The 144,179-nt window shown below is 34.6% G+C and overlaps 1 protein-coding gene across 1 annotated transcript; it reads left to right on the forward strand.

Moving 5' to 3' along the window:
- Positions 1-21,951: 21,951 nt before the first annotated feature.
- On the forward strand, positions 21,952-59,268 carry GPM6A (glycoprotein M6A). Its single transcript, XM_027886946.1, has 7 exons — positions 21,952-22,048; positions 24,074-24,266; positions 36,919-37,075; positions 48,888-49,041; positions 51,081-51,157; positions 52,387-52,452; positions 57,001-59,268. Exons 1-7 carry the CDS (start codon positions 21,952-21,954, stop codon positions 57,151-57,153), a joined length of 897 nt encoding a protein of 298 aa, XP_027742747.1. The 3' UTR covers positions 57,154-59,268.
- The last annotated feature ends 84,911 nt before the right edge of the window (positions 59,269-144,179 follow it).

A 144,179-nucleotide genomic window follows, 5' to 3' on the forward strand; every position in this document is an offset into this window, starting at 1 on the left:
TGAACAAAGTCTCTTGTTAAGTCTTTCTTTATAGGAGGAAAAAAATTACCCCACCCTAAAATTATGGAAATAGACACTCATCTAGATTGCTTTCTTATTAACTTGTAGGAGCCTTTGTGGTCTCTTTAAAAATCTGGTGCAAGCTTTTCCAGATTTACATGCCAATGTTGTATCTTACACTCAACTGAACTCTGCAATGCTCTGACTTTGCAGTCATCACAAACACAGATATTTTGTTGAAGAAATCAGTAGAAATCTTGTAAGGAGCTATCTCAGTCTCAAACCAACACACAGAGACAATATGAAGAGAGAATGTGGTGGAGTTTTGCTAAAGCTCTAGTATCTGACCATTGGTTGAAGAAAAAATAATGATCAGCTGAGCAAGCAAATGCTTTAGTCCAAGTAAGGAAAAGCAGAATTTGATGCTATCTTTAGAAGAAAGCTACTGTTTTATTTATAGTTTCCTTAATAAACAACAACAAAAAAATTCCTACCTTTTCAATATATTCAAACCAAAATTTAAGACTCTATCTGAGGCAGTTTCATTTCTGAAAGATTCTGTCAGAGAAGACTCTGTCTTTATATAATTACCAAGCCAGAAGAAATTCCATAAATTGTATGAGAACATAAATTTTATAGAAGTAGCAGATGCTATTAGTATGGCCCTGTTATACTTTCCTTATGAATTTTTCTCTCCTTGAAAGTTGCTTAATAGTTTGTTCCTTAAAGATACCTATATTTGCTATATCCATTCATGTTATTCTTTGTGGATATGTGGGGGTTTTGTGTTGTTTTGTTTGTTTGTTTGTTTTTGTAAGATATGGAAAGGGTGTTTCACTAATTGGTTTATACTGAGGAGCACATTATTTTCTAAATAAAGGGAGTTATGGTCTTACATATAATTTTTAATTTCTTTGACTAATAAAATCTGCTTGAATGAAGTATCTAAACTTTAAAAAATAAGATTTTCAAACAGAGACTACACATGGCTTTGAAGTTAGTGTATTCTCATAAACATAGACCTTGGAACTGTGAATTAGTTATATATGTTATATATTTCCCCATTAAATGCTAACAGCCAAAGCTGTAATTTAGTAATATCATTCTCATAAACCTTATTAGGCCACTATTTTTCTTTGCAGAATTAGTTTTTGAATTTTAGTATATATAATGCTTAAGACTTCTGAAGATATTTATCAGTGCTTTATCAGGAAATGACCATGCAGAAGAATTCATTTTGTCTGAATGCTTTACTTAAAGGGGATATTTTAGTATTAGTCAATTCATTGTGTGTTGAAAATCAGAGTACAGAAAAATGTTTGGTTAAACTTGTATTATTTGCACCTTACAGTTCCTTGAGAGAATGAAATTCAACCTGCATGAATTTATTCGCAATGATTTTGTGATGGGATATGTATGTGTTGTTTTGTCATAAGTAACTCTCTCCCAAACAAATTTTTCTCTTTTTTCCTTTAAACATTTTGAGACTGGAAATAAAATTGTAGGTTCCTGCTTCTGAACTTCATCTCTCTCTATTTCTTCATGATACTGAATTTCACTTTTTTCTTTTTTTTTCTTTTCCTGTAAGTCTCATTACCAGAACACACAAAAATTTATTTAAATAGTCAAATATCTTTGGATACAAATTTCAGTATTCTTTACTTCACTACAAAATACAGGAGCTTAAGGGAGGTTTTGTACCAGATTTTTGCCATCAAATTTGGTTTCTTACAAAGTGTGTTGAACAATTTTCCTCCCTGAGGAGAATAATGAACTTATGACTCAGTTCTGACTGAATCATTACTCAGTGCATCAATGAGATATTTCTAGCTGTTTAGAAGTAGTAGGAAAGAAGGAATTCAAATCTATTTATTTGCAAATTTTTTTTCAAATGTATGCTTTATGAACATTGTGGGGTTTTCCTCCCTTTGGCTGGGTTCTTTGTCTTAAGGCAAATTATTGACAGCAGTTTTAACCTGTGCTTCACTGGGAACAAATGCCTTGGCAGCTGGCCATTGTAACAGATTTTCTGGGTGACATGCATATTCTATACTGATCTTGCCAAAGCCTGGTGTTTCAGATAGCTTCCTTTTCAAGAGCAGGTGTTCATTTATTCCACATCATTCTGCAACCTTGGCAGATGAGATAAAATTCAGAACTAGTGGAAAAGAGCTCATTGATCCACCTCCATAGAAATAAATCTTAACACTTGAAGCTTGTAGTAGAAAATCCAGAAAGAGGAAGAAGAGTGTGAACTGGTGAAGTAGCTGCTTAGGTATAGGAAAAAGTAGTGAGTTATACCAGAATATATTATCACATTAATTTGTGTGGATTCCACACTTTTCAATGGAATATGATAATTTTCTGGATGGGAATCTTACAGTATTAGCAAAAGTCCCTTTGCAACCATTCGTCCATCCTTAGAAACACCGAATATATTTTAAACTGCAATAATTTTATTCTTTGTTAAAAGAAATATTATTACCTCTCTTATTTTACTTTTAATATCTTGAATTTATCCATGTTGCTTTAATTACACATATTGTAAACTATCAAAATTTGTAGTTAGTGCAAAACGCATGTGTGGGATTTGGTAGTAAAACTGTGCTTGAGAAATGAATGTGTGCTAAATCCCCCAAACTAATAGGGAAAATATTTTCAACCCATGCAGTTCCATTGATATTTTACACTTGAGGGAGGTAAATATTTGATGAATTTCATACTGTAGTAAACTCTATTTTCCATTTACTTTGATTGCCACCACCTCTCTTTGCTTGCTTAGAAAACAGTAGATGCATTTTATCCTTAAATTATTCCTTTGACTTTGCATAGGCCATGACAAATTAAAACAGCTGCAAAAAATGTTTGTCTTCTGCATTTCTTTATTTATCCAATGGTCACTATAAATTTTTGAAAACTGTTTATCAGACTTATACCAGAAAAATAACATTTTTGGCTTATTAAGCCTGCTCGGAGGGTAAATAAGCTTACTATAAAAGCTATAGAGTGTGTTTATAAAATAAAATACAATTACAGCCACCTACCTTACTCACTTCCTCTATGATGATTCAGAATCTTCTTATCACAATGATACAAGAACGAGCTAGACGTGTCCAGAGGACTTATTGTAACATGATGGTGCTTTTAAAGGGAGGAAGAAATAAGAAGCTAAAATATGACTGCAGCTCTTGGAGACATCTCTGAGCTTCCTTCATGCATAAAAAAACTACTTAGGCATTCTTATCAGTGTACACTGGAAAGAATGTAGGCCAACAACCTAGTGGTTTTCTCAGGTGGATTATGGAACTTGTGTTGATACGTGATAACAGAACTGCTCTGATGAAGATACCTGAGCTTATTGCACTGTATATCTGTACAATTTAGAATTCCAGATATTACTGTGGTACAGTAATTACAGAAATTTACTGGGATACAGTAATTTCCAATTGTGAACTTGCAAATGCTTTAGTAGTCCTACTATTTGGGACATGCATAAAGACAACTTTTTTACAAGATCTAAACAGAAAAGATACTTTCCACTTTTCAGGATTTGGGAATATATTCCTGAAAAATATTTTATTCCCTTTGAACTAACCTCTTTGCAATGATTTTTTTAAAGCAAAACTAATACTGATTAGCCCAACCCTTTTTGAAAAAAAAAAAAAGTCTGATATTTTTAGATATCATCAAGCTTGTAAGCTTTTCTTTAGCAGTTCAAGATGTGTAGTTACAGATATCAGTGTCATGCTAACACTGATATCACAGTGACATACTTTTTCTCCTACATTCTGGAATCCTTTTTCATCTGCAAAGCAGTAGAAAAAGAAACTAAGTTGTTATGTATTTTGGACTGACTTAATTTGTTGTAGGATGCTGTAGGTTGATTTTGCATAATTAGAAAGAAAAAGAATTGCCAGAGCTCTTTGGTATCACAGCATAAAGGTGTGAAGGGGAAGAAATGTTATGAAAAAAACCTCATTAATACTAAGTACTCAAAATATTAAATTCTATTTTGAAATAATAGAAGACTAAAGGATTTGTGTTTGGTATCTACACCTAACTAATTTTCACTAGTGTTCTCAGCACAAAAATGTTCAGAGAAGAATGTGAAATTATGTTTGAAATATTCTAAAAAATTTTGTACAGAGCATATAAAAAGTATATGCTCTCCTTAGTACTGGGAATATTTGTTCTGGGACTTTCTTCCCATGCTTTTTTCCTGTGCTCTGCCTTTCTTTTAAGACTTTTTTCCTTCCTGAAAGGAAGTATAAAACAACATAAACAACTTCATGAGGTTTTTAAGAACAGATTTTAATGAAAAAAACTGACCAAAGAAGTTTCATAAAATTAAACTTACATTGTCTTGGATTTGATCACCAAATATCCCTCTCATGTAAGTGCAGTTGTTTTTCTTTCCGTCTCTGGCTGCCTCTTGCTCTCTGAATGGCTCTTTTTCTTTCATCCTTTAGTACATTTACTCAGGATATACATAATCTCTGGAAAACATTTGTGTAGCTAGGGAAGATAACCATTGGTATTGGAGAAACTGGACATGGTAAATCTAGTTATGAGGACTCTAGAGAAGAAAGAAGGAATGCCAGTTGGGAAACATCTGGGGTTAGGAGGAAGTAAACTGCAGAGTACCTATATGCTGACAGATGCCTATGAGCAGTCAAAGAACAGTATTAGTATCTTTATTCTTCTGCAGGCAGCAGAAGTACTGATATTTAATCCTGATTCTGGTGATAGAGTGTTTTTCATAGTATCATGAATACATATGCGTGTATTTGCATTTTAATAGAGAAAATCATGGTGACCTATTGAGCCTGTGTTTCTCTCTTAGGATCTTTTTAAAGGTGATCTTATCTGCAAATGTGTTCCTACACCTGTATAAAGTACTAGAGTTTCAGAATAAAACAGTTCCTGGAGACTTAAAAAACTAATCTAGATTATACAGCTCCTAGAGACCTTCAGTGCTGTAAATCTCCTTTTTACCTACAGTTGTCACACAAATGCCTATGGCTAAAACATAGAACAGTAAAAGACAAGAATATAGATTTGGAAATGTAAACTGCACAATAGAAGTAGCCTCTAACATTTTAACTGATTTTGACAAGCAGTAAGTTCATATTTTGTGGCCAATGTCACTGTAAGTTTATTTTTCATTTGCTGAGACAAAGATGTTGAGTGGTTTTTGCTAGAAGATTCCTAATTTTTTTTTCTACATGGGGAAGTTCACAACAATAATAATAATGGATCTGCAATTTCAACGCTGTTCTACTTTAACTTGTGACTTAAGACGGGTTAGCTTTCTCTTTGTTCCATTTGGTTCATTGTTTTACTGATCTTATTTTTACATTTCTTCTGCATTTATATTTGTCTTGTCATTGTAATACCAGTGCACTGATGACTGCAGAAATACTCCTCTCATGAGGACCTGTAATGTGCTGCTGTTGACCTTTAAAATATCCAGCTTTTGTTGGCCAGTTGCCAGCTGGAGATCTTCTTTATCCCTCAAAAAAGACATTCCTAGAAATCTTGAAAACACAATAAGAAATATTATCTATTAGTCTTTTTTTTGTGTGTGTTTGTGTGATCAGGAGACTAAAACTTTAGTCTGTCTTTCTATTGAGGAATTATAGTCCCCTTCTTTGCAAGAAAGTGTGTGAATAAATTAACTGGGACATATTCAGTGGTTCCTGAGACCCATCTGGCATTGGATGCCAGTATGATGGCCAGGAATAGTCTTTCAGGCTGGGAAACTGTATGTGTGACAGGATACCTTAACACTGCATGACAAATAAATGTTTCACCAGACTCCCAGGCAATGTACTGGCTGTTTACTCTGAAAAAAATTGCACATGGAGCAGAACGTGAACAAACGTCTTGGTGATACTTAACTATCCTAACTTTAGGTGTGTGGGCATGGGCATCATCTAGAAAATGAACTGTCTTCTTTTTTGGTGCAATTTTGGAACCCATTGAGCCAGCATAGTTCTTCAAAAGCCTGTTGGTAGGAGTCTTTCAAGCTGTAGTAAGGTTTAAAATAAAAAAGGCCAAAACAAAAAAAAACCGCTACAAAAAAACCTTCCATCAGCTGAGCTGCAAATTGTTCCATGCTGAAATACCATCTGTTCTCCAAAAGAAAGGATTTTTACTAGAATGCAGTATGTTTGGCTAAAGATGCTCTCTGCCTTGTGTTTTGCAGTTTTCCTTTGTTGTCCTTGCCCTTTCACATTAGATACTTTCTGCAGTTTTTGACTTATTAGTTGAGTGGATCTGAAGTGCATACTTTCTGTCTGAAAGTATACCCAAGTTTTAGAAGAATTCTTGGGTTCCTTGTAGTCTGAAGTATTATATTGACCTTTTCATGTCTTTTAGGGTGATTTTCCTCAGAAGGTACTATTCGAGAAAACAGAAGAAAGTCTTTTAAGGTCATTTAGATGAGCTCATATAAACATATTACCATTTGTGCTTTGTGGAAATGAGCAGTGTTCTTTCATTAGAGGACATTACTTGCAGATTCATTAGGATTTTTTTACTGAGCTCACTAGAACTTGTTGGTGTATTACCAACCTTCATGGTTTTGTGCTCTCTTAGCCTATAGAAATGTTTATTTGGTTTAAGGATCTAATGAAAATCATGCTGATTTTCTCCATTTTGCTGGCCCTCCTTGTCAGCATTTTAGGTGTATGAAATTTATATTTATTTGCAAATGTGAGGGGAGAAACTTGTCTTACTTTAGAATCAAATGTTTAGAAGGAAATGTGAATCTTCTGTACTGACAGCAGATACAAGTTTCTGGTTGTTATGTTTGACACTTTATGGAAAATGGGACTTTTTTCTTTGCTTTTCTCTCCAAGAGCTGCCCTTTAATGGAAATTAATTTGCATAAAAATATATGGCTACTTGTATCATATGAGTTGCTTTGTATTATATATGTGCCACTCTTCCATGGCTCAGAGTCCAAATACAAGCCAACTTCAAAAAAAAATCCAGTTTTAGTCTGCTAATTCTAAGGACAGGTTCCAGGAGGCCACTTTGTGTGATTGTAGATAATGTTTACTATATTTTGTTCAGAAGGCCATTGGGCTCCTTTCTCTTAGTATCTCATTAATCTGCAGGAATGTAATTATCTGATTTCAGGAATGGGATTCTTTCTTCTTTTGTTCACATCTTTCTTATTTTTATATTCTCAAGTCACTACTTTTAGAGTGTTTTATAAAGGTATTTCTTTTGTTGCAGAAGAAGCATTTGTACTCTCAAATACTGTTAGCAGATGGTGCCTCAAAAAAAGAAGAAAAGATAGCGTCCATTTTTGTCTGCATTGCTTTGAATCTTGTATTACCTGTTTTTTTTGCTTACTTTTGGACTCCTTCAGTGTCTACATTGGTTACTAAAATTCTATTTAAAGGTATGTGTAAACATTGTGAGATTCTGACTTCACTCAGAATCTTCAATAGTCTGTAAAGCTGAGTCCACTGGTAGTGACCTGAATTTTCAGTTTGCCAAGTTTGGTCAATAGATTTCAGTAGTGTTTCCCATTAAAAAAAACAACCAAACAAAAAACCAACCAAATAAACAAACAAAAAAACCCACCAAAACCCCCAACAACAACCCAACATTTTTTTTTTTTTAATATACATCTTTGACTATGTAAACCTTCTCTTGGTGTGTAATGTTGAATAAGGATAAGGAAAGGCATATGAGAAATTATGTAACTTTAAAAGGAAGATGTTGCCCCTTAGTTTCTATATATAGTGTCTACATTCTCAATATGGAAGCTAATTGGTAATATCTGTTTGCAGCATTTGTGGTGTCACATGTAAGGTAATCTTGCAACATTGCTGTAACTCTAAATATTTACAATACAATATGCTCAGTAAGTGCACATTTGCCTCCCTGACCGTGTGTCCTGCATCCATGCTGAGATTTGCCCATCAGGAATTGTCTAAATATTCAAAAAGCAACTGTGCTCACAGTGTTCAGTGAGTTTTGTGAGCTACACAGGGGAATCATTTACTGCAAATTGATTTTTTTTCCATCATTGCCTTGAATGATTTCTACTAGCCCAGGAAGGAGATGAAATCCCTGGAGGCAGATGAATTCTTATTCCTGTGCGAGTGTTTGTAATCTAGCTTGGTTACTAATAATCCATGATTGAAAAGTGATTGGCAAAACCCATGTAACATACCAGTATGCTCCTTGGATTAAGATGTCAAATTCTAATTTTTTGTTTTTATAAGAAAACAGTGGAGTGACTAACAGTGATATGAACATAATTTTGGAAATTTCCCGTGATATTTATCTGCAGCATGTGGAGTTAGAGTCAATTATAGTTGCTACAATAGCAGTGAGAACACTCTTTTTAATGCTTCCTAATGATGTTTGCCTGCAGCATACACAGCTCCAAAATTTTCCTGTAGGGAGGAGATCACTGACTTTGGAGAGAACTCTTGCACATTCTTCTGCACTCGGGCACTTTTAGATTGGACTGTGTGTAATGAAAAAGACTGAGGGGTTGTGCTTTAGTAAACTGAAAAAACAGCATTGTAAATCCATACCAACCTTGTGTCAATGCTATTGGCAAAGTACATGTAATTCAAACATTGTTATAGGATTTTATGCATAAGTTGTTTGCAGTTTGCCCATGCTTTGTATGTCTTAGCAAACAGGGAATATTGTAACTTTCCATGTTGGATAATATCCTGTTCATAAAATGGAAAATCTCAAATCAATACTGCTTAAACAAATTCAACAGTAAACTAGTATCCTGGTTTCTGCTCTCATCTATGACATCTGGTTGTGAACTCTTATCAAAATGTGAATGCCATTAACTTGCATTTTTCTTATGCGTAGTTAATCTTCAGCTTGTTGGTATGCTTTCAGTGGTGTTGACATCTGATCAGAATAGCTGGATTTAACTTAAAATTCAGTATTTTGGTCTATTCTGTTTCGCATACATTCAGGATTTGGTCTGCAAAACAACTCTCTTCCAAATCCTTTAGTATCTCTCTATATGATGTTTACTGCTCTCAGTTTTTATCCTGCGTTGAATGTTCAGAGAAGACACAGTCCATGTGCTTGGCTAGTGAATCAGAATAAGCTTGTCTAGCATGAAGCTAATATAAGTAATTACAAAGGAGAAGTTCAGAACTCTTCAATCACCTCCAGGCAGAACAGGTAATGCAAGAGGCAGAGTAAGAAGTTTGTATTAATACTTTGTTTGGAATTCATTGGGAAAAAAGCAGAAATAGATAATTATATAGTAAACCAAAACCTTTCCCTGTGTTGTTTCCTCGAAGACTTAAAATACAAGGGGCATCAGTTGAGCATTCTGTATACAACTTTTCTATCCTGAAACAGCTAAAATTATGAAATAACTCAGTTTCTTTTATTGGTTGTTAACTCAGAGAAATTGCTTGGCTTTATCAAATACAGTTTTTTTAATTTTGGCTTTATTAAAATCTTCAATATAAAAACAGTTAAAAAAGAAAATTAGCTTAAATTTAAACATCCATTTGAAAAAGCTAAAACATTTTAAAACAAAACAAAACACATTGAAAAATCTGTGAAAATCATAATTGCCCTTGCAAAAGATTAGTTTAAAGGAATAATATTTTCTGGAATGGTTGGGAAGGGTGGATGAAAGCATTGCTCAAAACTTCTCTTACGGTAGTCAAAAGCCTTGCCAGTTTGTATAGCTCTGTGCAGCTCCTCCTCTGCCTCAAAAAAAGTGTAGCGGCAGTCAAAATAAATAAATTGTCTACTTAGAGTTTGTATGGATTATGTTAGATCACAAACGTGTCTGACTCTTCCATTTTAAAAATTTTGTCTCTATTCCCGTTGTGAGAAGCCTGACAGTGGCCTGTTATCACACTGTAACAGCTGCTGAGAGCAACACAGCTTTGTTCTCATATGCAAGTGACGAGTTTCCCATGTAAATGCAGGTGAAGGTGTGTGCCTGGAATAATGGCACTGCAAAGGCATATTGGAAATCCCAGAATTGCTTATTCTTGCATTCCCAATCCCAGACATAATTGCCATGAACATAAAAATTTATACAGTAGAAAAGACACATTCTCCAGTTGCTTTTCAAAAATCTGCAGAGTTTAACCTAAATTAGGTTGTATAAATAATTATGGGTAAGTATGTTATGGATACATGCAGATCCATATCTTTTGCATTAGCAAATTATTTTTCTTCGAATGTGCTTGTCTTTGTTTTAATTTTTTGTTTGTTTGTTTTTTAATCTCAAACCTTTCTGCCTGTTGACCTTTCCACTTCTATATTTCTTTCATTTCCCAGGAGTAACATATATTCCTCCTAGCATAGTGATACAATGAAGAGACTGTACAGGAGCTCAATAAGACTTCCTGAGACTGACCTTTTTTAAATGTTAAATGGCTTACTTCTAGAGATAGCTGTGCTCTCCTAATTAAATTAGTGCAGAAAGAAATGCAATGGATCAATTTTGACAGTTTCAAGCTTTAAAAGAATAGTGATTTACAACTATTGTGACTTTAAATTTAGTGTAAAAGTTTTCATGTTTTCATTTCTTCTTTAAAAAAAGTGTTTTTTTACAAAGTTGGACATAATGTTTAACTGCTTTATGGAACAGGTGTTAATGCTATTCAGCTCATGTTTATCAAGGGAGTAAGTAGACTTTTAAACTGAACATAATAAAATTAAAACAAATTGAATATTCACCAAATTTGACCATAGTCAACACAGGATTAATAACAACAATCTTAGAAAAAGATCGCTCCTATAAAAAAGACAAATGCCTTTTATTTGTATAGTAATAACAGTTATATGTTCCTAAAGTGTCTGTTGTTCCCTTTCTGTAGTGACCTTGCTTTAAATCACCAGCATATTCTATAAGATTATATGTTACATTAGAAAGCTTTTAAGCTCAAACCTTTTGAGAGTATGACAAAAATCATTTGTGTCTCAAAGACAGACTAATACACCAGTCACCCTGTATCATGGTTGCCGGACAATGCCTTCTTATTTCAGGCTTGGCCTATCTTTTTTTCTTTTTCATGTAAAATCTTTTCTTGCCTAAGTATTTTGAGTTTTGGAAAAACAACAAAATTTGTAACAATAAAATATTCTAAAGCCAACATAAACCATACATAAAAACTGTAGGCATTTCCTGTTTTAAACTTAGGTAAGGACATAGGAAAGTTCAACTGGTATATAAATATCAGATGATATCTGTATTATTCAGACTGTCAGTGTATTGCTGAATTCCATGCAATCTTGTAGTTCCACATTTTGAGCAAATCAAGTGTAGATATTTTCATTATGCTTTATCTGAAATCCATAACTTAATACTTAATTTCTTTCTAAAAAGAAATTTTAGAAATCTTAGAAAGAAAACTCTATTTAACTCTAAGTTACATGGATCTTAACACCCTTTTGTGTAGGGTTTAGGTTGGCCCTGCTTGGACTTACACTCAGTGGTTAAAAAAGTGATTAATCTGTGACCATTAAGATGAAAATATTAAATGGTAACTTTACTTTTCTTTTTTAGCATATTTCCCAATTTTTACTGCCTTTGCTCTTTCACAGATTTTTTTCTTGCTCTTTCATAAGCCTGTCTTAAAAATAGTTCCCTAACCTTAGGTTTCTGTGAGGAAAAAAAGTCTCTGATGCATAATAAATATATTTTATGTTCTATGCTCTTGAAGAACTCTGCAGTGTTTTATATTACCTTCTCATTCTACAATTTATTCTTACCTAAGAAAATAAGTTTTCATGGAAAAACAGCGAGTAAGAATAACATGAAATATTATTTCAGAGTCCATTCTTGAAATTAAATTTTCTTATCTGTTTCCCATATATTAGCTGTAAATATCCTTTAGTATTTCAATAGGCAAGTATAAATGTTTTTTTCCCTCTACATCAAGGGTGAAAATGAAATGCATGCTTAAACTGTATTGGACTTTCACTAGGTTCTAATCTGTTTGGTTGAGAGTAATTTTCCTCAATAGTTATTCATTCCTTTACTTTAAAAATTGTCACGACATTAAATACTTGTTGAGATTTCTGTTCCTGCTGGAGTCAGTAATAAAGGCTGTTTAACTCCAGTGGGAGATAGCTTAGGTTTTAAATATATGGCCTTTTGAAGCCAATAGAAGTTGGTTGCAGATGTTTCTGTTCACAAGAAAATTAACCTGAGATCTTGGTAGGATGAAACTTAAGTACTTTGTTCCAGTAAAAAACTTTCTGTTTGATATCACTAAGATCATTAGTGGTAGACTTAAGAAATTATGTAACACACTGGTCCAGAGAGTCTTTGCTTATAATCTGTATCTTTCAAGTTGCTATCAGCAAAAAAAAAAGAATAGATATATTTGCACTGACTAAATGATAGCAGTAGATTGTTTATTCTAAGTTCACTGGCAAACACTTATTTGTTTTATTTATTTGTTTGTTTGTTTGTATTTTATTTATGTCCCTAAACTGCTTACTGATAGTTTCATAAGTTTGTGGTTTTAAATGAGATTAAGCTGTTAATTACTATATAGAGCAATTCAAGTAGTACATTTTAGGATGTTAAACATATTCACATGTATTTATTGAAAAACACGTACAATTGCATTAATTAGTTTCATGAAGCAGTTTTCCTCCTACCTGGTCATGTCCTGAAGGATAACGTCTATCTGCCCCATATATTTCTCACTATTTTTTCTTTCTGTGGTATAAGAATGACAGTCATATAATGCTTCTATTAAAAGGTTATGGTTTTCTTTCCAGAAGAACTCAAAATTTCAGACTGAAGCTTTCTACAATTCTTTTCTTTCTACTACTTTTGTTGGAGTTATTCTACCCTTTTGTGTAGTAAACATGACAACCTGTACATGTCTGTTTCATTGACGAATAACTCAGTGCCTTGGAGAGTGGTGGTTTAATTAGACAGCTAAAACAAGGGTGGGGAGAGAAGTGGGAAGTTCTGTTTCAGCTGCACATTCCACAGAGCAGATGAGCTTTCTGTCTTCCAGCTTTGAAGAGAATTAGCAAGATTGTCAGCTCTGATGGTTTCTCAGGCAAATAGGTGTTCAAGGGAATAGGAGTAGCCAAGATAAAGACAGCCTGAGGGTAAAAGGAGCAGATGAAGCAAAGAGAGACTTTTGAGATAAAAGCGATGTAAAACAGGAGGATGTAGAATCAGAAGTTGCATATGATGTAAAATAAAGAGAAAGGGCTATATAATGCTGCCAAGTAAATGAAAGTTTTAGTAGCTACTGTATCTGAAGGTCCAGGCTTTCTGAGTTCTAGAGATCCATTGCAATCAGCTAATAGCTGTACAACCTACACCCCCTGTCTGCTTCAGCAGAGAAAAGGTTTGTAAAGCAAGAAAGATCATTTAAGGCAGCTGAATATTTGGTATTTTATTCATATGTGTCTGGCCACTATGCCCTGCACAGGTGCTGGAAAATTTCCTGAGATCAAGGTATTTACAACTTAACTTTAATTTTATTTTTGTTATTTCTGAGTTTTAAGGACAGAGAATTGGAAATGTCAACAGTAAAATATACTTTCATTATATAAAGAGTCATATAAGTGTAAGTATTCTGAGAAGTCATATTAATCTTATTCTGTGTGCCAAAATGAAAAAGTCATTTGGCAAATAACCCGTTTTTTCCTCTGTTACACCACTTGAAAAAGAAAGAAGGATGCTACCGTCTCTAAATTGAAGATGTTTAAACCCACAAATACCTATTAGAACATTCCATTTAAACAGATGAGTGTTTAGAACATTGTAGAACATTCCATTTAAACAGATGAATGCACAGAATATTCATGTACCAATGTTTTCTCTGTTTGTAAGATTTGGATAATGCAAGAAAAAAGATATGGTTTAAAGCCCAGTATGACTCAGTCTATTTGTGAATGAGAAAGAATTAGTGCACAATTACATTTCAGTACATACTTCATAGTAGCTTTCCATTTGGGAGAAATAGCTCTTTTCAAGGCTGAGGAAAACAATCGAGGAATTGATTATATAAACTCTAGATGAGAGAGATGAAAAGGATAATTATTTTCTAGTTTTATGATCCATAGCCTTGTCATTCTCTTCATAATGGGAATATACTAAATGTTGCATAGAAATAATGTTCTTACAAAATGTTATTGTTTTCAGTCAGATCAAACCAGAAACATTTATAATTGTTTCAATCATCTATGCATTATTGATATGTATAACATATTTATAACCTATTTATTAACATATTTATAACCTATTTATTAACATATTTATAACCTATTTATTAACAATAATGAATTAATTTATTTAATGTGTAAATCTAAGGTTCATGATATATATAAAATACATGTAATGGGCAAACTGTTTGAATTAATTGACCCACATCTTAATTTTTTCTATTACATTTGTGCAGCTAGTTTGTTTCATTCCTGTCCCTTTAGCTTTAGAGTGATTTTGAAGCTGACAAATGTTGTCTGTGTTAAATCAGCCAGAAGGTTTTTTTAAGATTACAAAGATTGACTGTGTTATGCCTGACTGATTTGTATTTCAGACAGCTACTGCTCTGTGTCAGTAACTTTAATACTTATTAACTGCTAGATTAAGATTTGTCTCATTAAACAGCAATAAACCTAATGTACTGAAGACTCTATAACAGCTAATCACAACAGTTTTCTGTACATTGAAATAATCATCAATATCCCAAATATAAGTATATGTTTCTGTTTGCAGTTTCTTCCAAAGATGTGTGTACATTCTTGCATGTATATTCATATATTGTTTTAGTTAATACTTTCTCTGGAAAAGTTGCATTGTTTTACATTGCAAACCATAACAGTGCCTGTAAAAACGATCTTCTCAAGCATATGTAGATCCCTCTTCTGTTGTTTTCAGTTAATAATCTGTTCCTCTCTCATCAGAAGAATTACCTACTTAGGCACAGATAAACAAAACTAGCATGGGTATTTATAAATGTCTCATAGGTAAATTTTTGTTATATAAATGTGGAACAAAAAAGGTGTCATATCTACTGGTATAATGCCATTTAGTTCTGGATATCTATCTCATATTCTGTATATTTTATGGAAGTTACAGTGTTAATTTGATTTTAAGTTGATGAGACAAGCCACATGTTTTCAGTTAAGCACATTGCTCAATACCTTACTAAATGGAGCCTTGTGTAGGTACCTAAATAGTAACTGAGCCAATTTCTTTGACAAGCTATGAGGTGTGCAGCCAGGAGCTTTTGCTTAAATTAGTTCTCTGTTAAAATTACAATTGACAGGGCTGGGAGAGGTAACACTAATACCTTAAAGGAAGCATACATCATGCAGGATGAACTGTTCATCAAAGAAAAAAAAAAATATATATATATAGCGATGAAAAGGCTAGTTTCCTGTCTGGCTGACAAAGAAAATGAGGCACTTTTGCTTTAAAAGAGTAGTTTGAGTTAATTCAAGATAGCTTCCCTTTAATGTTGGGAGTTATGGAGGAGGAAAGAAATACAGAGTAGCTCTTTGGAATGTTGTGCAGTCTCTGCTAAAGCTTGGAATGCCCCTTTGCTACGTGAAATCTAGACCTTTGATCATGACTCATGATGAGACTTTACTGCCAAACCACAACTTAGATCTGCATTTAACCAAAATATAGTAGTCAGGTGTAGTGCTTCACAGTGCTCTTTTATAAATGTATGATATCTAGTGATTCACATCATTCATTAGAAAGTTATCCAAGATCAAGAAATACTGTGGCAGAATACTGTGGTGCAACAGAGGAATTCAACAAGCTATTTGATCATTGATATAATCCAGTATGATGGAAAATTAATTTTTGTCCTTACACCATTGAGTATTTGCTGAAGTATGACCAGTGAATGATGGGATGAAATTATTGTACATGATGGTTAATTCAGATTTGTCTTTTTACTTTATTCAACAGATAGATTGGTAGATTTTTCATTTAATTCTCTTTCATGATGGACATTATAATAGAACTCTGTGTGTGCATATATGTGTGTATATGTTACATGTATGCTTATCCATATACAGCTGTGTTTCAGTTATCCAGGAAAAGAGACTGCAGATAGCCTGTTTATTGTGGTTTTGGGGGCTTTTTTTGAGTTTTTTTGTTTGTTTGGTTTGGTTTTTTGGTTTTTTTTACCTCCAGATTTCAGAGCAGTTAAGACAGTTAACAAGAGGAGCATGTTTGTTATCTTGGAAAGAAGGAGGAGGGGGGGGAAGGTGTTTTTAAGACTATTTCTCACTCTTTGGCTCTTTTCCTGTTAGTAATAAATTTAAGTGCTATCTGCACTTTGAGTCTATTTTGCCCATGAAGGTAATCAGTAAGTAACTTCTCCCAGCTCTTAATCTCAACTCATGAATCCTTAGCTGTTTTTTTTTTTTGTTTTGTTGTTGTTAGTTTTGGGGGTTTTTTTGTTTGTTTTGTTTGTTTGTTTGTTTGTTTGTTTGTTTTGTGGTTTTTTTTTTCTTTCTCCTCTGTCCAGTTGCAGAGGGAGTGAGAGAATGGCTTTAGTGGGTACCTGGTATCCAGTCAGGGTCAACCCACTGCAATACATGACTCCCAAACTAGGACAAAGAGAGTACCTCTTTTTCCTTGTTTAAATTTTCATACTTTAGCCTTTGATAGAGATTAAAACCATGTTTCTTTATATCCTTAAACTTAGCTGACAGTTGATTTATAATATAATTTAGATAAAATATAAAATACATCTTTAATTTGCCTTTGAAAGTTTATTGTATCAGGTGATAGTAACACAGAAATTATACATCTCTGCTATGTTGATTTGCTAAATAAAGTTGTTTGAATAGCTCAGTGTTATAGATGAAGATTTCTTGAAATAACATTTCTTCTCATTGACAAAGTAGCTTATTTCATTTAACTACCACTCTACATTAAAACAGTGGATTATTTAAAATCTAAATAAGCAATCCATTTGAGATTTAATTACCTTGAATATGAGTGAAGAAATGTGTTCAGTGCATATGATGAAAACGCAAATTGAAGTTATATTTCTGATGTAAGAGGTACCATGATTCCTACTGAACTGGCTGAATTAATTTTTTTTTCTCTAGTGGATACAGTTTTTTAAACATTACAATTTGAACTGGAATACTGAGTGTTTAACAAGGGACAAGGGGCAACAAGAACAAGGGACAGTTCTGGATGAAATCGTAGCTAATTTTAAGCAGTGTACAAATTTGTACAAATTCTGTTGCCTTTGTTCAGGTTTGTTATTTTCTTTTGTTACTCAGATCAAGAGAGCATCCATATGAGTAAGGGAGGGATGGATTTTGTGTACTGTACTATATTTTAATTAAATGCCATGTAATCTGAAGATCACTACATTTCAAATGAAAACAACATGAAAAAAAGAACTTTACATTCATAAATGAGGTTTTAAATCAGGTCTCTTAAGGTCTTAGTAGTTTTCCCTTTGAAAAAAAAATGTTTTGTTGTGCAATTTTCTATTTTTTTAAATATTGGTGCTGCTACAAGGAGATTTTTAAAACGTAAAAAAAAAAAAACCTTGCATTCCATGAGACATTTGAATTTACATTGGACTACTGACCTAATGGGGTTTTAGAATTCTAAAATCTCCAAATAAAATTTCTCAAAGAATTAAATTCAGTTTAGAAAAGGGCTTTTTACAAAAGTATCTGTAGGTCAATATTTTCTTAGTACAAGTGCAGAGCAATCTTGTACTGATATAAGGTGGAGTAAATAACAGTTGATTATTTCAATTTTATTTCTGTGAGCCTACTAATAAAAAAATGCTAAATAGCTGAAATCAGCTAGCTAGGTTCCTTACCTTGTGACCACTCTATTCCTTTTATTTTGCTGATTACAAACAAGATTCCAAATATTTTTTACAGTTCAAAATGTGCTAAAGGAACAAATATTTCACTTTTACTGCTTCAATTTTGAGTATTCCAGCATTTAGCCACATAAGAAAACACGAGCTCTTAAAGTTGGCAATAAAGCTGTGCATCTTTTGTTACTAAAAAATTCCTCACATACACATTCTCTTAAAGCTCCATATTCAGACTATTATATTTATGCAATTTTTCTTTTCATTTTTGTTTTGAAACCCCTTTTAAGGATTTTGTATTTTTTTTATTGTTGGTGAAAGTTCTTTGTATAGCCTAAAGAAAAAATGTAGAAGTAGTGAATATGATGCTAAATTGTGGATCTTTATACTGCAATATTATCATTATTATTGTTGGCCTGGGGGCAGTGGGGACTGTGTGGAGACTTGACACATCCTTGGTGAGGTAATCCCAGTATCATTCAAATATCTTAAGTAATTTTTTTTTTGATGACTGAAGCTTTCTGTAAGTTAGAGAATCACAGTCAGTTGGGATAGATGTTGCAAAGGTAAATATGTGAATGGAGGAGTTGTATGAAGTTATATTTCTACAGAGGGAGAATTTTTGGATCCTGTATAGTCGGATTACATCCCCACTACTTAAGGTTGCCATCTTGGACAGTAGGATTCTCATGAGCAAACATGCACAATGCACAACTGTAGGTATTTCAGTTGGATAAATTTTGTGGCTTAATAAGAAAAAGTCTTTATGATTCCTCTTAGCCTTGGTCCCATGTTGAGTGCAGTAACTGATGCAACTGTTAACTGCAGTTATGAATGTAAAGGCCTAAGGACTAACATTTTGATTTTTGGTGTTATCTGATTAGCTAACCTCCAGTCACACTAAGGAGATAACAAGTCAAAGTAGATCCAATAATGATACATAATTTAATGTGCAAGAGATACCTGGCTATTTGTTTTGTATTGTCTTGCAATTAGTTGGTCTTTTCCCTGAAAATCCTTTTGTGATTTTGTTGAGGCATTATTCTTGCTTTTCTACATATCATGTTGCTTTAAGTGCTTAAGATTCAATCAAAATACTGTCTAGTTTATTTTTCCACTGTAGTCCTAGCAGTCAGGATCTCAGAATTAATTTTGTGGTAAAAGTACTTTTGTTGTTTGATAGCTAATTCTGTAATAGTAATCATTCTAATTGAAAGCCAATTTAAATGAGAAGTCATCTCCTGAGCAAGTCTAAGAAAGGTATTTTAGTTTTTATCATTTGATGCAGCAAGGTGATAAAGTTTTCTCATAATTTGCAATAGATCCTCTATAAGACTAGAGGGTGGGAGCAGGGTGGGGTGTATCCCAGGAATGATCCTGGGAGACAGAGGGCAAATATGTGGGATTCTGTATGCAGCCCTTCTTGAACGAGTTTCCACATCAAAGTACGAGAATGATCTTTGCTGACTCATCCCAAAATGTTGCTTCACCTCATTTGCAGCTTTGTAAAACCCCATCTTGAATATTTTGTCTTTCTTCTGTACTTGGGACAATATCAAGGGAGCTGGATTGCTTCTGCCTGTTGCAATACTGTGATGCCTTGGTGACCGGCTTCAGATCAGGAAGTTTGGCCACACGTTAAATAATTTGAGGTGGTTTTGGTACTAGATATAAGTAAAATATGTTACTTTTTCCTCAGTACAATGTGTTCTGATGGGTGTGTTTATCAATTAAAATATTACATAACAGTAGCTTGACTTCTTGAGGTTAAGTCTACCTTAACAGAATTCAGAACTTAATCTGCATGTTTCATGATGGTCTGTGAAACTGTGTTTCTGTATTTGAGTTGATTGGCCATGAAAGCTTTGTGACAAGTGGTACAAATTTAGATATGAAAAAAAATTCTTGCCTAACCAGGCATGGAAGGCACAGAAGATTTTGTTATTTTGTTTATTTCAAGTTTATGTGGTTCTCTTGCATTTTACTTTGGCTATGCTGTCCTGTCTTCTAATATTAGAAAGAAAATTCTTTAAGAAAAATAAGTAAAGAAAAAATGTTATTAAAATGTTATATGATCTTCAGAAGTACTTGTTCCCATTGGAGATGCAATTATCTGTGATTAATCAGTAATACTTTGGAGATGTAGTTGTCTGTGATTAATCATCCTAGATGTTCTAGCTGAAAATGCCTTGGAAAGAATGAAAAAACAAACCCAGAAATATTCTCTATGAAAAAACATATTCTCTATGTTTACTTTTAAAATATTTTTTAATATTTATTTTTTTCACGTTAATGTCTAGGGTGGATGGGTTTTCTTAACCATTCATGTAAAAGACAGTGGCATAATTGCATTTTGAAACTGGTTCTGATATAATTGATTTAAACTTCACTATCACAGACAGAAGTGGCAAGAGATGTAAGCCCCGAATCTTTTTTTTCCTTCTTTTAAATGTACTCACCAGAAATGGATTAGGTATTTTAGTTGTCAGTTGTATCTCCTGATTTGTACTGAGGAGACAGAGTTCATATGCCACTAACACATAAACAAAGACATTACTATTATGGTGGTGCAATTTGTGTGCATAATAAAATGTAAATCACAGGGACAATTTCTTCTGCTGCTCAAAATCTTAATTCTTTTCCTTCTTAATGTAGAGAAGAGATTGCATAAACAGAAGGTCAACTTATATTTGGCTAGGGCACTTGGAGATGCGTCAGAAAATTTGCACCCAAAACACAGAAACTAGAAGTGTGCACAGATTTGCCTATATAAGGAACACTTTACAAGCTGTTTAAAGCAGAAGTTTAGATATCTACATCAAGCATATTTCTGATGTAGACAGTAATAATGTTTCTAAGAGGAACAAAGGCCTATGAGATCTTTGCTCACTGGAAGGTGGATGTATATAATGCAACATTAATGTGCTTCAGTTTGATAGCTGAATATAGCCAGTATTTGGAGTTCTATTTTATCCATGTAAAATAAAATTCCTTGTTTGTCATCTTCTATGTATTTCATATTTAATGATTAAACTTTCTCTATGGAATGATTTTGATAAAATAAAGAAAAAAAGTACAGTTCTTCATGTTGGAAGCTACAAAGAATAGTGTTTTTGATTACTTCTGATGGTTTTAGTAAAGGCACATGGTCATAGAAGATCTAGATTTTTACCTAAGGGAAAAATACTGCTACATATCAGCAAAATAAGTACAGTAGATGCTGAATTATATAGCATGAGTTTATTGTGCGAAGTGAACTCTTTGAAAAGTACTGAAAACTGTATTTGAAGATGAAAACAAACATCAAAGGATCATAGAATCTTTTTCATCTTTCCTAGCAATTATTTCTGAGATTCTGTGTTTTAACTGCCTTGTGAAGATAGTTTTGGGGTGGTGAATGATTGCCTGTCTCACACAGACATCCGCACATTGCACAGCTGAGTCACAATTCTGTACTGGTGGTTCAATATCATTGTGTAAGTTAAAATAGCATTTCTATTGTTCTGTTATTAAACAGCCGTTTTCGAATTCTGAACAACCGAAAGAAAAGAACTGGAGCTAATGTTACTGCAGCACATTTCCTAGTGGTGTATGAATGATGTGTGATAGCCATTTTAAAATCTTAGTCCTGACTCACTGGTTTTCTTTAGTTTTGAGTTGATTTGACAACACTGAAAAGTCTAGAGTTACTCATGAAGTAAGTAATGAGAAAGGTAGTAGGCCTATGGAAGAGCTGAATAAAAGAGCAAGGCCTTGAAAATACCCGATTATCTAAAAATTTAAAGTGGTTGAATTAATTTTTTTTCCAGTTTTTTTTAATGAGTGAAAAGATTTTGAATTGGTAAAATATTTTGCTACTAAAAACTTCCCCCAAAGCCTTCTGAGTGTTAACAATTTTTATGCAAGAGATAAATGGAAGTACTTCTTTAAAAACTATGAATCTGTTTCAGTTATTTTTCAAATTCTGAAACAATTGGGGGGAAAGAAAGAATTTATTTCTGATTAAATTTTCATTGTATTTCTCCTTTTTACATGCCATCACTTTATTGTATTATACTGTTTTTACTTTTTTATGTTATTTTACTACATTTTTATGATGTTTCACTATAATATAATTAAAGTAATATTAATGACCCTGGGTTTTGATAGCATCTTACTTTGTGACATCTGGGTGTGTCCTCGACTCTCACTGGACCTGGAGAGTGATGTGCAGCAGCTTGCAGGAGGTAGTGCACAGCCAGGCTTTTCTGGACAGCAATGCTCACAGCATTAAATACAGCAGTGGTATGTGGGCATGGCCTTGATGAAATTTCTTCTAGTTCAGACAATTACCTGTTCTTATTCTTGTGTTGTCATTTCTTTAACTTTCTCTCTTCCACTTCACCTCTCTTGGAAGGGGAAAAAGAAATCTTTATAAAATCTCTCTTTCACTTCCCTGCCCCAAGCTATTGCAATATTAAGAAACACTCTCCCTACACTCCATGTGTCCCTGAAAATATTTAGGTGTACCTTTGACTTTACACAGGTACATCACTCCCATTATCAGTCTATTGTCATCTCTCCCCTTCTTTTTACTTTTTCAAATAAAGCCTATGGATGTACAATGGTACTAGTTTTCTGAGGCTTTTTCTGCTATTATTCTGTGCTGAAAATTGCTGCAAATTGCAATGGGGATTTTTTGATAAACTCTGATTTCAAGCAACTTTGTATTTCCCTATAGTTCTTGTTCAGTGTATATCTTTTAAATATACATGGGGGTTTTTTGCCTTTTAGATAGATTTTTCCAGTGAATTATTCTTTCCTAGTATTTGTGTAGGCTTTTAAACACTGAGGAGTTAACCCCAGTTATTATTGAAGGTAATCTTAGAAAACAGGACTAAAGGAATTTTAAGAGATTTCCTTAAAATGTAGAATTAGTTACTCCAAAAGCATTTATTTATCTTCCTAGTCTGTTCCTAAGACCTTGCACTGATGAAATATCCACAGTTTCTGGTTATAAAAGCTCCATAGTCTAACAATCACTGAAGAAAGACACAAGCTGATCATGGGACATTCAAAGCTTTGTGCTGCTGAATATGAAAGCTACCCATCTTCACTAGAGTAGAATGACATGAATTGCAAGAAAGATGTGTTCTTCACCCACATCTCAGAGAGGGGGAAGAAAATGAAATGCTGTTACCAAAGTATTGGAAACATGGAAAATGTTACACCCATGGACATGTGTGATGGCTGCTGGAGGTGGGTGACTTGTACAACAGGTTACTCAGCAAGACACTGGCAACAGTTTAAATATACAAATCTTCACATTTTACATTTGGTATTTTACAGTTGGCTCTGCTACAGCAAGTTCTCCTTAACCAAAAGGAGTCTCAAGCTATAAATTTCTTTCTATTTTTATACAACTAGCATACAAAACTGGGAATTATTTTGTCTTTTACATGTTAGTATATTCAATATTCAGTATATTTTTCTTCCAGGAACTATCCAGCCATTGGAATACTGCCTTTTGTAGTATTCTTTATATTTACAAAAATATTGAGAGAATTCTATTTAAGGAAAATGTGTGTATACTTGAAAATGGCTTAAACTTTTCAGAGAATCTTGCATATAAATAGCTGCTAAACGTATATAGATATATGAAAAATATAAATATATATACATAACAGATTGATATTTGTTGATTAAAAGCAGTAAATGAATGAATGAATGTTTGAACAGACAAGAAATTCCTACTTTTCTTATCTAACGTAAACAAAATAGAAACTTACCAACTTAAAGGACAAAATACGAAATTGCATGTCAAAGCTACATGTAAGAATTAGATATTCAGGAAAGTAGACAATGGCTTTTTTGTGCCTTTTTCTTTCTTTTAACATATCTCTGGTATTCCTATGATTTAGCAGAGTCTAAAGCCTTTGGAGCATGTTAAAATACATTGGCTCATACCTACTGAACATCTTATAAGTCATTTTTAATTGGTCATTGTCTCTATAAGCATTTAAAATTTATAGGCTTCACCTTGTTTTCTAACCTTTCATGCTAATCAGATGGCATGTCTGCATTTAACAGGTCAAGCATCAACTCAGAAGCTGAATTAACCTTTCACAGATTTTTTAACAGTCTGGGTTGTTTAACTTGACCTAAACTCTCTTTGGCCTGAAGTCCTTAATTTTCAAAAGTGTTCCTCGAGAGTAAAACCTTTGTTTTTACTTTCTTGATATAATCTGGAACTTGTTTTTATTTTCTTGTAGGATGCTTTGAGTGTTGCATCAAATGCCTGGGAGGTATTCCCTATGCATCTTTGATTGCTACCATCCTGCTGTATGCTGGAGTTGCGCTGTTCTGTGGCTGTGGACATGAAGCGCTTTCAGGAACTGTCAACATTCTGCAAACCTACTTTGAGATGACAAGAGCTGCAGGAGATGTTATTGATGTCTTTACCATGTAAGTTGCTAGATCCTTTTTTTCCTTTTAAAACTGCTGAAAAATCCCTCCAGAGATATAATTTTGACTCAAGAAAATGTCTTTTAATGAAAATCATAGAAAGAATGATTTGGATAAGCTCAGCAGATAAAGTTTTGACTGAGCTGATATTTTTACTATTTACAAGCAATTTGTAATACTATTTAATATCCCACAGTTTTAATTTAAGCTTTTACTAAACAGTACTTCATATAATATTGATGATTTTGTTGCATACATCCTTTTAAAAAAAAAAACAAACAAACTAAAACTCTACAAAACTCTATACTCTAAACAGGTAAAACAGGAATGTGCAACAAGTAACAGTTCTGGGAATAAATGTAGTAAAAAAGTAACTGAGAAGTTGTACAGAACCCTGAGACTTGAAATGTCAAAATTGTATTGCCTCTGGTATATCTAGCATTAATCTGTTTTGAAGGTTTCATGCTTTGCTACTCCTAGAAACCTACCTCTGGAAGGCCTTTTTTTTTGTTGAGCATCTCCTTCTCTTAGTTAAATTTATTACATTTATCAAAATAGTTTACTGTATCTTTAAATAAAATGACATATTTCAAATATTTTTAAAATTTTCTCTTTCAAAAATGATTTTAGATATTTGAAATCCAAATTCTTACCTGGCTGCTAATGGTTGCAACTGAAGCTGAAGAATCTTATACTTTAATTTGTAAATATTTTCTTTAATGACACTTTTTTTGGAGAAGTGAAATGATTTCATCATCTGTCAAAGCACTGACTTCTTATGATGGATAGTTCCATGATAACCTCATCTCAGGGCTTAGCAGCAGTCAAAAAACAAACCACGTACCAACTACCAGAAAAATCAAAGAGAAACAGAGAACATAATTCTGCCATTGTGTGAATCCATCTTTCATCCATTTCATTAATACTGTATACAATATTGGTGTCCCAAAGAAGTCAGAAAAAGATGATTAGAATTACAGAACAGAGGCTGTATGGTTAAAAATTGAGTATAATAGGACTCTTCAGTCTAGAAATGGGGTGATTAAGAACTTTTATGCTGGAGGTCTGTAAATTCACAGTATTATGTATATGGTGCAAGAGGTTAGACTGTTTTTCTGTTCCAGTACAAGAAGTTTGAGGTCTCAGAGGAAACAGGTTTAGAAGGAACAAGCGGTGGTTCTTCAATTATTTCATAGAAAATTTCTGAAGATAGTTGCATATTGTGATTATATTATGGATGCCAAAAATTTTTATGGGCTCAAGGGAAGACTGGATAATCTTGGAAAACAAATCCATTTATGGTTTCTAATGACAACCGAATGACTTAGCCAACTCAGGAAGTCCCAGAGGCTAGAACAGTGTTGGGGGTTATCCTGTTAAGTTGTCCTAAGTTTTCCTTCTATTCATTGTTTGAGGCAGGAAAATTAAGAAGATATATATATTTGATCCAATGGGGTACCACTGTTTTCATGAGAGCTAGAAACAGAATCTTAAATTTCTTAATTTGTGAAGGGCTATATTATAAACATTCTTTTCAAAGATTCTCTGTGAATGTTAAGTGTACTTTCTGTGGGATTAGTGGCCAGAAGGGAGCATGTACCAAATATGTATGTCACTGCTATGCCATATTAAAATTTCATCTTTGGATCAAGGAATTTAGATGTCCTTGTATAATAACATATTAGGCTGATAGGAAGATGCAACTTCTGCTTTGCCTTTTTGGCTTGTCATTTAGAATAACGAGTCTGACTTGACTCGACGGCTAAGGTTCATTGTTATCCTGAATGAAAGATCAGTCATTTTATTAGCCTCTAACTTATTTTATTATTCCCTAGGAAGCCATTAGTGCAGAACAGCCACAAATCGATGCTTTCTCTTCATAGCAAGTTTTCCAGCTTCTCTCTGTCAAATACTTAAATGAAAATATCAGTCAGGGGGTATAGTTCAAATGCATATAATTCACTGTAAAAGATCAAGGAATTAAAAAGGTAATTTTTCTTTTCTTGGCATTTAATTGTCTTAGATAGTAGCTTTTTTATTTGTTTGTTTCCTTTGATTACTAAAAGATATACTAAACCCAGTTCTTTCTTCAGCAGACATACTGTATCTGAAATTTCAGTTCGTTCAGTTGTGAAGGAGGTCTCTAAACTTACGTCTTAAAGGGAGGAGGAGCAACTATTTTGACTAAAAGCAGATGAGCCATTGCTTTGAACGGGATAAACTGTGTGACTTGCAAAGAAATTTGCACACATTAATTTTCTACCTGTTTGAGTAGATACTACTCTGCTTTTTAATATAATTTTGTAGGGAGAAAAAATATTCGATATTTTGTCATGCCTATTGATTAACAGTTGGTGGTAAAAAAACCCTATGGTAATGATGGTTTTGAAAGAGCAAAAAGCAGAAGGAAGAATATGTAAGTAGAAACAAAGAGTGCAGTGCCTACCTTGTTAAAATGATACATATTGAAATGGAAATAAAAGCTAGTTGTTCATAGCTCTGATTAGAAATTATGAGAATGAAAAAAAAATCTAGCAGTGTGACCTACTAAATTATACCTTTTGAAGGTTATTTAATACATCTGGGCTCTTAATGCTTCTAGTGCTGTGAAGTATCTCAGGCTGGCCTGTAGTCTGACTTTCTGTGATAAATGTGTAGGCAGATGCTGCAGTGGAGTGAAGTGTGTTAGATTCTCTTTAATCAACCTTATGATTTCTGTCTATATTTTTATTAGTATGCTGGATTTCAAATGTCATTCAGAATAAAATACAACCCCTATCTGGGTAGTAAGAGATAAGGTCTCTTTTAACTGTGTCCACAAGTGTTTGTTCTGAATGAAAATAGCACAACTCACAAGCTGCCCTGTATCTTTTATCTTTGTCAGTGCTGCTGCTCACTGCAATTTAAAAGAAGTACCATACCTCTGTAGAGAAAATAGGCCATAATGAGGGCATAAGCAAAATCTGAACAGCCACATCATTCCTTAAGTGCCTAAAATAAAAGTCAAAGTACCTAGATCCAACAATCCACTGAAAAATGTCCGTATTAATGTCCCTGAGGGCATCAACAGCCCTGACTCTTTTTACCTGCCCTCTCTTAGGGCCTCTCCTCACCCTTCCCTTAGTCCAGGACCTCATTTCAGTGAAGCCCGAGGGGTTCAGTCCCTCCCCACAGACTCTCCTGGCCACGGGGTTGGGGCTGCCCTGGCAGCCACAATTGCCCTGCTCCCTGTCTGCTCCATGGGGAGCCTACATCCCACATGGTGCCTTGAGGCTTGTGGAGAGATGAGTTAATTAAGGACCTGCAATTGGCCATGAACTTCCCTTAGAGGATTCAGCCCCTGGGAGTTCAGCCAAGAGCAACAGCCTTGTGGAACAGAAGAGGTGATTTGAGTACTGGCCCTGCAGGTTGCTCCCTGATTCCATCTCCCTGGACTCTTGTCTGAGTTCAAATAATGTATACCAGTTCCAGTTCATATCTGCTTTGGAAACATAGATAAGTAATAAATATTTATAATTTTTAAAAATTTAGGCAAATTTGGAGCTGTTTTTAAATTCTTTAAATGCCAGGCAGTTACAGCAGTTTTCTCAAATTTATGATTTTCTTTCCAATTTAAGATATGGAATGATCATGGTCAATAATTCCAAAATACTGGAGGCTTCCTAGACAGATTCTGAGTAGGGTACAATGAGTGCGGTTTTGCTTGCTTGTTTTGGGGGGAAAATACAACCCCAAATACAAAAGAGTCTAAAAAAAATAACAAAGATATTTTTTTTACAGTATTTTGTCTCAAAGTACTGGAGTGACATAGGTAAAACAGATACTTTAAACTCTTATAAGCTAATATAAATCAAGTGTATTCAATTTCATGTGAACACATACTGTACAGATGAGTATTCTTAGTGGAGAGGACATATCTTCAAAAATCACAAATTTCAATGGTAGGCACTTCTCTCTTTAAACAGTCATTTTTTAATCCATGAACTTTTAATAAATTGGATGGCTATAAAAGGATTTGGAATTATCAATCCTTTTTCACTGGGACTAACCTCTAATTATATTGCTTACTGAATCAGTTTTGTGAAACTTCATTCCCTATAGTTCCAGACTTTTCCACTATCAGCATTACCACTGTTCTAATGGTTGCTGCTCACCCTCCCCCTGCCCCCCCCTCCCCCGCCTGTTTGAAAATTTGCAGAAGTCATAAGCTTTTGTTTGGCATGTGAATTCCTTCAGTGGCTGTAGAGTAGTTATTTTAGTTCCTTGAGAGTCAAAGGAAACCTAAAAAAATAAGTATGATGGTTTAAATTATCCTGGAAACTGCCTTTATAATATTTTATGTTGCCTGCCTTGTCAGTTTAAGAGCTCTGTAGGCTTCACTAAATTTGACCAATCTACTTTACTTAGGTGTGGTATTTAATTATTCTTCTATAACTTTTTTAACTTTTATAACTGCAGTGAACACTCTATCTGCAAAGTACCAGGTATAACTAGATTTGCTTACTTAATCACTGATTTTGAGAAGGTTATGAATGCAGCAGAAATAGAGATATGATTATCAGCATGTATTGTATCAGCTGGATTTTTATATTTTTCTGGTGTTTGGAACAACTTCCAAATGAAGTTTTTTAGAAAATCAGCAGCACAAGATATGTTTGGTGTGTTTCCTAACAGCATCTTTTTACAGTTCTTTCTCTTTAGTATGCAAGGCCAGCTAGTGCCATCTGTCACATGTTTGTGATATATAGGCCACGGAACAAGGGAATCATGCTCTTAGAATGGAAAATGAAGAAACCTCCCTGATAGAAACATTAAAACCATTTTCCTGCTACAGTCAAAGCTGATTCAGGTCATTGAAAATTCCATTCCTTTTAAAGGTGTGAAATCCAATAGTAAACTAACTGAAATCACAATCTGTAAATCTGTTTTCGCTCTGTTCTCTGTTAGAAGTGCCGCAGACACTCTACTGAAGCCACCTTCCTAGAGCTAAAAATTCCCTTCCTCTCAGAATGTGAAAGCCTGTGTTTCAGGTACTGCTGTGGCCAAGTTTGACGCTTCCTGATAACCTTTCTGTTAGTCAGTGTATAGTCAGTGTTTATTAGGACGGTATTGTAGAATAATATACATATGGATGTGCAACTGTTTTCTATTGAGGAAAAACAAAACAACAGGTGTAAAAGCTTTTATATCGCCCCTCTTAGTTACATAATCAAATGTTTTGAGAGGTAGATAAGTGGATGTTATTCAGATCTGCTATTCTTTTTGTTATTGTTGTTGTTGGCTTTGCAGCTATCACAAGTTAAATATCGGTAGCAATAAAATATTACTGTTATCATCTTTTTTTTTTTTCCACTACAACTGATGGAATACTGTGAAAGGTATTACAATGTAATTGTGATTGTGTGATGATTCTGTTTAAGTCATCTTCTTTGTACTCAGTAGTACTAAACAGGTTTTCCCTATGCACATTTGTCTCTCAAAAAAGCTTGGTGTTCTTCAAATTTGGACTTAAATTATGTTTTAAACACAATTTGTATCATGGGAAGCAAAACATGTAAGGCTCTATATTAGGACAAACATCTGCTAACTTATGCAGGGCTGCGTTGTATCATGCTTGGAAACAGCAACCATCCTAAACAGCCCTGGCAGATGATCTCACTGGTTCTGTAATGAAAAGATTCATCCAGGCACCAGTTCAGCTAGCTGAGCCTATGAACAGGAAGAAGAGACAGGAAAGAAGTGAGAGTCTACATGGTTTGCATATACCAAACAAGTAGGATGGCTACTCTAATCACGTACAGTCATTTGTTGGAGATGTATACTGCATTTTTGGAGACTTTCATTGGTAAGATGACTTCTAACTAGGCTAGTGAGAGTTCTCACTTGCAGCACTCCATGAGTTCCTGCACCTCGATTCTGACTATGTGTAGAGTAATTAAGGTAATTCTGCAAGGGAGACCTAACCTTGGCCCATGTGTCTTATTCATGTATTACAATTTGACAGGAGAAGAGAGACCACAATGTCATTGATAGAGTTTACCTAAGGAGAACATTTCTATTTTATTAGAATAGTGGAGTCACATATAAATTGTAACAGAACATATTAAAGATAAGATGCAGAACATAGCATTTTAGATCCTGTTTGATTGGTAGATGCATCAAGTCTGACAAATAATGCCAGCACCTGGGAATATGACCCTTACGAGATTACACAGTGCTGAAAAGTGACATTTGCTACCTACTCAGCTGTATTATGTAGCCTAGTGTTCTGTATTCTGTTAGAAGCAACACCAGTAAGAACCTTAGTAAGTAAAATTTAGGATTTGGGAAGTACCTGCAAAGACATAGTCCTCATTTTATGTAATAGTTGGATAAGGAAATTCAGCAGCACATGGGTATACCAGCAGAATGATCTTACATGAAGAATTTGTTGGTATTCATATGTGCAAATACAGTCTCCTACTTTTAGGCAGGCATCTGTATTATTTAGTGCAGTGTTAAGCAGTTCTCTTTCCTGGTTGACTGGAATCTTACTGGCTATAATCACTGCATGCCTGTGATTGCACTTGCAATAGACGTTTCTTAATAGGTTCTCCATAGGAAATACATTTTTCTATTTTAAATACCTTTATTTCCTTTTAGTCTTTGTTCACTTTATAGACATAAAATGGAAAGTGTATATTTCTATGTAAAATACATATTGCTAAATTTTGCTTTGTGTGCCACATAAAATCAAGATAACTCACTGTTCCACAGGAGATCTGAAAAAGGTATTACCATCCCAATCTGGACTTTTAGTAACAAGTTTTCATTCTTACACTATCAGTATGTACTTTATGTGTCTCCAAGTTTATAACTGTAATGAAGAAACACTCACAAATCCTGTGATATGCTTTTGCCACATCTTTTTACACTTTATTGCTATGGAAAGTTGCCTGGGGATTCAATATCCATGTGCACAAAACCCATCACATAATTCCATCAGAAGTCAACATGTTACTACTTCCAACAGGGTTTTTTGCCTTCTTCAGGCAAAGAAGTTTCCGGATTTCTTCTGTAATTAGCATCTCTAAAAACGTTTTTAAGAAAATACTTTTCCAAGAGATTAGCAGACAGAACAAGACTAGATTACAATAAAAAACCCAACTTTGAGAGGCAGCCTTGTCCATATGTCGTAGTCAGAATTTTGTGTTCAGGACTCAAAGATTTGATGATTATTTAAATTCATATGCTGAATCCTTTCCTATTCCAAGAGCGTAACAAGATTCATAGGGCAGAGATGTGGTTTGTACTACTATTGCTCCTCTTCTGTTAGGTTGTGGATTTCCTGCTGCTTTTAGAGGTGTTCCATGAAATCTCCACTCAACTGTCCCGTTCCTAAGAAGGATGCAACACTCAAACTTTTATACAATGATGATTTAGGCTTCTGTTCTGCATACCTGTAGAAACTTTGTACATCACAAACTAAAATCAATGGGATCTTATATCACACCAGCTATGGTTCAGAATGTAAATGTAATTTGCATATTATAGTATGATGATCTCTTCTTTATATAATCCTAACAGTCTGACTTTAGTAATGATCAAATGTTTTGTATGATTACATACAAAATTTCTTTAAGAAATACAGAATTAGAAGCCTCTGTTTTCTTCCTAATGTGTTTTATTTCTACTTTAATAAAAATTACTTTTTGGTCTTTTTGGTCTTATCCTTTGGCTACCAGTTAATCCTTTCTCTTTTTATCGTTTCCAGAAAAACTTGAATTGAGCATTCTGTAAGCCAATTTTATTTGTTCTTTCCACCTGAAATTTAGAATCTGTATTAATCTAAAATTCCTCGTGGACTTCTGTTGACATTTTCTTAGTAGTTTCATTTTTCCCTTCACTGTGAGAATATTTCTGTTACTTTTACCTCATTGTTACTGTTACATACAGCTTTTTGGTTTTGCTTTGCAGGTAGTACATGATTATTAATAAATCCTTCTTTCTCTGCTGGTTGTATGTCTTCCTTCTGAAGTTTGCCTTTGCTTGTCTCCTCTTTCTACTAACAATTCCTCTCTGTTTCATGGTACCGTCTTCTTTGCTCTCTCTGTTTAAATGAATATTATCATGAACTTACAACAAGGAATTGTTCCCAGCTGGTTTCCAGGAGGGCCTGAGCACATCTTTTATAAACTTGCATGTGGCTTGGTTTCTGCATAGCCTAAACAGATCTTCTTCCTTGCAAACTTCCCTTTATATCTTGTCTGCCTTCTAAAAACACATTTATGAAACTGTTTCTACATGCCTGAAACAGCTTGAGGGGAAAGGCTGCTATCTCAGTGTCTTAACAGCCTCTTAGGATCAGTCCCTCAGTGGGCAGAAGGATGAGCACAGAGGCCAGCATTGCTGGTTTACGGAATAACGGTGATTATTATTCATTCTAGATGTGAACATGAACTGTTCAAAGTTCCATGTAATGGAAAAAACCCAAACAAAAAACTCCCACATAAACAAAAAACCCACAACCCCCCAAAACTGGTGAAGCAATCCTACCCTGATGATAGCACTTACATATGTTTCTCATCTTTCTAAATTGTCTCTAAATTACCAGCAAAAAAAAAAAAAAAAAGTATTTAATTAGGAATTGTACTATGGTAATCTCACTGACTTTTTAGTACTTTAATAGCTTTGGTATTTTATCCTTCCTACTGTGTTGGGTTTTGGGTTTTTTTAGCTTGGAAATAGATGTAATTGCCTGAATTTACTTGCATTCAGAGAATATAGGTTACAGTTTACCAACAATAATGTGCTATTTAACATCTGTAATATCTCAGTGTCATACTAAATATCAGAGAAGTTATATAATAAATTCAGCAAGAGAAATGTAAGGCACAACTATAAATACTGAAAATCTAGCCCCACGGTAATATTTAGTACTCTGGTGGGCTAGGCTAATGAAAACCTTTGCAATGTAGAGCTTTTATCACTTGTTCAGGCTTAAGTGAATAGAAAAGTGAATAAGATTGTTTTATGAACAGCATGAGAATTGCGTGTCACAGGACAAACTAGTGTAGTCTTTTAATTTCTGTTAATTGCAATTAGATGTCTGCACTGCATTTCCATATTAACCACATTAAAAAAGAAAAATCCCTAGCAAGTAATAGATTGTTCCAAAGCAATATTAGCACACTTTTCACAAAAACCTGCTGCGTATAAACATGATCATTCAACAAATTTTCCTATTGCTTGCTGATTTATTTTATTTTATAATCCTTGAATTTGCCAAAACACAATGAAAATACACAGTGGGAAATCTGCAATGTTGATCTGACCCATGGAGAATGTTTTCACTCACCTCTGACTTGTCTCTGCTGGGATAGTCTACTCACTTTCAGCCTGTTCACTGAGAAGTTAGCATTGATGGCTTCCATTGATACTTTCTGCCAGAAGAAGGAAGTGTTTTCTCTAGAGATATTTTAATATTCATTTTGTTGGATAGAATCCAGTTTCAGATTGATGAATTAGGGAATCTCCTTAATATGGAATAATTAATGAGCCAGCAGCAAAGACCGAAAAATTGAAAGATCAGCTTGATTTAAATCACAAATTGAAAACAGCGATGTTTGTGTTTTTAGCATTTCTGAACGCAGTGTTGTGAGGAAAAGCAGATCCAGAATCTGTGGACCATCTGACAGATTAATACAGTATGAAAAATATGGTTTAGATTATTCATAATTAAAAAATTCAAGATACTTTTCACAATTATTTTATGTTTAGCTCACCATTCAGCTTATTCTACTCAGCAAACTAGGTTAACGTGAAGATTGCATGATCAACATGAATTTTTTAAAATCAGGTTTATCTTCATAATCTTAATTGTCTGACTTTCAGTAGAAATGTTACATGACCCTAAATAAATAATTTTATAATACTAATGGGACTCGTGTTTAGTGACTAGGTATTCAAGATTTCTTTTTCTTCAACTTATTTAGAGTAGCTTTAGCCTTCACCTAATATGTATTTTTCCAATTCTGTCAGGAGTACAAAATTTATCTTTATGAGTTTGTCTCCTTTCTTTTCTCCTTACCTACCTCTTTCCTTCCATTCCAACCTACACAAGTGTAAGCCCTGCTTGCCTTTTTCCTTTGTCCTTACCCATCTTGCCCATTGGCTCACGTTCATCACCACTTCTGCCATTCCCTTCTACCTCCCTGGTTGCTCTTAAGCTCTTTCTGCAGCATTTGCGAATTTACTGAAGCACAGATGGCAATTAATCTCCCTGAGTTCATCCACAAAGAATCACATTTTATTTTAAAGAAAGAGAATGTACATCTTACAAGGTCTATCTTTTATTATCTATTATAACCTAATTAGAAAATAAAAGTTTATGTGAACTGTATTACATGCTGTAGAATAATTTGATAGCAATGCTACCTTCAAAACTATATGTATATGTAACATTACTGTTGTGATATGTTTTCTTTAAATACAGCAGACACTAAATGTGGTTATATTGCAATACAGTTCTATTTGGCTTTTAAAGAGGTAATTAAGTGATGGTCTCACAATTTTTTGTTTATCTTTTTACTCTTTGCTATATACAAAATCCTTTTGCCTTGGGATAAGTCTGGCTATTTCATCTCATGTGGTCTGATCAGTAGAGATTTTACTACTTCTCTCTGTAATGTGTGTATGAAGAAGAAATTGATTTCTATATTTGGCTGGTGTATAGCTATATATATTTTTTCCTTGAGGAAGGAAGGCTTAAGTGAAAGTTATTCCTGTAGATGCACATAAGGCTAAGGAAAAAGCAGAGATCTCTTAGTACAATTTTTGACACAAGCAGCTCAGTGGGAGACTCAGCACAGATGGTTTAAAGGGCTGTTGTAAGGACTGAAATAGTCTCTGGACTTCCTGAAAGTCTCAGTTTCTTTAGGGCAGTGATAACTTGTAACTGAGCACATAGGGGTCTGTGAGGAGCTGCTGCTTACAGAACTCCCATACTTCAACCACTGGTGAAGATCACAACTTTTTAAGATATGTAACATAAGAATAGGAAGAGTTTTATGGAATAGTCACAAAGTTGCTATTTGTTTTTGTGATTTTTTTTTTTAACAGTAATGACAAAAAGGTATTAAAATAGAGTTTTTCTGTTAAAAAAAAAGTATTACGCTGGCTGAATTACTATAAAATTAGGAAAATGGAATTTTTGCAATGTAATCAGGATTTATGTATATTAAAATAAATGTCTTCTGCGTTAGCTTATACTGTTGATAGTGTTAAATTTTTTTCACTATTTTAAATAGTTTGTGTATCTAAATTTACCCTAGGTTTCACTTGAGTATAAAAGAAAAAAGATGTAGAAAAAAAGCTGGAAGAGATTTTTTATTGGAATGTTAGGGAAAAACATGTCCTGTCATTCCAAGAAGCATTCATTTATAGTACTTCTCCCACCCCTAGTCAGGTCAGAAGTTTAATTGCATTATTATGTGACTAATGCAAGCTTAAGATATATTCAATAAAGTTGTAGACACAGTCATATGTCTGAAGTATCAACTATAAACAAGAACCTGACTTTGCATCTTTTGAAAACCATTCAAACTCAAAGGTATTTTAATGGGTTTTGGAGTTTTGTTATTGTATTGTACACATAAAATGAGTATTGAGAGTTGTCTTTTGGTGATGATGAAAAGTGTGCTCCTAAGGAAATGTTTTGATTAAATATTGCCTTTCGTAACAATAAAAGTATTAATCTTAGTCTTAAGAAATATCTAGTGCTGATAGTGGTTTGGTGCTTATAAAAATTAATCTGGCAGATCCTAATGGGTCTCTGCCTTATTTTTTGTCTTACACTGTTATGAGTTATTGCTGTATTGACCTGGACAATATGACTGGAATTTAGTCATATCTTAAATCTGCACATTGCCATTTTCTAAAGTTGCACAAGTCTTTCCTTGTCATGTTGATAAACCAGAAATTTACTGTGGCTAGTTTTTAGAGTTCAAGTAAAAAGCTTTGAAACCTGCTGATCCAAAGCAGTGGTCACTAGCCATGTTTTTCCAAGTTTAGACAAAACATTTAGGGGCAGAGAGGCGCTGCCATAAATCTTTTCAAAAACTCTGTTAATGAGATAACATTTAGGAGACAGAGTCTCCTTGAGCCAGTGTTTAGTTTCTAGGCAATGCCAGACGGAACAACGACACAACTCAGGTAATGTCTGTAATGGATTGAGCCTTGTAGGGTTCTGCATGTTACACTGCAAACCATCCTTCCATTTCTTCAGCTCTAGGTCTGTGAAATGATGTTTTAAAGGCTCATTATAGAAGAATGCCAGATGATCTAACATTGTTATTTTTGTAATAATATAATTGTGTTTTGAAGTTAAGGATGTCTCTTTATGACTTTATTATTCTGTTAGACAGTTTGTCCATTGGAGAATAGTTTTTACGTTTAATTAAATTAAATGGCCCAGTGTTTCTTATATCAATGCTATTTTAGTTTAAAGTTCACTCCTGTTGTCAGCTTCAGCTGTTATTATGGCACATCAGCACTTAAGCTTACTCCAGCGTAGAAACTTTGAGGCTTAATGGGTCTGATTATCCCACCCTGAAACTTCAGAGTAAGCTTTAAATATTTATGCAGATAATTAATTTTTGCTGTTCCTATACAGGATTGACATCTTCAAGTATGTGATATATGGTGTAGCAGCTGCATTCTTTGTATATGGCATTTTGCTGATGGTGGAGGGATTCTTTACAACTGGCGCCATCAAGGATCTCTATGGGGATTTCAAAATCACTACTTGCGGCAGATGTGTCAGCGCCTGGGTAAGTGGTTAAGAAAGCTTTTGTACTTATGAAAATTTCAATGTCTTTTGTATATTTTTAGTGCCTTGTGATGTTAATTTTTTTGTGTGTCTTTAATATTTTGTGATGCTTCAGTTTAGTCATTAAAAATTATGGCAAAGGAGAACAGAGTACTACAAATGTTCTCTATATTGGTTAAACACTAAGTTAGGAGCAATTTATTCCCTAGTTGAATGGAAAAGCTTATTAGCTCAGCAACATAAACTGTTCAGGGCAGAACTAAAACTGTATAATGCCTCCAGCTCTACTGGACAGGACGTTTTTCTTGCTAATAATTTCAGTTATTTTAGGAATCTTTCCTGTTTCTCTTTGGATCAAACAGAGGCCTGTCATCAGGTTTTATTTTGTTTCTCAATGGCAAAAAGCCTGTTTTTACTTCTATGTTAATCTCTGGTTTGGAGAAACCATTAGTGAATGGTAATGATAACCTTGGAAAAACTAGATCCAAAAAATTATAATTTGCACTGGGAATCAAATGCAAATTTGTCATACTAAAATTGCTGACTGTTTGACCTAGGATTATTTTATAGCAGGTTCAGTAGCAGGTCAGTAACTAACTAACTTTTTTGGTATTTGACTTTTCTGCATCTAAGGCAGAGGCCTGTGCATTCAATAGCTGTTGAAGTTGGATATTTCTGCAAATACCATCAGTATCAACAAATCATATTTGTGATGAAAAGTAAATGATTAAATACAGTCAAGTAGATCTTGGGGTTATGATACATTTCATGTTTTACTTTATTAACAACAAATGATATATAAAATAGTAGCAAGGTTTAGGTTTCCCATTGTACTGCAACTGTCAAAATTTATTAAACTGGAATACAGTCTAAGAACAAATATAAGCACTAGGTTCTTCCAGTCATACAAAGATTATCAAATTAATATTTTGGATATCCTGACATTTAAGGTTAAACTCAACACAGATGATGTACACGTTGTAAATTGAGGAATACAGCATGTTTACCATCCCTACACAGGTGCAACACGCTCCACAATAATCAAGTGTTTTCATCTTTTTTTCAGTTGTTCCTGTCAAGTGCCATTGTATGATTTTGGTACTTTGACTAAGACTGTTTTGAAACTGTTAAATGAATACATAAATAAAACCTGAAAATATTTTAAATTAAGAGCAGTTACTGCTTATGCTAATACTGCTTTAATCTCCTGGAAAGAAATCTCTAAACTATATTCACTGAGAACATACTAAGCTAGTTCAAATTTTGTACAGAGCAGCAAAATTTTCAGAACATTATTTTTCTTCACAGCTCCTATGAATGCTTGTCCTCAATACTGCAGCAGGGGAGTGCTGCATCCTCTTACAGTTTTGACGCCCTTGTAGCATTAACTGTAATTCTGTAGTATCTGTCTAGAAGAAAGGAACAGTTAAGCAACTATTGTATGGTTAATAATACTATTGTTATTAGTGATTTGTTAAATTAATTCCTTCAGCGTTTTACTTTCCCTGTCAATAATTTGCAATGTTTGTTTTTTTACTTTAAGAAACCTTGGGTTGGTTGTGCAGGTAAGATTAAGGCTATATACTGGTTATGATTGCCATTAATAATCTATCAATTATTCTGAGTTAAATACATTCTTGTCATTCATGCTATTGAAAGGGGTTGGCAGATATTAGAAGTTGCAAGAAAGCTTCCTTGTATATCATTTTGAAATAGCAATTTTGTAATTATTAAAATCTAAGATGTCAAAAACTAAACAGTTGATTTCTTTTAGCAATACCTTAAAACTAATAGAAATGTACACACAGGATATTTGTTGTTTTGAAGAATTAAATTCATAAAAATGGATCCACATCAAAAAACACCTTTGTCAAAAAAAATCCAGTTGTATAATTTTACATCTAATTTTTTGATGTCTTTCTCAATAGCAGTTTAGCATGTTAAAGTCTGAAAATTAAATCCTGCAGCTTTACCATTGTTACTAGTTCCTTCTCATTATTATTTTGCATGAAAAAATACTTTTTGTCTGTGACTAAACCTACTATGAAGATGGAGACAAAAAATCAATAAAAAAATTTGAAGGAGGAAAAGGTTATTTTAACATTGTAAGATGAGCTGTATTTCTATATATAGAAATAAGAAAAGTAACATCTTTTTCTCCTTCTTAGAGACATATTCTTTGAAAAATAGGCTTTTAAGAGCATCAATAACCAACATCTGTAGGAACTTTTCATGTGCCCTTCCTGACCTCCCTCCTTAGCTGTAAATAGTTCACTTTCTAGGTCTGCATGGGGAAAAGGAATTTTTTTGCCTGAAGTAATGCAAAAAAAAAAAAAAAAAATAGTTCAACCTAACCTTTCCAGTAACTGTATAGCTGATTAATCAGCCAATCTGAGTATTCAGAGTATTAGCATCCAAGTCATGCCAGTGCTACCATGGAGTATAACCTCTTATATTTGAGACAGTGCCTGTGAAAGTGACGGTGAAAAGTCTCATTGGCAACATTTGAAGAATTAATTTACTGTGAAAAGTAAAACAAAAACAATAAAACAATGCCAGTCGCATTTGAAGAGGGATGGCTTTGTTTTTAGTCTTCATTTTTCAATGCCAGAACATGTTTTAGAGTACTAAATAAACAGTTATATATAACTATACTGCAGCATGATCAGTGAAGAATGGGAGACAGGCCTGAAGCCAACTATAACACTGTTCACATGTTTGCAATTTAATACCCTCCCTATTTATATTCATCTAACTTGGTCATGGAAAGCCTCCTTTACACCTTGCTTTGGAATTAATTTTAAGAGTCAAAATGAAAAATAAAAAAAAAAAAATGAAGAAAGAAACACAATGAGGACTTCTTCCTCAATTTATGCTATGAAATGGGAAAGAAGGATTGGGGTTTTTTATTTCATCAGAAAACATTGTATAAAGACTTCATCCTGACAGTTGTATTTCTATTTCTTTATGTCTTACTTTTTAAGAGAACCTGTGAAAGCTGGAGAGAAAGATGTTTTATATTTTAAATTTCACTGACTTATATTTATATGTTTTATATGTATTATATGTTTTATATGTATTATATGTATCTTTACTTTTTATTTTAATGACTGGCAAGGACTTTTCTACCTTTGAAAATAATTTTGGCTACCTGAATACCTATGTGTTATTTGACCTGTAGTTCATGAGTGCTCAAAACATGATTTTCCAAAAATATTTCCAAATTTTATTTTGCATGAAAAAACATGGGAGCTGAACAAATGCACATGTGCTTTGAAAAAACACCTGTGAACTTGTCACTTCATCTTGTCCTTACCATACCAGTTGTTCTAGAGACAATGAAACTGCATCATATTGACATTTGATTCTTTGTGTAATAGGAGGAAGAGAATTCAGTGCAGGCTCATCTGGCTTTCCCTCCCAGAACAGATGCATTATTTCTGAATGCTAGAAATGAAGCTCTCATTTCTGAAAATTAGATACCATATCTGAATTATCTGGTGGAAAAATGCTGAGCTGACAGAGAGGGAGGCCTTGCTTCTGATTGAATACCGCTCTATCTGAGGAATGCAGAATGCTTCATACCACCATGCTTCTTCGTTTATGAGAAATAAAGGACCTTCTCTCCAAGACAGCAGATGTACACAGGGGTCTAGAATCCTTTAATCCAATCAAATAATGAAAGTGTCTAAAAACCACTTGTCCCCATACACATTAAGTAGTGTATGCAGTTAGTAGTCTGAGGCAGTGACATGGGAAATTTGGAAGGTAAGATTCATATGGTGCTCTGGCCTTTCAGACTGCCTAGTTGAAAACCAGAAACATCAATTATTGCCAGAAATCATCCACTCAGAAGCTAATGGTGAAGTCAGCTTCAGAAGGAATATATTGTGGCACAGATGTATTCCACCTAACTAGGAATGTCACTGAGGTTGTCAAGAGAAAGGCCTATGCTCCTTGAGTAGTTAAAGGAGAGAGAGGGTTAGACAGACATTCTCAGATGAGCTGAATTTTTCTGCTAGTGACTGTCCCATTTCCTGCCTAGAGAATAACCCTCAAGCCTTTAAAGTTATGTCTTTTGTATTAAGTGCATAAATCAACTATCTAAATTTAGCTGGACGTATCCTGCTTGGTCACTTTAGTTGGAGTTTAGGTGAATAATATTTGCTGTCTAAACAATGCTGGAGTTAGTTAGTAGATAAAATAAAACATATTAGCAATTTTATAGATTTCTGGAAGTCGTTTTATCCCTGGATAAGATGACTAACTAACACTAACCAGTGTTAGAATTTCTCTGGAGCACTGAGTTCCTTGCAATCTTCTGCAGTTGTTCTTGAAATAATGAAGGACAAGCCCCAGTAATACTTCAGAACTCAGCTGAGTGGTTGAGGGGAACATCTGTAAGTCATTGCCTTTCCAACTACATTGTTAATATACCTATGGTTACTTAAAAGAAGAAAGAATGCAAGGGTTTTTTTCTCTATTTGTTATACTTTAAGAGTTTTTTTTGCAGTGAGCTCAGAAATTATTTTGTTATATATTTCTGCTTTTGTTCTGTCTTATTTCTTTAATCCATCCAGGATTTTTTGTTTTTCTTTATTGTATACTTCCAGATTTTCTCACTCAGGTATATCACACTTATAAAATCATACTTTCATCTGACAGAAATGTCATTGTTGGTGATAAAACAGATAAATATTTTTGCTTCAGATTGTACTGTGTGTCTTGCACATCAAGGGCAGATTTTTTTTCTTGGTTGTAAGCTCAGTCAATAAGTAGCTTCTGTTAATGAAACTGTTTTCTGAAAAATGTACTGTCATACATTTCTAAAGTTTGCTTGACAGTGGGAGCTGTTACTCTTTCTCCATGAGCTTTACCTTTCTATTATGGATCATGCTAAATTTTTCAAGATGATAGATTTATTTCCCCTCTGTTCAAATAATCCTCCTCAGTTTAAACTTGAATGCTTCATCAGATGATCACTGTTTTCCCTGATTCTTGTTCTCACCTGACTACCTTATTATTTTTCATTGCATCTAGACATCTTACTCTCTTTACACCTAGTTAAACCTTTGAGTTTCAGTGACATTATCATAAATTCATGATTTTTTTATAGTGCAAGATGTAATCGTTATCCATTATCCAATGGTTTCTTGTTTTTTTCAGTTCTCCCATTTAAAGTTACTGTCTACAAAATCTATGGAAACTGTAGAATTTCTTTGTTCTTCATATGAACTGCATTTTCCTACTCATGTCTTATAAATTCATACTTATCTTTGTAAATATTTTTTGTCATTGATTACCTAGGAAGGAGTGTTACACTCCGAACATAAACCATAAGCTACCCAGAGTGGTTACATTTTATTCAAGCCTTTTTAAAGGTCACATTTTTAGAATTCCTTGGCTGATTATAAGCTGACTTTCAATGCTTGACAAGACAGCAAATGAGAAAAGAAGGTCCCTGCCCCTTCATTCTATCATAGGCTTCTCAAACCCCATTAAGAATATATCAGGAAAGAACACGTGCTCGTATTTTTAACAGCAGAGTATAAATTTTGAGTGACACCTGCTTAGAGAAGTTATAAGTATTATTTCTGCTTTCTAGTTTAAGCTTCACTGTCTTGTTTCCAAGTACAAACATACAAACTTCCTGAACAAAAATCGCAGTCTTGGCAATGTGAAAAATGTAAACAATTTGCACAGTGCAGTTTTCTCCCAGTCTTTTCCCAGCTGTGTATAGAAAACTTCTTACCACTGAAAACCACTACAGTATGGATCAGAATTTTTTAAATAGGTTATCAATTATTTGGAAACAAAATACCTGGAAAATTTAGTAGTAGGACCAGCCTACACTGACAGGGAGTAGGTCATGATGACACTGATTTTTCGTATGTTATGTCTTTGAATTGAATAGATGTATGGCTATAGTCTGCAGAGCCCATGAAGAAGGAGTACTTAATGAAGATATCTACTCCAGATTTTTTAAAAAGCAATTGTAAAGCCAGATTATTTATCTGTAGTTACATTTAGATACAAAGCCAATACCTTAGCTATATTCCCAGACAGTGTTAGAAAAACACTACCAAGAAGAAAACCAAACAAGGAGGACCAAAACAAAATGTCAGCAAATTTGTTGGAGGACAAACAAGGAGGACCAATCAAAACAAATTTCAGCAAATCAACTTTGAGAATGTGAAAATAGAAGCATATACATTCTGAGAAAAAATGATTCCTATCTGTAAGATTGCAAAAATAAACAGCAAATTCTGATTTTGTTAAGTAGCAGTCAAGATCCAAAGATAAATTTCTGTAGGGCTTGAGAAGCCTGTTGGACTATAGAAGTTACACTCTTGCCTGAAGGTCATATAAAATAAGGAATGCTAACAACTTTGAGCAACACAGTGCTACAAAACCATCACCGTTCTAAAGAAAATTCAGAAAAAAAAGAAAAATTAGACTATTTGGTTTTTCAGGAAGTACCTAAGAGACAAATTATATGATCTTTAGGTAAATCTAGTCTTGCCTTAAGCCATCTTCTTCAAACTGATATTTCATGAATTTTTTACAAAAAAAATTTTAAAAAGTGAACCAATATGTTAGAGAATCTTCTCTTTTTATTTCTGAGGTGACAGTGGAAATCTTCTCTCCCACTGCTACCAACAAATCAACAGTGTAAGTCAGAAAGTAATCCAGCTTTTAATTTGCATCTAAATAGTTAGAAATCAATCAACATAATGCATGGAATATTTTAACCCTAAATTACGAATTTAAAAGAAATTTTAGAAAAATGTATACACGGATGAAAAAGCAGAAAGTAACTGTGAGAATTGTTCCTAGTTTTGACAAAATCAGTTTCTATTCCATCTAAACTATTTGTAGAAGGGGAATGTTTAAAAAAACCCTAAACAAAACTGTACCATAAAATGGAATTTCAATTTTCTGGGATTTAATAACTTTCTGATAATAGATTTTAACTATCAAAGGAATGTCTCTCTTTGGTAGTGTATTCATATGGATGAAACCCAAGAAGCCTATGAAAAGAAACTGAGACAAATATTGGCTTTTTTTTTTCCCCTGTTGAAGCAGTTGACTTGAATGTAAGCCAAACAGAATCAACCACATGACAGTAATAGCATACCATGAAATCTATCCATGTTCCAACAAGACTCTTGGAGCTGTGCCTGGGAGTATAATATGTTAGAGAGAGAGAGGGATGAACATGTTTTGTAGAGACAATAATAAATGCCCAACAAGTGATTGTTAGCAATGAGAGCAATATTATAAACCAAGCAGAAAAGACTTTGTAAGTGTGCATTTTCTGTGATTTATAGTGCATTATAGTGGCAATATCAGAACAACAATCTCTTCCAGCAACGTTGTATGTAAAATGCAATAATTTGAGATACTTTTGCTTCATCTTTTACTTCTCTTGATGAATGAGGCAGGAATTTGGAGATGCTAGTTAGCACAGAAATGAGAATGTTGGAGACCATTTTCTTGTAAACTACTCAACAGTCTTTCTTAAACATATTTAGATTTTATACTGTGTGTGTAAGAAGAAAATCTGTGCATACCAAGAGAATTTGGTTAGGATTGCAAAGGATGATTGTAACATTGATATATCAATGAGTTTAAAGACATCTGCGTAATTTTTTCAGTGTCTGATTTATTTGGGTTTAAATAAACCATAGTATTGTTGGTTCATTTTAAATTAAGCAGCAAAGGCTGTTTTAGCTTCTGCATTGTTAAAATATTTTCCAGAGGAATTCGGAAAGTTTCCTACTTGCTCTCTTTCGTATTTGCATACGGGGAATTACACATTTAAGGTGATGTTGCAAAAATCATTGGGAAGAAGTTCAAGTATTTATGTAGAGTTCATCAAAAATGTAAAAAATTACAAAAATCTACTGGATGAATTCTGAGCCTATCAAAAGTGAGAACTAAACACTTGCATTGTAATAATACAGATGATGAACAGGACAAAATATCTAATCTTTACACTAGTCTGTCATAAAAGTTTATTAATAAAAGGAAGTTACCGAGTCTGAACAGTAGATGTAAGGTTCTAGTCAAACCCTGCATTATAAAGAATTGAATGCAAATAAACAATAGGTCTGAGATAGGAATATGTGTAGTACTTTAAATCTGACTTCCTGTAAACAGAAGAAACAACCATGCACTCTATCAGTACAACTTCATCAAGACAAATTTCAGCATTTGAGAAAGTATGTGGCAATTGTAATGAATAATTTAAAAAGAGTATGTAAATGTGTTTATGCAGAATGCTCACAGGGTAAGGAGACAGCAGCATTAACTCAGAGGAATTTCTTCTAGGAAAATTGTGCAAGACTGAGGCAGAAGTCTTGAAAGCCAAGGTCACTTATGAACTTGAATCTGGGCAAAGTGCTGAAGTTAAAACGTTTTTGTTAGCATTGAAATCAAATATATGGACAATTGAAAGTGAATGGCATGTTTGAGAGACAGGGCAATTCAGGAAGAAATTGAAAAGATCTTTCCATTCATGCTCTGAGTGGCCATCAGATGGTACACAGGGCCTTGCTCTGACATGCAGCTGGAGATATGCACTCAAAACTACAACCACACAATGCACTGTGGAGGTCAGCAGATTCCCAGTATTACATAAGAGAAAGCCAGGCTAACCCTGGGCTCATCTAAGGTGATGTCCAGCGCTGACACGGTTTCATAATGAAGCACAATAGGCTTTGGGCAGGATGGAGGTACACGATCTCTTTAGATGCAGTTTTGATCTCTGGCAAAAACTGTTAAAAGGAATTTCTGAGGCTGTGAAGGGATTTGGGAGGAACCTCTTGGATCATCTAGCTGGAAGTAAACATTGTGTACATGTGTGAGTGAGTATAGGATAATGAATCTGGATGAAATATAAAAACAGTACGTACATCTTTTTACAAGAGCTCATGTCAGGGAGTTCGTATAAAATAAACGTGATTAGATTGAGAGAAAGTGTAAAAGTAAGTACTGAGTGGTTTGGAAAGAAGATAAAATTACATGACAACATGAGTTTTCTGGAATTAAACTTTATGTTGGCACTTCTTAATATGTTGTTATATTGCTGTATTATTTTTCTCATAAGCAGAAGTGTCCTCATAAAATAAAATGAACAAAGTTTAATTTGTTTCCATTTCAATCCATGTCTCTCTGTAGTAACTGTACCTTCTAGATTTGATTTCAATGTCTCTGTCCCTAGGGTCACTGAAGCCATCATACAATGTTTCTTCAGGGGTATTAAATTATTTATAACAAAACTAAAACAGGAACAGTGTTTGAAATTTAATGAATGTGCTTTTCATGGGACCAGTATCCATAAATTAGAAAGAAGGAAGAAAAAAATAAAGCAGTAACTGAAATCTTGGTCATATTAAAATAGATAGGATTTGGGTAATGTTTTCTGTGGAAACAGGATTTAAACCAGCTATGACCACCATGAAAACTGTTGTGCTGCGCACATACCATTTCAGAATACACTTTGAAATATCTGCTTCCTGACATTGGTCTGTTTTTGCCAAAGAAATCTTTCCAGAAGGTTCATGATTCGCCTACTTTGATAATTCATAAGTCAGGAAAACCATTACTGAGAGGTTTACATAATCTGGCAAGAGGATTTTACCAGCCTTGGTGTTGGTACAAGAAAATAAACACTACAGAGGTTAAAGATTTGTTTGTTCAAATAATTATTAATTTTATGTATTTTTTGTCAATGGGAACAGAGTATCAAATAGTGAACTTTTATCTTCATGATTTAGTAGGTGAATTTCACTATCACATTCATTTTGTTTTGGGTTTTCTTAGATTGAAAATCATACTAATCAGAGAAAGTAATTTTCACTATAAGCACAATAGATAGCATACTAAAGAACAAACTGTAATACCTCTTTAAGATGCTGTTTCTGAAGCCTTCAGCTTGTCACATAGCAGAATGCTACTTCAAAGGAGGAAGATCCCTTTGAATCTCAGGAGATTGAGTTCTGAATTTAATTCCTGGACTGAACAGGCTCCTTAAGCATTCCTTATAAGTTCTCTAGAGCAAAGACAGAAGATTGTAATAGCAGAGGAAATTATCTAAAAAAAGACTTTAGTCTTTCCTGTGTTTGGGGTGGTGTTTTTTTTTGTTTGTTTGTGTTTTTTTTTGTTTTGTTTTTGTTTTTAATAATTGACAATTTCATTCAATTCTAACAGGAATTTATAAGCTAACACCTCCTATTGCTAGAAACTAATAACTTACTGTGCAAAATTAACCCTTTTTTTTTTTTTTACTGCCCTTGCAGCAGGAGATGTATTACTGCCCAGATCACATTTCTGTGGTTTGCTTTACTCATATCAGTCGTTGCAGTTTCCAGGCATAACTCACGTCTACCAAGTGGTTTAACTTGAGGTTTTGTACTTTAATTACTCAAAACAAAGGAAGTTTCTGTATTTTTTCCCTTTGTCTTCTTGGTGTTATGCCATGAAATTCAACATACAATTGGCCACTGGCTCTTCTGTTGGAAGTGACTGAAAGAGGAAAACTGAAGTTCTTCCTTTTCTAAAATATGTTTTTAAAATGAAATCATCATTTGAGCCACTTTTTTTCCTGAGATAACCAATAAGATTCTCTTTTTTAAAAAAATCCCTTCCATAAACAAGCAGCCAATTCTCTCTGAGAAGTCAGCTTTTGTGACTCACAGCAGCTATCATCTGACAGTTTTCTTTTGCTATTATTTTATGCCCAAGGCAGATTTTTTTAGAGGCTAATAAGCTCTGTTTTTTTCCCCCACTTTGCTATACCAATGCTTTGTATTATCTCAGCAGGCTTCCTAAGTAAGCAAAGCTACAGGGAATTTTATCCTTTTTACAGATCAGCAAGTAAAAAGATATTAAATAGGAATTTTAATTCTCATAGTAAGGCTGATCTTTTTCCTCCATTTGGTGATAATCACACAATAGGAAGATGCTCAAATCTGTGTGGAACCCAGTCATAAAAACAGTTGTCATATTTCAGTAGTGTAACTAATGTAAAAGATTTAGGACTTCATTAAATTATTATGGATGTGCTACACTGAGAGATATACTAAATTTATTAATATTACTTATTTCTCAAATTCTAGAAGGCTCAAAAGTAAGACTTCAGGTTTGTTTTTGACAAACTCATAGAATATAAGCTAGGATGCTAGTTTTACTTTTAAAATACTTCTAGAATATAGGGGAATGAGAATTTACAGTCTGTACCGAGCCAGTCTTCTTTCTTATTTCTTTCTCCTGCATTAGAGAAAAATGAGTGCAATTCTTTGGCTTGATAATGAATTGAGATGAAGAACTTTAGTTGAAAATTCATAGCGCTGAAGAGAATCTACATTTCTAAGTAATTTTCCAAGTACTTATTTGTAAATGAGTGCCTGAGGCTGAACCAGATGATGTTGCATTAGCTTTAACACTGTAATACGGAAAGAGAAAAGAAAACAGTAAAAGAACAAAAACAAAACAAACAAACAAACAAAACCAAGAGCATGTATAGAATAGCTTTTATTTGTGTTGACTATTTTCTCTGCAATAGATGAAATAGAATTTCCATATATCAAGCAATTAAGATACAAAAGTCTATTGTAAAATACTATATATTTATTATAGACTTTGCTATCACTTTCCCTGTTTAATCAGTTGGTTTTCTAGTAAGGACAGAAATTGACTAAACCAGTCAGAAATGCATTTGTTACTTCTCTGTGGTTCCTTTTTATGCAATGGAGTATCAGTTAAGTTCTGACTTACCACTGGTTTTGTTTTTCCCTTTTCTACTGCAGTTTATTATGCTGACATACATCTTTATGTTGGCCTGGCTTGGCGTTACAGCTTTCACTTCTCTGCCTGTTTACATGTACTTCAACCTGTGGACCATTTGCCGAAATGCCACTGTAGTGGATGGAGCCAATCTTTGTTTGGATCTTCGCCAGTATGGTATGTGAATGAAGAGCACTGAATATAAAGCAAGATCTAACAAAATTGTTAAGCATCTCTTTCTATCCTTTTACCCACCAGTCAAGGCAGTGTATGAGAGATGAACTGCATTTACAGACTTGATAAAATTGAGTCAACCTTGTCCATCTTCCCAGAGTACTGAAAATTTGGCTTGGGATTTCTGTTCAGTCTCTTCTTTTTAAATTGCTGGAACTTGCCTGAAATGCCTAATTAGTCATTTACCTGGAGAATGACTCTTAAGTCTTGTGGTAGGACACTGACTTGGAGATGTGAGATCCTTGGGTATTATCTGTCTCTCCTGAGGTGAATTGGGATAGGACAAGATTTATTGCATTCAAAAATTTTGATGAGAAGTGACAATACAAATTGTAACAGTCTAATAGGCTGGTGGAGAAAGAGAGAGAGAGAGAGAGAGAGAATGAGAGAGGAGAGTGGGGCTAAAATCTGAATGGTAGAGGTTAGGATAGTGTGGGGAATATACACATACATGTGTTTTGAGGGGATGGGAAATTTGGATAAAAAGGGATTTGGAATCTTAATAAGTCTGAGAATTCTTGTGTGGGTAATGGTGATTCAATTCCTCTCTTCCACAAGACTGATTTAATTCTAGATATTCTGGCCTCAATGGTTTCTCAAACCACAGAACTTTGGGTAATCTTACTATCATGAGACAGTTCCTTGTCTTCCTTTTGTTACCTTGGTCTAATATATAATCACAGTAGATTTTAATTGTTATTTTGATATATAAAAGAGACTGTATTGATTGGACATGAAACAGTTTCATTCACAGTAAACATTCCAATTAACCTGAAATAAAATAGTTGACATTACTGCTTTCATGAGTGGAAAAAAAGTTGGGTTTTTTATTTATTGGGGTTTTTTTCCCATGCTGCATGACAGGTGAGTTGAGAAAGCCATTATCTGTATAGATGCCATCAAGAGTATTATTTTCTCTATGACTTTTTATTTTATTAATATTCATGCTTATTTTTTTAATTAGTTGTACTTAAAATGTGTATAGAACACTAACATATAAAGCGGATGTTCTGTGAGTGTACCTGTTTCCTGTAGATTCAGTGAAAAACCCACTGATTATTAATAGGAAAGAATAGTACATTTTTCATTATAGTTGAGTTATGGTTTTCTTCAAGCTAGTCTTTATTATCTGGACATTAGCTAAACGAAGCAAGGTAACAGATTCTACTTATTCTTGTTGATAGAAAAGCTATCATTAGAATAAAGTAATGCTGTTTTATAACTTGTGAAAGAAGCTTTGTACCCAATCAACGTCTGAAAAAAATATACAGCAAATTTCTCCACAGGAGGGTAGAGAATGTGAACATGATAAGTGTGTATACTGATCAAAATGAAGAATTAAGGTATTTTTTTAAAATACCTGAAAAATTATTACTCATGTATTTTTTACTCGGGCTTTTACTGAATAGAAGACATGTTAGCTCTGTGGCTGAAATTATCAGAGAATCCTAGAATATTTTGTGTTGGAAGAGACCTTAAAGATCATCTAATGTCAACTCCCAGCCATGGGCAGGGGCACCTTCCTCCAGATCAGGTTGCTCAGGACTCCGTCTGATTTGGCCTTCAAGACTTCCAGGAAAAGGTCATCCACCACTTCTCAGGGAAACACGGTCCAGTGCCTCAACATCCCCTACATCTAGTCTAAACTCTGCCCTCTTTCAGTTTAAGCCCTTACCTCTTGTTCTATTACCTCATGCTCTTGTCTAAAGTCCTCTGTCTCTCTTGTCAGCCCCTTTAAGTTACTGCAAGGCTGCTCTAAGGTCTCCCCAGAGCCTTCTCCAGGCTGTGCAATCCCAAGTGTCTCAGAATGTCTTCACAGGAGAGCTGCTTCATACCCCTGATTGCCAACAAAAATCAGATTTTGAATGTTAAAATACGTTCTTCAAAGAAGTCTAGAGTTTGTATTTCTTAGCTTTTCTCAGATGAAGTAAGTTGATATATACTAGGAATACTAAATAATGTAAATATTTATTCTTCTTCAGGTATTGTAACTATTGGAGAGGAAAAGAAGGTTTGCACCTCATCAGAAAGTTTCATCAAGATGTGCGACTCTAATGAGGTGAATAAGTATGATAATATTTTTGGTAAATCCATAATATATGTTATTACGAAGGAACTGATGTGTTTGTTCTTACTGTTAATATTCCAATTATACCTATGGTGATGAATAAGATCACAGGGAAAACTACAGTCTTTTACCAAATACCAAATTTAGTTAGTGCAATTTCTCCAGCCATTTGTTTTCTAAATATGCTTATGGTTTGTTTGGAGTTTTTAAATAATTCTATTATCACGTACTTTGTTACTGAGATGTTTTTGAAAGGTAACACACCTGCTGCACAATGAATAGTCTATATATTGAATCACTGATTGAAGATCTTATGATTACAGTTGTGACAGGAGAGTAGAGATTTCAAATGGATTTGTCCAAACCTTGTAGTGCGTTAGAGAGGTTTGAGCACACTTTTCTTTGTAGTTTTTCCCTTGGGCAAATACCACCTGTTTCAGTGCAACTGAGATTGCTCTTTTTTATTTTAAATTATAAAGGATGAAGGCAGGACAAAATAAAATTACATCTACCTAAAACAAAGAGAGGCTAAAATGTTGATCCCTCTGAAGTCAAAGGGTGCTTTGCTAAATGTTTCGCTGGGTCTTACTATGTTCAAACAAATCTTTGAGTAGAGGGCACAATCTGCCCTTATACCTTTTGGCATCTAATACAATGCAACTCTTCCAGTGCAGTTGACTCTCTGTGGCTGCTGTGTAAACCAGGCCACTGAAATTAAAAACAAATGTAGTAATTTGGTTTGGGGTGAGGTGAGAAAGGTGGTTAGTTTGGATTATGCAAGTAACCTGGTTTATATTATATCAATATGAATAAATTTGATCAGCAAATTTAGGTGTAAAGTAGATCAATATATGAAGATGGAAAGCTGTAGTTAACAAAGGGAAAATGGGTTTTTCTTAAGCTGTCTCTGCAACTAGAGAAGTCACCACAAACATAAATCTGGTGAGGTAGTATTATAACAAAAAGTGTTGTAGTGTTTATTTTTAAACAGTTTTCTTAATATTTTACTATTTAAATGCTATGTTTTTAAATAGAGAATGCTTTTCTCCCATTGTAACAAAACCAAGCACCATGTAGTGATGTACATGTTAATTTCTTGGAAATAGTATTCCTAATCAGGAACCAGGAAGGTAATTATTTGCACTACGTTATTCTGACTTTTGTTCAGTTTCTGTTTGGTGTACAGCCGTGAAAGTCCCTTTCTTTGTCTCCCTTTGCAGCTAAATATGACATTCCACTTGTTCATTGTGGCACTTGCTGGAGCTGGAGCAGCAGTCATTGCTATGGTAAGCTACCCGATACTCTACTCCTCATCTGAATTGCTAATGCATTCTGATTCTGACTGAGGATCAGCTGTTCCATTTCCATACTATTACTCAATGCTGTTACTAAAATATAATTCTGTAATTTAATACTCTTTATTATCTTTTTCTTTTTTTTAAATTATATTGATGGTTTTGCTTTGAGGTAGAATACCATGATTAGTTTTTTTAAATAAAAAACCCACCTGTAAGTACATGCTAAGAATTTTTATTATTCCCTTGCTGTGTTCAGACAAGTGTTTTAATTCACGTGTCTGCCTCATGACCATAGTATTATACTTTTGTGATCTGTGATGCTATTTTAGGAGCAGAATATTTTTGTCAGTTCTGTGAATATATGTGAATGTCTTGGGTTTTTTCTGTCAAGTCTAATTTTTGTGCTTTTTATAATGAAGATTACTTTAAATTTGATGACATTTTGTCAATGAGAATGTTCCACTGACAAAAAAGTGTAATTGCCCTGCTCTTCTGCCTTTTGTCTGCTGTGTCTGCTTAAACATAAAAGATATTTTTAGACTTATGATTCTGTACCACTGTAGCTTTGTATTATGCACACTGGAATGGAAAATGAAAAATAACTGTTACATGGTACTGATGCATTCATAAGAAAAGTGTTAGTGGTGGTGATTACTATATACTACTTATACTCGTAATTTTCTGCTGAATCCTAGGGCCATAATTTTTTTTGTTAGAATTACATTTATAAAAAGGGACAGACAGAGAATATTCAATGAATCTAGTGTTCCTGTTGTATTATTGATTTTTTTTTCCTTCTCTTCCTTTTTTTTTGGGTATTACATGACACCCTGCCAACATAGCAAAGATAACTGAATTAAAAAGAGATATTTTCAATGTAATTTAGGCTTCAAGACCATAACTAATAATTATATTAGTAGAATATATTTCATATTAATAATTTAATTGATTTTCCAAACTGAGATTTGTCTCATTACAGCTGCAAAAATGGTGACCACATAGCTACTATTATATCATTAGTGTCAGGAAAGTTTATCCAAGAGATCATTAGTTTTCCATTGCATTATTGTTTTGAATTATATCAATAGTAATTATCAAATGTTATTTTGTCCAGATAAAAATTCTGAATTTCAAAGAAGATTTTTGAGTCAGAATAGCCAACAAAAGATATTCATTGAAAACGACATATCCTCAGTGAAAGGAAATTAAATATGTACATTGACCCTCATAGTTTAAATACGGGATACTCTCAATGAAGTTTTAAATTCTGTGACTGCAGAGAGCAGTCACAATAACGCTGTTTCAACAACAACATAAATTCATGTTCTAAGTGCTATTTAGTTGTGTAGTGTCCCAATGATAGTAAATGTAAGTTTTATTTAATTTTTGCAACTGTGTTATATATATTTCAATTTTGTAATTATATTTTTTGCTTTTAACCCATTATTGTGATCTCTTAGGTACTTGGTAAAGACTAGCATGTTTAACTCTTTGATGGTGGTAATTTCTAAAGACAGCATACTAGGCCACATGGAAAAAAATAACCAGGATTATGAATTGTATTTAATTTGTACTGTATATGATTCTGAAAACTACTGTTCCTTCTTATGGATGGATAATAAATGGATACAGAAAAGATCATCGCAGTAATACATATTAGTTTTGCTGTTGTCAATGTTTTGTCTAATAGAAGATAAAAATTGCTTAAATGTGAAATCTAGCATTCCAAGGAGTTAATTGTAAAGCCAGTATGCGTCCCACCTGTGATGTTTTCCCAAAACCACTAAAGAAAAACTTAATTATGAAATGCAGCGTTTCCCTTTTCAAAAAGTGACCAGTACTCTCTTGCCTGGACTTACACAGAAATTATGTCCTGTAAGGTGGAGATGCAATCAATTCTCCTGAAACAGGAACAAGGGAAAAAAAGTGCTCTAGTCTCTCTCCCCAGTATAATTGTGCTCTTCTGTATGAGAGCAAATGGATGCAAAGACAGGAAAAAAGTTATTAGGACTTGGGTCCTGTGGAGATAATGACATGTCCTGAATGGAAAAACAAAACAAACCAAAACAAGAACCCTCCTATCCTAGCTGCAATTCTAGTTTGAGAAGGTTGAAACCAACCTTCACCTTATGAGAGAAATCTAAGGAGAAATGTTCCATAAGTATGGAAAGACCCTGTGCTGTCTTGCATATGTCTGTAATTGAAACATCCTGGGGCAGACTGTGGAAGCTACCCAACTTCATTTTAAATAAGTTTGATGGGGACCCCATTGGCTTCAGGCTATTCCGGTCATGGATTGTGAAATGCAATTAGACAACCACTTAGAGATGACCTCCTTAATGTGGCAATGTTGTCTAGGAACTTGGTGTTAAACAAAAAAGCAAAGGTTGCAGGACTGTTCAATGTATAAATCATTAGAAAACTTTGATATGTACTTGAGATTACATGAGCAAGTGTAGTTGTTTCCAGGAAAGTCTTACTTACAGTGAATGTGAGCCTCAAGAGTTTTCAGCAGTTTTTCTGGAAGTTTTGTTCAGTAATTTTAAGGGAAGGTAAGGGCAAAGAATGGGAGTTTAATGAAGGTCAGATTGTGGCCAATGTACCTTCAAAATGGCTTGTCTATTTTTTTAATAAAAAAAGAAAAATACGAAGTGAAACTGCAAGACATTGGGTTTAAATTTGTATCTTACTGAGTCATTATGAAAATTTTGTGAGGATAAGAAATGAGCTTACATTGTCCCGTTTTCATCACACATTCTTCAGTTGCAAAGTTTTCTGGCAGATGTGCTTTAAAAGGTCAGGAAAACGTGAGTACACTGCTCAAATACCCCCCCACTTTCAGGATTCTTATGTCTACAATCTGTTTGAGGTTCAGATTGTATTTTTTATTTGAAATACAGCCCTCAGACGAGCAGCATTAGTGTTTCCATTGGATGCAAATTGTAATTGTCTGAGATGACAGAATTATTAGAATTACTCGCCTGCTTCTTTTGATTTTTCTCAAGAGTTTTACTATCGAGGAAATTTAAGGTATTTTATTCAGCACAATGGGGATGAAGCATTAGGGCCTCTCACTTGATCTAGAAATGCCTCTTCCAGAAACTACTCATAGTGAAAGTTTTTGGAAGAGCTGAGTTAGATGGAAGATGTTTCTTTTTCCTGTGTGCTAAATTATGACCAAAAAGTGTCACAGAGTGACACATTACATGTTGCCATATTCAACACTTGTACTATCATCACAGGCTGTACTGCTAATACTGTAGTGTAGATATTAGGAAATTCCTAAAGACATCTAGAAATATTCTCTATATTCTTGTTCCAGGAGGACAGATACTCTGAACAATTTCTTTCCATTTTATGGGTTCTCAAGTCAGTCTGTATTCCTCATGTAAGGATTAACTTGGAGCTTGCCATAAAACACGAGGACAAACAAGATACCAAAAATATTTCATCTTTTGAAGGGCTTCAGAATGCTTTCATTGATCTTAGTTATCCAGATTAACAAATGCACTTTTGCCTGCATTAATTGGCAAAAATTGCCAACAAATACATGTGAAAAAAAGCCCACATTGGGGCTTCCAAAAGAAAAAGAACCTATTAAGATGGATAATTCATTTACTGTGAATCTAAGATGCTCATATCTACAACAGCACAGCATGAACAGGAGTTGAATTAATTGAATCCCACTATGATTTCTTGATTTCTTAGGGAGGGGTGGAATCTTTTAGGCTTCAGGAAATTATCCACTGCCACTGAGGCAGTTGATTAACATAAATTTAAGAGATTATCTCATCAGAAAGTGTCTGAAAACCTGCTAGGGAAGGAATAACTGTCCAGAGGGTCCTAGCATAAACCAGTTGAATACCATTATTGGACATTTTTATTTTCTGGAGGAATTCTGCGTCAACAGTGCATCCAATTTTTTTGTAGCTGTAGTTTGTCAAATTCTGCCTACCTGAATTTATTTGTCAATTACTGAAAATTTTTTCATGAATTAGCTGGTTAAATAAATATCTAGGGTTATAGTTGAAAGAAGTAAGTCATGGCTAAATGGAAAGACAATGCTAACTTTAAGAAAAAATAAAAAGCAAAACTTTCTGTAATCATATTAGGTATGTAATCATAAGACTACAGATGTCTACCCCATATTTCTATTTCAAGAACTATTTTAACAAATAGTGGTTTAATGGGGAAAAGTTTCCAATAAATAACCAGAATAACATTTTCATATGTGGATTTGCAGACTAGCTGAAATAGTAATGCAGGAACGATTTCTTGATTTTTCAGTTTTTAAATTTTTTACAAACCTTGCTGCCAACTACTAGTCATGGTAACAGTAGCAGCTGTGAGATGAGTAATCTGAGGATTAATAAAGTTTAAGTTTGAACTTGCCATTGTGGTGCTGTACTACCTGACCTAAAAATGCCTCATTCTGGCTGATGAGAACCCAATCTCTGGCCTATAACTTTCAAGTTCAAACATGCTCTATTCTGACTAACTCTGTTGGTTCCTAACTCTGTGCTACCTCTCTTACAGGTCCATTATCTCATGGTCTTGTCTGCCAACTGGGCCTATGTGAAAGATGCTTGCAGAATGCAAAAATATGAGGATATTAAATCAAAGGAGGAACAAGAGCTTCATGATATTCATTCTACTCGCTCTAAAGAGCGGCTCAACGCTTACACATAAGAGAAACCTTGTTTTACTTCCTAACATGTGAATGCTTTGTTGTTTAACTAAAGGCCATCCAACCATTTTAAAAACAATTAAAAGTGCTTCTCACAAAAGATAGTTTGGGTGACTTACATATCACCTACATACAATTCTTGGTTGTCTAGCACTTGGTTTCTTAATTAGTTCTTACTTTGTGTGACCATTCTCTACCACAGAGCTCCTAAATAGCCTTTCCTGAATCCTTTTAAGCTAATTAGTTCTGATAGATCGAGGGTACTAAACTATTGTCAAATACAACTATGTGTTTGATTTTTTTAATCACTTTGTATGTGTTATGCATAACACCTTTTGCATTGTTTCTTATATGTTTTTGGAAAAAAAGTAGCTTTTTATACTTTTTAGTTTTGAGTTAAGTAACTACTTTAACTACAGGTATACTTCAAAGGGACCATTGTACATGGTGTACAATATATAAAGAAAACATTCTGATGACTTTCCTTTATATTTGGAAAACCTGCCAGATGGACCCTGATCAACTTGAATGAAGGTCCTAAGAGCGTTTTGAACACTCAAAGGTGCAATTTCTAAATTTGTAATAGTGGGTAAAAAAAATGAAAAAAAAAAGCGAAAAAGGAAAAAAAAAAAAGAAAAAAAAAAAGAAAAAAGTGCTTCTTATCTTTGTTAACATTGTATTATTATTGATGTTTTTAAAGAATATTCTCTTGTTCCAAGTTCCATGGGTGATAATTCCTGTTTGTATTGTGAGCATGCAGTCCGTGGTGCTAACAATGCATGGCCACTTGCCTTTTGGAGGAATTCAATACCACGGTTACCTGTTAAAGAGTTATGGTATATAGACAACTGTTAATTAAGTGATATAGTTATTCATAGTTTTTTACAGAATGATCTCTCTTTAATTCAATGCTGGTTATGCTAAATTGGAGCTGTTCATGTGATGATGTAAGAAATTACTGCTTGGCTACATTTATGAAAGTAATATATCAAAAATACAGTGACCATAGGAGTCAGATGTCTTTTTACCTGCTTTAAAAATTTAAATGGATTGCACCTGTCTGAACTGTCAAAGATACATTAAAGGAGACTTCCGTAAATGTTATAGCTTGGCTTCTAGCTTTCCTACACATAATGGTTTACCTGTATTATGTTGAAGTAAGGTGAAAGACCACTACAGAGCTTATTATTTGAAAGTGTAGCAATATATTTGAACCTTTATTTTGATAGGAAAATGTTATCAGAAAGATAGGTCATCTTAATTTGAAAGGATTACCTGTATCAAAAACAGAACAAAAAACCCTACTTAAGAACAGTCGGTATTATTGGACCAAATTTGGTGGATTTTTTTTTTTTTTTAATTTTGCCTATTTCTAATGCTACAAGAATGCTGTAAAGTGTCTTTTAAAGTGATGTAGCCTGACAAGACATTTTTGTCAGTGTTAAAAATCTTAGGTAGTTTTGTGCACTTATTGGACCATTGTGAATTCTCTCTCAGTGTAAGTGCATTTCTAATAAAACTTATTGAGTAAAACTCTTCTTTGTACTATTACTAGTCATGCATCATCAGTAATTTTTAACAATTCTTGTAGTAAGTAGAGGGTAATACTATAGTTACTTGTGGCATGATAATGCATTAAGTAGTATTAGTTGATTGAGTTTTTTTTCTTTTTGCTTTCTTTTGATTGTTTTGGGGTTTTTTTTGGTTGTGTTTTTGATTTGGGGTTTTGGTTTTGGTTTGGTTTTTTTTACACTTAGGCTGTCCTACGGGGTCAACAGTTTTCTGATAATGTGCAGTACCGGTATTACAGTTCTGCAAAAAGTATTAGGAACCTCTTTTTGGATTCTATATTGTAGTGTTTCAGTTTTGTGTCTTAAAATGTTTGTGCTGATTTTTAAAACTATGTCTTTTAAACTCATGTAATGATGTTAATGCTTTTGGCTCTTCTCTGGTATTAGAGTTTGTATTTTCACAAAGAATGCTTTGTAGCAGGCATTACAATTAATCTGTTTTGTACATAAATGTGCCAACAGCTTGATGGTGGCGTTTTTGAAATGTAGAACAAAGTGCTTGCAAAAATGTAATAAACACACTTGTGTACTTTGTGTTCTTGTTAATTCTTTGTGTAGTTTTTCTTTGCCTATGCTGAAAAAATCATTGTAAACGGAAATGGAAGCAACTTGTTCCTTCTATTAACCTTGCTATCAAGCAGATTGCTTCAAATATGTCTATTAATCAGCATTTTGCATCAGAAATGATATATCAAAAGAATAAGAGAGTAAAATATTTTCTAAGAGCAGAATTTCACAGTCTAGGACAATCCAGGTAGCATGAGCCATACGTATATTTTTAACATATCATTCAAAAGAACAACTGGGAACAACATTACTGCAGTGTCATTTGGAACAGCTCAACAGAAGCTGACCTGACATCGGTTTGAATGTTGCTGAGGATATTGACTGCAGACTGTTACAGCAGCTAATACTATGAAACCTTGATAACAATACTACATTACTTATGTGCATGTAAAGTAATTTAAATGGTTAAGAGAAATCCATATCTGTACCAGCTAACATAATATCACTGAGGAAAATTATTTAAAATACAGTTCCACAATGTGTTTATTCTTGATAAACTAATTGTTATGTAGTTCTTTGTGTGCTCTCGATGAGAACGTGTGCCATAATAGCAAACAATTTTTCAGCAGCAGCACAAGCCAAGGGAGGAGAGGAGCTTCCCATAGCACAGCACATCAGTCATATCTGATTCACTTCAAAGTCTGTGCATATTTGGTCTGTTCCAGACTCTTCTCTGTTTGTTGACACCTAAGCTGATTTTTCCTGAGGTTGTCTGCATGGATCTTGATTTCCGTAGACTCTCCTGTGCTTATTCTAAACCTCTGATTATTCTGCTTTTCAGAAACAAGAAAACCCATTGTATATCCATTTGATGCAGCTTTTTGCTGCTCAAAAGGGTGCAGTTAAATGAAAATTTCTGTTAAAGAAGTTTCCTGCTCTAGATACTCAGTTCTGCATTTTCTTCACAGTTTACTATGCTCCATCAATAGTGCTCATAGCATGTTACAAAAAAGATCCAAAAAGTTATTTCAGGTAGAAACCCTTCCCACTCATTTTGCCCCACTCACATCACCTCCTTTTTTTTTTTTGCACAAGCTTATTTTCTCCCTGAGCAGGATCATATCATCATTTCTGCTTCCAGCACAAGCACATAAAACATTCAATCAACATGATTCAGGAAATAGAGCAGTGCACTGCAAACGTGGGGCTGAGTGTTCACATCAGGGGTAGAAAGAAAGAGAATTTTTAAGCCAACCTTCTTCTTGAAGCCAATGTAACATATAGTTACATGGTATAGTTAAAAGCAAGAGGCACTGAAATTATTTGTTAATTTAATATTTCTAAATAGTTAATGGTAGTTTTTTTTTCTCGCAGGAGCTAAAGTAAAAGGATTTAAACTGTAACTGAAAATATATCTATAAATTATTTTTAATAATATATGCAATTATTAATCTAAAATTATAGTGCAATTATTTAAATTTTATTATGTCTTTGCATTGATTGTAAGCATTTGTTGAACATTTCCGTGGTTGCAATTCACCCTCACTTGGCGTAGTAGATTTTAAGACAGAATATTTCTTTACTGTACTTCTATAATAATCTATGGCAACAGTTTATAGAGTCTTTTCCAACATCAAGGTCCAAGATAAAATATATTTTTCAATTATTCAGTTCTAGGTTACCAGAAGAATTAATGTAGCTAGTTTTCTTAAGAACACAGCTCAATTTATAAAACATAAAAGAGCATTTCGTTCCAGGAGGAAAGGAGGTGTTTATACAAGCTCTCTCTTAAAAAAAGCAGCATTTTATTTTCATTGAGTTGCACAGAAACCCCACATATATATATATATATATATATATTGTTTAGCAGCAAGCCAGTTTATTTCTCCGAGTCTATATCACATTTCAGCACTACCTCCATTTTAGAGCCAGATATCAATTAAAAAGAACAAGTTTGAAGCAATTAGTATATGAAACAGCTCTTTCTGTCCCACATGAATTCTTCCAACTTGTATTTGAAGAATTCTTTCAATTCTTCTAAGAAATTCTTCTAACTTGTATAAAGGGAGGAACTCCAGTAGTTTCTGAGTTTTGAATTTTCAACTGTAGTTTCTTGTTCTTTCAGGTACCTGCAGAGGATCCCGACACATCAGAGCATTACTTCTGTGTTTAACAGTTGTTAGCAATGACAGTGACAGGTAAGTGATTCTGCTGGCGCAGCAAGAGAGTGGTGACTAGCAGAGATGTGGAGCGTCTCTGGCTGGCAATAGTCTAAACACATTCGCAGCTATTTGCAAGGAGAATTTTACGCTGTGAGAAGGGTTCTGCCCACACTATACAAGCTACTGGGGACTCTTTCATTGTGTCAACTGGAGTCTTGTTAGATAAATGTGAGTCCCAGGGAAGCTCATTTTAGTTGGTCTTTGAATTGGTATTGCTGAACTTCTTGTGGCTGAAAGGGGAGGTTTGTGGCCAGGTGAATCTCCAACAAACAAGGCACTTGCATGAATATCCTATGTTTCTGCATGTTGAGTTGCTCAAGTCAGAAATGCTGTGTAAGCCAGAAAAGTTATAATAAGAGCTAGGTTTTCCAAAGGGTCTAAATATTTTTCTCCTCAGTTGTCCAGGAAAAGGATATTTATGCATTAATCACTTTCCTGTGGTTAATAAAGAATATTTTGGTCTTTGAGACTGTAAATCCTGCATTTTTTAAAAAAAAGCTTTTTTCACACGTATTTCTTCTTAAGGATAAATATTAATTTAAGGACAAATCTCATTGGGAAACAAATTTATCCTCAACAAATTAATGTTCCTGTTAAACATGCAAATTCATTCCTGGAATTTTATAATTCAGTTAGTTTAGTTTGGATATACAATTACACCCTCACAGCTTTGGTTTTGTTTTGTTTGTTTTTTTAATAATAAATTTAATCCCATGGTTAGATACAGAGGAAAAATTGTCAGGTTCATCAGCTGACTGGTTTGAACTGACTAAGCAGATGTAAACCTTTCCCAAGAAGGCAGTGTTGAAAGCCTCATTCAATGTTATCTTTTGAAATATGAAACAATGTGTTAGGCAGGAATACCTCAGCAAGGTGTTTAATTCATATTTGTATTCTGCTTTCATTGTTTGCTTCTTCCATGTGACATGCTGTTCCTTGTGCCATGATTTGAATTGAAACTGAAGCAACATAAAAATTCTGCTACTGTAAAGGGGAGATCTCACCAATGCCACAGAGTGGTGATGTACCACACACTTGGAAGGAGGGATGGGGACAATGAAAAACCAAGGCAGGGAAAAGGAAATGTAAGATTTTGCTTTCTTAGTAAGCCCTAGCTGTAAGCTAATAAGCTGGGCTCAAAACCTGTGCCTCAATTAAAGCATTATATACAGATGTGCCTCATAGGACGAGGGCTTAAGGAGTACTGAGAGTTTTTGACATGGTACAAAGGGCAAATACTGCTTCGAACATACTGATTTTGGACAGTCCAAAACCATGTTTCTCCTTTAAGGGAGCAGATGGCCGAGGAAAACTTGTAGCTGCAAGTCACCTTTAATTGTCACAGCACGACCAAGTCACTGGTCATGTGGCCATGTGTTCTCAGGATCTCTTCCCAGCATGAGTAACATGATGGCAGAGCAGAATGTGTCACATATGCAGCTGCATGGAACAATGGGGTAGAGTTTGTGTCATTTAAAGCAGCTCAGGGGATGATGCAGAAGAGGACTACCACTGCACACATAATCCTGGCCCCACTGTAGTAAGGTTTTTCACTAACAGAAGGGAACAAAGTTGAGATTTGAGGTTGAGCAGTCTGCAAAGTCTGGTGTTTGTATGTGAGACATGTTAGGTTTTGTAATGTAGTAGTTAAAGTTAAGCACTTGCATTTTTCATCTCATATAATATACACACACATACAATATATAGTCTGAAAAAATGCATTATTTTTAATAAACCTCCCTGCTACAGTAATATTAATGCCATCCTTACAGGAAAAGAACAAAATCAATGCTTAGGTGACATTTTTCTCACACAAGAATTGGCATGAATTTTGATCTATCATATTCATCAGATACTTGTGCAAATTATAAGATCATCTATGGAAATAATTGCAGCTTTGACTTTTCTTTATGAACCTTCAGTGTGTTATTCTTTTTTTTCCCTACAGCTCTTCCAAACATCCAGACAGAAATGTTAAACACAATAGTACTTAGGACTTCCCTCAGCATTTAACACATGCAAGTACATGCATGAGCAGATATTTTTCCCCATCTTTCTTTAACAAGCTCAATACTGCGCTTTCTCTCACTGCACAGCCTCCAGAGCGTATCCACAGGTTCTGTGCCTTCATGCTCACTTTTTCCTAGTGTTTTCCTGGTATCCCCTTAACCCACACATCACTGCCTCTGGGCAAACCCCTGATGGGCATGATTTCCATCTTCATTTTTGCAAGTCTGCTTTGCTCCAGCTGCAAGTGGCTGAGAATGGCATTAGGATTAATCTTACCTGACTTGGATCAAACTTGATGCTGTACCCAGATAAGTCCATGGTTATTCACCCAGGGGTGTTCATCTGGGGGAAAGGAACTGATAATAAAGAAAACAAATCCTCCAAGTTCACAAAGAAAATGATGAAAATAATAATGTGAGTTCCTACAAAAATTTATGTGGTATACTAAATGAACTTTAGGAGGCGTTAATCAGTTTTCTGAAGGAAAAAAGTTTAGTAAAAGAAGAGATTAAAAGACTGTCCTTATTTGAAGTACGAGACTAACTAACAGTACTCAGAAATGGCACGCATTTTAATGTTTTGGTAATTAGTGTATAATGTGAAAGTTTTGCGTTTTGACAAAAAATACACAGGTTATTTTATCCATTTGTGTTTAATTGTATCAAAATATAATTGAAAGACATCTGCATTGAAGGAGCTATTGAACCGTGAAAGTTGTCTCCTCTTACCAAAGGTTTCCCTGTGTGTCACGGGGAGCAGTAAGAGTTTGCTATCTGCATTAATCTCTTTAACTGGATTAAATTCTTGAGAACAAAATCCACTCAGTTCCTGGACTAGTATATGGGCCGGATCTGTTGAACATGTATTTATGAATAGACACGCAGACAGTTTGACTATGTTCCAGAAGATCACAGCTGAACTCTGTGTCACAGGTTTTCCCAGGAGACTAACTAAAAAGACTTCATAATTTGCATCTCTTTCTAGGGTCACAGTCCTTCTAAAAGTTCAGTTGTTTTGTTTTATCCACCTGGAAAAATAAAATAGAAGAAAAAATTATAAGGAGCCTTCTGAGTGGAAAACAGTCTGTGTTTGATTCAGCGTTGTTTTGGCTACTGCTTGTGAGTTTTTGGTTTGATGCTAGGCAGAGGCAACAAAAGCATAATCTAGTGCTACATTTCATTTTGCAAATGTTGCAGAGATTATTATTTTCTTTTCCATTCTGAAGCACAGGCCATGATAACAGACTGTATGGCCTTTAAAATCTGTTGTTAAAATTTTTATTTGCCTGCAGAAAGTTGCCCTTACTTGTTCTATGTTTTTGTTTTGGCACCTGCAGTCCTGACTGCATACACTTACAGGTGACCTAATTTAATTTTTTCTGTATTGTAAGGGGAGAGGCTTTCTCAATAGCATTCAATTTGTTTGATGTTGAGCTTTTTGGTAATTTTAAACCCCTTTTTTCATAATTTTTAATGAATTTTCCATATGAATTTTTGAAAATGCAATAATTCCAGCTCTATTTCTTTATAGGAATTTGTTCATACTGAGAGATATAACTAAAGTAACTCAATGTACTTATCCTTTCTTTTTGAAGCATTAGAAGTTTCAAAACATCTCTGAAGAATCAAAGTGAGTCTTTCTTCTACCTAAATAACTAGACTCATCAAAAAAAAAAAAATTAGAATCAAGTAAAAGTGCTGTGGAGACACTGACATTTGATATTAGACATATTTTTCTGTCCTGACTCACATGTAAACATGTGCTACAAAAATCTTCCTTAGAAGCAAAAATCTTCCTTTGAAATTCAGGTAGTTTGTTTCTTGATGACCAGACTCATCACATTTCTTTAATGTAATTTAAATAAACATCAGTGAAAACCCTAACAGAAATGAAAATATTATGGATTTTTTTCCTGGCTGTATGACAGAGCTGAGTATTCTATTAATGGACTCAATTGTAGATAAACTGAAAGCATGATGATCTTCTTGCTTATTCCTCATTAAATTTAAGTATTTTTACATATTAAAAAAAACCCACAAAACACAACACAAGGAGATTATACATGTCAGTTATTATTTTGTCTCTTTTAATGACAATGAGGAAAATGACTGAAGGGGAAGACAGTGGTAAATCTCTCACTGAAATTTGTAGACTACTGACATCTGGTGGTAAAGCTGCTTAAACCAAAGGATGTGGCTAATTAGTCTGAGAATAAGATTTTAAATAATCATTTCCAGAAGGTTAATCTGTTTCTTTTCTACTTCTGTGAATTTAAAAATTATTTTTTAAGATGACTTAAAAACATCCAAATATGCTGTCATTATATATATATTTATACATAAGTAGATTCACCCCTTAAATATTAGTAACAACTGATAAATTGCAGAAAGTGAATATCTAAAGGATTTCAGTGTGGAACCTGACTTCTTGACCTTGCTTATTATTCTAAAAGGATTTTTAATCTTTAGCAGGTTTTCCCACCAAGATAGTACTCTGAATCACCATGCATACACTGCCTGCCACCTCCCAAAAATAACACTTATTTGTATAGTACAATAATTTTTTTTTTTGAGTATTACAGGTACAATTTATAAAAATGCTTTTTATGATGCTGACTTACCTGTTGGGAAAACAGGGATTTTAGAAATACTTGGTCACTTTCTAGAATAAACATATTTTTAATTAAACTAATGAGTGTTAGTAGCGGCAACTTCCAGATATATCTAAACCTTCTTTGGCATTAAAGCAAAAAGAACAGTTCCTGTGGAACTGAACTGTGGTTGGTTCAAAAGCCATGGGATCCTGGAGCAACTCAACTTGGTAATGACTGTGGTCAGTGGTGTTACTTCTAACACCATATTAATGAAAAACCCTAAAGACACATTTGGAAAATGTTTTTTAAACACACACAGAAAAATATTTAGAACATTAATTACTTGGACTACTTTGGAATATAGTTTTGTTTCAGAGAAGTAGCTTTAGAAAGTTCCCATGACAGGGTCAAAACCAGTAGAATCATTTTTCATTAGTAATGACATAACACTGAAGTTGCTTTGCTATCTACCCAACCAGGCAGCTGTCCAAAAATAAGTTGTGTTATGTCTAGAGCTTAAAACATGGAGGGGGATAGACCAGATGATGCTTTATGGTCATTTTAGGGTATCTCTCCTAGTCTTCAGCTACTTCTCTAGAAGGGGTGTCAAACATGACATGGTGCACCTGTTGGCCCTGTGAAGGGTATCCAACATCCTGAAATATGCAAAATGACACCAAGTTACTATGCTTAGTAAGTGAGTCTTACTCCTCTTAATCTTCAGTGTTTTGGCTGGGGCTTCCCAGCAGAGCAAAGTCTGTAAAGCCGGCCCTGTGCTGCTGTCCCTGGCTCAGCTCTCCAGCCTGGGCTCCTTGGCAGGAAGACAACACAGGCAAATCCATCTGTGACTCTTCCGGCTCCTACAGATTCACATCTGGAGGAATGTGTACAAACATCACACGTGTAGCCTTTCTCTTGCTATAGCATTTCCTCTTAACAGATAATTAAAATACGGATCTGATTTAATAAGGAAAATTACAGCTTAGGGCAGAGGAGAACCTTAGCCCTTCACATTCTGGTGCCTTTCTAAAGCAGACTTTCTTGACGACTGAAATGGAGATTATTTTTTTTAAAATCACTAATTCAGCTGTGGTGTGGGTTGATTTTTTACGGTATTTTCCCTAAATGTAGGGAATCTTGTCAGGAATTAATTCATTATGAAAACACTATTTAGCAATGGAAGCAAAGGCTTATAAAAAAAAAAAAACAAAAATTAGCTGAAGGCCTTACCAAACATATAATTTTCTTAGTTCTTTCTTTATTCAGTTTAACAATGCAGAGTCCCTTTCAAGGAAGAAACTTCTCGGCTAGTACAAAAATAGTTTTCTTGCTAATTTTTTTCTTGATATATTTAAGTATGGTAAATGTGCCTTAGCCACTGCTTAATTTTAGGAGATACTTAAGTTTACTTGCATATAAACCTTGTCTATAGGACAATAGATACATGTTGTTTTCTTGTTTGATTGAAAAAAATTATTAATTGGAGATCTTTCTCAGAAAAATTTTTCTCCCCAAACAAGCATAAAGAACTTCCCTAGTGGTCATAAATATGTATCATTTCTGGAGCCCACTGTGTTAAGACTTTCCAGATATCCAGACTAATTTAATTTGAATTTAGGTTATTGTACTTTTGTCTTTAATGAAGTATTCTATGAAACATTTTAGCTAAACCCTTGCTTCTCTATGAGTTTTAGAACTGTTGGTTCAAAGAGCAATGTTTTTGCCTAAGCAGGTTTTTTGGCTTGGTTATTTTTTTAAGATTACTAAAAAGAAGAGACATAGTGCACATGATTTATTAACATCCTGAAAACTGATCAGGAACTGTTATCACAATTTTGATTCAGTAAAGTTTTCATGAAAAAATCGTGATTTACCTCTTACCAGAGATGTTTTGACTGGTTTTGAAAATTAGTCTTTTACTGTGAAATCTTTATAAATTTAACACCAATGAAAATACAGAATCTGACATTTTGATCACTTTTATGATTTTATTTTCCAGCAAGAATTAATAAACAAACTCTTTCTGTAACAAATGTAAAGGTCTAGCAGATTATTTGATGCCATTGCTATATGAAAATATAGATGGTGAATGCCACAATATGATAGCAAATTACCTTATTATGACTGGAAAACTAATGTAAAAAGTGTCTTGAGTATAAAATATTGGTTTTAATTGAAGCATTTATTACTTACCTGTCAACAAATATTTCTTGCCAAAATCAAAAAGGACAATAGCCTCTAAGAGATCACAAGGAAAAAGAGGCAATGTCTTTCTTAAGGACTATTCCCATTAAAATCTTTATTTTGGTATTCATGGATGCCATTAATGTTTAAGGATAAGAGTGATTGCAAATCTGACTGAAAAACCCTAAAGACGCATTTGGAAAATGTTTTTTAAACACACACAGAAAAATATTTAGAACATTAATTACTTGGACTACTTTGGAATATAGTTTTGTTTCAGAGAAGTAGCTTTAGAAAGTTCCCATGACAGGGTCAAAACCACTAGAATCATTTTTCATTAGTAATGACTGAAAACAAGTTGAATTTCTCTTTTTTTTCTTTTTTTTCTGTTTAATATATCAGCAGACTGAATAGATGATGAATATACTGTGTTCCTGAAAAAGATACAATATCCTTCTCTGATCTATATGGGATCACAGATGAGCGTTGTTATTGAGTGGGACAGTAGAGACGAATTCACCTCTACAAGAAGACAGCTAGAAGCATCTACATGTGTGTGAGGGGTGTATATGATCTTACCTAGTGTCTAAGCTGCTCTTCCGGTACAATGAGTCTGGAAAGCAATTCAGACCAGCAAAAGATGATGCCCAGGATCTCGCTGGTTGTATCACTGCAAGCTCCACTGATTACTGATATTGCTTGATTCAGTTTCCTAGACATAGGTATTTAGTGAGATGTTTTAGGCTGTCCCACTTGTCCTGCAGTTTTCAGTACAGAAAAGTCTCCCAGGACTCAAATGCCAGCTCCACACACATATCACAGGTGTGTTAGAGTATCATCTCATAAGGCTCTACATGCAATCAGGTGGCTGAGTTGAACTTGTGATCTAAACTAGCTGTGAAAAGATCTTACACAGTTTTCTTACATACAAAGACATAAACTCAGGTGTTCAAGCATCGTGATACTTCCAAATTTGCAGAACTAGGAGTGTTATTTGAGAAGGAAACACATGACCAACATGTGCAGAGTTCCAGGACTAATAAAGGGATGCTTATAAGGACTTTAGGTTTGGCTTTTTTTTTTTTTTTTTTTTTTTTTTTTTTTTTTTTTTTTTTTTTTTTTTTTTTTTTTTTTTTTTTTTTTTTTTTTTATAAATCTAATTTAGATCAAAAAGTACAACCTTATGAACTCAAGGTAGTGAGGTACAAGTCTCCTTTGTTCTTGCAGCTACGGTTTGATAAAACACAAGACGTTATCCCATGGCTGAGCTGTATCTGCTAGGATGTCAGAGCTGGGTCTGCTCTTTTTTTTCTTCTTCACAAAAATCCTGGACTTACTGAAATGCCTGGAGCTGTTTTATCTCTTGGAGGTCCTATTCAACCTTACTGCAGGCTTGGACAGGTATTCATCTAACAGACATTATGGAGCTATATTTTTAAGGTTTTCAAAAAAAGCCTTAAGGCTGGAAGTGAAATGAAAGGTACACTATGAAATAAACAGTGCTCGAAAGAAATGTCATAAAATTTCCAAGCATAGAGCAGAGGGAAGAGTAGTAAATTACAAAGAAACAAGGGCTACAAGGGGAAAGGGAGAGACAAAAGACTCTATCTTTCCTCTGTAGAGGAAAGAGGTTGCTGAGGTATGAGCATATGAAGCAGAGCAGGAGGACTGCAATACTTCAGTCTGTGCAGTTCAGGAAGCAAAAAAATGGTTAGAGAGAGGTAACCAGTGAATTTGTGATGACAAGAGATCCTCTCAGTGTTCCTGAACCCTAGACTTCCTTCTGAACTTATTGAGACATTGGCTTCTTCACAAACCTTTCCTCTTAAAAATAATTCAGAACCATCTGCACAATCAGTATCTAAGCCCAGAATAAGGTGCCATAGTAAGTGACTACAAAAATTCAAGAGACAGAATACCTATAGTCAAAATTCTAGCTCCAGTGGGAACATTAGCAGAGTTTAAAAGCACATTAGCTGTCAAAGCCTGACTTTGCTGTTGTTCCTCCCTCTCATTCCCCAAAAGTGTGAAATATCTTCCTGCATGCCCCTCATTATTACTTCTGCAGTCTCTGTGGTCTGGAAAGAGTCCTGGAACTTGGCTTCTGATCCTAAACACAGGAAAAGGAACTGTTAGCATGTAGTTTTATAATATACATACCTGATAATTTTATTTTGTGACCTACATTTTCCGCATATCAGTACTTGTGCTGATGGTGGCAGTGTCTCTCCTAAACTACCACACAACCACCTGTGCTACACATAATGCTGTTAAACATTTTGGTAGTTTGTGCATACCTGTCTCAGGGCCAGTGTTGGCAGAGGAGAAGAAACTGTTCCAATGAACTGGTGCAAGCAATGGAATGGATGGAGATGCAAAGCAGTTGATGTGAAAATGAACAAATGGCTATTGTTAGTAAGGCAAAGAGGATGTGATGAAAAAAAAATTGGTGACAGGGTAAAAACAACAAAGGGCCTTAAGGGGATGGGAGCAAAGCAGAACATCATACAATATAGCAGGGAGCCCTGAGAGTGGGAAGCAGAGCAGGGATGGGTCATGCCCAAAGCACCAGACAGGATGAGAAATTTCCTGAAGCGGGGAGATAATTTCCAATGTGACATGATACTAGAGCACAGATCTAAATGAGCATACAAAAGCATATGAAAGCATATGAAAAAAACAACACTCAGAAACAGATATTGCGGTGAGAGATATAAATCCATTTAGCAGTATTTGGAGACCCTGGACGTAAGTCAAGAGACAAAATAGTTGTGCATAACTTACAAGCTCAGTGGGACCTTGAAAGAATTAAAAAAAAAAAAAAATGCACCTGTTAAGAGACATTTATATAAAATACCTCTTGGCAGTAAGACCTCTGAGAACACCCATAATAAGGCTGAAATACACAGCAGAAAGAAAGAAGAAAGATATTCCTCTGTAAGTCTGTGACTTTGCAGTGACTCAGTCATTGAGTCTGAGGAAGAAGATCCCATGGGGCCAGAGAGCAGAATGAAATAAAAGTACTTCCTTTTGAAATTTTTTGTGACATCAGATTTATAGCAACTAGCAAAAAGATTTCAAACATCTGATAGGACTTCTCTGCCATGTTTTCAAGAGTTGTGTAGAGTATTACAAATGTATATGGTATATAACCGGAGGAAATAAAACAATCATTCCCAAAGGTAATTTTTTTTCCATAAAAAAAAAAAATGTACTGATGTACTTTATACTGCTGTTTGCTCTGTCTTCTGTAGTTTGTTTTTCTAGTCCATGACTTTGGAAAGGGAAAATGTCTTACCATATTATGACTGAGTCTTCACATATCCAAAAACCATAACGGGTTTTCTAGCTTATGTGGTTAGACTGATATCACTTGCTTGTGATTTTTTCCTTTGGTTTGTTTTGTTTCTTTGTTTGTTTTAGAATTAGGAGGATAAGAATAAGAATTGTAAAAGATAAATGTAACAAAACCAAGGAAAATAAGTATATGCAAATATTTGCTTTTAGGGTCAGAAGGTGTTATACTTTCATATTTCTAGCATGACATATCCTTTAATCACTGGTCTCCCGGGAAACAGCAGCTTATCCATCTTTCAACGAGGCCTAATGCAGATGAAGCCTCTTAGATCACCTGATATTGAGCTGAAGAAGAAGGAAACATCAATACTTCTAATAAAACTTCTAATACCTGTTCATTTTGTTATGTATTGTCTTTATCAGCGTCTGTTTTGTCTATTTGTTTTGGGTGATAGGAATTGTCTATTTTGTTACTTATCTATAGAGCATTTCTTTGAAAGGCTGGGGGAGGCGGTGGCTGTCTCTGACTCCTGAGAGATGGTGAAGTCCATACAGCCTTTCATGTTGGCTAGGATTACCTCCTAGTTTCATTTCATCTGCTGCATCTTCATTGCTATACAGTTTTTCAGCTCTCAGGATGCCTTTTTTTATCCTACATTTGTCTAGCAACAAGCAGAAAAATATGTTGTCCTGAGGATACCAGGTGATACAAGCACAACAAATGAAAGCTATGAAAGATTGATTACTACCTTACAAGTGTTTCTGGTCTATTCTGGCAAGGATATGTTCAGATTAGCTGGAGAATACTAAAATAGGCAGAGGGAAGTAAATGCCAGAAATTACTTAAATTCAGAAGTTGTTGTTTTAGTAATGTGTAAATTGAATAGTTTAAAATTCAAAATTAAAGGAAAAAAAAAAAAAAAAGAGAAATCCCTAAAAAAAATCGACTTCTGCATAGTGTGAACATGTCCTTCCATATTTTTATTGCATTTTGTTTCAGGATATCTGAAATTGAAGTATTTTATTTGGTCATCAAATTATTTTGCTTTTCCCCACATGAATGAAAATTGAAGGCTTCACTATGTCCTTGCAAATTTGGCTGTCATAGCTGGTTTGCCCATAACGTCAATGTTCACACTGCACTTGGAACATTCAGAAGCTTAGCTGAAGAGACTAGGTAGGCTCATGTTACCTCTTCCCAAACATCCTAAATTAAGGAAACTGTTTAGTGTCTTAGGATCTTTAAAATCATTTTGAAATGAAACATGTTGGGTAGATTTGGTATAAATAGAACTAAACCAAACCAAGTTATTTTATTTCAGTTTCAAAAAGATTTTGGAAATGCTTTTCCAAATACCAGTTTGGATTGGAGGAAATTATTTTCATGAGAGGAGCTGCTCTTTTAGAAAATAACTGTTCCCCTACTGTATCCATGCTTTGTAAACCATGGTGTTTTGTTGTTGTTTTTTTTTTTTTTTTCCCAAAAGACTAAATCCAGATCCCTTGCTGCCACCTGCTGTTGTCACACAGAGTGGCTGGAATGGTTACCCATAGGGTTGTGTTAGTTTTTTAATACTGTTCTTTCTAAACAAGGAGAAAATATTTAGTATATGATGCAGTTTCTAGGCAAGCATGTGAGTTTGTTTGTGAGACTGGAAAAGAATACGAAACCCTAACCTTCTGACTAATTTAATAATCATATCAACAATGCAATGATGCACTATTTGTGTTGACCTTTTACTTGAGCAAATACTTACATGAGAAAAAAAAAAAGTGTGGGATTAGATGCTGTGCTATAATGTCAGCTAGGAGACTGTTAAGTCTCTGCTCTACATATACTTACAGAGCTGCCACTCCCAAAATCTCTTGTTTACATACCCACACAAAAGCACCCGCATAGATGTGCTGCTGAATTAAAAAACAACAAAAAAAAGACTGCTGTCAGAATGCTGCTTTAACCAGAGTGAAGGTGGCATACTTCCTCAGCAAAGAGATGAAACCAGGGATTTCTCCCTAGCAGGATATCAAAAGTATGCAAATCTCTTAAGGGGTGAATGAAAAAATTGTAACTTAGAAATAAAAGTAAGAGGCTTCTGTTTGGTCCTGTAAGACAGAGAAAGTTGAATGTGAATCGCTCCAGATGACTCATCCTGATGATTACATATGGTTAGTAAAAAGCCTCTCAGAGCTTCTTTCAGATTTTCTGTAGATTTAAGCAGATAAAATATGGTGTTAGAAGTTTATCATAGACAAAGAGAAAATAAAAACTAGGTGTTCACCCTTATATAATGAAAAAAAAAGAGAAAAATAAAAGAAAGATCACTGATACTCTGATGCATCAGGGAAGTACTACAAGCCTAAGCCCCAAGCTTTTTAAGCCCTCTGTCACCAACCCTGCACTCAGCACCCCATCACTGGGGTGCTGAGCTTTGTTGAGCTTGTTGGAGCAATGCACCAACTAAGTACTTATTTTCCATATCTGAAAATATAATTGCAATGTCCCATAGGAAGTCAGTTTGCATGTTTTGCCCTTAAGATTACATTGTGATTGAAGTGAAAAGTGAATTTAAGCACTAAATATCTGGTTATTCATTTTGATTACCTGCTAATTTAGTTTACCAGCTGATATATTTTCAGACAGACAATGCCAAGGTTCATTTTTTTGGGATGGTGTGCCAGGTTTGGTTTGTAATCTTATAAAGTCCCTGACCAGTCACTCAAGTTTTCTGCTGTTATTTCTCCATAGTTTCATATTTCTATGACACATTGTTTCCCATGGAAAAATGTTCTGATGGATTACAATCTGTCCTTCATTTTATGTTTTTCACTATGAAGTTTTAAGTGATTAAAGAAAATAGCAATTATGTTTTAGAGCTGTAAAGATACCATATACAGGCTGGAGGAGAGGCACAGTCAAGCGCAGTGCAGCATGGCTGTGGACCAGTCTGTACTACTTAGATTTGCATTGAGATAACAGTCCCTTGCCTTGTTTACATAACCTTCCTTTTGTTAGCATTTATGGTGTCAGTACCTTGTATTCTGTGCTTTTGAAAGGTTTGACATTCTTCCACTAAGATATAGCTTGGAGCAGGAGATTTAAGATGCTGGAAGATTTTATACAAGAAGTAAAACACTATCTTTCACTAACGTCAGAAAAAAATTAACATTTTTAATATTTTTTTTATTTGTCCCTAAGACAAAATGAAAAATAATATGTAAAGACTAGCAGAAAGAAATATACCAGTTAAAAAAATCTTAAGATTGCTGTTTCAGTCTATGTTCTTTCTGTTGGTTTTTTTACCTGACTAGTAAAATTTCTACTCTTTAGTGAACTTGGAAATAAGCAATTTAATATATATATTAGACCTGAAACCTCACTGAAAAAAAAATAGGGAAAAAACCCTAAAACATTAAATATTCTATTAGCTGAAAATTAATGTGAAACCCCCTTCTCTCAATTTTCTGCTGATTGTTTCTGTCCTGTCCACATAAACAAATTACTTACCAACAGAACGAGGGTAAACAAAAAATTTAAAGGAAACGTACTTTTTTTCCTGAACATACTGAATGCAGAGCGGACAGAGCTTCTGCAGAACTGTGGCTCTGTTGTCATGCTAACTGAGAATAAACGCTTCATGATCACAGAGCTGCCTTGTGTAAGGTCTTAGAACTAAGACACTGCGTGCAGTTCAAAGGAGTTGACTCTAGCAAAACTACATGGAAATGTTCCAGAAAGGACCAGGTAAATGGAAAAGAGGCCATGAAGGGACCAACATATTCAGCCAAGCAGACCAAGGCTGAGAGAATTTGCTTCTTGTCTGTAACTGTAAACTTGCATGATAGTGAACACTAGGGAACAACAAAGAGTTATTTGGTCAATTAGCTAATGTTAGACAAAGAATAAATAGTTAAAAGTTAATCAACTTGGTTTTAGGCTGGAAATTAAAAACAAGATTCCTAACCTTGGATGTAAAGCTTTTCTGCAAAACCTCCTAATGGGAAAATAGAAAAAAATAGTATCTTTTCAGCATCATAAGCAGAACTTAATAGCGGTTTTGAAATTATTCTATCCTATTTTTAATAATAGCAAGGAACCAAATGCAGCAATGCCAGGGATAACTCTATTTCTGTGTTTATTCAGATCAGTAAATGCAAGAAGATAATGTGTAATGTGTTTTCAGTTCTAGAAGAGAACTGGGGGGAGCAGATTTTACAGTGAACCTGTCAATTAAAGAAGTTTTACTCTATGGGATTCAACTCCAGATCAAGGTAAAAATTAATTATTTTATTATTTTATTTTTAATTATTTCTCCATTTTCCAGGTTTCTTTTTGTATAAATGAACTATTCAGTGCTTCAGTGAACTGTTTGTGGAAAGGATAGAATTAGTGCTCAGAAATGGAGCTGTATCCTACAATATCCACCAATATCATTTTAGCTCAGTTCATCTCTTATTATCTATGTTGCAGATCCAAGTTTGGAATCAACGATTTTTGGAAAAAAACCTGAATGTGAATTTTTGTATGCTCTGCTTCAAGTGATCTACCATCTTCCCCTCGCATCCTTTCTTCTGGTGTTCCTAAAAAACAGATTCAGCTCAGGCTCATCTAAATGTAAACCTAATTTTGCAGCTATAAACTCCATGACAATGTGACTGTAAGAGGATCTCTACAGATACATTACCTACTACAGCTACATTACCAGACTCATTTAGATCATACCCACAAATTTATTTTTCACTAAATAATAGCATATGCGGAAAACTTCCACAAGGTGGAGATAAAGTGATGTTTCATGTCAAGAATTTTGCTAATAGTATATAGTTTGCACTCCTGTATGAAAACTGTGGAAGAGAAATTGCATCTTACAAATCAAGGACTCAAATAAAATATTAGTGAAAATACAATAGCTTTTCTCTTGGTGTTGTGCAGTACAATGTAGGTTTGTTTTAATAACTTGAACAGTATAATCCTAAGGGTTATTTAGTACTGATTCTAAGAGAGTTCAATTCAGGTTTCCCCATTTTTTGATTTGAAATTGATCTTATGATTCATTTGCCTCATGTTTGGTTATCCTGCATTTAAACTTCAACATTTTAGTTTTACAATTATGTAAAAATATGTTGGTTTATAAAAATTCATCTTATAATACTGAGTCCAAATAAGAATTGTTGTTGCAGCACTATACGAGAACATTAAATGCAAAAAATTCTAATGCACATAAATCAGATGTAGGGAAATTATGAAGTATAATATGAGTAAAAGGGTTTACATCTTCATGGTATTAATGATTTCTTTTGCTAGAATGCTTTGCCTGCTTTGGCTAGTACTCAGTTCAGCAGACAGAAATTATTTCAGAGTTCACCCACTTGTTTGAAAGACATTTTAAAAACTTTTTATGATTCAGGAGGAAGTTAAGCAGTGGATTCATTAAGAGCTGCAGGAAACAGAAATTTAATGGGTTTAGAATCTGAGTACTGATCAAGCATATTAATTTAAATGTGTGTTGTTACACACCATTATAAAGTGAAGAAATACTGCATATAATGACTTAAATCAAGAAGAGGAACAGGCCAAAATTAAATCAACAAGAGACTTGCATATGTTTGCCTGTTGGCAAACTGAGCACACAAATTTCCAGTCTAGATTAATTATACATAACTGTGACTGGTTATATCAGGGTCCAATACTTTCTGAACTGATATTTTAGATATTTCACACAATAAAAGTTTAATGTTTTAATACCAAATTTACATTTTGGAAGACACGTGACTCTACACAGGATTTTGATTAAGCAGCATGATATGGTAATCTTTTGAAATCACAGCTTAGGCAGAACACTTGGATCATGCTGTTGGATCACAACACATATGTGATCTCCATGACCAGTGTCTGTATGCTCCAAATCACAGCACTGGCCCCTCCAGTTTCTGTTTTGCTCAAGTCCTCTACTTTCTTCAAAGGTCATTTTCTTGATAGCCAAATGTTACCCTCTATTCCTCTATGTTGAGCTGAGACACTAAACACTTCCCTGAGGCTTTGGATAGGTCAGGAAGACATTCACAACTCTTTGGTGTAATGAAACTGGTTCATCAGCAATACTCCACTTGACACCAGAGCTATTATTTCACATTAGAATGATAGACTAGGCAGGAAGTGTAGTGACTGGTACATGTGCTGGTGACCCACTGAGTGACAAGTGACATCCACACAGCAGCTTGGATCTGGGCTGTGGATCCTAAATCAGCGACTTTTGATCTATTCTTCTGGCACCTATTAACTATGCATTATGTCTTTTTCATGACATTTCTATTGGTTTTGTTCTTTCATCTGGTTGCGAGGGACATACTCAGGTTCCACTCATAAGCAGCACCATATGTTTACTTCACTCCATGTAGATTTACATATTGATTTGGTTTTATATTCTTTTCCTTATAACACTGCAAATGTCCACTGCATACTTTTCATTGCTTTTCAAAACAATAAACATCTTTTTCAGTATTCTATTTGGACGTTGCTTATAAATCACATGTTCAAGATTGAATCCATGATGTCATTCTAGTAACTAGTATTCACATTTTTTCAGGCCTGTGTGTCACTGCTCTGTCTTCTACGTCCAGTTTTAAAAATACTGCTCTTGATCTGCTGAATCATGGTAAGTACTGGCCAATTCTATTACTAAAAAGATACACCAGTATACAACTTCTTCAATTCTTCTCATTATGCAAGTTCATTGTAGACAGAAGAATAGTTTTGCTATCAGTAAGACAGAAACACTTTAATTGAAGCTATTTAATTGCATACCTTCCTTATTATCACTTTTATTAGCTGCTAGCAACTCCATTCATACTCTTGGGTCATTAACTTTGATACAAAGACAAGCAAAATTTTGTTGTAATCAAGATAGTAATGAAAAAATAGTTTGTGCACCGTAGGACAATTTACAACAGCAATAAAGTCTAATGAGTTATTCAGTCTTTTATTTTAAAGGTTGAGTTTAGATTATGATATCAAATATCGGGGGAGTGAAACACGTAAGAGAGGGACCATTCTGTCCTAATCTGATATTTATAGTTTGCACTTGAGAAATTTAAATGAAGGAATAGAAAATAAGTCAATTCCCATGGGTGTTTCTCTGATAACAATATTTTGTGTCTCAAGAGAAACTTATTCTTTAATGTAATTTTGAGTGAGCAAGATTGATTTTACATTGACTGTTTTTACAGCACAAAATCCCACTGCTGAGGAAGAGGAGTCTGGTGTAAAAAATGTAAGTGGTAGATTTGTCCAAGATGGGCGGACAGCTTTTATATGTTGTGATTAGGCTTGGCACAACAGGTTCCCTTGCCACAAAAAAGGTTGGTGAGTTTTGGAATCCTACTGTTCCTACTGAATTTGCACCCACCTTTGTCTTATAATAGTTATTTTGGAACTTTGTGTCCTCGAGAAGATTTCAGAAAATTGTTAGAGTAATACCAAGTGGTGGGACCTGACTAATACCTGAATTACAATGAATAGAATCATGACTCCTTTCTAAGGACTTGTCAGTTTTAAGGTTGGAGAGAGGCTTTGAATTCTAGAATATAAAGAGGCCTCCTGTGAAGGGTGCAATAATTTTGGAAATCTCTTAGAAATTTGTGTGATTTGCAAGAAACCTCCTCAGGGGTAGGAGAAGAAACCAAGTTGGCTTGAAGCTGTGCTCTGTTTGTAGAGATTACATTTTTTTTATTAAACTAAAATAAACAAACACACAAAAACGCCCCACAAAACAAAAATCCATCTACCAGAAATGAATGTCAGAAACAGGTTGTACCTTCTGAAGTATGTGCTGTAGCAGAGAAAGAACAAGAAGAATGCCTGTAGTAAGCTGTATAAATGACCTGATGACTCGGAAAACCTTGTTTTTTCTCACATTTTTTCTTTTTTATTATTTTTCTTTTCCTTCTTTTTATTATTTTTTCTTTTCCTTATTTTTTCTTTCTTTTTAAGTGTGGGAAGTGAACCTTAACTTTTCACCCAGTTATTAGTGAGAAAAGTTTGGATGAGGTGTACCCAAAAACAGTTTGCCTTGGGTTTGGCATACACGCTGCTAGTTCCCTACTTTCACAGTAGCAGTAACCCTATTTCTTGCTCTTTTCTGCCTCCTCAATACCGTTATTCATGATTGCAGAAGCACCAGAAATCATGTCTTCATCTCAGTTTTGCTTCTAAACTTTATCACCTTGCCAACACAATATTCTTTTGATCGCTATCCGGTATCCTGAGGGGGAATGTAAACACAGGACTGCCTGCATTCTTTTACTGGACCTTGTGAGTAGCTTGGATGAGAAAGTCAAGAGCTTCTAATGAGTAGATTGATGTTAACTGACAGTCAACTGACAGTGACAATCTATTGTCCAGCAAAACAAAACAACATATGCACAATTACTGTCACACAAAACCTCCTGGTGCTTGTGCCTGTTCACAGATGTCAAAAAGCTGGCTGTGTGTAGGTGGTTTGAAATCCCTGAATAAGGCTGTTCAGCACAGGGTGGCCTTTTTCTGCCTTATCAAGCAATTTTGAATAAATTCCTTTTTGTCTGTTGCTGCTTATTGGATCAGTGCCCTTAGAGAATTAAGGTGTGACACTGTCAAAGTGCCTGAGGCAACTGGATTCATAACTCTGCCAGAAGAGTGGCACTTTCTGGCACATGCCTCAGTGAGGATTGCCAGCAGATATCTAAGGCATCTCCAAATGTAAAGTTAGACAAATTTTGCTGGATTTTTATGCCAGTTTAAGTAAATGAACTAAAAGTTCTGCAACTGTAATTTGGTGGAAAACACGTATGACTTTTCATTTATTACCTTGTGAGCTACCAAATTTTCACAGAAATTGAGTGAATTGAGAATTTTAAATTAACTGCCAGGACAGGAGGATTTTTCTTCTACTCTGAGGAAACACTGTCAAACACTGGATCCTGTTGCCTAGGAAGGTTGTAGAACCTGCTTCACCTTGACTTTCTTTGAACAGAAACTTGGACTAAAGAACCTCCAGAGGTCTTTTCCAACACATTTGATCCTGTTTCTATGGTTTGTAGCTATCTGACAGCATTGCTACATATGCTACTTGATCAGCTCAAGTTAGAAGCTAATAGAAATGGGATTATTCATACCAAATATGGGCAGTTATTTTTTGTCAAAGGTTTTCAAGCCTATACTTTACAGTTTAAACAACACCAGTAGGCAATTTAATATTAGTGGCAGTAGGAAATAATACCAATAGTGTTCAACTCCATATTAGATCTAAAGCCTGGATCTCACAATAATTTTTTGGGAAAGCTCAGCTGAAAGCTCATCATTCTTCCCACTCATTCCCACTCTTGTATATACTAAGGATATTTAGCCACCATCACTGACAATAGTTGAAGGAACTGTGTTCTCTTTATGCCTTCTCTTTTCTCCTCACTGTTGTACTGCAGCCTTCCAGCAGCCTTCTTTTGCCAAAATCCTTTTGCTGCCTCAGCTTTCACCTTATGCTGCTGTGATTCTTGATGCAACTGATGACTGTGCTTTCAGTCTGATGTTGATTCATTCAGTGAGAATGTTCAGCTACTGGCAAAGCTGAGCTCACCAGCTCTTATCCACCCTGCCAGCCCCTTCCCCTCCTTGAACTTCCCACTGTACTGCTGGAAGGGGTAAAATGGTGTTTTTCCTCCCCCTCGGTCAACTCATGGCTCCCCTGGTGATCCCCCCAAGCCCAAATGCTGTGTTTTACATGCCCATACTTCAGCTGAGACCCTGTATAGCACAATCTGTGCACAGTGAGAAGCAGTAAGTAAACATTTCATCAGATTTGCCACATATAACGTTCAGGAAAATCAAGCATTGTTTAAAAAATTTTAGGTTTGAAGAGGATGGTCAATACTTGTCTCCCCCAAATTCCCTGAAAACTCCCATAGAACACAGGCTTCAAACATATACTTGGCTACATATTTATTTGTACATATGTACATATGTACATATGTATTTACACATCTATATGTATGTATGTGTGTGTGTATTTATAGTACACTATGACATAGTTCAAAGGGAAAGGGTTTGAGCTCTGGATTACCTTTATGAAATTGTCTTTCAAAAGTAAAAAAATTACAAAAAGTCTTTGAAATCTAGTAATACATCAGAAAGAAAATGATATTATTATTGTTTTTATGAAGAAGTATAGATCCACAAAACGTGAAATCAGAAAGTCTCTGTTCTATCCATAAACAGAAAACTGTCTTGCAAACGTGTAAGTACGATATGAGGAAATACAAACATTTACAATGAATCTTCAACTTTTATCAGGAATTCTCAGTTCAGAAGCTATGAACTAGCAAAGGAGGGGAGGCAACATGGCTACTGTGCTTTGCCCAAATTATTAGAAAGAGAAAGAAACCCAAGACAGTCACTGAAGGAGTTCACATGAAATTAAAAAGCCACTGAAGAAATACTCAAGGAGTCAAAAGTGCATAAGTCAGAGAAATCTGTAGACAGATAACAGTCATGGTTACATTAACATTGGCTATATAGCTCTAGGTAGACATGCATATCCCAAGAAGTTTATTGCAATTCATCTTTGCAGAAAGTGAAGTGAATGAGAATGGGTACCTGTTCAAAATATTTGAAAACTGATGCTAAAAAAAAGTGTAGCTAGCCAACCAATGTAGCAACCATCCAGCTGCAGAAAGAACAGAACTAAATTAGACCTTTCTGAAGTTTGTACAAAAGGATTTATTTTGGGCCTGACTTAGTAAATCACTCGCTTAGGTTTGGTTTCCTTCTTCCTAATGTTGCAGATTTCAACTCATATATCAGATTTCAACAACCTTAAGACTTTCAGCTGTCACTTACACAGTGTAATCCTGCCACTTTCACAGAAGATGCTTTATATGAAAAATTAATTAGTTAATTTTCCACTGACTGCAAAATGGAGCAATTGAAATGGTTGCTCTGAAGTTAGAAAGACCAGACACCACTGTCACAGGCATTTTATACAGGCTCTTCCCCAAGGTCAAGCTTTCTGTTCATGTATATAAGATTTCCTAAAAGTCAATATACATTTTCAATGTATTAATCACTGAGAAATCAGCCCAGAATAGCCACAAGATGTCATTGCAAGCCTACTAAGATAACTACTATTGGGGTTGAAAAAAACATAAACAAATAACGTTAGAAACAATATCTAATTTTCTACTTCATAAATTAATCTAGAATAAAAATACAAATAACCATTTTATTCTATATTTAAAAAGTATTTTGAAATATTTTCCATAGTTTTTATCTAGTCACTTGGGAATACAGAAAATTTGAGTTTGTGGGTTCTTCATATCAGCATTATGAAACACATTTGCTACTTGACCAAAACCTACTTTAGATGAGTTGAAACATATGCTTATGTAAGGTAAAACCAACAAATAAATAAAATACCAGAAAATAAAATAAGAAAATCACAGAAACACTATGAATGCTTAGGAGTTTTAAAACATTATTTTTATGCAGTCTTGAATTTAAATTATTCCTTTGGAAGGATTCCTACACATAAGAAATTAAGACTTTATATTGTACAAAGTTCTGGACAGCAGAGATTTACATTCTTTGTGAGTTCCTTGTGAATATGAGGATGTAATAAAGGTAATTTTTTTATGACTGGACTATGTTCTCCCAAAATAGAAGTAGGAACATTAAGATGTAATGAAGATTACTTTTGGAACAATTAGATAAAATTTTAGTTGAGCTCCCAAGATCAGTTTAATTATGAGTCAAAAGATTTACAGGGAAGGGAAGCCTAGACTCTTTGATGGCTATTGAATAGGTTACAATGTAATTTAGATCTTACAATATCTAACATCTAGACGTCTCACCAGTTATAAAATTTCTAAGTACCCCACATCAAGATTGGAAATGGGAGGTATGTATGAATTCAGAGATTCATATTAAATGATGAATCACTGAAAGAAATAGAAAATACTAATAAATTAATCTGATTTGTTCCTGCATCTTACACACAGGGAAGTGTCCGTTTCCATGACTCAGAAAGGTACTTTCACTCTTCTGAAGCTCAGTTAAGTATTACTGAGGGTTAATATTCTCTAAAGTAGTTTAAAGAAGTTCACTATTGAGAAATACAATGTTATTAATGCTGGAAGAAAAAGAAACCAAACCAAAATCACCTTACCTGGTGTATATTTAGTATCTTTATTTGGAAAAGAAACCTGGACAAACACAGTGACATATCTAAGCTCAAAGTCCGCAGCCAGAATGCAGAGATGAACAGATAATTCTTTGCAGAGATTGCAATGTCGCTCTTCTGAGAATTTTGATCCTGTAATAATTATGAAATTTCAGAATTTTGTACTCAAAAATAAAAAATATAACCTTCCTTATTAAAAAATGAATACAGTGTAAGATTGCCTTTTTGTTGTGGTATCACAGACATTTCTGATCTAATTTCTGTACATGACCTGGATGGATTTGGTGTTTTTTCCAAGTTAACCCATGTTCTGTTAATTAACGAAGTGGGCTTCAATTAAACTTCATAGAAATTTACGGTAATTGAATAATCCTCACAGTCTGTGGTCTAATTCCCAGTACAATTGGGAAAACTTCCAAAAGGACCCTTATTTCTAAATATAACGTCTTTTTTTCCTGAAATTACACATTTGTTCAGCACCTCTTAGACATTTTATGAACTTCAAACATAATTAGTTTGGCTGTGTGAAAAAGAACTATTATTATGACAGGAAAAACACAGTTCCCTTGTCAGGATTAACATATGATTATTGTTGTTCCTTCCTGAAAATAGAAATGCTACCCAGAGAGTGACAAATGGTTTTAGGATTATAACAAGGAATATCTCTGCTTTCACTGTAAGGAGTTCTTTTATGCTTTTGGACAAATATTTCTTAAGTGTAAGAGATGTCACTTTTCTTGTATAATGCACTTATCTCACAATAAGACCAAAAAAAATTACAAAGAATGTGGATCAAAGCTATAGTCATAAGGTACTTAATAAAAATTTACAATTAGAATTGAAAATACATTAATATTTTTGCCATGATATGTGAAACAGAAAGTAGTCTTTGAATATTTTTATTAAATTTGGCCTAAATATCTTTTAGACTCTGAAGGGAAAATCCATTCTTATTTGTTTTATTTTTTTGTATTCTTTTTTTGCTGTGCCTATGCCTAAATTTTTCAATACAATGTTTCTACCACAGTGGGAGCACAGCTGGGGTCTTATAGACAAATTATTTTTATGTTTTGGTCTAGTTGATAAGGATTTGTAAACCTATGAATGTTCAGAACGTAACAGACAGAAGCACAATGAAGTCATCAGAAGGCAAGTAATGATTTTATGGAAAACTATGCATAAAAAATATCTGAGAAAACTGTAGGGATAAGAATGTTCAAATAACAACCTCAAAGAGTCTATTGTTGTGGTAGGACTTCCTGTTGGTAAGATGAAGAGGCATGGGATGGTGGGAGACACTGAAGTTGTTTAAAGCATCTCAAACACTCTAAAGGTGTTAAGAGATGACAGACTGTCTCAACATTATCCTCTCCACTAGAAAAGTATGCAAGGAATGCAAAAGGCAGATAGTATATTTGAATAATCTTTCAGTGTAGAGACAAAGGCATAAAAACAGTGTTTGCCTATTACTAATTCATATGAAGGGGTTGGGGATGGGAATTACCAGAAGAGGGCTTTCTGAAAATCTGAACCACTGGTAAAGTAAGGAAAGCAGGTAGTGGAAATGGGGTTTATCTGTGCTTTTTGATGAGCTCTTAACGAGTGAAAATCTGTGCATCATGTAATTTGAAGATCAATATTGGAAGAAAGAGAACAAGAATTTTTTTGTGTGAAAAATATGTCAAGTGATTATGACTGGTCATCATCACATGGAAATATTAATTATTGAGAATGTTTGATAATGTGATACTGCTACCAACATAAGAATATTCTTTTGAATGCTGAATAAGGTAAGATTTGGTAGGCCATGCAATAAATCATATTTTGGTTTATTCCTGTGTGGAAAAAAATGAGTGAGATACCTGGATTATGTTGAGACATGAAATACATTAGTTTGACAAGTCTTCATGAAATAAAAAACTAAAAATAGGGAAAGGGAAGCTGGAGGGTAAAAAATATTAGCTTGATATTGCATTACCAAGCTCATGATAATACATAAAACATTGATTCAGTACAAATGTTTACTTTCTGATAAAAATAAGATGATTCTGTTCCTTGGTGGGCATTTCCAGGATGTACGCTTGCGTCTGCTACCTGGATCAGTCATCCTTGTCATATTCCCTGTTGTGGAGATGGGGACTGGAAGATCTGTCTGGGTCCTCATCAATCTGCTAAGAGTAGGTAAAGAATAAGGAGCCCAGGTATACCTAAGCTCAATTTTATCTGAAAACGTTTCCAGGGAAGCTCAGATATATAAAATGAGATTCCTGCTTGTTAGGAAATTTCTAATTTTTTTATTTAATGGAATACTCCCCCCTTGCCCTTCCGATCAAGTTCCTGGAGAATGGAAATTCTGATATTCTGTCAGTATTAGTCACAAATTGCTACTTGAGCAAAAGAAAACAGTTTGGCTGTATTAACTGCAGTGGACTTGCAAAACAATTTAAATCTGTAACCCTGAATTGTTCATAGAATATGAGGGAATTATTTAAAAAATTGTTTCAGAGTACCCTCTTTCTGATTTGATTTGATCTAATTTGATTTGACACATTAGCATGTATAGGTCAGGGAGCATGATGGGACCTACATGTTGAGTCAATGCATTTTATTTTGTCACAGAGTGTTTTGTCACGGGTACCTCTGATATCTAATTATCACATTTTTGTTTTCTCTGTCCAATTAACTATGATAATTAATATTACATTTATCTGAAACAAATTTCAACACAGTATGTTTTCTCTTCATTCCTGATGTGCAGAAAATGTTCTTTTTACTTCCTGTCCTCCAAGTATGAGCTAATAACTTCATTTGAAATGTATTTCTATATAGTTCTAGCTATATGCACATGTATATAAAATTTCATTGTATGCAAACAATAAAATAATTATTGTCAGTGTTTTAACTATGTGGCACTATTCTCCATTCTGCTTCAGCTGTTTTTGGCTGGAGTATGAAGGTTCTATGTTTTTCTCCATATGATTTAGAAAAAATAAAATCCCGTCAGAGAAAATTTGACTCAAAAAAAAAAAAAATTGAGTCAGAGAGCAAACAGGATTTTGCACTTCGCAACCACTTTCTAAAGATTGATCAGTTTGATCCTGGTTCCTTACCTTGCTTTGTTGTTTTTAGTTTCCCGCCTGTATTGAACCGATTAGTCTCAACCTTTCTCACACAGGTTAACGTGTTTTTGTAATAGGCAGGATTGATTCAAACAAAAATTTTCAGCCTGGTAGCATAATTTAAAAATACACAAGCAATAACAGGTCTTCCCCATGGAAAGATCTTTCCAAAGCAAACCCCCTTGCTTACAAATAAAACTCTATCTCCATTGTTTGTATGTTCTATCAAGGTCACAGCATCTTCCTGAATGCTCTCTTTTGGAAGAGAACACTGGGGACACTTTGTGTGCGATTTACTGTATATAATTAATCAACATTATTCATATGCCACTCATATGTTTTGATAAAGAGAAGGGATACCCTCTATATGGAAACACCTTATTTATATCAACTGTGGGAAAGATGGATATGGAACTAATAATGTAGCATTTAAGCAGGGATTTTGTTTCCCAAATTGCTCAGTTTCAGTAGCAATAGCCAATAGTTATAGTAATAACATAAAATCATGTATTTAATATTTTGAATTTATGTAACACTGAAAGAGATATAGCTGACATATGCAAGAGGTATCTTTACAATCAAGTATCAAGGCAACAATTTGAGTTTTCCTTGATTCTGTGGTAGAATAATAGCTTCTTACTTTTCATTTAGTGAAGAGTCTGGAGTGAACAGCATGATTGAGAAAGGGAGAAACTACATGCAGGAGGAATACAGAAGGAGGGGAGGGCAATCAGTTATGTAAGGACAGAGACTTTTTGTGGGAAATCCAGTAGTTAAGGCCTGTGGAAATGGTCACTCTCCTTTCTTAACCCATGTTAGAGACACTTCAGCTCATTTTCACAGTTCCAGTACTTTGCTCTTGACTACAGTGTGTTGCTCAGTTAGATAAGCTAGCATTACTAATAGAAATATTATGCTAATCCCCAGTGACATTTAGTATACATGAGTGTCTGTATATTTAATGTGAAAATCTATCTTCTGCAAAATATGAATACTGATAATTTGTCTCAGTTCAAGACCTTATCTTCCAGTCCTATAGTCAAAGCCATAGATAATCCTCTATCTCTCTGAAGAAAATATGGGTAAAATGAAGGTCTTATATTCTGGTTTTACATTCTCATGTAAAAGTAGTTAGAATATGAATTCTTGAAATTTAAAAAGAAAAAAATACTGTATTGACATTTTGAAATTTTTCCCCCATGATCTTACTTCTGTATACATTTAAGAGACTTTTTATTGTGCCAAATGGTGAAATGTCATTGGTCAGTATTTCATCAAAATGAATGTGTTTGATGAAAAATATAATGTTGATATTCTAAAATATAACTGAAGAAAATTAAATTAAATGTATTCATACAATCAAATTAATTCATATAATAAGAGTTGTCTATTTCATGGTTTTAGGAGATTAATCATTCAATAAAAATGGAAAACTAAATGATAGTAACGTAAAAAGTATGGCGGTATTCGAAGAAATTTAAACCTCTTAATTCTGTAACATGAATTTAAGTGTGTGTTGTAATAATTTTATTTAGGAATGCATTGATAAGGATGAGATGTTTTTTATATAAGTATTATAAAAACCTTGGGTATGGCCTACTTAGGTAAGTAATAAAGTGCAAAATTATTTTTGTGTCAAGTGGCTTGAATAACTTCAGAACAACTGTGTGGTCTAAAAGAATTGGAATTTATTTGCTTTATTTTGGGACATTATGCATGGATGTAATTTAGACCCAAAGTCCCTTGTTTGCTTTTTCAGCTTTGCTTCCATGCTAGAAACAGTAATTTGCATTTTTTTGTGTGTGTGTTTTTTGTTTGTTTGTTTGTTTGTTTGTGTTTTTTGGGGGGAGGGTTGTTTGTTTGTTTTGGGTTTTTTTTTGTTTGGTTGGTTTTTTTGTGTATTGTATTTTGCCATCACCCCATGCTTGGGTTCAAAACTGGGGAAAAACCCCCCCAACTATCTGCCACCCCTTCTGTTGAGAGGAGGGATAATCCTGTACTATCTTCTAGTTCTTATTACATAACTGTCTTTTTGCACTTTTTTTCCCCTCTCTGATTTTCTTTGTATTTTATATGGTTATGGAACACTGCCATTTGTTTTAATATCCTTTGCAGGATATCACTTGCTCTGTCTTTAAACAGTTCAGATGGCCTCTTCAACATTCTCTTCTTTTTCAAAGTTTTTAATTATTCAGAGACGAAAAAGGAGCAATGATTAATACAAACAGAGACAAAAATAAAAAGGGTAGTTTTAAGCAAAAGACAATTGTGAAAATCTACATCTCATAGCTGCAAAATCTAGTCCTGACTAAAGAGGTAGTTTGGGATTTGGAACATCTGTGGTAGCATATTTAGTTTCAAAAGTGGCAGGAAGAATGCGCAGGACTCCCGCAGCAGTTAAGGTAACACATACACAGTCATTTGAAAGGTGGGAAGGAGGCAAATCAGCATTTTGAGCTGTAACAGCATGAGTTCCTCCTAATTATTTCCAAAAGTTTTTGCACTTAAAAGAAGCTGAACTTAGAGCTGTCAGAAAATACACAGAGACATGAAGAGTGAGAGTAAAAGTAAAGAACAAGCTCTCTTGTGACTAACAAAACAAGGTGACTAACAGGAGGTAAAAATCACCAACTAAAACAACTCTTGTGATTTTTAAAATTTGGCGCCTTTTAACTTGGAACTTCTCCTGATGAGGATTTTGCTAATGTTTGAAAATGTGCAGAGTGAATGACAGCTCCGTTTTTCTTAGCTGTATGTTAAGCAGAAATGACATGTAAAAGCTCTGGGTGGAGGGAGAAAAACAGAAAATAGAAGGGATTTATGGAAGGTCAGTGACCCAGTCATGAATGGGGTGAAGGTCTGTATCTCCCTGTGCAGTGGCCTTTCTATTGAACTACATGGTTTCACTAGCCTTAAGTTACAGTATTTAGAAGAAATACGTAGAGGATGAAGAGAGAAAATTAATCGCGCAAGAAAACTATTTGAATCATTTCATAAGGTTACCGCCTACACAATTTTAAATACACTTAGAAAAGCTTGCATTATCTAATCATATGAAAGAAGAATTGACTGGTTTTCCCCATAAAGTATGAGACAGCAGTTGGTAGGAAACTGTGAGGGAAGCATACAGCAGTAGTTTTAACAAGTACAGAAAGATATCAAGGTACACATAAAGCTGAAAAAATGAACTCTAGGGTTCAAGCAGGGGAGAGAATCAGTAAAATACTGATTAAACTTCACTGCATAAGGATCTATATCCGTATACACCAACATTAAAAAAAAAAAAAAAAAAGAGGAAACTATCATATACAGATCAAACTACATGCTTTTGATAAACAAAATGGAGGCTATTTTATTCAGCACTAATGAAGAATTTGCATTTTCTTCAACATTATGCTATCTGAATTAACTAGAGATATTGCATTATACACGGAGATTAGACCAGAACTGAATTCAGCAGAAATGGAGAAAGAAGACATAGAATTTTAAGTAGTTCTGTGATATTGCAGCCTCTGTGACTGCTCTGAAGATTTGCTGTCCCTCATGAATAATGCAAAGTGTTATTTCTTTCAAAGGAATAATAGGCTATCTAATGAAAACTTTAAAGGAGGTTACAATTTACCTGCCTGAAGTGAACTAAAAAGATAGCTTATTATCAACAAAATACTATCAACCCCAGAAAAAAACAGCTTATTCTCTGTTTCCAGTTAGTCTCCAACTTGTTTTCTGTCTGAAGATGTTGTCTTAAAAATATGACGTGTTAAAAAGCAAAGCAGTTTGCACATCACTAGATCAGTATACTTTTTATTTCTATATTGAGGTAAAAAGATGAATGACAAGATGTCATAATATGTCATTTAAAGCTAATTTCAATATGCTACCCACCAATGATACAAGGACATGGCACATTTCCTTTGTATATTTTTCCTTTGTCTTTTTTTCTTCATTAACTTTCAAATGAGAACTGAGTTTACTTGAGTGTATTTATTGTTCCATATTACATTTGACACTTGTTATTTTGTCAAGAATGCATGGATGGCAAAATAACAAAGTGTCAGGAAAGTAGAATTAAAAAAAATCAATATATCTGTTGAGTTTAATGTGAAGACTTCTATTCGTCTGTACAGAGCTGAAGGCTCTTAAGTGATTTCATAGCATACGTGTGTCATATAGCAGTCAAGAAGGGAACACAGTCTATAATATCAATCATTCTGGAAAGATTCCTGAAAGGATTAAAATAATCAATGCATAGTCTAGAAGGCTGAAAGTCTATACTTGTGTGGGATAGGCACAAATATTGATTCTGAATAGATTAGAAGAACTGGATGTTAGGTACTTTAATGTAACATTCATGGTTTATTTTGCCTTCGTAATAACCATGGTAAGAAGGAAGCATGTAGTGCCCTTAACTGACATCAGAAATCTATGCTAAATGAGAGATGAAATAGAACTGTTGTAAATGTAAGTATGTTGTAAGCATTGCATGATCTGATTCTGCTATCAGTTAGATCAACCTACAGCAGAAATAAATCTATGAAAATTCCTGGGGATGAGCTTAAAGTCAGACTTATAATATTTGAATGAAGAGAATAAAAAAATCCAGATTATTTCATTAAGAAGTACTTTTTTTGAGGTCAAAATGGCTCAAAAGTAAACACTGCTTTGTAATTTAGTCTCTACGCTCTGTCTCTGTACACTTGGAAAAGTTGACTTTGTACTTCAATTGATTTGAAGTGATTTGGTGATTGTTTGGTTTGTCAACACATAGAATATTTTGCCCACAGCAATGTCTTTGCGAAAGTACCTAGAAGGGAGTCCAGTTCTTGCACAATTTCAACTGCTTTTGTCAGCTCTACAAAAACATAAAATCTGGAATTAAGTTAAACATTATTGCAGAACCTTGTGTCCAAGTGGTTGTTGAAGTTCTTATTTTGCAAGGAAGTATTTCCTGGACAATCATCTCTATGTCAAATTTTGTTAAAATAGTTGTGCAAAAATCAACCTTATCATCCCTCCTTTGTGCAACCCCTGCATTTACTTAAGTATAGAAAAATAATATTAAATAGTCAGAATCCATTTCACTAATCATAATTTTACAAAAACTCACTATTTTTAGTGCAACACAGACATTTATTTCAAGATTAAAAAAATCCATTATGCCTATGGTTAACAGAAAAATGCAGAGTTTTTTTAATTGATTGTAAGAAAGATTCTGAGACAATGACAATAAAGGACTGTTAGAGCATTATCTACAGTTTTCAGTAATAGCTTCAGGTGGAAGCAGTTCTTCCAATTGCAGAGCTGTTTAATTTTTTTTTTCATTAGAAAAGAGCCAGCACTCTATAACTCAATTTATTAGGAAAATACTTACAACTTACAACATAAATTCTTGTTCTTTCTTTAAAGTATTATTTTCTTAAGGACTGCAAATGGCCACTAAGGGAATGCACTTAAAATCCCTGTGTAAATTGATACAAATTCTAAAGCTTTATGGAGTTAAAAAGTCATAATTAAATATTATATATAGCAATTCTGAAGTTAACTGGTAATATAATTAGCTCTGAAGTCTATGATCTTCCTCCTTTTTTCTTGATTTTATGGGATATCGAACAGTGGATTATTCACAAGATTAAAGCTGTGATAGTAATGATTTAGATAAATGTAGCTGGTAAAGAGTTACTCATTTTTACCAGATACATGTGTTAATATTTGCCCTCAACTCCTGCTTTTTAATTTGATTTTATGTTTTTTCTTAAAAGATGGGCACTATAGAGATGTCAAAATTGTTTGCTGTCATGATAACATGCTTTTATATAGGGATATTTTAGCAGGCCTGTTGTTATATTCTTCTCTCTTTGTGTTAATTAGTGCACACAGCCCTTTCCATGTAAGTATAGCTTAGTCATCTCTATAGTGAGTATGTAAGTTGAACACCGCAGAGGCGCAGTTTCAAGTTGAATCACTGAATGTGTTATTGCAGTATGTAATACAGGCTGATAACTAGGAATATACTGCTGTATTTGCTGTCAAGCCCTGCTAAACAAAAGGGCAGGAAAGAGATTGTTTTGAAAATATTCATTTGCCAGGCAGGAGTGGTGGGCTTCCCAGAAGTGCTCGGATTTTTTTTCTCAATAGCCACTGAAACTGATGGTAGATTTCATGAACTCCAAAGGAATTCCTTCTAAAATGAGAGGAGTGAAAGCATCAGTGTTGTCAGTGCTGCAGTGTCAGACAACTTGGTGTTTGTCAGACAATGGCAATAATTGCACCTTATGAAACATAATCACAGTGTTGCATCATGGTAGACTTTAGGTTTATGGTTTTCAAGTTATGTCTTTAACATGCTTCCTTTCATAAGGTGTTAAAGTGACTGCCTCTAATGAAGGACTGGCACAAAATCATGTCCCATGGGACAATATAAAACTTTCATGGTTTCTGTCTCAGCTTTTAAATAGGGACTAAAACCAAAAGATATAGAAAATTAGATTTGTATCCCAGCTTTGATGTTCACATTTCATTCCTTGCCACAGGGAGCTGGACCACCTTAGTCAATAAATTTTCTTTCTTATGTCTGCATGACTACACATCCTATACCATCCTTCGGGCTGTATTAGTCTATTCCCTTGTAGATAATTCATTTATGAATCACAGCTCCTATAGGAACTTATTTGATAAATATTTTGACAAATATTTATTTTAAGGATGTATACAGTGATCAGTGTCGTAGAAAGATCTCTTACTTTTCCCTCCCTTTTTAAAGGGGACTATCCATCATCATCATCCTCATGGAAAGTCATGAAGTACAGAAATATGACAAATCAATGAGATAGAAATTGATTTACAGACATCTTTTATATATATAAAGATACTAAAGGCCTATTTGCCTGCATTATTGGTCTACACATTTACTCACATGATGTGTAGGCTGTTGTTATGTGATTAATTTGTTCTAAATATCTTGCATGAAAATATTCTTGTTTGGATTTACTGTGTGGCAGTCTGTTTATAAACATTGATCCACTTTATATGGTCAGTGATAATAAACTGAAATTGATGTACATAAGTGGTATTAAATATGTCTGTATATTACTGGACATGTGTACATAGAGAATTATGAATTTATGAAGACACAATAAAAATTTATACAAAATTTATAATGACCTCCCACATTTTTACCAAATACTACCTTTTTCAGCAATATAAACACTTGTCCAGAGCTTTTTTCAGACTGTTTTGTTCTATAGTCATAGAATCCTAAAATGATTTAAGTTAAAAATCATCCCTGCCATGAGAAGGGACACCTTCCACTAGACCAGGTTGCTCAGAGCTCCACCCAGTCTGGCCTGAACACCTCCAGGAAAGGGGCAGCCACAAATTCTTTGGGCAACTTGTTCCAGTGCCTCCCCACTCTCATAGTAAAGAATTTCTTCCTAATATCTAATCTAAATCTACTTTACAGTGGTTTGAAACCATTCCCCTTGTCCTGTCACTATGTAATCTTGTAAAAAACCTCTCTCCATCTTTCTTATAGGCTCCATTCAGGTACTGGAAGACCACAATTTAGTCACTCTGAAGCCTTCTCTTTTCCAGGATGAACAATCTCAATTCTCTCAGCCTTTCCTTGTAGGAGAGAGGCTCCATTCCTCTAATCAGTTTGATGTCCCTCCTCTGAATTTGGTCCAACAGGTTGATGTCCTTCCTGTGCCATTGTAAATGTAATTTTATCTTTTAATCCTATAGAATAAGTGGGAAGTAGGTTCCGTATTATGTCCTTTTGTAACTAAACCATAATTTTTAAATATTTGCTTCTCTCAGGTTGTATCTACTCCTATAAATACACACAGAATATAATATAAATAAACATATATTACAGAAATTTATATATTGGAAAGAATGCATTTTGCCTATTTTCTAAACCATTCAAAATAGTAACTTCAAAATTTGTGATGGATAATTAATACATGACAAGAAATCTGTAAATGTGCAACAGTTTTACTTGGTCCTGAATAGAGTAGGGCTTCTTCTGCAGGTCTAACCATAGTGTCAGATTGCTGGTCTCACAGCTGTAACTAGACAGGCAGTTACATATGCATGCCTTCAGAATCTAGCAAATATTTTTTTTCAACTCTAGTATAGCAAAGGTTTGCAGTAGTTTATATGAGTGGAAGCAACTATTTTGTTCTGATTAGCTGAACTGCTATCGAAATTCACGTCATGTCCTTTTGAGTTTAAAATTCCATTTAGCAAGCATAACTAAAGCACAGGTCTTCAGAGACAGCAATATTGTTGAAGTATACTATTATGCAAAAATATTAAAGATTGCTGCTCTTCAAAAAGATAATGAAAAACAGTGCACTATGGTGCTCTCAACAATCAAATTGCAAGTATAAAATATGCATAACAGCAAAACACTGGGGATATAATTCCAGATCGCTAGTCTCATTTTCAGAATGCATAATATATCTTACCTGTCTGAGCCTTTATTGCATTTATTTTATTCAGGTAATAGCTCAGACACAGACTGAGTCTGAAGTCTCTCAACCTATAGGAAACAGCTTACTGTCTGTTAAATAAGGATATGGTTTGGCTTTCCTTATTTAACCATTCTCTTTACTTGTTATTTACATTTACTTGTTCACATGTTGGACCTGACTTAGCCATGCTCCATTTTCTCATAGGTATCTATGTGCTACAGCAAAAAGAAAGGAAAACTGTCTCAGCTTCCTAGCAATTACTCTTTTTTCTTATTTAATGAAGAAGACATAATTCTATTAAAGTTAAGTATCTATGAATGATGATGATCACATACTGAAAAAATGTCAGCTACAGAATCAACATAGCCTCAGAATTTGCTACTGTGTTGTTACCTAATGCCATGTGAAATGTTTTAGTTCAAAGCATTAGCCAACACCTGTGTTTTCATGTCTAGAAATATTTGTAAACTTGAGTAAAAGTTGTTGAACTTTTTTAGGTGAGCCTTTCTTCCTTCCTTCCTGCCTACCTGCTTTCTGGTAACAATTTATTGAAATAGTATTCTATTTATAAATATAGAAAAATCATACATAGAAAAATATCAGTTTTAAATTATGAATTTTTTAAAGAAAAAAGAGACCTACATTCAATATAAAGACTTTTTTAAAAAAATCAAAATGGAAATGAAACATTATTTTGGAGGAGTGACATCTTCCAGGTTACCCCAAATAGTTTTGTGGATTTTTTATTTTCTTGTTTATTTATTTTATTTTGTTTGGTTGGGATTTTTTTGAGAAGATCATAGAAGAAATTATCTCCATTCTGAGTCAGTTTTCTACATGACCAGTGAAATGAACAGCCAGCTTTTTTGCATAGGATCCTTTTATGCCAGTTGTCAATATGCCAGCATGTGGTACTAATGCTGTTTAAACAAAGCTGGTTTTGTTTCATTGCCGGCAGCTGAGCCAGTGAGTTGTAACGATGGAATTGGCTATTCCCTGGAAAATGCTACAGTGACTCTGAACTGGGACTTGGCTAACTACATAAATGTGCCATATTTGCATCATGAATTTTTAACATACAGCATTTCAGATAAAAATTCATTATTTCTATAAATCATAAATAAAAAATATATGACCAGTTTAAATGTTCTTCCCTGTATAAGAAGTGGTAACGTGTGAATAAGTAATTAAAGGCAGCTTAGAGTACCACAATTTTATAGAAAAGCGGCCAGATTGGTAAAGCTGCCAGTGGCAAACCCATTTTGTTTCATTTAACAAGCTTTTAGTTGTTGGATCAAGCCCAGTCTTACAAAATATCGGACTTTGCCAGAGACATCTCTTATTCATAAAATAAAGGAAAAAACTCTTGGACCTCCTTCCCATTTATAGTTTCCTAATTAGATAGTGGGCAAGCCAGCAGAAGTGATCCATGAACTAGCTGCAAAGCATTTTGTGTACTGAATCAGGGGAATTAAAGTTCTATCAAGTTATACACAAAACTATAGCAGTAATTTAGAAGAACGTAAGAATGTAAGCAGTTCCTCTAGATGAGTTCTTGGGGGGGATGGTTAACCATCATACTCTCTAACATTTCTTCCTCTTTGAGCTTCAGATTTGGTATTACATTTAGCCACAACCACGTGGCAAATATTTGCTTCTAGCAGTGTTCATTTGAGTTAAATGACTTCATAACTGACAATAGCTAATTGAAAACAGCTTGGTATCCCCAACACACTCTTAACTACTCTAACTTAGTGATGTCTGTAACATCCTACTGTCTGACATACAGGACAATTGTAGAGGAAGTTAAAGAAGTTTAACAGATGGCTCAGAGATTGCTGCGGGGAAGAAGGATCTCAGATGCTTTTATCTTATAGGGTGAACAGAGTATCCTCCTGCTAGATGGATTTCACCTGAGTACCCAGAGGAACCTTCCAGTCTTCAAGCTGGTATAAATGATAAATATTTCTGTGAAAGATGTTTCTACAGCAGCCAGTTTTAACATGAGGGATGAGTTGGCCTTTGCAACATGTTATGTAAAGTACACAGCCTTTCATTTCCTAAAAGTGATACATGTTGGAAGATGAATCTTCTTACTTGCTCTTTGCATGAAAATCATTTTATACTTTTGATTATCTTCTTGCCTATTTTTAGAATGGATCTTAGGAAAGCTTCCTTCCCTGAAAGGGTCCTCAGACATTGGATCACGATGCCCAGGGAGGAACTGTAGTCATCAACCTTGGAGGTAAAAAATTCTTAGGTGCAGTGCTTAGGTATATGGTTTATTGGTGGACTTGACAGTGTTAGGTTTATGGTTGGATTAGATGATCTCCAGAGGTCCCTTCCAAACGTAACCATTCTGTTTCGTTATTCTGTGTGAGTTCAGTAACATTTTATCTTGTAATGGGGAACCAAACCTTTACACTCAACATGCAGTTTCACCATGGACTTATACCTTTGTGGGCTTTGTTTATTTTCTTTCTATATTCTCTGTGATTGCTAAGATTTTATTTTCTTGCTGCTTTGATGCTGAAGCGAAGCATTTTTTGTTTAGTCTCTTCTGCTGTAACATAGAAAGATGCATCTAATTTATAACTGATTTGAGTTTTGACCATAATGATAAAATGTTTTAGCAGCCCTACATTTTCAAGACTTATATAAAGCATTGACTACTGTAGCATTTCAACACATATTACAGTAAATTGTTTCTGGGTGATATAGGAACATTTTATTTCTGGAATGACTGTGCTTTGATATCTTTGTTTTATTAAGTTTTGTGTTGCTGCTGCTGCAGACATTGCTGCTATTAACAAGTAATGCAAATAATAGCAGTGTATATACTGTTTGTTAGTTGTTTCATATGATTTATAAAATTCAAATAACACTGGGTGTTTTCAATGGATGCACCAGAAATGGTGCATTTCAGTGGATAGACCAGAAACATGCCAATTTTGTTTATACAAGAACAATATATTATGTCACATTATTCTATTTCCATTGGATTTTCTGCTGCTGTAGAATACAAATAGTTTGGACTACTGCACTTATTAACAAGGCAATATTTTAAATTCAATACACAGTGTTTCTGCAGAGTCTGTTGCTACAGGAAACTTTTAAGGGAAATGTGACATTTTTAAGAATTAAAAATACTGTAATAATTTTTATGATTTAGACTTTTTATTAAAAGAAGACAGTGATATGTGTAATGTGACACACTTCTGCATTACAAAAAATGTATACATGTGCAGAGTATCACAAGTGAACTGAAACCATGATACTGCTCTAAAGTCAGATAGACGCACACAAGGTAACTCACCTGGTTGATCAAGGGAAGCCAGTTGATGTAGTTTTTTTGGGATAATCAGTAAAGCTTTCAATACTGTCTCTCACAGGATCCTTTTGGATAAAATGCCCAGCACACTGGTGGATAAACACATCATGTGGTGGGTGAGCAGTTGGCTCATGGGTAGAGCACAGAGCGTAACAGTGAATGGGGGAACATCAGACTGGTGACCTGTCACAGTGGGGTTCCACAAGGTTCCATCTTGGGCCCTGTGCCCTTCAACATCTTCACAAATGACTTGGAGGCAGAACTGGGAGGAGCTGTTGACTCCCTCAAAGGCAGGGAGGCCCTGCAGAGAGACCTCAGCAAATTAGACAACTGGGCAATCACCAACCATATGAAGTTCAACAGGGGGAAGTGCTGGATTCTGCACCTGGGACAGGTAACCCTGGGTGTAAGTACAGCCTGGTGAATGAGATGCTGGAAAGCAGTGCCACAGAAAGAGACCTAGGGGTTCCAGTCGACAACAAGCTGAACATGAGCCAGTAGTGCCCTGGCACCCAGGAGCACCAACCTTGTCCTCAGAGGCATCAGGCAAAGCATCACCAGCTGGTCAAGGGAGGGGATTGTCCCGCTCTGCTCTGCCATGGTGAGGCCTCAACTTGAATATTGTGTGCAGTTTTGGGCACCACAATATAAGAAAGATATTAACTCAAGTGTCCAAAGGAGAGCAATGAAGAGGATGAAGGGCCTTGAGGGGAAGTCACATGTGCTTGAGGTCACTTGGTCTGTTCAGCCTGGAGAAGAGGAGACTGAGGGGAAACCTCATTGCAGTCTACAACTTCCTCCTGAGGGGAAGAGGAGGGGCAGACACTGATCTCTTCTCTGTGGTGACCAGTGACAGGAACCTGAGGGAATGGCCAAAAAGTTTTGTCAGGGCAGGTTTAGGTTAGGTGTTAGAAAAAGGTTCTTCACCAAGAGGGTGGTTGGGCGCTGGAACCAGATCCCCAGGGAAGCGATCACAGCACCAAACCTGACAGAGTTCAAGAAGCATTTGGATGATACTCTCAGGCCCATGGTGTGACTCTTGGGCATGCTCCTGGGCAGGACCAGGAATTGGACTCAGTGATCCATGTGGGTCCCTTCCAACTCAGCAAATTCTGTGATTGTCATTCTGTGATATTGAATAATGAAAACCTGGAGAAATAAAGTTGACCTTTGGCAGATGTGTAAGTAGTTATTTCTTTGTGCTTGTTATTCTTCATTATTATTCTTGAACCTTTTGCAGACGCTAATTATAATTCTAAGAGTTATATTAGAATGAAAGAAACCACTTTTCCAAAATAATACAGTTATTCTCAATTCTTGAGTTTGTTCAAATGAAAAAAATTACAGGTATTTGCACACTGGAACAATTTAGTGGATGTTTCAGTTCGGTAATCTATGTGCACCAGTACAGCCATAGCTGTTTCTGGAATCTTCTTTACAGGTATTAATAGGTAGAGGCCTATCAGCATGTCTCTTTCTATAATTTTGATTAATATAAATGTACATGTTCTCTTCATCTTACTTTAATACTGCTGAACACTTAATTTTGGGTGTCATCTCCATACAGTTAATTCCTCAAGACAGTACTATTTTGCAATAGTAAGAACCGTGTATAACACTGATGTGTTTACAGGTGCTGTATTTAGAAGGTCCTAAAGCACCTCAGATAGGTCATATATTGGTATTTAATTCACTGTCCTTCTCCCACTTAATGCATTGTCAGCCATCAGATGATCAATCCAAGCCTAACAGCCCTTGAATTTTTTTTGACAATTTTTTTGCCAAACTCTAATGGTATGTATGGATTGATACCTCCAAAATTCAGTGTCTATAAAAGAAAAATTACTGTTCTGCAATTGTGGATACTGCTAGGTTTATGTTTTGAAATAGAGATTTACAGGTTTGCAGGTGTGGTGTAATACATCATATGATTCAATGAAATGGAAGCTATTTGCATGTGCTGGGGGTATGCTAGGTTTTTGCTTTTAAGGTTTGAAATTCCTTGTTTTTCTTGCATGAGCATGAGTTCTTTTAACACCATGCTTTGCCATGCCTACATTGCTGAAGAGCAGTATAGGCTTATCCTTGTTTTAAGAATCACACTAAAATAATTTGAGTACTTTTATTCTGATATTAGTAAGCAGGCAAAGCCCTGAAAACATTGAGGATAAATTCCCCAGAGACCAATACTGTGACTCCTGTTGCTAGGAAATAATTTTTATTTGTTTTCCTTCAAAATTACTAAATCACTTTATTCCTGTCTTTAAAGGCAGCTGGGAATAAGTGGAAGGAAACACATTTTAGACATCTCAGCTGTTCTACCTGTTTCTTTCCAATATGAGGAATTCCAATTCTTTCCAGCAATGAGTCAACAAAATGTGGTGGGATTCAGGGGAATATATGAATAACTGACCTAAGAGCAGTGGGGTCTGTGTGAGGCTGCATTGTATGAAGCAGGGTGGATATCTGGGTGAGCATATAGAAGAGCCTTGGGACCTTCCTGCTTCCCTCCCAGCTTCATCTCTCAGCCTCTCTTATACTACCTCCTGTCTGCTCCTTTCCCTAGGGTGCCCCAGGTATTTGTAGTGACTCCTTTTCATCTGCTTTTTGGGGCTCATTGGATCTTTCTTATCCCTTTCATCCTGCTCCGTCTCCTGAACTGGAAAAAAAATGAGAACTAAAGTTGCTTGGTAACTCTTGAAGTTAGTGAGTGTGACTTGACTCCAGTAGCTTTCTTCTCCAATGATGAAAGCTGCAGTATGAACAGCTTTGGGGGAGTGAAGGGTTTGCCACACCAACCTCCCCTGCTTCCCCCAAGTACTTCATAAAGAAATGGCTGCTCTCCACATTCTCTCCTGGTAGAACCAAAGGGCTTTGGGTGAGTAATCATGTATCATTTTTGTCAGTATCAGCATGCCTAAGTGGGCAGCTCAGGACAGAATCTGACTTTAATTCTGTTATTTGTAGTTGTACTGTTTGCTGTTGAAGTTTACAAAACAAGTTCCTCTGCACTCTGTGTTGTTTTGGATTTTTCCTTGTATTTTCTGAGAAGAGATGGGTGATTTGTTTGTCCTCTCAGCAAATTCTGTCCTACTCTGTTTATTTTTTGGGGGAAGGGTTGAATCTGATCTTCTTAAAATATGAAAATTTGAAAAATTTCAAATTATGAAAATTTGTCTTCTTGGTTTCCAAAGCATTAAATATCTTTGTGCTTGTTTATATATAGGAGTTAACTGAAGTAGAATATCTCGTAATTGTTTTAAAACACATTTGTTTAGACTGATTTTGCAGGTTCTCTTCTATCTGTGCCAAAATTAAATAGTGCATTGAGAAGATGCAGAACTGAGAGACATTTCTATTCCCTTTATGCACTGGATAGGCAAAATGTTCAATTTACCATCTTATTTATAATCTACAATTCTAAAATCGTTTACTGAAAATTTAGAAGCAGTCAATAAGACAAAGTTCTGTAAAATGTTAAAAATTTAATATTTATTGGTGTGTGCATTGAGCAGTTACTTAACTGCTGTTCCTTTTTGATAAGACATCAATGTAGCTTCAAAAAGAGAGGGAGGGGGAGGACGGAGAGCCCACTAAGGAAAACCAACAAACATTAAATACAAAGTCTAAGCAGAATTTCTCTCATTTCCGTCAAAACTCTTTTCCAAATGGTAAATCCTTTAAATGTAAATAACTACATCAGAACATTTGTGGACAAATTGTTTATGTGGCTGCTATTAACATTTTCTGTCAATGTTCTGTAATACTGAAGAAGTACATCCTAACACCTGGAACATCAGTGTCTCTGTTGCAATCTTCTGGCAAATTAGAAGTCCTGTAATGTAAACCATGGGAAGTTTTACAAGAAAGATGGGACATAAAAAGAAAATGTAGGACATAATTATCGATGAACTTTATTTATTAAGAAATAGCAGTAAAAGGAAAATAGTGTTTGCATGGTATGCTTTCGTACAGTCTTGCAAATATTCCACATAATTAGGCTATATTTTTAACTACACTTTTTCATTAATACTTCTAGAAAATGAGATCTTGTTCATCACAAATTCTTCTTCTGGACTGTTGTTTCTTTTGTTTGTGGGGGGGTTGGAGGGATCCCCGTGCAAGAAATGGAGAGTAGGTAAACTGGTTTAGAAATCTGTGATTGCTCAAGAAACCTACTGTGGCTAAAGAAACGCCTGTTGAGATAGTGCATGAGAACAACCACCTTTTGTCTCTCCCTTAGAGCTGCCTCCTCAAACCAGCAATTCTCTTACCTGAGAAGGTGCAAAAAGAAACATTCCTTTGCCATAAGTGGAGGAAGGGAAATAGAGGAGAGAAAGGGAACAGTTCAGAATGTGTGGCCAAGACGCCCTAGGGGGTGCTTTTTCCACCCAGTTGTGAGCTCATGCTGCTGTGAGTGTCCATGAAATAAACTTTCTTTCTTGCTCAAAAGTCCATGGCTTAGCCTTCTGATTACCTCTGTGAGCACTGGAGCTTGCAGTTTGTTTTTTCATAAATGTCATCTCACTTTATTTGAGACTGGATGACTTGCCGAATTTTTCTTTCAGATATGCAAATAATTTTCAAAGGGTGGAAAAATTAAGGATTCATAGGGCTGTATTCCATCTAAACAAGACCTAGGCCTAGAAATTAGTAAGTTATTTGTGTTCTGTCAAGTGGACAATACATCTACTGGACTATCTTCTGTCTTTGGTCTTCCTGAAGGGAAAGAAATGACAGGATAAATGCTTATCATGGCAGTTTGGAGTCTTGTAAAAGAAACAACCTTCCTAAGTACACATATAGTGATGGTGGTGGTAGATTTTGATTACAAAATGTCAAGGGATCAGTTTTGTCCAAGATTTTCAAACTATTTGGGTCAAGCTAGAGGCAGCAGGAGAATACAGATTCTGGCTTCATGTAGGTTGATGTGCTTGAGATTTCACTTTGAGTCTGGTACATAATTACATTACAGAAATGGGTAGCAAGTAAGCTTTAAAAGGTTTAATAGTGTTCTTGTATTCTCAGGTGCATTAGCTATTAAAAATGTTTCAGCTTGCCAGCAGGATGTCTTGTGTGCTTGTGTGCAGCAGATTAATTTTAACAGAATTTGTAGCAATGTTGAGGCCATTTTCTGTTTCATTTTTTTTCCAGAGAAATTCCTTAATGTTTGAAGTTGTCCCTGCCTACTCCCCAAGAAGTAAGGAACAAATGGTCTATGATATGTATAGTCTGTGAAATCAGTTCAGTATTAAAGGCTTTTTGGGGTGTGTTTAAATATTCTGGATATGCCAGGGTGCCTCACAAACTCAGTAGAACTGATGAAAAAAATTTTTATCAAGATTACTTCCTAGAGGAGAATGATTTTCAACAGCAACAAAGTCCAGCGACTTTTCACTAGTCTGTGAACTAGTGTCAGGTACCAATTTTGTGGACGGACTTCCAAAACTAAAAAGAAACAAAATAAAAAGAGTAAAAACATGTTTATAGTTTCCAAATGAATATTTTGATATCTTTCATGTTTTAAAGTGAATTTTTATTTCAGATTTTTTTTCTTAAAAAAGGGTAAAAAGAGGGTAAAAATTCGATGGTATAGTCCCTAAAACCCAGAAAATTTTTAGTTTCTGAGAATTGCTGTTGAATTTAGGGAAGAATTCTGAGTTCTCTAATGTGATCTAATTGTCTTCTTAGACTTCTACTGATTCCCTATGTTTTACTTCTTTTTCTTCCCAACCATTTTAATTTCAGCATGAAATAATCCTTAATTTTTGGTTCTAACATAAATCTGTCAAATTCAGAAACTAAAAAATACAACTCTTTGCTTTTCTTTCCTGTTGATAGTCAAAAAGTATTACAACCTCATACTTTGAAATAAACTATTTAAAACAATGCTCTACCAATTTTTGAGGTAATTACCATGAGAGATTTGTAGTAAAAATGAAATAAAAACTCTGGAATTCAGTTATAATTACACATTTTATAAACAACATGTTAAGTGAGACTATCAACAGTGCAGGGGACAGTTTTGTTGGACAAGTCTTTCTAGAATTTGTAGTTTGCCAACTGAATTCAAAGTTGTACTGTTAATTATTGAATTTTTGAAACAGTATAAAAATCTATTTGTTTCATAATTCACCAGATGTTAATTGAAACTCTTACTGATGTAAAAGGAAGAAAATCAAACTTTTTTATTATATCACTAACTTTACTGCTTTTCCAGCCTCTGGAATGTTTAATCATATTTCGAGAAATAGCAAGACAACAATGAAATGTTTTTGAAAGGTACAGGGTTAGATCAGTGCCCCAATACCTGCTGAATTTCTGTAATAGTAAACACGACAACCAAGTTATTTTAAAATGGGTACTGGAAAATGAGGAACTCATCCCTGCTATCTTGTGTTAGTTATGAAATTAAATGTAAAGATACCCTATGGTATCTTTAACCTCTTCAGAGTTGGGAAGAAGTCCAACAAAAACCAGCCACAAATGCCAAATGAAAAAGAAACAATTGAAAGTGCCTCTCAATCTCCCTGTTAGAATGTTAATTCTACCCCAAGAATGGTAAATCTTTGGGGCATCCTAAGCAGTTTGCACACACACTATTATTAATAGCCTGCTTAGGCATTTTTATTCTATAAGTGGTTATTTTAATAATGGTGTCTTATAAAGTACTTATTGCAACTGCGAACTGATGAATTATGTCCACATTTTTCTTTGTGACCCTATAAATCATACAATATTTAAGGACTTCAAGGTAGCTGAGACTAGACAAGTAAATGTCCTGCAGTCACAAATCTAATTATTTTGTGCATTAGTGATGGCTGCTAATTCACTGAAGATATTTCATAACTTTAGTATTGAAAAATTGACTTTTATTATGTAAACACATTTGAAAAAAAATCACTTATTGGGAGAAATGTGAAAAAGGTAATTTAAGCAGAAAAAAAAAAAAAATTTAAGAGTGGAAAGCATATATCAGAACTCAGCTGGAGAACCAGAACCAGAACTCAGAAAACATGAAAAAGATAGACAAGAGCAGAAGAAAGTAGTCTTTGAACTTTGTAATTTTCAGTTTGAAAAATGATTTCTCTTTCTATCCTATGTCTCATTTTATTTCTGTATACAAAGTAACCTTTTCTGCTTCAGGAAAGTTTTATGGGATGAGAGGACCTTTCACAGGTACAAATTCAGCATGGTGACCTCCCTGTCTGCTTTCGTTTATGCTCTAGAAAACAGCATTTCTAAAAAACATCTAGTTCTTAAGCATTAATCAAAGCATATTTGTAAGGAGAATGTCCCAACAGATCTGGAGAAAGGTTATAGCATCTGAGAATTTGTCTGTTTTTTCGCCTATACTCAATATATCTAAGATGTATTGCCTACCCTTACAAATCCTGCATCTGCTTTATCTCCAGACCTCAGTGGTAATGCCAGCAGTATGCAAAACTGTCTTCAGAATTCCCAGGAACTGAAAACATTTCTATCACTGAAATGACAGCATTCTAGTGCATCAAATGATGCACCGAATAGTTTGACTTTTGAGGTTAAATGTAACTGTCATGAAATAAAATCCTTAGTTGGGAAAAAGAAAGATTACTTTCCCCTAGGTCCCTCATCTTTGAAAATATTTTCAGTTCCTCCTAATGATCTATCTGCACACCACAACAGAAGTGTTCTGTCTGCTTCCAAAACCATTCACCCTACAGCTCTGGTGCAAGGGAAATGACACTTTACACTTTCCTACCCTGTCTTTTTTCTCTTCCTTTCTTTCTGATTATGTTAATGTTACACTGTAGGAGTAGCCTAACTAATAATAACAGTTTATCTTCATAGCAATACAGATATTTGAAATAGATTTAAGAGGGCAATATGGAAAAAAATGTAAAAAAACCCCAAGATTGAAATGGTTTAGTTCCAGGGTAGAAGTGTAAGAAGCAATTTAGCCATTGAACAAGGAAATCAAAAGTTACCTTTTGCCTGGAAATCAGTCAGTATGAAAAACAGTGTCTCTCAAGTTCTTAATGCTCTTTTAGGAAAAAAATTAAGATGCGTACAGATTGAACTGTGGTGGGTTTTTTTGTTTGTTTGGTTGGGTTTTGGTTTTTGTTTTGGTTTTGGGTTTGGTTTAGTTTGGTTTATTTTGTTTTCAGGGGACAAAGAACTACACTGAACTCCAATCAGAATATATCAGTCCCTTTTCTTAATTTTAGGCTGCTGAGTGTCATATTCAAGGACTATTATCATGCTCTCTAGCCAGGCAGTGATTATTACTGTGTTCAGGAAACATATTCCCCTTCACTACTTGGAAGTTGTCTGAAAAACAATGGCCTTAAATTTATTCACTAATAAAAATTAGTTGATTTCTCCAACAAATAACTCTCACAGTGTAGACCAATTATGTAAACTTATTAGGATTACTCTTTGTGAGTGTGACTTCACTGGTTAGTTAAGCAAATCACTTGATATTTCTGTTCTTGTCTAAACCAGGAATCTGTACAGAGAGGGTCAAACTCTGTACCTTTTTTGCCTGTTGGCTGCAAGAATATATATTCAGACCTTCCTAAACTTGCTAGATTTGTAGAGTCAGGCTCATTCAAGTCTTCAACAGTGCCACTTTTAGAATAAGTGGAATGCTTTAAAGGATCTTGTTTTCATGAACTATTTTCTCTCTTTTATTGGTCCTGGAGTAAAGATAGAGAGAAAGAAGATAGATGAGTCCAGATTTACTATTTTTCTTTAAAAGCTAATGCTGCTACCAATGACCTACCTCTTAACCCTCTTCTTGTGCCATTATTAGACATGAATAAACTTTGAATGTTCTTGTGAGAATTTTCACTTGTGCTTAAGTGAGGTAATTATTCATGTTTAGTATGGAGTTATAGCCTAACTAAAAGGTCTCCCTGGGAAGTTACAATATTACTGGACAAAATGGTGAAGCACACTGTTAACATTTACTCCCCTCCATATTTGGCTATCCAGACAATGTTGCTGGTAATAAATAAACAGGTTTATTCAATTTCCTTAAATTTCAGGGAGAATGAACTTCCTTTTTGCATGTTTTAATTGATAAATTGTCTTTTTCGACGGTGCTGAGACAACTAATAACTTTCTTGTGTATAATATAGATGTTTAAATACTCCTTTTTAAAGTGTAATTGCTTTGCTTCTCCTTTTTGTTTATCCTGTTTTTCCATTATAGTAAGTAAAATGAGAGAAATAGACAGGTGTTCATTAATGCAAAAGTTAATCTCCGGTGCAGAGATTTCACAGAATATTAGGATGTCAAGCTACTGATACTCATGATGTCCAAGAACTTCATTTCACAGTAAGTTGCTTTTTCAACTGCCTTCTAGGATTGCAATCTGAAAAGCAGTATCCCTCTAAAACGGCAGTATATTGATTTATCCACTGATTAAAAAAAAATACATAGATAAATATACTGTTTCACTAACAAGCACCAATCAGATGATCTTTTTTCATAAAATAGAGAAGGTAAACAAACTCTCAAGGTGATTAATCTTATTGTAACTGATGCAAGCTCAGTGAAAACAGTATAAATCACAATAATGTCCTAGAGTTAAATCTAAATATCCTATTGCTGTTTGGGACATTCATCTTGCTCATCTTCCTTAAGGTCTCTGTATATCAGTTCCCTGTTTTATTATAATAACAGAAATGAGGTTGAATATATCTTGCATATTATTTATGTGGGGAAATTCAGTTTAAAAATGCAAATAATTTTCCTTGTGTATATGCTAGGAGCAAATTCTCTAAGATTTTTCTAAGTTTCTTTGGAAAATGCCATTTAAATGGTGAACCTTTAGAAACTATAGCTTACCTGCAACTCTGAGTTCCAAATCATTCAACAGTGGCTGGTAAATAGTTATGCCTGAGTTTTTAATCATCACTATTTATTCAACTTGTAGCACAAGTATTTTAAGTAAAAATATTTAAAGCAGTTTAATGCTTAGGCACAAATATTCAAGTCAATATTCAAATTTAATAAAGTTTACCAGTAATCCTTTTAGAATTAAGGTATTTATTAATTAGTCTGCATTTAACTTACTTTTAATAGCATGTATGAGTTCAGCGGGAGGGGGTTGAGGGTTTTTTTGTTGTTTTTCTGATGAACTGGGTATGGCACAAGCTCCGTTTTCTGCCCTATAGAACTTTTTAGTCTCTGTACATTTTTTAGATTCTGTATATTTTACTCATAAGGTATTTTTACATCAGTAATATTGTAGTAAATGATGTATGTGTCTTCAATAGGTGATCCCATCATCAGTAAATCCCTGAAGGCTCCATGCAACCTGTACAGGTTCAACACAACAAAAAAGCATAACAAACCTCCCCACTCAAGATGCAGTGGATTGCAGCTGTTTTGAAAAGAAATTGTATCAATGTTAGTTTTTGTTATAATCTTTGTGTGTCTTGAATGTAAAGCAATATGAACAGGACTTTATATATGCAGAATATCAAATGAAGGGAGAAGAACATCATATATTTTTGGAGCTAAATGTATTTGTAGTGCTTATCCTGACAGGAATGATCAGCTGCATTTAGTTTGACATAGCCTCAAGTGTTTACTTTCCTTGCAAACTTGAACTACATCAAATATCAGGAAAATATTTTAATATTGGTTCTAAGTAAGTGCTGACAATACTGTATAAGCTTCTAAAATAAACCCTTATTTTTGTATACTCTCAGCAATATTTCAGCTCATGACATCAAGAATATGCAAAGTGTAGCAGAAAACTGCATTTTTAATACTGTGGTTGTTTTAATTCTATGAATAACTCAGATTGTTTACCATTCCAGCTACAAAACTTGCCAGTCATATCAGTAACAAATGCATCAACATGTATTTAATTAAGGTAGAACTCTGCTGAAAATACAAAGGCCAATAATTTCTGACTTGAATTCCTATTTTAAATTTTGTCATCTTATTTGTAAAAGACAGATTTGACTTTCACAAAAAATATTTGTTATAAAAAGCTAAATGATTTTATAAAGCTGATAGCATCTTCTGCCTTAAAACATTGTGTGCCTGATGATGACTGTGATTTCTCGTCTTTACCGGTGGGGAATACTTCATGTTCAGAAAACAAAAGAAAAAAATATGTCTTGCAGTAACTAAATTGTGACAAATATTTGGCAGGGGTTATTTTCTTCTGAAAATTACGAAGGGCTTAGGGGACCCAAGGAGAACATTGTTCTTTGAGTCAGTAGCGAATATAATTCCTTTAGCAAGATGGTTTTTTCAGCAGGAGCATTCTCCTGAAATGAAAGGACAGTGATCTGGTCTAATGGCAGTGCTAAATACTTGCATACCTGCTGGTCACTGAAATTCTCAGTCAAGGATTTTTATTGTCCATTTAACACCTGCACAATTTTGTAGGAACTTTAATAGACAGAGGTTTTAAGAGCCGCTCATTTTGTTGATCTGAGTATGCCACCATGTTTCTCAGCCTTAAACAGAGAGATGAGTTGAAGAGATCAGGAAGAAAGGATGCCCATACAAGTCTAATTATTCAGCAGATAGTATATCAGAGGGCAAAATTCTGGTTTGTTTCCTGCCTCTGTTTTGGGATTATTTAAAAACAAAAGCTGTTGTGCTGTCTTGTTGGATTCGTGGGGGTTTAAGTCTCTCAGTCATTGTTGCTGAACATATTCTCCTTCATGTAACAAAACAAAGAGAAACCCTTTTAATCCCAGCGAATACTGAATCTGTTTTAAACTTGTTGCTCTTGAGCTTGCAGCTCTGAGCATTACAATGTCTGGACAGAATAGCTGATATATATACAGCATAAATATAGTTCCATTAATATAATACTCATTAATGCCCAGAAGCAAGCTAACTAGCCTAACTGAAATGCTAAATAATTGTTACAGCAGGGATTCTAATTAGCCTGTGGAAAGTGTGATTCTAAAATGCTTGCTGCTTATGAGGGCAGAACTTGTTTGGGTATCATTGCAAGGCACTGTTTTATTCCCTGAAACACAACCTGAGATTTAATCTTCAAAACAAAATAAGGGAAGGAAAAAATTTTTAAGAAGCTAGAGCTTTTAATTTTGTACAGAATTTTACTCATATTTTAAAGATGATGCTTCCTTTCAAGACTAAAATAATTCTTTTCACTAAAGTATCTATTTTACCAACTACAGTATTAAAAAACTACCATAAGTCTTTGTGTTTGACGATGTTGATTTGAATACCTTGTTGAGACTATTGCTGTAGTCACTGAAGTGTCAAGTGTCATGCTGAAAGGAAGGCTTCAGATAAACAATTTCTTTCTAATTTTTGACTAAAATTATTATTTTTAGCTTCATGTATCAAAAACAACAAAAAAGCACTTTATTTCGTAGTTCTAATATCCAACTCCTTTAAACTTAGCAAATAAAATCTTCCTTTAATAGTTTAAATTTCAGTGTCTTTCATTTCCTATAGAATGAAATATTTTGCACATCTTTTTTTCACGTTTTTACCACAGATTTTCCTATTTACCTTTTTGTTAGTCTTGTTCCTCAGATTGGTTTGCATAATAAAGATTTAGGTGTTCAGGAAAAAATGAATACACTGGTTAAAAGAGCTTAAAATATTGCAGTAAGTGTATTTTAAAAAGCAATATAAAATTATTAATGCCTGTCTGTTTTACTTTGGAATCAGTGGTGGTGCTTATTTTCTCATTTTTTTTTTTCTTGAGTCGGCAAATACATCCGTTTCTGGCTGAATGCATGTAAACTCTTTGTTCAGTGTGCAGGCCCCATGGCAACGTCTCATTACATGTACTTCACTTTTGGATTAAAATGAGTCTTATCATTTGGATAGTGCAGAAATCTGCATGATAGAGTATATAGCTGAAATGACCTTTGAATAGTTCCAAAAGGCTGTGGGTCTGCCTGTAGCTTAAGGATATTTTGAAAATTTTAAAAGAGATGGTAAAGAAGAAAGATTCTAATTCATCAGTCGGACAACTTATTACTTTGATGCCAGATTTGGTTCTTTAAACAATCATTTACCCTGACATGGGAGTAAAAAATTGAGCTTAACAGAAGCTTAGAGAAGTATTGTTTCTACTTCTTGCAATGTCAGTAGTAGCTCATCATTTTCTTTCCTTTTTAATACAGGAAATGCTGGTTTTTGAAAGGTCAAATTGTGTCATTCTAATTAACTTTTGTAATTTCTTTTCCTCTTCTTCCTTAAAAGGTCTTTTTATTTTTTTTTTTCCTCTTTACTTCTACTGGAAGCTTGGTTAAGGTAATACTGCAGCATCATATTAAGGTAGATTTTTATAAGTAATTGATGATGAAAATTTCTATATAAATTCTACATAAATTACAATTTGATTTATAAGGCTTTGGATAGTACTGAGCTAAATTTTGGAACCTGTTGAGTCAGAAGCTGTTAGCTTGTGATAATATGCAAATGGGGTTATATATTATTAGTATGCAAGTAACTAGGATTTTCAAATTAACAAAACACAGAAGAATGGATTTTTAAACAAAAAAGTTGACTGTGGTATTGGAGGCTAGAGTACTAACAACCTGGGAACTTGATCGATTGTTTGGCTATAGCACATGTTTAATGACTGTTACTCTAAATGCTCCAACAATTCATCTGAGTCAAGCTTTTAATATTCATCACACACTTCAACCTTTAAGACACACATTGTAAGCAGACACAAGGATACAAGAGGTAATAAAGGTAAAATCTGCTCTGTGGCCTGAGGACATGATATCCAAAAAGAGAGGGAATCCATCAGAATTGAGCAACGCATCTACTGTAGCCTTGTTCAGGGAAGCAAGGATATGGGGTGGGAGATTAGAGGAGGACAGTATTCTTTGCGTCTTTTAAGCCCACTGAGGCTGTCAGTAGTTAAACTCATGTGCCCATTTCTCATAGCTCTCTTAATTTCCAGAGTGGCTTACATCTGCCAACCTCATTTCTCTATTCTGTGCAGAAGATTAAGACAAGGCAAAAAGAACTTATGCTAAAGCCTGGACGTGTTATTACTTGTGTATTTTCTAAATAAGGAAAAAAATTTATTTCGCTTTTGTTCACACAGTGTACAAATGAGCAAATTCAAACTGTGGTGTTGGAGACCACAGTTACATGATCATTGTTACAAATTCCAAAACTTTATCAATTGGCATACCTGTTCTCCAGGAGCCCTGGAGCCCTTGTATCTTCTAAATAAGTTGTGTTAACTCTAATGAAATTTAGAAGTTTCTATGAATAATGAACCTGGAGCCTTCATGAAGAAGAACAAATTTTCCAGGCTATTATAGCAGCTCTGTACACGTTTGCTGGGGGAAGGTGAAGTGAGAGGGTTTGTCTATCTGGGCCACTGCATGCTGGAAGCCTCTGATTGTGCTCTGAGATAAAAGAAGTTTAGACAAATACTGTGTCTTACTCACCTGAGGAGGTGTTCTTAGAGTGCAGTATAGGCAATAGTTTTTCTATGCATTGTGAGTAGCACAGGAAATGCATATAGTGAACTAGAACTTTTGGCTTCTGTACTCCATCCATCATTGATGCTAGTTCAGGTTAATCACCAGTTAGCCAAATTTATAAATATTTTTAGATTTTAGAGTGCTTTTGCAATCTGAATATTAGCATATGTCAAAGTAGCAGAATGAAGCCAAACATTAAATTAGTCTAAGAGAAGAAGTGTCAAGCCTTCAAAGAAAGCTATTTAGGAAATTTTTTAATTAAACTTATGCCAAAACTACAGGAAAAGAAATAATGTAAACATGTAAATAATTTTGAACATTTTAACTTTTGAACCATATTCAAAACCTTACCTGTTTGAAAAGATTTAGTTATTTCCTTTTCCTCTGGTGTGAAACTACTATGTCATCTGATTTAAGAATTCATGTTAATAAATGCATAATTCAAGGTATAATACTGGAGAAGAAACCTTAGACTCTATATTTTTTTTCGTACAATAACTCCACTGTAAATGCCATCAGTGGTGAAAATATTTTGTTTCTATATAGTTTTTCCAATGTCAATAACAATAAATCACATTTATATTTGGAATTTTTACTTGAATTTATCTATTTGTAGGTATTGTTTTCACATACAAGCTGTAATACCATACTGAAGTGCTAAATGCTTATTGCTTAATTTTGATAAGACCCAGTAAACTAAAAAAAAAAAAAAAAAAAAAAAAAAAAAAAAAAAAAAAAAAAAAAAAAAAAAAAAAAAAAAAAAAAAAAAAGAGCCAGGTCAGATACTTGTAATCTGAGTGAAAACCATGAAACTTACTAATTTTTCTTTAATCTGATTGGAAAAACTGTCAACCAGTTTAACAGTTGAGAGGGTTTGAAAATCACGTAGTCTTTATGTATAACCTCCTTGTTCTAAAATTCTTACTTTATATAAAAATATAAGAATGCATTTCTAGGCAATTTATTCTGAAGGTAATTGCAAATAAACAAAAAAAAAGCCTGTCTAATGAGCATAGTATTTTTAAACTCAGATAAAAGCTTCAAGGAAAGATCAAAAGAGGTCAGTGAACTGCTACACCAGTTTGACACGAAATCTGTGAGGCCAGATAGGATCCATTCAAGGGTACTAAGGAAGCTGGTGGAAGTGCTCACTGAACCACTTTCTATCATTTACCTGCCATCCTGGCTAAACAAGAAGATGCCAGGCAATTGGAATTTAGAAAATGTGACAACTACCTACAGGAAGGGCCAAAAGGAGGATCTGGGGAACTACTGGCTGTCAGTCTGATGTTGGTGCCAGGAAAGGTGATGGAGCTGAACATCTTGAGTGCCATCAACTGCACATGCAGGACAACCAGAGGATCAGGCCCAGCCAACATGGTTTTACAGAAGGCAGGTCCTGCTTGACCAACCTGACCTCCTTTTATGATAAGGTGACCCAATTAATGAATGAGGGAAAGGATGTGGATGTGGTCTACCTGGACTTCAGTAAACCTTTTGGCACTGCTTTCAACAGCTTTCTCATGGATAAACTGACTTCCCATGGCTTGGACAGGTGAACTCTTTGCTGGGTAAAAAAACTGGCTGGATGACCAGGCCCCGAAAGCGGTGGTGAATGGAGTTGCATCCAGTTGGCAGCTGGTCACTACTGGCCGCTCTCCAGGGCTCAGTTTTAGGGCTGGTTCTGTTTAACCCCTTTATCAATGATCTGGACAAGTTGTGCAGGAGTGTAGGAAGGCTGTGGTGAACATGAGCCAGCAGTGTGCCCAGGTGGCCAAGAATGCCAGTGGCACCCTGGTACGCAACATGGCCAGCAGGACCAGGGCGGTGATTCCCCTGTAATTGACACTGGTGACACCACGCCTGGAGTGCCTTATTTAGTTATGGGCTTAAGTACAAGAAAGACACTGAAGTGCTGAAGCATGTCCAGAGAGGGCCAACAAAGCTGGTGAAGAGCCTAAAGCACAAATCCTATGAGAAGTGGCTGAGGGAGCTGGGATTGTTTAGCCTGGAGGAGGCTGACTGATAGGTCAGCAAAACAGAGGATACAGTTAATGGTTATAAATTTCTATTTTGAACTACCTCCAGTACAACAGCTCTTGAAAACAATAACCTGTAGGTTGTAGCAAGGCTGGAGTTGTTCTCTTCTCCCAAGTAAAAATTGACAGGACAGGAGGAAATAGCCTCCAATTGCACCAGGGGAGGTTTAGATGGGATCTTAGGAAACGTTTGTTCCCTTGAACGGTGGTCAAGCATTGGAATAGGGTACCCAGCAAGGTGATTGAGTCATCATACCTGGAGGTATTTAAAAGATGTGTAGACATGGAGCCTGGAGACATAGTGTAGTGGGGAACATGGTAGTACTAGGTTAATGGTTGGACTCAGTATTCTGAGAAGTCCAGTGAAATCCAGGGAATCTTGAGATTAATTTCACAATAAACTTCAAAGCCTTTTCTCAGAGGTACTGTTTGAGGTTGACTGCAGACTAAGGAACCTATCTCTTCTTTGGTTACAATGGGATTGCTTTCTTCATTCTCACATTTCTTAGCTTTTTTCACAACTAAGAGCACTCAATATTTTGTTATTGAGTCCTTTCGTTATCGGTAGTGCTGGTAGTCTGCCTTAATATCTCTAATTCTAGAAAATGGATTTATCAGAATATGCGTAGTTTGCTGTACCTTAGTCCTACCTAACAATAGCTTTTGAGAATATCATTTATTATATCTAAATTTAAGAAAACAAAAAAATCACCTTTGATATCACCTCAAAAACATCAACTAGGAAGTATAAAATAAATAGTAGGCATTTAAAATAGGGAAAAAATTAGTGCCATTTTACAAAAGAGTTCAGGGCAGCATATGAATGTTGTATGAATTTCAACTGCTAAGTTCTTGAAAATGGAAACAATGCCTGATATTTTGATTGTTCCCAATTACATCTGTAAGTAGGTGCTGCAGCTTTAGCAGCTAATGTGTAAAGTGAACTGCCACGGAATTCAGAGGTGGTAACAGTTTCAAGAAGCCTGTAGCTTTGAAATAAATTGTTCTTCATCTGCAGATAGTCATGTATGACTCTGCAGACATCTGCTGCTCTTTCTGTGCAGTGTACAGACACTGTACAGTGTACAGTGGTTTCCTGTGTGAAACCACTATAAGTGCCGAAGGATTCCTTTTTACTTGCATAACATTTTACCTCTAAAATTGCATAAAATAAGTCAGTAAAAACCAAAATCTTCTTATAGAATTTGTAGAGAGCACATCACTGATGATTTTTACAGGAACAAAAGCCTGTGATAAGTTATCCCTGTGAGCAGTGCTTTATTGAACAGATCAATATCTTTGTTCTACTCAGATCATACTTTATTTTTATTTGTAAATAGATGTGTAGAGATATAACTGAATTTTTATTTTGTCTCAATATGTTTTAAAAGTGGCATGCTAAAGTTTGTGATTTTTTTCTATAAATTATCTCTCTAGAAAGAAATGTAATGTATTTAGAGCAGAGGATCGCACTAGAGTGCTGAAATATTGTCAAGGTAGGTTTGTTTAGTGAGAAGTGAAAAGCAGTGGAAACAATCTCAAGCAGGTAGATAGACTTAAGAAATCAAACAGCTTGAGGCAGTGCCTTAAGGTGAATGTCTCTGTGGGCCAGAAACAAATGAAGTCTACTGATACTTTGCTGAAATCTGTCATTTCCCTGGCTCCATTAGTTGCTTGGAGTTCTCTGAAAAGTTTTGTAGTTATTCAATAAAAGATTCATGCAAGTTCTCTGTCAAGCAAAGGATACAGCTAACATTTATAAATTTCTATTTTGAACTATCTCCAGTACAATAGCTTCTGAAAACAGTAATGGTAGAATAGTGAGTAAAACAGAAGAAAAAAGGCAGTCTTCAAGAGAGTCTTTAGTATGTAAAAATACAAATCAAGTCTGGCTCACACCTGAAAACCACAATTTTCTCTGCATGTTTCTTAGTTTTATATGCATTGTGATACCTGTGTCTTCCTTACAGGTAATGCGTCTTCTTGCTTCACAACTGTATGCTAGCATGGTAATTCATGTCTATTCCAAAATCAACTATCTTTCTTTGATGGATATTAAATTTGATGCAGGTATATGTGCCTCTCTATTTATATTAAGCTGTAAAAAATTAATGCCTCCTTTCTTCTGAATGTGAGAGACCATACATTTTCTGAGGTTAACTGCAAGTCAGTGTTATTCACAAAAGAGTGAGCACCCAATCAATGTATGGTTGTCATATAAGCTAGCAATGTTTTATCTGTCATACTGAACTGTGCAGGCCATATTTGGAACACATTCTCAGACTTAGTATAAGACCTCTAATGGCTTAAATTCTGGTTTTAGCTGTGCTGTCCAGACCCATACTTCAAAAGTATGAGTGCTACCTAATAAGGATATTTAGTGAGTTTGCCCATTATTACAGCATGAGAGTACTTACCTGTTTTTTCTGTGACCTAGCCAGGTCTTTGGCGCAAAACACACTGAACAAGTATACTTGTTGGTTCAGAATTTAAGAGTCATTCTTCTCAAGACAACCCTATATTCTCTGATGCCTGAATCAATTTTCTTCCTTGTAGATTTTTCTGTTCACAACAAGAATTTTTATTTCTATACTGTTTCAACCTCAGTAATAAAACTGGTGACCAATGCTATGAAGAAGGTGAGGCTAGGGTTAACTGATATGATAGAAAGTAGAAGAGAGAGGCTTTAACTTGCTAGTTTGCTGAATTTCTAGAGAATCTAGAAATTAAGACTAACACTCTCTGATGCAGCACTCTGACTAGCTGAATACTCTAACTGTGCCTTTTCTATTTCTAAGCATATAAAGAATTCAAATAAATTTTTATATGCATGAAAACTGTAATAGTAGTACAGAAAACTGTAATAGTTACTACCACAGTAGCCTATAGTCAACTCAGCCTAACCTCGGAATAGAAGAGTTCAACAATATTTATTAAAGATTATTATTAATATTGAGCAATCTGGTCTAGAGAGAGGTGTCCCTGCCTTGGAAGGAGGGGGTTGGAACTAGATGATCTTTAAGATTCCTTCCAACTCAAACCATTCCATGATTTTCTTTCCTTAAGTTGTCACTAATCACTTGCATGCTTTTAGCTAGGACCTGTGTATTATCTGACAGAGAAATAGTTATCATGAGGATGTGGGGCAGTAAGCAAGCTCCCTGTACCTTGCTGCATCTTAGAAAATGTGACTGTGCTGTTGACAGTGGAAATCTTGCATTTGGGCTCTTGCTTATGTCACCCCTGGACACTGACCCTGGCAATAGGGAGCTGGGAAATACAGACTGGGAAGAAAATGGCTAGATTTACAGTCTAGATTCTAGACTGTAAATCCTTCTAGACTGTAAATCCTTCAGCTCAATCAGCATAGACTTCAAGTATGATTAGATTCCCTAAAAAAATCTTTTGTACTCTGGTGTTGAATGTGGAAGTACCCTCTTTAATTAAGCAATGATTAAATACTCAGTGGCTGAGATATCACAAATAATTGTGCTATTCGTGCTTTCTAAAGCACAGTGGAATTAATTAAATTGTGCCCCACTACCCTGTGGGACAGGGTCTTTAATATGTGTTAGCAACTAATGGGACTAAAACCCAACCAGGTCACTGATTCCACTTCACAACAAACCAGTCAGAATGAAGGACTTAAATAAAAATGTTATAATAATATAGTACATATTAATATAATAATAAAACTGAGAACTCCTTGGTTCCACTTTTGATTAGGTAGTGGCTAAGGAATGTAAACCAAGATAGAATGAAGATTACTGAATTCATATTTACACTCCAATTTCTGCAGTAGAATAAGGATAAGATTTTAAGGATACTCAGAAAACAAGTGAAAGACAGGAAAGAAAACATAGACAGAGAACAACCTATTGGAGGAGAAATAACAAACCAAACTAAATCAAACCAAACCAAATCTTCTTCTGTACCATTCTCACTTAATTGAGTTGTTATGAAAATTGCTCAGATTTAATATCTACCAGTATAGTAAATTGCAATTTAGAAAGTTTCCATTTAAAAAAAAATATTAACATTATGTCGATCTTATTTAGATTTGTTTTATTACATTAAATACCATGTAAAATTAAGTCATTGATTTCCCTGCTCTTAATCAATTCTCCACTGGCAAGGTATTTACTGGTAGGTCATTAAGTTTTCCAAGGAAAACTGCCTTCAAATGAGTAATTTGACTTCATATTGTGTTATGTAAAAATAGTGAATTAGCAGAAAATTAATCTTAATCTAAAACAAAGAACAAGGGTGGTGTAAATGACTTTCTTGATTATTTTTATGTGTGTGTGTGTGTGACTATCTTGATCAATATGCACTTACACAACCTTAATTCTAAAATTGTCATGTCATCGGGCATCAGCTGAATATAATATTAGTTGCACAAAACTAATTGTGCAAACATAATTTGCTTATGAATGAATTTAAATGACAAACCAAGCTAATCCAACAAAAAAAATTCATTAGATTATTTAACCTCTTGGCTACTGTGCTGCTTGTTAGCTTAGTGCTCAACCTTTTAATGTGACGTTAACAAAAGTCTTGTCTTCCTTATTTTTTGTGTGTTTCTTGAGTACTTTTTTTGGGTACTTGAAATATTTTGAAGTTCTCTAAAATCACCTTTGCTCCCTATTTCTCCTAAATCAGCATTTATATTCATAATCCTTTACAAGTAATTTACAAATAAAGTGATAATGCTAGGCTAAATTAACCATTAGTATCATATAGGAATTTTAACAGATATATATTAAGAACTGCTATTTTATGCAGTATATTTTTAAACAAGACTACAGAAGCTTATGCATTATCTGGAATAAGAAAATAGATGGTTTGGGTATATATTTTCCCCTAGATTCAAGTTTTAGTCATATTTTTTAAGTTCTAGAAGACAAAGCAACAAAGTATGTGGTACTCTATAAGTACTGCAGGGCTGAAATAAGGTGTCCTAAGATTCTCAGATTCTCCTGACTAAATGATCCCAACTGTCTCAGCCCTTCCTCAAAGAAGAGGTGTTCCAGCCCTCTGATCATGTTCATGGCCCTGCTCCAGGAGATCCTTCTTATATTAGGGGTACCAGCGCTGGATGCAGGACTCCAGGTGAGGTCTCACTCAGCAGAATAGAGGAGAAGAATCCCCTCCCTTCACCTGCTGGCCATGCTGCTTTTGATGCAGCCCAGGATATGGTTGGCCAATGGGCTGCAAGTGTACATTGTTGGCTCATGTCCAGCCTCTCCTCCATCAGTACCCAAAAGCCCTTCTCAGCAGGGCTACTTAACCCTGTAGCACTCTTTAGAGACCTAATTTTTAAAAGTCATTGTGGACTGGTAAAGGATTAGTGATCTTCTCTGGTAAAATGTAATCTACCTGTAAAACATTTGATCACCCTTACCTCTGTCTGTGGCGTTTCAAAGGAGATTAATCACTGGGTTTGACCTTTGATAATATCTTCTCATGTCCTTGTTGGGTTTTTTTGGCTTTCCAATGCCTTTGATAATATTTTGTAACAAGTTATTAAAGTTTGCTCCTAAAGACCTTCATCTCATTGTTTTATTAGAATAAACTTGAGGCATAACATTCTAATGAATACTTTTCATTAGGAAAAAATGCTGTATACCACAGAATCAGTCTCCTAAATCTGATGTACAAATTGGGCATAAATTTTAACAGTGAGGGAGATTAGTCACTGGAGAAACAGCAAAAGGAAATGAATTTTCTGTATTTTAACAAGGGTAGATGACTGTCTGTTCAAAGATGCATTTCAGCCAAAGAAAAGTTTTTTTGGTCAATAATGAGATAACTGGTGGAAAGTCGCCACCCTGAGTCATACCAAAAACGAGGCTAGCTTGAATGCTCATATCAGTGCTATGAATAATGTATATTAGTATCAGGAAGTTTTTGCTTATGGCTTGCATTCATTTCCCCTTTCAAAATCATCTTTTATTGTGCCATAGAAGATCTACTTTTGTTATACTGAGTAGTATTTCTCTTATCAGAAGTACCAGAACTCATCTTTCCAGTCAAAGTTTTTTCATATTTTTCAGTCAAAATTATTTTTCATTGGAAAAATGCTGCTTCAATATTTTTGGATACTTTCATATTAAAAAAAATAATCAAAAACTTCAGTAAGTAAAGATTTTGGAGTTACTTTTTATAAAATAAACCTGATTGCTTTTTATTTTTTTTTCCTTCTATTTTAAAATAATATGAAATTCTAATTCTATTCCTATTTCCCCATAATAGAATGCTGCCTGTTATCTTGTTGCGTTCTTGAAATGCACAGGTCTGTTATTACTTAAATATAAATTGATATTGTAATTTGATCGTGTCTTGCAGTGAAGTATCTAGAATGGCAGCTTTCATTTCTTAGGTGACTTTTCCTATCCATCTGTCTTCAAAGAAAAACTTTGAAGTACAAACTAAGATGGTGAAGTTTGAGCATTTTCATTTGGTGAAACATTTTGTAATCTCAGGGTTTTTTCTGACCTCTTTGATAGGGAGTCAAAGATATCTGAGTGTTCCCTTTGATTCAAGCTGTGATTTTTAGTATTTCCAGCTCTCTCTGCTGAGGAGAGAAGAATTGAATGTTCTTACTCTATAATGTGAATAAATCCTTGGTATATACTTGCCACAAGAGATCCATTTAAGTCTGCGAGTTACGATTTTCGGTCATCCTGCTGCAGAGGGGAGGAGCAGATGAGGACCTGACTAAAGACTGAATTTCCAGGAGTGCCTGGAATCTGCATACAGACCTCATTTAGAAGGATTAACATGAAAAATGTAGTGAATCCAGCAGGTACACTGACTGAAAGTAAGAGAGTAGCTGAATAAAAATTTACAAAAAGTAACATTTATGAAAACATCTTAGCATTTACGTATTCTTCTATATCTCTGTATTTAATCAGAAAATTCCTAATGCTTTCAAATACATATTTGGAAGTTTATACGGGTGACTCATGCCCTGTTATTCTTATCAATCCTAAACTACTTTCAACATTTGCAATAGAGCAGGATGTATTTGAGAGCACAAGTGTGAGTAGATGAAGACACACAATCACAAGCACACACACACAGAGAAGAATATCTACGATACATGCACAAATATATATGTGTGTAAAACATTTATGAGTACGAGGAAAAACAAAGCTGTAGAATCAAAGATAGGAGCATGTGGGAGTGTAAACTTAAGGTACAGATAGAGACAGGTTCAGAGGTTTGATCTGAATTGAGTTTAGAAAAAGAATTGAGTCCAGTGAATGTCCTGAAGACATATATATCTTTTGCATGTATGCTAGTAGCTTGTATCTAGGTAGAGAAATTCTTATGGGTGAAAAAGTTAAATTCTGAGCCATCAGCTGGTATTTAGTTATTGTGTCATTTTCACAACCTCATTCTTAATCAGAAGTAATTTTGTTGAGGTTTTTAAATGACCTTATTTGATCTTTCGATATGTAGTCCAGACTCAACCAAATTTAGAGTGAAGAAACTCCTACCCTAGCAATGCATATCAGCCTTTTGTTTGTGTGTTGCAAATTCTTCCTATTGAGTTCATTTTTATACATGATCATTTAATCATCCATTTCTATCAAGTCATTTTAGCAGATGGGAGAAGAGCAATTGTTGAGCTTGAGGGTGTGCAGCTGAGCCAGTGGGTGAATGTCTGTTATTGAATAATTTCATCTGTAACTTAGAGGTGTTTTTTTAGAAAATTATGTTCATCAGAGTTCAAAAATTGTTATTAGAACTTGTGTCAAAATTTATGTTTTCTTTGCATTTCTGTGTTAACTGAAAGCCACTGAAACCCTGTTCCTCTTTCCCCTCCACTAACAGATTATGAAACTAAGATTTTCTGCAGGTAAATGGAAGATATCAGCAAAATTGCACAGGTATTTATTTCACCTTGAGAATAGAGAGTTTTCTTTCAATGATTGACAGAAAGCCATGTTTAAAAGTCAAGCAATTTGTCAAAATATTATCATCAGCAGAATAAAGATTAAAAATTGAAATTGTTAGTTAACTAAGTTGACTAAGTTTCAACAAGTATAAGGGGATTACTTTCAGATTGTCTGGTTAGAAATTTGCATCTGATGCAAAGAGGCATCTCCAGAAGGAGTGTTGCTGAGAATCTTCCATACTAAAAGCAGTTGTTTAAAAATATACTGAAAAACATTCATTTCATATGGTTCTTTCAAATTTTAACCACTGTAGAAGAAAATTTTTTCCAACAGAGAACATTTTGATTTACTTTTTTTTTTTTAATTTAGCTACTTTGTGTGACATTGTCCTTTTGTTTTGAGAAACATATTATGAAATATTAAAATAACTAATATTAAGGGTATTCTGTATACTTTCAGAAGCTAAGTAATTTTACACAATGGCATCTTTTTTTCTGAATATAATGTTATTTAAATTTTTAGATTTTGGAAATTTAATTAATTAGAATGATTAGACACATGAAAAGTACTTTTAAACTTGTTTTAATCTTCATGAGAACTAAATATTTTCAGCTTTTATCTCTGTCACTCTCCTGTGGTTATTAGTCTTGGCTCAGTCTCTGTACAGGAACAACATTTAGATGCACTGTTATCACTTCTCTTGCAACTGGAAAAGCCAGTGAACTCTCCATTGTAAAATAAAAAATAAATGAAATGCAGTAGTACAGGCTTTCCCTAAAGGGCAGACTTTGCCTCTGCCTGTGATATTTCAAAGGATCCTAGGGAATATGTGAACCTTGCCATTTCATAATACTTGCAGCTCCTAATATAGCAAAAAAAAAAAAAAAAAAAAAAAAAAAAAAAAAAAAAAAAAAAAAAAAAAAAAAAAAAGAAAAAATTTGAGGACAGTGTTTTGTTTTCTCAGGTCCTGGTGTTTATGGAGCACTGCCTCTGCTCTTATGCCATTTGTCTTATAACACTTCTTTAAACATTCAGTGTTTATTATCAGTGAATGACTTGCCTAAAAACCTGCTAAACCAAAGAAGGTTTCCTCCTCCTTACTGAAATAATTTTCTCCTTCTCTACTTTCTAATATATTCTATATTCCATACAAATTTTTCTGTCCTCCTATGCTAAGAAAAAGAATAGAATTTCACCCATCTCTTCATTACAAACATGAGGCATTCAGACTCAGAGCATCTTTAATCTAGATAACTTAATGTAATTTAAAAAAACAAAATTATGTTACTGATTGAGGCCTGTGGGAATTCCTTGTACAGAGATGAATGATCTGTACTTTTAAAATTCTTGCAGCAATTCTTTCCACAATAAGAGAAATAAAAGCAGTATCCTACTTTCCTAGACATACTGAGCATAGCTCTGACTGCCACATTTTCATACACGCAACACTTACTCCGTGGATTGTCTGCCAATTTTAAAGGTAATTTCTTCACATGACCAAACATATTATACAGCGTCTGCAGGCTAATATAATTTATGAACACCTTACAAGTGAGGACTTTCATAACTCTTATTTTCTTTAATATACTAGGGGTTGTTTTTGCTGTCAACCCCTTCCACTTAATATCATGTTTGATAGATCAGAATTCTGGTGTCCTCTCTGGAAATATTGGTGCTAATGCAAGGTACTGCAGAGCAAGATATATAGTATAAAGCTCATGGGTATGAAAAATTAAGCTACACCTTTTTAATATAATTATAAAACATATTACTTGTTTATTTTATTTTCAGTTGAAATTTTACTGGGATTAAAAGATTCAATAATTTTTAATACCTTATTTATCACATACTTTAATCCATGCAATAATCTATGTAACATAATCTCTACTAAAAATGTGGAGAGAACTGGAAATCAGCAATAGACATTTAGAGATATTGGTCTTCTTGCATGTGTTGTGGGCAGAAGGCAGAGGAAAGTACTTCAGTCCATAGTTAGTCTTTTTGTTCAGAAATTCATGTTGGAACATTAGTGAAATGAGAAAAAGCTTTACATCTTATCAAGTTAATGTTAACATTATAGTGGAAATAGCAGAAACCAAAAGGCACATCCAGGAACATGTGACACACAGCACGTCACATTGAGAGATGCCATGTATCCTGAAAGGCACATTGACGTGTTGAGTGGAAACCCAACAGACACACCCAGCGGTCCAGGATGGTGTTGCTGGTGTTGTGCTGCTGGTGTTGTGCTGCTGGTGCTGTGCCAGTGGTGCTGGTAGTGCTGGTGGAAGTGCTGATGGTGACTCATCCAGCAGACAGCTGCCTGTGCCTTGCTGTTCCTCTGGTCTTGGCTCCTCTCTTTTCAGACAGCACCCAGCAACACCCACCAAGTCCTGCCTGGCACAATCACCTGCTGAGAGGCAAGGTGAGGAGAGGCGAGGCCATTCCCACTGGGACAGGAAGTGGATCTGGTGGTGCTGGGATGGAGGAGGGCGCAGAAGGGACCTGTGTCCTCCAAAAGCAGTGAAGTAATGGAGCTCTGGGACAGTGGGTAGGATGAGCTGTGTCCAGAAGCCATCAGGGTAAGCAAAAGCTTTGGGGAGAAGATATGTAAAAAAAAAGATTTTAAATTAGAGTCCTCCTTTCAGGATTATATTACACACTAATGCCAAATAACACTTTTCCATGGATACTGTCTAATTCAGAATTGTTGAAAACTATTTTATCATCTGATGGCAAGTTGGTGACAGTCCTTTTCTGGTCATATGTAATGCTGCCACTGCCATTATCTCCTGCTTTGAGCTAATTTCCTAAGTTTTGTCAATTTGTGTACTTTAACTTTGAATAGGCAGGAGATGTCAGCGCCCAAATACAAACGTCAAGATCTGATTCATCCTTTTCCCACCTGAGCCCTGAAAGTCATCAGACATCAGAGAGTGTTGATGCGCAAGTTTTGCAGAGCACATGCGAGCAATGGCTTCAAATACAAAAAAAGGTCAATGAGGACATCCCTGAGAAACCGACAAAAGCTTGTATCAGCAGCTGAGCAAAGCCAAACTAAAATCTAGCAGGCCAGAAAAGGCAGTGCAGCAACTGAAAAAGCCTTCTGGGAAGAGGCATTGACTTTAGGTATACAGCAGAAAGAGTTATGTCAGGCCCATTGGTAGAAAAAGGAGCATAATGCTCCACACCTTGAGAAAGTTCAAGAGAGAAAAGATGCCATCATGAAGGCAGAAGGGCTGCAGCAACTGATCTTGCTTCACAGTGAAACTCTTGGGGAGATCTCACCACCCAGAACCCCAGTCCAGGGTGCTCCACAAAATCCTCTGCCCCCAACCCAACATAGCCGTGGTCCCAGCACATCCATACCCTGGGGTGTCTTCCCTAAAAATTACCACAATCCTCCCCCCAACAATTCCCTGGAGGGTGCCTGCTGCCCCTCCCTCCTCAAAATACCCTTGAATCCCTCAGACCCACACTCCACTGCCCTGGGAGGGTGTACCATAAACTCCTCAGTTTCCCCCCATCCAGACACATCCATCACCAACTCCCCCTAGATTGCCGTCCCCAGATGCTGCCCAGCTAGGTGAGGAATTCACAGATGCTGCTAGTGGGGGCACAGCTGAACATCTTCAGGCTGTACTAGGTATCCCAATACTACTCTGGGTGGGCAGGGTCACTGCAAACCCCCTTCCTCCTCTTCCTTCCTAAGGCACCCCTACCCACATCATCCTCAAAGACAGTCTCTGCTGATGTACCCTTCTTGAAGTACCTGATGGTGGGCAGACTTATATTTTTTACTGGAAAAGATAGAAGCTACTAAATATTTTCAGAGTGTCTCTGTTCACTGCTGCACAGTGGAGTTACCCTGGTTTACTATTTTTACCAGTCTCATGCTGGCAGATTGACCTTAACTAACACTGCTTTACAGTCATCTAAGTAATTTTTGGCTGCTCTTGGAAAGACATAATACTGTGGAAGTATATTTTTTTTTTCTGTAAGAACGTTGCTCAGTGATAAGCACTTTAATATATAAAAGGGTGAAATGACTACAGGAATAATTATGTCTGTCTTTATGTCTTTTTTAAAAAGAACAAAAATATTTCTATTACATACTGCAATTTTAAAGTAGGTAATCACCTATAAACAGGAGTAAGCAGAGTCATTACAAAAAAAAAAATCTTTTTGCTGCATATGATGTGGCTAGTATTTTCTGAAGATATATTGTTTTAAATCTTTACAGCTTCATTATTCCTCATTTATTAGAATGTGAAATCTTGTGCAATGAAAGCGAATATGGTTAGGAAGTTTGATACTCTGATTTTTTACAGCGTTACATTTTAGGTACAGGAGGTAGCTGTTTCTGACATATGCAACTTCTTGGATATCCACCAGAGGAAAATTGTTTCTAGTTGAAACAATCAACCACACTGAATTTAATGTACCTTGAGAGTTAGTTATGAAAGTCAGTGATTTAAAGGCCAGTCAGCTGTAAACTAGCGGTTTCTAAGGCGGGATGATACAAGCATTGATACAGAAATCACTAAGAGAGAGCAGAGGAAATATGTGCTTATAGAAAAGCATTTCAAACCCTGCTGGTCATCCTTTTTTTTTTTTTTTTCTCTTATTGATCAAATGGGGTGCATTTTTCTGAGCTTAAGCATCATGCTTTAGAGCATACAAGAAGACTCTAGATGTTCTAAAGAACTTTTCAAGATTGCAGAATTGAAAATTACTTTTTTTTTTTAATGTATGTAGAAGAGGAGACAACTAACTAATCTGTAACTACTTTTGTTTAGTAAGTTAAGCATGTTTTAACGGTAGAACTGAATCCTCTAGCAAAGGTTTTGTGGGCAGCCAAATGATTACTTCTTGATATAAATATATAAAAATAATGAAAACCGACACACCAAGAAACTCTGCTAGAGATTTACTTGATAAAAAATAATTTTTCATTTCTCTAATGATGAAAAAGGGAAAGTTCCAATACCATGTGACATAGTGACATTTCAAAATCAATTTTCAAGTTCAGTGTAGTTTTAAATGTAGGAAGAACTACAGAAACAGCTATGAACTAGAACTATGTACACTTCTTTTAAGACTTCAGAAGTATTCTAAAGAACTGTAGAAACTTCTTATTTTCAAATAATTTATCTTTATTTTGCTTGTGGTTTATTTTCTACTTCTCTTAAAAGCTAGTTCAGAAGTAAATAATATTTATTCTTGAAGAAAATGTGGCTGAGATCTCCTGAAACTATGTTGCTGATATTGTAAATTTTCCATGGCTAAGCATGCATGTTATCAGCAAATAAGTTGGAAGGAGATATTTAATCTTGTTACTTAACCAAGGTGATCTGAAAGAATTTCATTACTAAACAAAATTAACATTTGCACTTCAGATTCCCATATCTTGATGCAAAATGTCACTGGAATGCAAAAATTATATTTATTGCTATATTGTTTGATAAGTATTCTTCAGGTTTGAATTTCCCTCAATGGTTTCATAAAAATGTTGTCTTATATTTCCACTATCAGCTAACATCTGTTAATAAGGGTGGGAGAGAAATAGTCAGAAATGTAATGTTTTGTTTTTTCCTGGCACAGTTCAAACAATAGATAACACAGAAAAGACTTTTATGGAAAAAGAAGTATGTTCCGCCAAACAAATCACAGTGGGCACTTTAAGCAAATTTAGCAAGTAGGTAGAATAAATATGGTGCTATACTATACATATTTTATGAGACCGCAGGCCCTTACATATTTTTTCATAAATTTTTAAACCTGTGCAATTTTCCACTCCAATAATTTAAAATGAAAAATGTTTTAGCTTTATAGAAAATTAGTTAAAGGACTGAAAACCATTGTATGAATAAAGGAGCTTTGTTTAGGACAAAGAAAATGTATTTTTTAAAGTGAAAATTCAATTTATATAATTTTGCTAAATGTTTGAAAAAAAAAAGGGCATAAGTAATTGAGAAGAGCAAATTGCCCTGGTTTGGTTAGTAAATTACAAGGATGTTTTAAAAAAAGGCTCCCCATTAGTGGCAGAACAATTTAGGCAGTAGCCCTTAAAGTAGTGTTATAGATAAGAGAGACCACATCAAGGCTTTCACTGAAACAAAATAGAATTCAGCTTTTCAGTGAAAACAGGCTGAATTGGTTGGCTGATGTCCTTCAATAATACAAGGGAGTTTTATTTGTTTCTAACTTCCAGTACTCATCCCAGAAAGCTTTTCTGATGGGATTATGTTTGAGGAAGCACATTCTATTTGTTCATAATTAATTCAGAACTGTGGCAGAAGTGGACCAATGGCAATAATTTATATGCAATTGTATGAGGTAATATGTATAAGGTTTTATAATAAATCTATTCTTGATCACTTAGAAATATTATATTTCAGATTGCTTATGGTGGTGAAAAATCTCAGGACTTCTTACCTATAAATATGAGAAATTAGATTTTTTCCTAATTTAATCATGAATTCTCAAAGTTTTGACTCCTGAAAGAAAACTAAAGCTAGATGTTTGTCTTCTTCTCTTGGGAGACTAACTTTATAGTTGTTAGCAACTATTTTCTCTCCCTTCTGGGACAAAATGACATATATCACTAGTTGTTTAGAAGCATCCGTCAAAAGATTATCCTAACTTTGAAGGAAATTGTGATTGAATATTTTTACAAGTATATAGATAACTCATTTCAAGGAGAATAAAAGCATCTTGTCAGAAAATTTAGTCTTAAAACGTATTGTAGAATAATGACTTCAGATGTCTGAGATGTTTTAAGTGGTCATGTATGCATCAGTTTTAATAGGTTGTGAACTTACCTGAGGTCTAATATAATGTTGCAAATTGCACTCAGTCATGAAAAATGATTTTTCAGACATACCCCGCATAGCGTGTCAGGTCGGACATCTAATCCCACTTCTGCATTGTGGTTTATAATAAGAAAATCTTGGAAACTACTGCTTAAAGAAAAGTAATAAGTTATTAAAATAATTTATGTTGTTACTGAGATAGAAAATTTATATTCAAAAGGTTAGCTATGAAAATTCATCAGTAGTAGATTAATAAAATAACACATGACCTGATAGAGTGCTGAAAGCAACAACAGTTGATGTTGTTATGGAATATGTGCTTATATTTTTAAAATAAACATTAATATCAAAAAATAAGTAATATATAGTGGAATAATAAAGTTAGGAAAACAGAAAATTTATTCAAGAGAAAATAATGATTGTTCCAAAATTGTGAGCATCTTATATTTGGAAGTCGATTTTTGTTTATTATTTATGTGGTCATAAAGTGTTAGAAGTTCTTGCTATTGACTAGGGCCTTTCATGCCAAACAGCATGGAAGCAGAGTGTTGGTATGTGAAATTACAGCGAGTCTAGAGGACATGAGATCAATCAGCAGAGGTAAGCTAAGTCATTGTCAGTAAAATGCAGATTAAGTTACTGCAGGTGTTGCAAAATTGACTGTTTAAGTAAAATTAAAGAGAGTTGGTTGGTTAGTGTGGTTAGTTATAGCAATGTGAGAGAAAGCACAGAAGTGCTTGCCAGAAAATTTAGAATAACTTAATAATTTAGATTGCTGGGAGTGTTATGAGGTCATCACGAAAGGTCCTAAAGGGTCTGTCCTTTCAGAGTAAAGACGCATAACCTATGTTTAGTGTAGAAAAAGAAATATGTAAGTTGCTGAAGGGATGTAAACAAGCAGGACCAAGTCAACTAGAAAATTAGGGTTACTGAAGCAGTCTGAAAAATAGGAGAATATTGATTCTGTGTTTGTCAGTACCAGAAAATTGTGTACCACAGTTTTTGAGGTATGACATGAAGCCTGGCTGCGAGTGTAGGTTGGGTAGGTGGACAAGGAGAGCCACACACTAGAGGTACTGCTCAAAAAAGCCTCAGTCAATGGGAATTGCCAAAACTTAGCCTGGGTGTTGGAAGAGGGACATTGCAAACAGTGGCTGGAAAAAGATTAGGAATTATTGAAGGGTTTGTAAGAGCACTGCTTACTCGTATTCGCATTTAGCTGGTGACTAAACCTCTGTGAGGAGGTCTTAGAGGCAGAGAGAAAGATTTCAGTTCAGAGGAGATGAAGATCCTTGAGTTTCTGTCCTAAAGGTGGTGTCTAATTTGTGGTGATGAATGGGATCATAAGAGATACTGTGTTAACATAGGGCCTAGTTATAAATTAGCAAGATTACAATTTGCCTCTAGGTTATGTCATTCTGACAAATGGTCATATAAACTCTATTTTTTACAAGACATTGAGTTCCTATGTATTTTCACATGAAGACTTCCATGATTTGTATGTCAAACTTTTTTTTTTTTTTTGTGAAATGGATTTTTTAGCTCTTAAATTATACCAGACTTATTTCCTCAAAGACACCAATCATACAGTAAGATACAGCAATAATTTCCAAGATGTATAGAAACTAATGTTTACTAAAGTCAGAAAAATTTCTATTGCTAAATATTCATTACTGAACTGTCACTATTTAAATAAGAAACAAACAAAAAAAGGGCTTTGGAAAGTCATTTAAAAGATATTAAAGCAGACTTGAAATTGAAAATCTGACACACTACCTAATGCATCTGGGGACCTTTAAACTCTTTATTGATTTTTTTGGTACTTTGAGAAGTACTAAAACACTTTAAAGCCTTGTTTTAAGTAACCATATGTGACTCACAATACCAACAAAGATAAAAAGTTTTTAGAAGACCCAACTATTTTTGGATGACCCTAGAATGCTGTTGTGATGATAAAAAGAATTGAAACAGTACATCACAGCATTTCAGTTGAAAATATATTTTTATGAAAATATTTTCAGGTTCATTGTGCCAGTGGGCTTTAAATTATGCAACTGAAAGTTAGTATGTAAAAAATACATGGTAATTGGAATATGGACTGTTCCACAAGGTATTTTAGTAAGCTCTAATTGTTATTTTTTGCCATTGTTAATTTTAAATTTTTTTATCTGAGGGTCCTTTACCTAGGAGTTAAAATCTTTTTTTTTACTTTATTATAGCTAGAAAATTTTATAGCTTGTTATTTTTCACATTTGCAAAGTGCACTGCACGGTAGAGAATCCTAAAAATATTTGTTTAATGCAAACAGAACAGAGCAGTCTAAACCATTAATTATTAGCATGAATAATTTGGCTAATTACCTAATAGAAGGACCTGATGCTAGAATCATTAACTTAGGAGAAGGAAATTACATTGACAAAAGCAAAAATTCAGTTGCTTATAAGCTGATTTTCTCAATACTTGGTTCTCCTGTTTGTTCACTCCTACATTTAGTTTCTTTCATGTGTTTGTAATTTTTTTGTTTGATTTTATAGTCTTTTTACGTTGAAGTAATTTGTTTGAACTGTGTATTGAGAATGAGCAATGATTTCACAAATGAAATTGCTTCTCTAAATATAATATTTTTGTTATTGCTGTCCACAGCTGGTAATTTAAGTATGCACATTAGCAACTATCACACCATGTTCTATGCAGCTGCCTACGTGGGTCTCCAATCATTCACTTGAACTATACTGAATTGCGGTAAAATTGTGGTAAATTGTGTATATTTTAAAAGTCTGAGATGGATATGAAAGATTTGTTCAACAATGTTAACTAAAATTGTTCTACTAAAGTAGAACAATGAGAAACCAACAATAATTTCTCTTAATATAAACCATTGTGCTAAATTAATCTTGTGAGCTTTACTGTCAGGAGCTTTCCTTTTCTGACCATTATATGTGGTGGTTTTTGTTGTTGTTGTGGTGGTGTTTTTTTTTTGTTTTTTTTTTTTTTTTTTTTTTTTTTTTTTTTTTTTTTTTTTTTGGGGAGGGGGTTTGTTTGTTTGTTTGTTTATTTTTGGTTGGTTTTGTTTTGGTTTGGGTTTGGTTTTGGTTTTGGTTTTGTTTCAGAAATCCTCTATTTCCATCTCGTAACTGAAACTTATGAAGTTCATATGCTTTGACTGTCCAATGGGACAGCTCATGATGCTATTTAATGGCTTATTTAATAAAATTTACTAGTGTAGGATTTCACCAAATCCATAGATTTCCTCTTTCCAATATTTTCTTTTGGCAGTGGGCATCAAAATTTTGTTCAAGTTGTTATTATATCTCTAAATGACAATAAACAGGAACTGAGCATAGGGTTTTCTAAATTAAAAAAAAAAAAAGAAATTAAATATATTGAGCTATACTCCTGCCTATTTTCTTGTTCTTCATTTTTGTCAGCTGACAGATTGAACTTGTTTTTGCAGGTGAATGATGAATTAACAGGAATCTTTTTGCAAGGGAGTGAATTAGTGCATTTTGCATAGGAAGTTTATTTATTAGAGTTGTAAATGTGAAAAAGACAGAAAAAAATAAAATTTAAGAAAGTACTGATGTCCCACCTCAAGCTTTTAGAGAAGAAGGAGTAGGAAATATTAAGTCTGCTGATATTTTCCTTTAATAATATACCCTTGGAGTGACCTGACCTCAGTTCTATGGTGCCAATTTTGTTAGTTGGAAATAAAATTCCCAACTTAAGTTGCTTCCAGGAATAATTGTCATATTACAACACTGAAAATCAATGTTTTTCAAGTACTTTATTTATAAGGATTTTGAATACTATCATATTTAGTGATTCCCATATTCCTTAACCTATTTAAGGCAGTATTGTGTTTTCTGTGATTCCAAAGTTGGTGTTATTAGATCTGCCTCTTTTCTGTGTTCATAAAAAAATATTTTAAAAGCTGTAGAGATCAATACAACATCTGGCAACTGCTGAGCATTTGAAAACACAAACAGAATTTGTTTAGTGACTTGCTTATGAAAGCAAGTTGTTGAAAACAACATCTGTGGGGTGCAAAAATATTTGATGTTTTATCCATAGCAAAAAGTTGCATTAGACACATGGATTCTTTGCAGTCCTAAAAGGCATGAAAGGGGAAGTATTTGAAGAGGGTTTTTTTTTAAATTTTGGATTTTTCTGAATGGAGATATGGAGTATTCGTTCGTAACTTTCAATAAATATTTCTTTCTTTTTCTATTTTGTTTGTTTATGTATCTTGGCAATCTTTTATTTTTATTGCTTTATTGTACTGTTTCTTACTACTATAATTATTTCATTATATTGAAAAAATAAAATTACCAATAAGCAGATGAAATAAAAGGTCACCCTTGAACTATGATTCTGTTAGTACAGTACATAGTAACACAAATATAAAAGGAAAGATGCATTGTGTACCTTGTTGTGAAGTGCCAATGGTTAACATTTTCCATTGATGAAGTGTAAGTTCTACAGTCTATAATGGGTAATAACTAACCCACACGACAGAAATCACGACAGTTCAGTTTTGGACTGTACCAATGACCATTTTATAAGAAAAAAATGTGATATTGCAGAGAAGAGAACATCTTGTGGACAAGGCCTTAGATGGGAGTTGTTTAGATCTGCCCCAGCGTATTCTGTCTTGAAAACAAACTACTAAATGAAAGGGTGGTAGAGACTGATTACTGATGAATGAGTAAAAATTAAGGTATACTGCTTTTTGCTACTATTTCGTTACTTGCACTAAAGGAATAACCAGCATCATTAAGTTTAGAAGGTCTCCATGGAACCCGTGGTTTCTCCCCACAATTCAAAAAGGCCAAGCTAAAAGCAGTGCAGTAGGATGCCAATAGAAACTGCTGGATCCCAGTCAAATAGTTTACTCGTATCCCATTAAATTACAGTAAAGCCAAAATAAGCCAGACAAAACCTGTGCATAGATTTTGGCAAAACACCATCATTCCAGTATTCAGTCAGAATTTACTTACTGATAGATATACCTAAGTCCAACACACGGGTCTGTCTCTAAAATAGACCATGAATCAGTAAACTAAAAAAAATCTTACTCAAAGGACTAGAAGATGAAAACTGAGTATCGAGATTTTTTTTTTTTTTGCATTGTCTGTGATTAGATTATATGAATGTACATTCATAGCTCTGACATTATTACTTTTGAAATTAGAAGGTGGTCAGCCCTATAAGTTCAAAAGACTGGATAAACTAGTTATAGGTAGAGAAAACTGATGCACAGAATGATAGTTTGTCAATGTAATGTTGAGATATATTTGGAAAAACAGAGATGAAAAGCAGCCTGAAGCAAAAAACAAGAAAAAAAGAGAAGAGCTTGAAAGACAACTATATTACCTATTTTATTACTCTTGATACTGCACAATAAATTATATCACATTTGTTGCTACAAAGTGAAATGAAGGCTGATGCATTTTTCCACTCTCATTGTATTTCTATATTAGGATAATAAATTCATGCATCGATAGCAGTGTCATTCTATTAACACTGTGTTTCTCCACAGTACCTGATCTAACAGGAAATTCACTTTAGCACCCTCTCAACATCTCCAAAGACAGTGATTGCTCAGTAGTATTTCTTGGAAAATTGTACTTAGCTGGAGCAAATAACATTTGTGTCTGGTTGGAATATGAGCAAATTTTCACAGTGTGGCTGCTATGTAGGGGCTTGTAAAAAACCATGAAACCCTCTTGTGCCCATTCTGTTGACTGACATATTTTTTTTTCATATCTCTTAATTGGCTGTATCACATAGAGACACTTTCATTCGTGTTTTCTGATATCACAAATTTCCTTACTTCCAGTTTTAGACTTTTAAATGAAGCTTAACATCAGATGCATTCTTTACAAAGCACTTGAGAATTCATTCTTCTACATTCAGAGCAGACTTCAAACAGTGTTCTTATTTTAAATAACCTCAGACATTATTACTGGAAGAAGGGCTTACCTGAACTATAACACTATATATATATATATATATATATATATATATATATATATATGCACACATAACATGTTTTGTGTTTTTGATTAAATATCCCAGAAAAAAAAGAATTTTTTTGCAAATACACAAATTATATATGCACAGACATTAATTATTGCTCCTCTTAGCAAATCGGTAGCTTGGAATTAATATGTAAATATTCTGTCTAGTCACAAAATTATGGCTTTTTTATTAAATTACTGAGTTTGATTTCTATAGGCAATAGTGTCTCTAAAGCAGCATTGCTCTTCAGTAAACATTTCTTATCACACACAGTGAAATAGGCTGTTTTGTGTTTATTTTGAAGCAGAGGGAACTAGATCTATCAGTGAGAATGCTCACATCTGGTTATTAAAAATACAAGTGCTCTGATTTTGCTATGGAAGTATCAATGACTGCTTTCCTTTCTGATCTCATACTTCTCAATAGTATCTCATTCCTATGAACTGTCTGTGTTGCTTTGAGACTGTTAAACATGCAAATTATTAGAAATTATTAGAAATACTTTTTTAATGTTTGGATTTCTATTTCTCACTTCCCTGTGAGCAATTAAATCCTTCATTTTTGAAATGAAAAAACTGTCTATGATACATCATGTTTCTTTGAATACATTAGGACTTCTTATTTTGACTGGTAGAAGTCCAGCGGATGTGCTGACACCTAACAGGCAATATTCTGAAAGAGAATGAAAACATTTTTTACTGAGGATCTAATGTCAGATGCCCAGTATTACAAGTTGGTGAGGGTCATCACAGAGTTGTGTCTTACCGAGGTGCCACATGTCAAGATTAATGGCAGCTCTACATTTAGGTTAACTACTCCAGCAAAAGCGCTGTCTTAAAATAAATACACTACCCTGCTTTTGGTTTGGTTCTGAGTTCGTCTCTGCAACTCTGCATGCACAGGTTATGAAAATAAAAAACTACTGGAGAGGATGCTAATGAGAAAAAACCCTGAAAATTAAAATCTATTCTCATTTACTAAAGATCAGCATGTAAAAACAAAGGCTTCCTTATTTGAGAATTAGAATTAACCTTCTGTGATTGATCCAGGTTCAGTTATTGCAACTGGCAGCCAAAAAAGTTTTCCACTGGTTTAGTCAGTTCTTCCTTCATTTTGGATTACTTTGTCCACTTAGAATCACTCCAGTGGTGTCCTTTTGCTTTTTAATGAAATGCGTCAGAGTCCTTCTAAAGGTCTAATCTAACCTACAGGGACAAAAACATTAAAAAAAAAAGCCTGGTCTATAGACATGTTTGAAAAAGAATGCCAACTAGATCTTAGCTGACATAGGCATATGTCTGCTTCATTTGCTCTTGTGTCCACAAGTTAATTGTTAAAGTTTTATAAACACGTTAATTTACTTATACAGCACTACATCTTGTTTCTGTGTTTTGCAGAAAACAAAGAGAAACTTACAGTGCATAAAGTAACCTCACAGCCTGACAGCATTTCTACTCATTAAACTTACTGAAATATGTACAGGCCTTAGTTAAAGGTCCAAGTTACAGAGGCTAGAACTTGCTCTAGTTGCTTAGTTTAAAAGCAAAGAAAAAAAACACAACATGTTCTGGGTTTGTTTTTTTTTTTTCTTTTTAAAAATTTGAGTTAAGTCATCTGCAAAGGAGCTATCATATCTCCTTTAACTGCCGCCACTGGTTACATCCAGAGAAGGAGAGTCTTTACACTATGTTCAGACACAAGTTGGCAAAACTCCCAGCAATTCCTCTTTATGCTGTAACAGGAATGTTTATGCAAGCATATTAAATTAAGACATTACTCAAAAATACATTCTGCAATATAGTAATGCTGTCAGAGAGCAGCATGTCATATGGATGCAACTCCTTCATTGAGTGAACTCTCGCTGTTTCTAGGGTAGAGTTTTTTCTACTTGCAAGTCTTCCTGTAACTGGAAGAAGACAGCAAGAGCAAAGGCAATGAGAAATAAGATTGACAACATGCAAATGTATAATATTTTCATATTATAATTTCTTAATTACTCTAACTCTGTATTTAATCTCTCTAGATTGATTTTTTTTTAGGTATACAGTATTGTTCTCCTTATCTGTTTTTCTGTTATGTTTGAGTGTATTAATATCTTTTAATAGCAGATAGAAATGTGTAAAAAAAACCCCAACCTGCAACTACCTGTGGATGTGCAATCTACTTGTCACAGACCCTGATCTTTTTTCTGGTGTTTGAAGGGAATTTCATGGAACTGCAATTCATGCCCATTTCCTCTTGTCTTATCACTGAGCACCACCAAGATGAGTTGTCTCCATATTCTTTACATCTCTTTACATATTCTTTACATCACCTTTACAAGCATTTTCACTGCATGTTTGTACACATTGATAGCATTCCCTGATCCTCCTCTTCGAGATAACAGTCTCCCAACCGTTTGCCACAATCAAATTTCTCTTTTGCACAAGGAGGGTAGCACATCGTGTATGTAAGTTAATAATTTATTACTAGTCTAGTTGCAATCTCTAGCAGCTTAATCAAAACATTATTATTAGTCCATTGCAGCGTTGCTAGGACTGAGAGCTTTAAGGAAGTTAAAATTAATAAATCAGATTCTTTACTGGAACTATGTTGTTGATGCTTTCCTCATCCACATGTGAGAACACACTTGAAGTAGTTTCTCCTCATTGCTAACACACTCCATACCTTAGTCTTTCTTCTCTGGTTCACAGCTCCGTGATTTATCCACTTTTACTATACATGGTATGTGTTGCATACTGTTCGTTGTCCTCCTTGTTGTCCCAAACATTGCTTTTGCTCATCTCCCAGAGCCACATTTCCTTAATAGCCAGAGGACTGGTCTTGGTGAGTTTATAGCCCTGTGTTTCCAGTAGCCTCCTAAGACCATACATTCGAGGCTCCTGCTATAATCCTGTGTCTGTCCTCACCCACACTGCACTCCGTGCTACCACAGGGGCAGTTCATTCCACACACTGCCATTCCCAGCTAGTTGCTATCACCAGCCATCTTCTACAAACCACAGATAAGACTGTAGGTGCCTAGCCACACACCTCTATGAAGCTAAAGGGAAGTCACCAGCTTGTTTGCACAGCTGCAGGCCAAATCACAACTCTAGGAAGGCCAAGACAAGCTCAAAGTCAAAGACGGCCTGAGACCAGTCTTCAACAGGTCTGTGGCCAGGTACAAACAATATTTACTGGGCTACAAGGACTCAAACATTTTTGAAATATCACTTCTGAAACATCCATAGGTGTACAAGAGGAAAATATAAAGTGTTTTGGTTTCGGGGGTTTTGTTTGTTTGTTTTGTCTTATTTTGTTTTGGGGTTTTGTTGTTTTGTTTGTTTGTTTCTTTGTTTTTTGTTTTTTTTTTTTTTTTTTTTTTTACTTTCCATGATCTTGTCTTAGAGTTACATTAATAAACCCAGTTATCACTTAATAACAGGGTTGGAAATAAATGGAAAAAAAGTCACATCAAAAAGCAACACCGCTTGTTGCTTGACTTTTGACCTTAGCAGAAATCTGATCTAAATGTTGTGGATATCTCTGAAGGACTTCGTTTTTGTTGCCGTCTTCCTGTTTTCCAGCATGCTGTATTTATTAAACCAGGTACTTATTTAAGCTTGCAAAATAAAAAGGAGAGAATTTCTTTTCCCAGATGTGCTGCATCATCCTTGATTTTTCTCTGTACTGTTTACATTTTTAAGTGATAACTCCTTGTGTCTAAAACTATTTTATGATCTTACTTTTTAGTTGTTCTGTGATTCGCACATTTTATCTGCTTCTACAAATGTGGTAAGCACTGAAAATGTTAAATTAATAATTAAATAAATATACTATTTTTCTAGTTCTAAAAAATAAGAAGCCTAGGCGAAGTCCATTGCAATTTATAATGTTATGATTAATTTTCCCTTTGGACTCTGTCTTACACTTTCTAAACAGTTAATGATGCTGGAAATTAAACAAAACTGTTTGGTGTAGATAATCAAGCAAGAAAGCCATACTATAGGAAGTATTTCTTTACCTCCTTGGATTTTTTTGTTCAGGGACAATGAAGTTTCTTTGTAATCTTTGTGAATACTGATGTCCAATACCAGAATGTGCAATTGTGTGCAGTTTCTTTGGTATGATGAAGCTAATAAAAAGCAACTGCACCCATTGAAACTCACTGAACCATTACGAAAATCAATGCGTAGTTCTGTCTCTCAAATTGTGCCATAGAATCAACTTTTGGAAAACATTTAAAAATCAAAGGAGCATTATTTTCTAAATGGGTCCATGGACATTTCAAATTATGATTTTTTTTATTAAATAAATAGCATACATAATGAAACCAGTGGTGAGCAATATCTCTTCTTACACCTTTAGAAGAGTCATTGTAAGATATAAAATTAGCTAGTGGAAAGGTGTGTTAGGCACTTGATTCTGGCTCTGTCCAATAACATCAGAAATTGGTTCCATGTTTTTTTATCCTCCTGTGCAGAATAACTAAATGACTATCATATCTGTCAAGAGCTATGTCTCTTTAATTCTCTCTACAGCATTCTGTCTCATGAAGAATATTTGTTAAAGAGTTACTCTGAAGAAAGGTGGTATATTTAAATGTACTATCAGAAAAGTTTCGCTATAGTAATCACTCTGGGATGGGCGATTTTGACCATAATACTGGTTATTTAACATGAATTTTTAACTTGTTTGACCTTTTTATTTTTTTTTAATCATTTATATTTAAATCACAGGGTACTTAAGGTATGCAGCATTTTAAAGGTTTAGAGAGCTTTGCTTCTGTGCTTCCTGCCATGAAACCCAGTTGTTAACATAGCTTTTTTTCAAATTATGTTTTTGTTGTTCATTACTTCTTTTAAAGGGTCAAATTAATCACTGAGCAAAACTATGAAGAGAGGAGATATTGTGTATGTAGATAACATTTTTTTCTACGCAGACAGCATTCTTGTTTAGTACCTCAAACCTTGTAACTTGTCTTTAGTAATGTAGATCACATTTGTTTTCCTTTAATAGCTTACATCTCTCTTTCATTTGTGTCTGCCCAAAATTTCTCATTTGGAATTTCTTCTTTATTAAAAAAACCTCTTTTTTCTAACCTTTGATATATGAGAAAGATTTTCTTCTTCTACCTACCTTGTCATCTTGCTGAAATATCAGGGCTGTTTTTTTCTTGTTGTATCAGGATGAAATTTGTTTTCTTGGTTTCTGTTATTTCTGATGATAAATTTGTTTAACTCTGCAGACTTGTAGGCAATACTTTGAGTAGGAAGCGTTTTAGGTAAATGAAGCAATAAGAAGAGCCTGTAAGGTTCTCTGAGAGAGCTATATCTCTACATACATCTCAAAGCTTCTTTACTGTTTGGGGTTTTTATCCCAACAATATAGGCTGTTTTCAATCTACCTATACCAAAATTTTTATTTGTACAAGTTCCACATCTGATATCAGAGGAATTTTCTGTGAATAACATTTTCTCCTCTGGGTGCCAGACACTGTGTGACCTTCACTGAAACTAATCTGCAGTGAAAGGTTTGTAAGAATGTAGAGAATAAATGGGGGAATAACAGCTGTGTGGGATTTGGCTGCCAAGAGTAGAAAAGAAAACACAATTACTAATAGGAAATTGTGAGGCATGTCTTACTTTTATATTTAATGCCCTTTGATATGGAAAAACTTGATCAATAACTTTAAAGTGTGTATGGTGCAGTGTCATTCATGTAGTATTTGCAGGTAGGAAACAATTATTTTCTGTGTGGGAAGATATGTTTTCCATCTTCTTAAGGCAGAAAGATTACAGGGAAATCAAGAAATCTTGATGGGGTGATAGATTTCATGCCTGTATACTTGCTATACTGAGCATGACTTTTTGTGGTTGATTGAAATGGTTGTTTGAGAAGACCTTGGGGTTAGACACTGATTAATATCCAAGTTGATAAATATATTTTAATTTTGGGATGAAAGGGCATGAAACCTTACAGCATAAAAAGCCTACTAAAAATTACAAAATGTACAATGTATAATCAGACCCTTCTAGGTTTCTTTCAAATTCCTAAATGTTCCAGAAAAATGAGATAGATATTATTCTGTGTAAAGGAAACATGAAGTTATGCTAGAAGGCAGAGTAACAAAGTAATGGATTGCTTCTACCCTATATATGGGGCTTCTTCTCTACATCTAAACCAGTCTGTGTGACTGAGTTTTCTCTCTCATAGGCTTGATGTCACTCATATCGCTAAATAGGCTCTGCTGAAAGGAGGTCTAGATGTCAAGGGAATGCTCATCTGGGGATATTTGTCTTTTTTGCTATTCAGGTGGTTCTAATCATTCCACAACAGATTCACATTTCACCTTTCAAGAAGTAGCACTTGTGTTTCAGGTCAAGATTAGGGTCTAGGAAAAGCATTGGTTTTTACATTCACCCTGAAACATTTAATGACTATTTTTAGACTGTGGCTCAATTAACCATCAGGAGAAAAATAAATGATGGTGAGAATTGTTCTTTGGAAGAGCTGCCTCAGCTCAGGAAAACTGGAGGAGTCTCTGAAGAGTGAGGGGGAGAATAGAGAGGTAGGTGAAATTAGGTCTGAGCAGGAGCATGCAGAGTAGCCAGAAAAGTTTCAACACTGATAATTAAGTAGAATTGTCTGTATTTAACAATCCACAGTGAAAGATCTTAGCCTTTGGCTTTGTAATGCACATTCTATATACTCTTTGAATTTTCACACAGAATCACACTGATCCTGGAATCGCTGCGAGAGGTATTGAATGTGTAGCATTAAACAGCAATAAGTCAAAAGTCAGCAACAGTCAAGGCTCAAGGCTCAGCCATTCATCATTCAAGAGGAAATTTACAAGTCAACTCACTCAATATTATCAATCTAAAGGTACACTTTATTCAGTGCAGAACGAGGTGCCTCTGGGTTTGCCTAGTCACAACAAAACAATTTTTGCTTTCCTTATAAAGTCTGCCTTACCAATGCCTTCACTGATCTTCATTTGAGGTGACAAGCATCAGTGTTACTTCAGGTCACTGTAGTTTAGATTTTGTGGGTCTTCGAAAATTTGAGTCTAAATCAGTCAACAATTTTTGACGTATGTTCATCCCTGATGAAATCAAAATTGAGTTGACCTGATATGGACTGACTCTAAATGAATAAGAAGCATAAAAGTTTGGTGGGACACATAATTATTGCCAAAAAATGGATAAGAAATCCCACTTATAATCCTATCTGTATGCATTTTTCTAGAGCTGAATGTTAATAAAACAGCAAATGTATTGATGTGGACTTCTGAGGTAATTTTCAGGTCAGTGGTTTTTTTCCTATTATTATACATAGTTAATAAGACCAACATTTCACAACAACTATAAATAATTTAAATTACTCTGTGGTTTTCAAAGACACAGAATACATGGTAGCATCAATTCCAAAAATTCTGTTTATGAGTGTCAATAAGTATAAAATCTATTTTAAAAGTGAGATTGTCATTAAGTAGACAAAATACTGAAATACTTTAATTCTCCCACAATTAATTTCAATATCTAATCCTTAAAGAGACAGTAAAAGTAAGAAGGGAAGTCTTATTTATAACATGGGAGATGAAAGAGAATAAATCCATGCTTCCCGAATGAAAGAAAAAAACAAGATTTAGTTGACAGATATTGAAAAACCCATTTACATTGGGTATCTTGGCACTGAATTTACTTTATTTTTGCACAGGTGGGAGATTAATAAAATTGATATATACAAAACTATATAGGAAATTCAGTCACAATAAACTATGTTTTCTTAAAGACACATTGAAACAATCCCAGATGGCAGATTTTGTCTTTTAATAACAAGGAATATGTAAGTGTTAAATTTTGAAAAGTTGAATTGCTATTACTCGTAGTGTGCAAATAAATAAAATTGGCATATTTGCTTTCTCACAAGACTCTACTCTTGAAAAAACAGAGCGAATTTTCTCAAGTACTACACTCAAGATGTTTGATTTCCAGAATATTTTTTCCACTTTCTTTTGACAATCAGTACTCTAATTGAGAAGTAAGTAATTTATTTGTTTCTCAGGGATATTATTTGCAGCTTTTGGCTCCCAACAGTGAGTTGTTCTTTCTCGTTTTCAAAGGCTCAGTTTTCAACTTTTAGTTCTTTCATCAATTTAGTTCTTTTATCATTATCTACTATATTTCAAAAGGTCATTTAACAGAGCTCATACTTTCTTAAAAATCATATTAATTCTCATATCCCAGTATATTAAAAATTTTGTGTTTTCAGATGTACTGAGAGTTTTTATTA

This window comes from Empidonax traillii, unplaced genomic scaffold (genome assembly GCF_003031625.1).
Source record: "Empidonax traillii isolate 1590-97213 ecotype Southwest subspecies unplaced genomic scaffold, ASM303162v1 scaffold198:size1128796, whole genome shotgun sequence".
Taxonomy (NCBI): domain Eukaryota; kingdom Metazoa; phylum Chordata; class Aves; order Passeriformes; family Tyrannidae; genus Empidonax; species Empidonax traillii.

Bases quoted from the DNA above. Each gene is read 5' to 3' on its own strand.
- GPM6A (XM_027886946.1), top strand. From the start codon at position 21,952: ATGACCCTGGGTTTTGATAGCATCTTACTTTGTGACATCTGGGTGTGT. The intron at 37,076-48,887 runs GTAAGTGGTTAA...TTTCTACTGCAG, and splicing joins GCAGATGTGTCAGCGCCTGG to TTTATTATGCTGACATACAT. The intron at 52,453-57,000 runs GTAAGCTACCCG...CCTCTCTTACAG, and splicing joins GAGCAGCAGTCATTGCTATG to GTCCATTATCTCATGGTCTT.